General features: G+C 67.7%; 4 protein-coding genes across 40 annotated transcripts; 2 read left to right on the plus strand and 2 right to left on the minus strand.

Annotated features, from left to right (window-relative positions):
- The first annotated feature begins 568 nt into the window (after positions 1–568).
- On the plus strand, positions 569–74,796 carry ADGRB1 (adhesion G protein-coupled receptor B1). Of its 6 annotated transcripts, none has more exons than XM_072774712.1 (31): positions 569–711; positions 12,850–13,850; positions 23,435–23,593; positions 25,089–25,199; positions 25,619–25,783; positions 25,867–26,031; positions 26,437–26,601; positions 26,865–27,029; positions 27,210–27,311; positions 28,526–28,632; positions 28,838–29,032; positions 29,183–29,251; positions 29,889–29,997; positions 31,207–31,350; positions 31,828–31,903; positions 32,659–32,761; positions 33,490–33,533; positions 49,049–49,190; positions 54,969–55,072; positions 57,363–57,465; positions 58,025–58,175; positions 59,405–59,456; positions 60,735–60,801; positions 62,796–62,881; positions 66,211–66,382; positions 68,166–68,261; positions 69,786–69,840; positions 71,626–72,308; positions 73,262–73,297; positions 73,449–73,553; positions 74,007–74,796. In XM_072774712.1, the coding sequence occupies exons 2-31, from the start codon at positions 13,070–13,072 to the stop codon at positions 74,205–74,207; spliced, it is 4,713 nt and encodes a 1,570-aa protein (XP_072630813.1). In that variant the 5' UTR covers positions 569–711; positions 12,850–13,069; the 3' UTR covers positions 74,208–74,796. The 6 variants fall into 6 exon arrangements, with proteins under 6 accessions (XP_072630813.1, XP_072630809.1, XP_072630810.1 ...); XM_072774708.1 differs by having other exon boundaries at positions 570–711; positions 59,405–59,474; XM_072774709.1 differs by having other exon boundaries at positions 570–711; positions 59,405–59,474; positions 74,010–74,796.
- An 8,015-nt stretch (positions 74,797–82,811) lies between these two features.
- On the minus strand, positions 82,812–109,664 carry LOC140603924 (maestro heat-like repeat family member 5). Of its 27 annotated transcripts, XR_012006936.1 has the most exons (30): positions 109,141–109,637; positions 108,048–108,080; positions 107,750–107,891; positions 105,511–105,659; positions 104,403–104,576; positions 103,719–103,835; positions 103,248–103,367; positions 102,631–102,780; positions 102,386–102,508; positions 102,193–102,269; positions 101,482–101,617; positions 97,384–97,479; positions 96,787–96,891; positions 96,308–96,443; positions 96,141–96,235; positions 94,901–95,050; positions 94,086–94,240; positions 92,964–93,108; positions 92,468–92,652; positions 92,004–92,141; positions 91,695–91,806; positions 91,353–91,496; positions 90,723–90,899; positions 89,787–89,942; positions 88,431–88,553; positions 88,181–88,253; positions 86,858–86,960; positions 86,574–86,648; positions 86,177–86,313; positions 82,812–84,259 (listed from the first exon to the last, which is right to left on the minus strand). XR_012006936.1 is itself a non-coding variant. In XM_072774721.1 (29 exons), exons 2-28 carry the CDS (start codon positions 108,054–108,056, stop codon positions 86,213–86,215), a joined length of 3,393 nt encoding a protein of 1,130 aa, XP_072630822.1. In that variant the 5' UTR covers positions 108,057–108,080; positions 109,141–109,626; the 3' UTR covers positions 82,818–84,259; positions 86,177–86,212. The 27 variants fall into 27 exon arrangements, 24 of the variants coding, with proteins under 24 accessions (XP_072630822.1, XP_072630829.1, XP_072630827.1 ...); XM_072774721.1 differs by lacking the exon at positions 88,181–88,253 and having other exon boundaries at positions 82,818–84,259; positions 109,141–109,626; XM_072774728.1 differs by lacking the exon at positions 82,812–84,259 and having other exon boundaries at positions 86,132–86,313; positions 94,086–94,210; positions 94,901–94,924; positions 109,141–109,641.
- Positions 109,221–115,741, plus strand: LOC140603926 (uncharacterized). Of its 6 annotated transcripts, none has more exons than XM_072774742.1 (4): positions 109,221–111,026; positions 111,885–113,236; positions 113,919–114,169; positions 114,931–115,741. In XM_072774742.1, exons 2-4 carry the CDS (start codon positions 113,011–113,013, stop codon positions 115,432–115,434), a joined length of 981 nt encoding a protein of 326 aa, XP_072630843.1. In that variant the 5' UTR covers positions 109,221–111,026; positions 111,885–113,010; the 3' UTR covers positions 115,435–115,741. The 6 variants fall into 6 exon arrangements, 4 of the variants coding, with proteins under 4 accessions (XP_072630843.1, XP_072630845.1, XP_072630842.1 ...); XM_072774744.1 differs by having other exon boundaries at positions 109,222–111,026; positions 113,165–113,236; XR_012006940.1 differs by having other exon boundaries at positions 109,243–111,026; positions 113,165–113,406; positions 114,664–115,741.
- A 10,684-nt stretch (positions 115,742–126,425) lies between these two features.
- Positions 126,426–129,912, minus strand: ARC (activity regulated cytoskeleton associated protein). The gene is made up of 3 exons (XM_072774745.1): positions 127,843–129,912; positions 127,473–127,597; positions 126,426–127,239 (listed from the first exon to the last, which is right to left on the minus strand). Exon 1 carries the CDS (start codon positions 129,655–129,657, stop codon positions 128,467–128,469), a length of 1,191 nt encoding a protein of 396 aa, XP_072630846.1. The 5' UTR covers positions 129,658–129,912; the 3' UTR covers positions 126,426–127,239; positions 127,473–127,597; positions 127,843–128,466.
- Positions 129,913–134,188: the final 4,276 nt, after the last annotated feature.

Below are 134,188 nucleotides of genomic sequence, written 5' to 3' on the forward strand. Positions count from 1 at the left end.
TTATCTCTGTCCCCTCCCCCACACCCCGCCCCCCGCTCGCGCTCCCCTCTAATGTGTGATCTGGAAGCTCTATAAAGCCTGATGTAATCCGTAATGCAGTCTCTGGCTCCCGATTCGGGATCCAGTTTCAGAGAGCGAGAGATTGGGGAGCGCCGGCAGCCCGGTGGGGGGAAGCAGCTCGCCTCTCTCCTCCTCCTTCTCCCCGTCCTCGGCCTCCTCCTCCTCCTCCCCTCGCCGCCCCGCCCCCGGCTCGGCTCGGCTCGCCCCCCCCTCAGGAAGGGGAAAAAAGGCGAGAAGAGCGGGGCAGGCGAGAGGAGCGGAGCGGCGGCGGCCGGAGAGGGAGCGGCGGGCGCAGGCGGCGGCGGCGGGCGCGGCGTTGGCGGCGGCCCCGGCGGAGCGAGCGCGGAGCCGGCGAGCCGGGAGCACAGGCGGCCGCGCCGCGTCCTGGCCGGGCCCGGGCCCGCGCGCCCCGCATCGCCCGCAGCCCGGGCATCCGGAGCCCCCGGCCGGGGGGGAGGGGGCCTGCGCGCGCCGGCGGGGCCCCCGGGGTGCGCCCGGCTAGGCCTGGAGCGGGCCGGGGGCGGCGGCGGCAGGAGGAGCCCCCCCTCGGGTCGGGCGCCCGGCTCGGCCGCCGGGGACGCGGGGCGCTCCCGGGGATTTGCAACTCGCCGGATCAAGTGTCGGCCGGCGGGGCCGCCGCTGCCGGGGAAGGTAAGGAGGGCTCGGCCGGGCGCGGGGGGCTGGGGGCGCGGCGGCGGGGCGCAGCGAGGGCGGGAGGGGGCGGGGGAGGGGCGGCCGCCCGGACTTCTAACTTCGCCGTTTGGGGCTTCGCAGCTCCGAGGTTTGCGCTCGGAGCTCGGGAGTTTGGACCCCCCCCCCCCAGCCCCCTGCCTTCTCTGCCGGCGGCAGCCCCGGAATCCGGCAGGTCTCCGGGCGCCCGCATCCGGCGGGTTGAGGAGGGGGCCCCCCTGGCCGCGGGAGAGGCTCCTCGGCGCTGCTCACCTCCCCCCGCGCACACGCAGCCTGGCCAGGCTGGCAGGCAGGGCTGGGGAAGGCACCCCCTCCCCATCACATGCACAGACCCAGGCCAGGCTGGAGAAGGCGTTCCCGGGCTGTCCCCAACACACACAGAGGCTGGCAGGGGTCTTGGAAGCCCAGATGTGACCCCCACAGGCACACACAGACCCAGGTAGGTTGAGGAGAGACACCCCGGTGTGTCCCCCTTCCCTTCGCCGCACTCACAGCCCCCTACAGACATTGTAGGGTCCAGAGGTGTCCTCCCCCCACGCAGAGCCCCTGGGCGGCACGAGCCGCGGCGTCGCCCCCTCTCAGCCCTCACCCATAGACGCGGCAGTGGCTTTGGCGAACCCCCGGAGGTTCTCTTTCCCCGGAATCCACGGAGGGCCACCCTAGCGCCCCCCACCCCCCAACCACCCCCACACACCACACCAGCGACCTGGCTCCTTCCGATCTCCTCTTCTTTCCCACTCGCTCGGACAGGCCGCGCGGATAAGCCGCTCCGAACTTTGGGTCGGCCCTGCGCCCTCTCCGCGCGGAGCAGGGAGGCCAGGCGCCGGGCGCTCCTGGGTCTCCGTCCCCACCAGCCGAGGCCGCCGGCCCTCCGCCGCCGCTGCGCTCTCTGGGAGCCGCGCGTAGCTGCCTCGAGGAATGAGCATCGTCTCCCTCCCGGGGAGGCTGGGGGCCCTGGGCCCTGCCGCGGGCCCTCTCCCCGCCGTGGCCCCCCGGGCAGGGCAGAGCGTGCCTCGGGCCTGCCGGGGAGGGGGTAGCGGCCCGGAGGGCTGGTCGGAGGCTGCGGCTCGGAGCCCCAGTCCCTGCGCCGAGCCTCGGAGGCTCCTGCTGGGTCACTTCCCGGGCGGCTCCGGGGAGTGCCAGCCTGCGGCCAGGCCCCAGCCGCCGGGCACCTTCCCCTTCCCACTTTGATTTGGGGCTTCCAAGTTTCTCGCGGCGCCAGGCCCCAGGCTGGGACATGCGAGCCCTAACCCACCTCTCCTCGGCACCCTTCGGCTCCGCGCTCCCCATCACGTCCCATTCCCCCGGGTCTGGGGCAGGGATTCCTCAGCGGCAACTCGGGAGGAGTTGAAAGGCGTGAAGGCGCGTGGGTGGGCAGGGGGGGCGCACCCCCGCCCCGGAGGAGCCTCCTGGCGTATGTGTTGGGGAGGTGGCTCCGAGGTCTGCGCTCCCACCCCACCCTGGGGACCCAAGGAGACCCTCGGTGCCCTCCCCCACAGACACGAACACACGCCCCCTCGGAGCAGCGGCCGCGCGGGCGGCGGAGCGGGGGAACCGGAGGCTGGGGTCCCCTTTCGTATCCAGGAGGTGGTCGGTCTATGGTGCTTGGGGTCTGGAGACGCGGCCATGGCGTCCTCTCCAACCCTGAAGCCTCCCGCTCCCCGACGACCCCCGCAGCCCAGGAGGCAAACGGGGAGGTCGAGGGTGGGAGCCGCTCCCTCCGCGGCCGCAGGCGACAGAGAAACTCTGCGCCCGGGCGCGGGGTGCCGCGGGGTCCGGCTTCGAGCACCCGGGCAAGGTCAAGCCGCGAAGGAGGGGGCGGGGGCTCCTGGGCGCGCCCGCGCCCCGGCGGAGTCGCAGCCCGGGGAGGGGATGCGGGCCGCCGGCCGAGTCACCCGAGCACCCGCCGCCGCGCCCGGTCCCTGGAGGCGGACGTTGCGCGCATTCGGGGATCCCGGGGCGCCCCGCGCCCAGCCCCGCGCCTGCCTCCCCGGCTCGCTCGCTGCTCCTCGGCGCTGCTCGCCGACTTGTTGCGCCTGGATCTGGGGGGCGGGGGCGGCCCGGGAGCCCCGGAGCCCGGGGCGCCGGGGGCCGAGCCCTAGGCCGGCGGGGATGCGCCCCGGCGGCGCGCGGCTCCGCGGACGGGCACGGCGCGGGGGTCTCGAGCGCGGGGTTCGCCGCATCGGATCGCGGAGAAGGGCGCCTGTCCCCGCCGCGCTCCCGCGCGGGGGCGGAGACAAGGCGATCCGTCGGCCTCGGCCTCTCGCCGCCCCCCGCGGACCCCGGGCCGGCAGGGACCCCGCCACGTCGCCGAGCCCTCCATGTCCCTTCCCTGGTCCGCAGGCTCCGGCCGCCCCCGGGCCTCGGTGGCCGCGTCGGTGCAATGGGAGCGCGGCTCGGGCTGGCGGAGCCCCTCCGGCCCAGGCCCTCGGCGCCCGGGCCGCGACCCAGCGTGCCCAGCCCGCAGCCAGCGGGGTGTGCGGCGTCCGGCCGGGTCCCCGGGCGGCTGGGCGCTGCGGGCGCGGCAGCCAGGCCCGGCCGGAGGCGGCCCCGCAGGCCCCGCGAGCGCCGAACGCGGGCAGCCCCGCGAGGCGCCCTCGCCCCCCCCGCCGCGGCCCGCCCGGCCCGGCCCCGCCTCCCGGAGCGGCCCCGGGGACCCGAGCCCGCCCCCCGGGGACCCCTGGGGCTGGGGCCGGCGGCCGGCGCGGGGCTGCGGTGGCGGCGGCGGAGGGCGGCGCGCTGCCCCCGACGGCCGGGAGAGGGCGCCCGCGCCCCCGCCGCTGCCCGCCCCTTCCGTCTCCCCGCGCCCGCCCGCGCCCGCCCCATCCTGGGCAGCCCCGGCCGCCCCGCCCCCCGCCGGCCCGTGCCCCGGGGCGCCTGCCCGGCCGAGCGGGCGTGTGTGTGCGCGTGTGGCACGCACGCCGGCCGCGGGGGTGTGCAGGCGTGCGGATGGCCGCGGGGGGCGCGGGGGGAGCGGCCCAAGGCCTTGGCCGGGCCCGGGCCCGCTGACCCGTGGACCCCGCGCCCCCCCCTCCGCGGTTGTCCGGCCTCGAGCCCCTCCCGCCCCGCCGCTGCGCCGGAGGGCTCGGCCGCGCACCTGCACCGACGCGGAGGTGCCCAGCTGCCCACTGGCCCCGGGGGTGCAGGGGGTGCGGTGAGGGCCGCGGGGGGCATGGCCGCACCCCCACCCCCCAGAGTGAAGGCGGTGGGAAGAGGGGACACAGAGGCTCTGAGTCAGCTGCGGGGGTGGAGGACAGAGGGCCTCGGGGGGCCCAGCTGCGGGGCTCCCACAGAGCTTCCTAGGACCCACGAAGGGGCGCGTGGGTAATCCCGAAGGGGAGGGAACAGCCATGCAAAGGCCCTGTGGCAGGCCTTTGGAACCGGTCAAAGGAGGATAAATTGCAGGCAGGGGCTTCAGGGGGCGTGGGACCCGACCTCAGCCCTGGAGGCTTTGGGCTGCTTCCTGGGAGCTGGGGGGGAATGAGGGGATCCTGAACCGGGCGGTGATTTGGCCTCAAGGACTTGCCAAAGCGGTGGGGGGTGCCCTGTGGGCAGCAGGGTCACAGGAGGCAGAGCACACACCTAGTGACAGGGCTGCGGTGCCCACACCTGCCCTGCAGACCACATTCACCCCGACCCACCCATGACGCCCCACGCCGCCAGCAGCAGGAGCAGCCCCACAATGCAGTGCAGGTTCCATAAAGGAGCAGGGACCACCGCTGCCAGCATCTGGGCCCCACCGTGTGTGTGCACATCCCAGGGTGAGCTCTGCTCGGCTGCAGGGCTGAGGGGGGCAGATCACGAGCCTCCCCCCCCCCCCCCCCCCCCCCCGGGCAGCCCCAGGACCTGCAGGTGCAGCTGGGCTCAGATCTCCCGCTGTTCCCACTCTGGACCCCACGCGGCCTCCCCCCACACCGGGCCTCGGCTGGGGCACAGCCCGCGGCTCACAGACAAAGCACCAGGCCCGGGAGGGGGGAGCCTGTGTCTGCCCCGCCCTCACCTCCCCTGCCCCCCTCCTCTTCACGTGAACCCGTCCCTATTAACCAAGGAGGAAGTGCCAGGGGCTGGGGCCCAAGGGAGTCCACCCCACTCCCAAACCCCAGGTCCTCCTGCCCCTGTGACCCTGTGACCCTGCCCATGACTCCCTGACTTTCCAGAATGCTCCGTGCCTCCAAAAGACAACCGCGCCTGTGTGCTGTAAAGGGTTCAGGCAAGTGGAAGGGTTCAGTGTACCCAGTGGGCACCCGGCTCACCCCCACCCCACACTGTCACCTTGGGCACCTCTGGTGAGTGTGCTGGTCCCCCCGCCTGTCTTCCTGCCCGTGCACTTCTGAGGCCCCAGCACCACCAGAAGCCACAGGGCCTCCAGGGCCGGCGCCAGGGTTGGGCCCCAGCCCGGGCAGCCCTGGGAGGCTGGCTGCCAGTTTTGGGGTGCAGACTCTTGGCTGAGACGTGAGCCAAGGGTCCCTGAGGAGGAGACGTTGAGGACTGGCCGGCAGAGGCCTTGGAGCCCTGGAGGGCTCCCCGGGGGTGGCCTGGCCTCGTCACGGACCCCCACCTGGATGGGGGGAGGAGGGAGCACCCACACCCTGAAGGCTGTGCTCCCCGCAGCCCCCGTTAAGCCCTGAGCCTGCAGGGGAGCGATGGCCCTGACCTCCCTCCTGCTTGCCAAGGTGACTTTGGAGCAGCCGCTTCTCCAAGGCTCCGTGACTCAGGGCCGGGAGCCCCGCCGCCCCACGCCCCAGAGTGCCCAGAGCTTTGAGGGGCACTCAGTGGTTGGGGCTGTCGAGGGCAGGGCTCGGGAGGACCTGAGCCGGCTGGGGTGACATCCAGGCCCTGGGGGACGCAAGACGGGCAAGGGAATCAGCCGGCCGGAAAGCGTGCCCTCTGCTGCCCGCTGCCCCTGCTCCCAGCCGGGCCTGGACGAGCCCGACCTCGCAGGTGGTGCCTCCGGGAGCCTTCCTCTCCCAGAACAGGCGCACTCGCACACCCGCCCCTGTGCACACCCGCCCCTGTGCACGCACACACCGGCACACTTGTATGCTGGCGACACACTCGTCCTGCAAGTGCATGCACTCCCTCACCACACACGCTTGTCCTGGACACACGCTCCCTCACACTGCGGCACACATGCGTGCACGCAGGTCTCACACCCACACACGCTGCCCAGCACCCCGCTTGTCCATCCGTGGGCCCCCGGTCCCGCTCTGGGGTGCCAGGTCAGCGTGTTCCTGTCTCCATCCGGAGCTGGGGGGCAAGGGTGGCGGTTGTGGCCTTGAGCCCCACCCCGCTCTGTCTGTCTGTCCTCAGAGGGCAGAGGTCACCGCTGGGGTGGCGGTCGGGACCCCTGCTGCAGCCTCCATCTGGGGGAACTTTTGCGCCTCCAAGCACAGGGACGCCTGCCCTGCACCTCCCAGGGGGGTCAGCCTTGCTGCACCCAGGGGGTCTGCTGGGGGAGGCCAGGGGCTTTGGGAGCCAGAGGGCCTGGGGTCCGTGAAGCAGTTCCAGGCTAAGTGCCCGTCTCTACTCATCCCTTCCACGAGCTGTCTGGAGCCCTCCATCGCCCCCCAGCCAGGCCCACCCGGGGTGCCCCCAGGGCCTCAGCACATTCCACCCGGGGCAGCCCCCGGACCCCTTCCTGACCACCTCTTCCCAGCTTTCTGCTGCCCCCGGCCCTCCCCATGCGACCTTGGGCAGGTGACCTTGGATAAGCCCATCCTTCCAGGAACCCCGGGAGCACAGATCCTGGTGTGGGGTGTGAGCCTCCGTCTGTCTCGGGGTACAGGGGCTCACTCTGGGCACAGAGCAGGCGGACACAGACAGGAGAGAGCACAGCGATGCAGGTCACACTCAGAATCACAGCAACCCCCTCCTCATGAGAGCCCCCACCCCCCTGGGGAGCCTCTCGCCCCTGGGACAGATGCTGTCCTCATCCCCACTTAGGCTTCCCTCCAGGAGAGCCTGTCTGCGTGCACGTGTTTGCATTCATGGTGCATGCTGGTCCCGGGTGTGCATGCACGTACAAGTGCATGCATGTGCATGTGTGCATGGGCACTGGGCGCGTGCATGCGTGGGGGGGCAGGACACATCCGCTTCCGGGAGAGCCCAGCAGGCTCAGATACGGCTTCCTGGGGCAGGCCCCTTCCCCGTGCCCCAAAGGACGCGTGGGTGTCCCCAGGAAGGGCACGAGGCACGGGCAGCGAGGCAGCGGGGGGCCGAATGGCAGCACAGCCAGGAGCCTGGGTGCTCCGAGTGTCCTCGAGGCCTGCAGGTGGTTGGGGCGATGGGATTCGGGGCAAGAGGAGGTGTGGCGAGGCCCGTCCGAGAGCCAGCCGCTGGCTCTGGGCCCAGGGACCTGGGGCGGTGGGGTGGGATGTGGGGTGATAGCTCTGAGTCCCCCTGCCCTCCTCAGGGGGCGCAGGTCGGGGTCGGTGTGGGGTGTCCTGGAGCAGAGCCAGCACAGGATGTGCCCCTCCCAGCAGTGGACCTTCGGGTGGGGGGGGCTTCCTCGCTTCCTCTCTTGCGCAGTTGCCCCCACGACCCCTGTGCCCAGGTGGGCGGACAAGGGAAGGAGGATTGCAGGGGTGCGGCAGGCAAGAGTGATTGCGGGCCTCTCGGGGCCTGGGCCTGGGAGCTTCTCGGGGCAGCCTGGGGATACCCCGCAGGTCGGTGGGCTGCTTCGCCGGGAACTGGTTCGCACAGGCTGGGAGGAGCAGGTGGCGGCTGTGGCGTGGGGGCTAAGTTCTCACGCCCGACCTGCTTCCGTGCTCACGCGGGGAGGCCTGCCTGGGCCCTCCTGGCCCCTCCTGGGCCTGGGCTGTCCTGCACCCACGGCAGCGCCCCCACCCGCCCCGCCGGCGCGGCCGCTGCCACCCCGAGACCCGGCTGCCTGACCGGCCGCGGCCCAGGAGGGCTGGGGGGCCTGGCGGCGCGGGTGGAGGCGGCTGCGCGTCCCCGGACGGCCTCTCGGGCCCGCTCTCCCGGCCTGCCCGCCAGCCAGCCCCTGGGCTATCCTCAGTGCTGAGGGGTGTCCACCCCGCCCCTCCCCCAGTGCAGCCTCTTCCCAGGACACACAGGCAGGCACTGTTCAGGGGGCCGGCCAGGACAACAGAGTGCCTTTTGTGGCTGGCATCTGGGGACGCCATTGGCGGCCTGGGGTGGGTGGGGAGGGATTCGGAGGCCGGGCCTGAGGTGGGCCTGGGGGGAGGGTGCCCAGCCTGGGGAGGATGGTCGCATGGACCCAAGGGAGGCTGGAGGACCATGGAGCCTGAGGGGGCAGCGTCCAGCCCAGGCCCTCGCACGGTGGGGAAACCGAGGCACCCGGGTCTTCTGCCGTTGGGGCAGGGGCCCAGGTGGCCTGCACGTGCGTGGCTACACCTGGGACGGTGTGGAGGGCGGGCACAGTGCCCGGCGGCTGACGGTGGCCCTATGAGCCTCGGGGTGGGCCTGATTCTGCTCCCCCCTCACTGCCCGCCCTGGCTCCCACCTTGGGCCCGTCCCGGCCTGTGGTCACTGCTCCAGCCTGGGGACACCGTCCTTCTCCCCCGGCCTCCCAGCGTCCTGTCCCCGCCCAGCATGGCCGGTTCCCTGGGTGTCACGGCCTCCTGCCCGGGGCCTCTACCCTGTGACCTGGCTCGGCACTCCCTTGCCCTCGCCCTGAGGCCACCCCGCAGGCTGTGGGAGGCTTGGCAGCAGGTGCAGGCCGAAGCTGGCCGGAAGGGGGCAGGGGCTGGACCTGGGGAGGAAGTCCCGGCAGCCAAGGCAGTCGGGCCCTATGAAGCTGATGGGGAGAGGTGGGGACCGAAGAGGCTCAGGGCTGCTGACTGCCACCGTCCTCGGGAGCCTGAGACGGGCAGCGGGCACCAAAAGCGCCAGTGACCCAGCCTCTGGGGAGCCAAAGACCAGACGGGTGGCCCGTGGGGGCAGCTGCCCTGCGAGCGCGCGTGCCAAGGTGCACCCGTGGCCACACAGGGCCGAGCACCCGGGGCAGACCAGAGCCTCCTCGGGTGCCTCGCCATGGGCAGCAGGCTCGGAGAGCTCCGACACCCAGGGGACATCCCGGGACAGGATGTGGCCGAGGGCAGGGCCCTGAGCCCGCCCCGGGCGCCACAGGGCAGGTGCTGCGGGAGCCGGGCTATCCCCCGCCGTGAGACCTTGCACACGCACGCTACATGTGTGCATGGGTGCACAGGCACAGGTATACACGTACACACACGAATCCACAGACCCATGTGCTCACGTGCACTGACACACCTGTGCTCTCACGCATGTGTACACGTGTGCACACATGCTGGCACACAGGCGTATACTGATGCATAGGCACACATTCACACACGCCCATATGCATGTGCAAGCCTGCCCCCCCTCTCGGTGAGGCCCCCGCCGCCCATCGCTTGCTTGTCCACCCCGGAAGCCCGCCCGTGTCTGACGCTGCCCCCCCAGCCCAGATCCCGTGCAGGCCACCTCCTCGCTCTCCTTGCCCGCACTGCCCCCGGTGGTCACAGGGACCCCAGAATGACGCCCGCATCAGGCCCTGTCCCCATTCATCCTAGGACCCCCCCCAGACTCTGTGCCCCCCCAGGACCCCCCCCCCCGAGTGCCAGGTGGGTCAGGACCACCCCCGTACGCCCCACCCTGTCTCCGCACCAATTGCCCTGGCCTGGGACAGACTCGACTCGCTGTCCCCTGTGGCCATATGCCCCCGGCCTGCCCGGCTCTGCCTGCTGGGGCTGCCCCAGTGCAAGAGGGCTCGCGGGGCCAGGTATCCAAGCTCTCGTTAGAGGACAGCAGGTGGGCAGTTCCTGGGGATGAAGGGAGGCCGGGGAGGTAGAGGGTGGGTGGTCAGTGGCGGGTGCAGGCGCAGGAGCCGCCCACAGTGACAGTCTGCCCTGGACGCAGCCAGAGGAAGCCAGGCCGGCCGGGGCTGCGCTGCTCAGACTCGCAGCTGAGACAGCCTTCTGGGCAGCAGAGCCTTGCCCAATGCCCAGCGCGTGGAGCAGCTTGAGTCAGAGATGTTCCAGAGGGCGCCAGGGTGCTGGGAGGTGAGGCCCCACTTCCCCACTTCCCTCCTGACCCTGGCTCCCGGGTGGCCCTTGCGGTGAACCCAGAGCTCCGAGGTGCACTGCTGGAGATCCCTGTCATCAGGCCCCAGGAGTCTGGGAAGGCTCAGCCCAGAACGGCTGCCCCAGGGGGCTCTCAGCTCTATTGCACCCTCACCCCTGCACGCCCCCCGCAGTGTCCAGGCCAGACACCCCTGCCCCCCACGTCCTGCAGCCAGACGGCCCCTGGGGCTCCTCTCCTATCTCCCCAGCACTCTCCGCCACCCCCGCCGGCCCCAGCATGCCTCCCTTACCTTCCCCGGGGCCCCCTCCCCGCTGCGGACTGCAGGGCAGCCCTTCTAGGGGCACTTCTGATTGGGGTGCTGCCCAGCTTCTCACCCTCCCTGCCACCTCTTTCCTGATGTGCAGGACCCCGTAGGTGGGCCTCACCCCGACAGGTGCTCCAAGAGTGGGGTGAGCCAGGGACAACAAGGGCTGGTGGTGGGGATGCCAAGAGGACCTTAGCGTGGCCTGGCTCCTGCGGGCTCTGGGACAGGCATCAGGTTAGGTCGGGTTCCACCTGCCTGGGGCGGGGCTGGGCCATGCGGAGGGCAGCAGCTCCGCCTGCCAGACTGGGGCTTGGATCCTGGCTCGGGCACCAGGCCCTACAAACCCCCATAAGGCGCACGGCTCCTCTGTGGCCCCACATATGCCACATCTGCAAAATGGAACCATCACAAGGACCCCTGCACTTGCGGCTGGCGCGGGACAGAGCTCCACAGAATGTCCCCGCCAAGCCAGGCCCGCCGAATCCTTGGGGTGTGGGGCGCAGAGGCTGTGCTCTCGTCCCTAGCACTGCATGGCTGGGCATCTCTTCTTCCACGTGGGAAGGTGGAGGCCCTAGAGGACCCTGTGCCTAGCACGTGCCACCTCCTGCACCTGCTCCTGGCCCTCCAGACCCGCCCCCCTCCGTGGAAGGCTATGGGATGGGCTGCCAGGGGCTGGGGCGAGGAGGGTCATTTCACGGGGGTCAGTGATGGGGCACGGCCAGGTGGGCAGACATGGGTGGGGCTCAGTGGACCCTCGGCTGGGTCAGTTTCTGCTGGGCTCGGCCAACACCCTCTGGGACTGGCCATCTTCCAGGGATGGCCACAAGAGCTCTCGGCCTGGGCCGCAGGGGGCCCCAGGGGCCCCGGGGGCTGAGGCTCAGGTGAGGTTGTTTGGGGACACGCTGCCATCTCTCTGCAGCAAGACCTCAGGGGACCTCCCAAGTCTGGGGTTGGCTGTAGGACCCTGGCCGTGGCCTCTCCGGCCCCATAATGTGGGGGCAGGTGGTCAGGGCAGGCGGGCTCTGCTACACCCACATCCAGGGTTGGCCCCGTGTGGTCCAGAGGCGAGGGGGGACCAGGGGCTTCCCAGAGGTAAGGGCCCAGTGCATCACCCAGCTCTGCCCAGAGGGGCCGGAATAAGACGCCTGCAATTCTTCTCTCAGGGTGCCTCTTTCTGCCGCTGAAGGGCCCCCAGAGGACCGGGCTTGGCCCAGCTACCTGGGGAGCCAGAGCCCCCTCCCACCTCCTCCCCTGCAGAGTCTCCTCCTGCCTGAACCCCCAGGTGTAGCTCTTACCCTCTTGCTGAGAGAGTGGGGCTTCACCCTCCATTTCACAGATGGGGAAGTGAGGCCGGCCAGTGAGGGACTTGCCGAGGCCACGGGGCCAGGAGGGGGCAGCCCGCGTCCAGGCCGCCCCAGCCTGGAGTGCTCAGAGCCCAAGGCCGTCTGCGCCCGACGCCCCGCTCCGCTGACAGCCCGTGCAGGGAGGACGCCGGCCAGCTGGGCCTGGGCAGCAGGAAGCAGTGGGTCCCCGTGGGCAGGCGGCCGGCGTGGGCAAGGTCAGCAGAGGGCAGACCAGGCCGCCTGGGGCCCGGCTGCGGCTCTTCCTCAGCCACAGCTCAGCTGCGGCGTGGGCAGACAGCTGGCCCAGCCAGGGCCTTGGGGAAGCTGAGGCCTGGGCCAGGAGGAACTTGCCAGGGTCCACGTGGTGACCAGTCCAGGAGGGGCGCCACCCAGGGTGGCTCCACGTGGTGCCCCTGCAAGTGGGCGGGGACTGCCTTCCGTTCCCCCAGCGCCAGGCCAGCACCCTCTCCCAGGGCAGGGAGGGGATCCCGGGCCACTGAGGCACAAGGTCCCAGGGTGGGTTCTCCTACCCCTCACTGTCACTTCTGCAAGTCACTTAGCCTTGGTCTCCCCATCATGTAGTCGGGCGGTCACAGAGCCGGCCTGGCAGAGAAGGGGTGAGGCAAGGGTGTTGGCTGAAGCCTGGACGTATGTGGCCTGGGTGACTCGGTCCCCAGCCCTCCCTGCCCGGAGCTGCAGGGCCCCGGGGCCAGTGGGCCCCAGGGCAGGAAGAAGGGAGGGAGGCCCTGAGACGCGGCCGTGACCCGTACACAGTGTCACAGCCGCGGCCACGGCCCGAGCTGCTCCTGCAGTGAGGAGGCACCGGGGAGGGCTGGGCGCTCCTGCCCCCAGGGGACGGACACAGTGACCTCTCCCCTCCGTGCCCCCCCTTCCCTTCCCCTGTGGATGCTTCCCTGGAAGACTGGGGATGAGGAGGAGGAGGAAGGGCAGAGAGGATGAAGGCCCATGAGGGAGATGGCCCAGGAGAGAGCCAGGGCCACTGAAGAGCCAGAGGGAGCCACAGGGGCCCCACGGGCAAACGGCAGCTGTACAGGAACAGGCAGGCCCAGAGCCGCGGGAGCCACGCCAGGCTGCTCAGCCCGATGGGTCCAGAGCAGGTCCCCACAGCTCTGGCCCTTGGGCCGGTGCTGCCCACCACTCCCTGCTCAGGCCTGGCCGGAGGAGGAGGGCCCCCGCCCCTGCCCCTGCCCCTGCTCCTGCAGGTGGACACACCGGCGGGGGGCAGACAGGTGGACGGAGCAGGTGCCTGGGAGCGACGCCAGGGCCCATGCCCCCCCGAAGCCCAGGGTGGGCAGTGGGCAGCCCCCAGCGGGCCCCGCGTCCCGGTCTCCCAGGGGCTCACACCGCCCCCCTCTGCTCTTCTTGCAGCTGCTGCTGGAGGCCGCAGGCCGGCGTCGGGACCCTGCACGTTAGGAGCCACAGCCGCCCTCGAGGTCGAAGTTTTGCCCTCCTCCTGCCCCCGCTCGGAGCCCCCGCCCCCGGCTCCTGCCCCCCGCCCGGCCCTGCCGTCGCCGGACCCTGGCATGTCAAGGCCTGGCCCGCGCCTGCCTGCCCAGCCCGCGGAACCCCGGCGGCCCCGCGAGCTAGGATGAGGGGCCAGGCCGCCGCCCCGGGCCCCCTCCGGATCCTCTGCCCGCTGCTGCTGCTGCTGCTGCTGGGGCGCCGGGCGCGGGCGGCCGTGGGGGCGGACGCGGGGCCCGGGGCCGAGCAGTGTGCCACGCTGGTGCAGGGCAAGTTCTTCGGCTACTTCTCTGCCGCCGCCGTGTTCCCCGCCAACGCCTCCCGCTGCTCCTGGACCCTGCGCAACCCCGACCCCCGGCGCTACACGCTCTACATGAAAGTGGCCAAGGCGCCCGCACCTTGCGGCGGCCCCGGCCGCGTCCGCACCTACCAGTTCGACTCCTTCCTGGAGTCCACGCGCACCTACCTGGGCGTGGAAAGCTTCGATGAGGTGCTGCAGCTCTGTGACCCCTCAGCGCCCCTGGCCTTCCTGCAGGCCGGCAAGCAGTTCCTGCAGATGCTGCGCCAGCAGCCGCCCCCCGACCGAGGCGCCCGGCTGCAGGGGGGGTCCCCGGGCCCCAGCGACGACTTCTCCGTGGAGTACCTGGTCGTGGGCAACCGCAACCCCAGCCGGGCCGCCTGCCAGATGCTGTGCCGCTGGCTGGACGCCTGTCTGGCGGGCAGCCGCAGCTCACACCCCTGCGGCATCATGCAGACCCCCTGTGCCTGCCTGGGCGGGGACACTGGCGACCCCACCTCTGGCTCCCTGGCCCCCCGAGGGGACGTCTGCCTGAGGGACGGCGTGGCTGGTGGCCCCGAGAACTGCCTCACCAGCCTGACCCAGGACCGGGGCGGGGATGGCGCAGCAGGTGAGTGACCGCTGGGAGAGGACCCCTGGCTGGCTCTTGGGGCGGAGGGCGGGTGGCAGGGGTCATCTCTGCGGGGCTGGTCGGTCACCTGCCCCCGGGGAAGCCAAATGCACAGATAAGGTTGCTGTGAGCAGGTGCGCTGAGGCCCCAGGGCCATGTGCCTGGTGCCCGGGAGCGAAGGAATGGACGATGGACTTCTCCCAGGACCACCGAGTCTTAATTCCCGGCTGGGGAATTCCCTCCATCTTTCAGGCAGACGTGCTAGGGGGCAGCGGGCTGCCGTGGGCCGTGGCGGGGTGTGCGGGCCTCTGGGACGCAGAGGAGAAGCGAGCCCGAGCCCGCAGTTTGGAGATGTGGTCGGAGCGGGAATTTGGGGGCTGCGTGTGGTTCGGCCGCAGCAATCGCGTGTCCGGCAGCTGGTCACCGAGCGCCTGCGAGGTGTTCTGGGCACTGGGGACGCTCAATGAAAGGCAGCGCCAGAGCCCCATGTCCCAGGCTGCCTTCTGGGGGGGAGAGGAAGGTGCTGAGAGCGGGACGGAGGGCACCTCGGGAAACAACGCAGGGCAAGGTCCCCGGTGGGCTCGGCTGCTGTTTCACCTGGAGGTCGGGGGTCACCTGGACCAGGGGGCCGTGTGCACGATTCTGGGAGGGGTGCAGGGAGCCCCAAGGGCGTCAAGGGCGTTGCCGGCCTGGGCAACGGCAGGGCAGAGGCCAGAGGTGGACATGTGCCGGGTGTCCCAGTCGAGGGGCTGGGGGTCTTGTGTGGTCGGTTGTCTGCCTTCGGGGCACTTTGGCTTCTTCTTGGGGAGCGGGGAGCCCGTGCAGGAGAACACGGCTGGGGGGACGGGGCATCAGCAGGGCTCGGTGGGCTTGGGGTGGAGGCACCCTGGGGTTTCATGGGAGAATTGGGAGGCTGGAGCTGGGCCGGAGCCGGGGGTGGGGGGCGGTGCAGCCGGGCTCGGCTCTTCTCCGACCGTTGAGCGATGTGCAAGGCCGGCAGGGAGTACAGGCGCCGGGCATCCTGGGGCCGGGCCTGGTTGCCCACCTGTGGGGCCAGGTGACATTGTCCAGGGCTCTCAGCCAATGAGGTCAATGGACTGCTCAGAACAAAGTCTTTAAAGGCAGAAAAGAAGCCCCAAGGGGTTAGAGAGGAAGCCAGCTGGACACGCCGCAGTCATGGGCCTGGGCTGTAGGTCCCGGAGCCTCCGGGAAGCTGTGCGTGTGGCTGGAGAGGAGCAGGGGAAAGGGGGGGCAAGTGGGAGACCCGCAGAAGTACCCGGGGGACATTGGAGGTCCCGGTGTCCCCCTGGCTGCTAGGTACGGGGCTGGGAGTGCTGACCTTTGGGCTGGGCAAGATGCAGGTCACCGTGACCTTGGCTGGGCAGCTTCCCAGGCGTGCAGGATGGAAGTGGTCCCAGGGGACGAGGAGGAGCCGAGCGCGGGGCAGTGGCTGGTGTGGGAGGTCAGGTAGGAGGACGGAGCAGGGCGGGTGGCCCTGGCGTGGCCCTTTAGTCTTGCTCTGTCACTCCCCAGAGGTCATTCACCCCTGGGCCCTGGTTTCTTTGTCTGCGATGAGGGACGTCGAGTGAGGGACATCGGGTACGAGGCCCCAGGTCCCGTGCGAGCTGCTCCGTACTGCATCCTGGGCCTCTAAGCAGAGGAGTGATTGACAGGCGCTGAGGGTCCCTGGGCTGTCAATGCAGAAGGGCACGGGGGCTCAGAGGGGACCTGGGGACGGGACAGCGGCCAGGAGGGAGCTGAAGCTGGCCGGGCGAGCGGGAGGAGGAGGGCCGGGGGGCATGCGGGACACGGGGGAGGAGCTGGCTAGGCCACCCCCAATTCTAGCCAGGAGCCGGGAGGAAGATCCAGAGGTCAGAGTGGGGCTTCAGTGTGGGATGCCCAGGGGTCCCCCAGGTGGACCATCCTTGGAGCGGAGCGCTCTGGGTCTGCAGCAGCAGGACAGGACCAGGTCAGCCTGACCTGCCCTCGCGGGGAGCCCTGGCCCAGTCCCAGCCGCTCCGTCGGCCCCTCGGGCCCTTATCTTTAAAAGGGAAAGAGCAAGAACAATCTTTCCTTGATTGCGTGAGGGATAAAGACCACGTGGAAGTGATTCTAAGCAAAAACAACGGCAGCGATGACATCGCACAGCCTGTGTTGGTGGTCAGGTGGGAGCCAGCGGGCCGGGCGGGGAGGCGGCGGCAGGACGGGGGCACCCGGCACGGGGCTGGGCCTGCAGGGCTCCTCGCACGGGGATCCCAACGCAGGGCCTGTTGGCGGTGGTGCTCAGAAGGGGACGGGAAGGGGTGTGTGAGTGCACTTGCGTTCACCCACGTGTGTGCACGTGTGCAAGTACGTGTGCCCTGTGCAGTGCGTGGGTGAGGGCCTGTGTCATGTGCATGCTGCATATTTGTGCATCCCTGGATACCGGTGTGTGCACACAGGTGAATTCGTGTCTGTGTGCTTGCGTGTGCCTCGCATCGGTGCGTGCTTGCGTGTGCATGGCGTGTACATGCGTGCAAGGCCGTTCAGGATATTGCGTGGCATGTGCGTGCAGGATATTGAGCCTGCACATGTGCGTGTGCGTGCAGGTTACATACGCATGCACAGTTGGTGTGTGCATGTGCACGTGTGCAGTACAGTGTGTGTACAGTGTGCTGGAGCGTGAGCGTGTGCAGGCGAGCACCCGTGGCACGTACACATGTTCAGGCGTGCGTGTTCTGACCAGGGCTCTGGGCAGGGCCAACTTCAGCGCCTCAGGCACAATGCAGCAGCAACGGGGCCCGTGGCCGGGGCTGGCGGTCGGTGGGAGGACAGTTGTGGGGTGTATGGGCTGGGCCTGGCTGCCGTGCAGAGGGGGTCACCTGCCCTGGGCAAGGCCGGCCAGCCCGCGGTCACCCGGCCCAGACGCAGCCCACAGCTCAGTTCACGTCCCTGCACCCAGAAGGCCCGGATGCTTCTGGGACCTTGGGAGTGAAGTGATCCTAGTAGTTTTGACAGCAGCCGCGTCCCGAGGGCTTCCTCTGTGTCTGAAGCAGCGCATATGAATGAATGCAGCCGCTGGGAGGGGTCCCCGAGCCCTCCTGCCCCAGGGCCTTTGCACCAGCTGCTGCCCAGAACACTCTTCCCCAGATACCGCAGGGCTCCCTCTCTCAGGTCCTTGCTCAGACACCACCTTCTCAACCAATTCTGACCGCGCTGTGTGACATGGCAGCAGTCCGAGTCCCGCTCTGCACCCCCGTACGCTGCACGTATCACCCGTGAACACGCGGATAATTTCCCGATTTTGTTGGGTCCGTGCCCTGCTGTGTCTCTGCTGGGCTGTAAGCACCCCCGGGCAGAGCTCCTGCCCTGCTCCCCGACGTCGCCCCCCGCCCGCGCCTGGCCCGCAGCGGGCCCTGGATGAGTGCCTGTGCGCTGGGGCAAGGCACGGAGAGGTTGGGGCCACAGCCGGGGTCACACAGCCGGCGGGGGGCGGGCCGCCAGCGGAGCCGGCCCTGCTCCCTGGGGCTCTGGCTGCGGGCGTCTCCCAGGACAAGCTCTGCCGGGAAGCTTGCTCTCGTGTGCACGCGTGCGGGTGGCACGTGGACCGTCAGGAGACACGTGGCCGAGCCCGGCAGGCACCTGCAGACCCCAGAGCTCGTCGCGGAGCCAGGTGCCCCGGGAGCTTCGCCCCCTCACGCCGGCCGGGGGAGGCTGGGGCCTGCACGTCCCTCCATCTGCACCCGGGAAGGCCGCGCGTGGCGGAGCCGGGAGTGAGCAGGAGGCCTGGCCAGCCCGTGGCCCACTTTCGGCCCTCCCCCTGCCCGGCCTGTCCAAGCGCCACATGGCCGCGTCACGCCTCCGACCCAGCGAGCACTCCTCAGGCCACAGCAGCTGTCCCCTGCCTGCCTGCCTGGCCGCCTGGCTGGACCTCTCCGGGCTCTCTCAGGGTCTCTAGGGGTCTTGCAGGGTCTCGTGGGGTCTCTCAGGCTCCCTTGGGGTCTCACGGGGTCTCTTGAGGTCTCTTAGGGCTCTCTTGGGGTCTCTCGGGCTCTCTTGGGGTCTCTCGGGGTCTCATGGGTTCTCTTGGGCCCTCTTGGGGTCTCTCGGGGGTCTCTCGGGGCCCCTCGGGGCTCTCTCGGGGTCTCTTGGGGTCTCTCGGGCTCTCTTGGGGTCTCTCAGGGTCTCGTGGGCTCTCTCGGGTTCTCTTGGGGTCTCTCGGGGTCTTGTGGGGTCTCTCAGGGCCAGCTCCTGCGTCTTATCCCCCTCTTTCCCACAGTGTCTCTGCGTTTTTCTGCCTCTGGTGAGACGGGGCCATTTCTCTCAAGGGTTGTTTTAAATATTCATGTTTTAATTAAAGAATTTTATTGCAGAAGCGACACATAAGATAATGAAAAAGCCGCATCCAGGGGGCCGGGAGCAAGCGAGTGTGCGCGCGTGTCCCCGCGTGTGTCCGTGTCCTGGTGTGTGCGTGTGCCGCTGGCATCACGTGCCTGCATGGGTGGGGGTGCAGGGCCGCAGCGGGAGTGGCCTCCAGGGGGACAAGGCCGTGATGTGGGGCGAGGAGCCAGCCCTGCCCGAGGCGCAGCCCTGGCTGCAGGATGGTCCCCACTCCGCGGGGTGCCCCTGCCTGACACACAGGCCCCTGCAGGGCTTCGGAGGCCTTCCCCCAACTTCCCTCAGGAGGAAGTGGCCGGAGCCCCTCTCTGGAGTCCACGGGACCCAGACAGAGGCTGGGCTTGGAATGTGGAGGGAAGATGGGAATTCAGGTGGAAGAGCCGTGCCTCTGGAGTTTGGGGGTGACGGGGAATGGGAGGGGGCGTAGGAGGGTGTCAGAGCCTTCCTGCCAGGGACTTAGGCTTATCATCCCGGCCTGGGATGCCGCTCTTTTTGTACAAGGACTCGATTATAAAAATCCAGAAAACAAGGTTTCGGGCTCATTGTAGACAATGCCCATCCCAGAGAAAATAGCAGGATGTGACCCCATGAAAATGATGCGCACGTGGAAGCCTCAGGGCAATTCCCACGCAGGTCAGAGTGCGCCCCACGCTCCCTCCGCCCGGCGGCCAGGGCTGCAGCACACACACTATGGCACTGTTTGGGCTCCACATCCGGGAAAGACGGTGAGGAGGGATGTCAGTGGAACCACCGAGGCCCAAGGTGGGGAAACGATGCGTCCAGGTCACCAAAGGGCAGAGCTGGGGCAGGACACCCTTCCCAGGGCGGGAAATACCTGCCTGACGAGGATGAGCAGCAGCAAGAAAGCGTGTAGCCCCGCAGATGAGGCCAAGCCAGCCACCTAGGTCAGCCTCGTTTCCCTTTTGTGAAGAGGGGACCGGACGACCCGGTCCTCGGGTCTGTGTGAAGCTGACGGAGATGGAGCCGCTAGCGCGGGCGCTTGCAAGAGCTGTCCCTGTCCTCCCTGTCCTACCCGAGACGGGGCCTGCGGGCAGCGGGTCCCACGGCACCTGCTGCGGCTGAGTGGGCCGCTGGCCCCCCGGGCCTGAGAGCGGGAGCCGTGGGCCCCGGTGGAGGACCAGCGCGTGCAGGGCCATGGGGTGAGGGTCTGTGGACAGGCGTAGGGTTGGGGGGGCGTCAGGGAGCCGACTTGTCCCCAGCGTCCCCCTTGGCACATCCCTGAGAAGGTGGGAGAGGAGGAGCCTGGGGGCCTCTAGACAGGCCCAGCTTGGGGGGGCAGGGGTGTTCTTGGGGGTGCTGGACCTGCCGCGGGTCCCTGGGGATCCGGTGGCGAGGACACGAGGACACGAGGACCGGGGCCGCCCCCACCTGCGGGGCTGGGGAGACCTCTGCCGGAGGCGCCGGGAAGTGCGCGGCCCTCCTCCTCTGCAGGGAGCCCGCAGGCAGCGGGGAGCCAGGTGGGGGCCGGTGGCGCAGACTGGGGGCAGCACAGCCTCCAGGCGGGGGCGCCGGGCGGGAAGGGGCCCTCGCCCCCAGCGGCCATTAATCGGCTCCATTCATCCGTTAATGAGATGGAAATGAGGCGCCGAGACAGAGGGGCATTGAGTGCGGGAAAGAATGCGCTTCTTTCCGCCCGGAGGGCCGGCCCCCCAGCCGGGCCCACTGTCCGCTGCCCCGGGAAGCCTGCTGGGCACCGAGGCCCGGGGCGCTTCCCGGGGGACCCCTCCGCTCGGGGCGATCCATCTAGCCGGTGGCAGCCGTGTGCGGGGACACACGTTAAAAATAAAAACAGTAACAAGAATAGCATCCCCTGAGTGTGGGTCAGTGGCCTGAGCGCGGCCAAGGTTGGGGACAGTGTGTGACGGGGACCCGGCCTCGGGGCGTGAGGGGAGCAGGGATCCCGCGCCCGGGCCCCAGCTGAGTCTCACGAGGATCCCGAGGATCCCGGTGCAGGGCGAGACCCGCCCCCGGGGGCCAGCCCGTCCTCTGGGCCCGTGGCCCCACTCCCCAGCCTCTCCTGCCTCGCCCCCTCCTCCTCACCCCCCCACCACCTGGGTCACCAAGGTAACCAGCCCTGAAATAGTGGGTGTGCTGGCAGCTGAGGCCTAACCTGAGTCTATCCTGAAACTCTGAGCTCTGCAGCAGTTGCCATGGGAACCGAGTGGCATCCTCCAATTAGCCTGGCTTGGACACCCTCTCTCCCACCCACCGCCAGCTTCCACGTCACTCAGGCTTCCTTGTGGGGGCTGGGCTGGGGCAGCCAGGAAGGACTGGCGGGACGTGCCCCCCGACCCGTCTCCGGCCCGCCTCCCTGGACTCCGGCCCCCTCGGGCCCTCCGGGTCCGCGTGACGAGCTGGGACGGCCTCCGCGGGCGACACCAGTAGGGCCTGGAGCCCCGGCTGGGGCTTGTGGGCAGTCCTGGCAGGCAGCTCTCCCCTGGAGGGGGGCTTGTAACGGGGCGCTCGCTCCTCCTTGTCGGCGGGAGGTAACGGTCTCCCCATCTGCACCTGCCCCCCCCCTGCCCCTGGGGTCCAGGCCCGAAGTCTGCCACCTGCCCTAGCCGCCCACCTGGCCTGGCCCGTGTGCCTGTGGAGGCCACAGCAGGGGCTCCCCACCCCTCTCCCGGGGCCCCCCGGTCTGCTCCCATGCTCCTGCACCCAGCCGCCTCTCTGGAGTCCTTATGGGATGTTGGTGGTTTAGGATGAAGTGGCATTTCTGTGGGATCACCCATGTGTATGGTCCCGCTCAGCCCTAGAGAGCCTGGCTCGTGCACCTCCGGGGCTCCTGCTCCTCAGGCAGACCCTCAGGGGGGCCTCGCCCCAGCCCCTGGCGGTCCTGACCACCGCTCTGTGAGTCTCAGTTTCCTCTGCTGTAAATGGGGTGAAAGTGGCTGTCTGGGTGGGCTGGGATTCAAGGCTCCTTGTGCTGAGCACCTGTCCCGGAGTAGGCCCCCCTCTGGTGGGGGCGGGGCGGGGGCGGGGTTCCCCTGCGCAGGGCGTCCCCTGGGGGAGCTGGCCTTGGTGGCTGGGGGAGGAGCAGCCCTTCCTGGAGGGTCCGACATCCTGGGTCCCTTCCCCTTTGGCCTGTTCCGAGCCGGGGGGCACGGGCACCCCATTTCAGTGGGCCTTGGTCTTCTCCTATGAACGGGGGAGCCACAAGGTGTCTCTTGTGGGAACAGAGTGACCCATGAGGGCGTCTGACTGAGGCACAGGAGGGGCTCAAACCAGACCCCCCCAGAGCGAAGAACCACGCAAAATGCAGCCCTGCTCCACCCCGTGTGGCCCTGGCAGGCCCTTCCCAGGCCCCACAGCACATCTGGGCGCCCTGAGAGCAGGGTCCGAGCCCACCCAGAGGGGCGGCCACTGAGGTCCGAGCCAGCCCCTCCGCGGGTTCCCTGCCGACCTGCCACCCCGTCCGCCTGGCACCAGCCCACTGGGAGGGGGGGCACCGTGTGCCCTTGGCAGAGGTGCCCTGCCCCCTCCCCCCGGCCCAGGGTGGGTGCCGCCTGCCGCCAAGCCTCCCCTGTGCCCGCCCCTGGCTCCCCCTGCTGGTGGCTTCCCAGCACAGGCCTGCAGGCAATGGGGGGCGCTGGCCCTCCCACGGGGCCATCCGCAGATTAGATGGGGGCCGGACAGGAGTCACCTGGACACCGCGCCCCTGACAAATCAGAGTGGGTGCTCTGGGGGCCACCCTGACCCCACTGACTGCCCACACCCATCATCTCCGAACCCCTTCTTGCCGTTTATCTTCACACCATCAGTATGGGCAGTAGCTCCCCGGTCCTCAGATGAGAGGCAGGGGCCAGGCGGGAGGGACTTGACCATCCCATGGCGGGGGTGGGGTGGGGGCGCCACGTGATCCTGGCCTTTGGGCTCAGCGCCGGTTCTGGGTACCCTCGGGGGTCTCCGCAGCCCTCATTCCCCATGTGGTGGGGCTTACTTCCCCACGCCACAGACAAAAGCCAAACTCCGAGAGGCACCCGGGGTCCTGCCGACAGGCCAGGGGTGACCTGCCCTTGGCCTGCACCGCTGCCTGCTTCAGCCTCGGGCGAGCCCAGGGCAGGTTCCAGTGCTGGGCCTGGGCGATGCACCCCACTGTTTCCTGGCCACCTCGTAAGTGGGAGCGAGGTCGGGGTGCTTGCCCAGAGCAGGTGCTCGGTGAAGTGTGTTCCCATCCTGCTTCATGGGAGCGTAGGGGCCCCGGTGACCCCCAGGACACACGGATGGCAGCGGCCAAAGCCCAGGCAGCAGAGTGGCCCGGGCCCCTTGAGCACGGCCTTGGGACAGAAGCTGCCTTCCCCAGCCCATGGATGCGGCCCCCACACTCCGGCCCAGGATGCACAGCCTCCCTGTGACTGGCCCCTCGGCGGCCCCTCAGTGCCCTGTGTGGACTCGGGCCACCCAGGGGCTCAGACCCTCAGGGATATTAGGTCTGGATTGGGGGGGGGGGGCGACAGGACCCGGATGGAGGAGACTCATTTCAGGACCTGAAAGAGGTGGATGGAGGGGTGTGGGGGCCTTCGACCCCAGTGCGGCCACCAGGTGTGGAGCCTTGGTCTCCAGTGGCGTCCCTGCGTGCAGTGAGGGAATCGTGGCCAGGAGGCGGGGGACTCAGAGAACACTGGACGGGGGACCACGGGGAGGGGTCCCCCAGGGGCTGCGGCTGTGTTCAGGAGTGAGGGCCCCTGCCCTGGTGCCTACCCCACAGACTTCCGAGAGGCAGCCATGCCCCGGCAGCGGGGCTGTCTTCCTTTCATTCATTCACTCTGGACACCCCTGGGGTTCCAGCTCTGGGTCCAGCCCCTTCACTGGGGCCCCGGGGGTCAAAGCCAGTAGAGATCTTGGCACAGGTCCCCGTAGAGGGCCTCCACAGCTGGAGAGCATCGTGGCCTGGCACCTGGTGGGACACCCGGGAGGAGTGGGGTAGGCACCAGGCCCCCAAGGCAGGCCCTGCCCCAGCACCTCTGCCCCTCCTGGCCCTGCCGGCCTCTGCGGACCTGTCCAGGCCTGCACTCGTCTCCCAGTGCCCCCTCCCGAGCGAGCGAGGCGGTCTCCCGGGCGGGCTGGCGGGGGCGGGACCTGCGCCCTAAGTCCCTGCCGGGGAGACTCCCCCGGGTCAGTCCCTGAAAGACCCCCGCCCTTTGGCCCGCCCCTGGCCCTGAGCCCCGCCCTCTGATTCCTCCCAGGAGGCTGGAAGCTGTGGTCCCTGTGGGGCGAGTGCACGCGGGACTGCGGGGGAGGCCTGCAGACGCGGACGCGCACCTGCCTGCCGGCTCCCGGCGCCGAGGGCGGCTGCGAGGGGGTGCTGGAGGAGGGCCGCCTGTGCAACCGCAAGGCCTGCGGCCGTGAGTGCGCGGGGCACGGGCGGAAGGTGGGGGGGCGCCGGGAGGACGGAGGGGGCCGGGGCGGGGCCACAGGGGCGGAGCCAAGGACGGGAGGGGGCGGGGCCACAGGGGAGGGAGGGACCCGGGGCGGGGCCAAGGCGGGGTGGGGGCGGGGCCACAGGGAGGGGGCGGGGCCACAGATGAGGGAGGAGCCCGGGGCGGGGCCAAGGCGGGGTGGGGGCGGGGCCACAGGGGAGGGAGGGGCCCGGGGCGGGGGCCAAGGGGGCGGGGCCACAGAGGAGGGAGGAGCCCAGGGCGGGGCCAAGGCGGGGTGGGGGCGGGGCCACAGGGGCGGAGCCAAGGACGGGAGGGGGCGGGGCCACGGGGGGGGGAGGGGCCCGGGGCGGGGCCAAGGGGGCGGGGCCACAGAGGAGGGAGGAGCCCAGGGCGGGGCCACAGGGGAGGGAGGGGCCCGGGGCGGGGGCCAAGGGGGCGGGGCCACAGAGGAGGGAGGAGCCCAGGGCGGGGGCAAGGCGGGGTGGGGGCGGGGCCACAGGGGAGGGAGGGGGCCCAGGGCGGGGCCAAGGAGGGGAGGGGCCACAGGGGAGGGAGGGGCCAGGGGCGGGGCCACATGGGAGGAGCCCGGGGAGGGGGCGGCGCCACAGGGGAGGGCGGAGCCCTGGGCGGGGCTGGGGTGGGACCGGGTAGGCGGGAAGCCTCGAGGGCAGGGTCAGGTGGGAGGGGAGCCTGCTGCGGGGCGGGGCCAGGGGCGGGGCGAGGCCAGGTCCAGGTGGCCGAGGGCGGGTAGGTGAGGTCGGACCCAGGAGGAGGGTGGAACCCGCCCCGCCCCGTCCCGCCCGGGGTTAAGCTTTCCCCTCCCCTGCCGAGTTGGGCATCCTGGGGGGCTCACTAGGGCCCATTGTGGGTTTGCCCCTTCCAACCCCCCGCGGGGAGCCCTGGCCAGACCTGCTGGCCTCGGCCTGAACCTGACTCCAGAATGAATTTCTCTAATAAGGCTTTAACGTCCTTATGCATATTTTAGCCGCTTCCATAATTTTAAAACAAGTTGTAATGAGACTGTCATCCTCCAGGTGGTTTATTCCCCCACGAACCTTCCTGGGAAGAGCAGCGGCTCTCAAGAACCTGAGGAGGGCTCTGGGGTGTCGGGAGGCCAGGCTTGGGAGGCCGGAGCGCTGGTGGGTGGCTGAGCAGGAGAGGGCAGCTGCCACTGAGAGGAGCCGTCCTGTGGGCCGTGCCTGTGGACTCAGGCGGAGGAGAGCAGGAAGGGGCCCGGGGGTGGGGGGAGGCACGAGGTGACCTGCAGGGGGCTGGCATCAGGCCAGAGTGGCCCCGTTCTGGGTCTCCCAGCTGTCCAGTGGGGCCGCATGGCCCGGGTCGGCCGCCTGGCCCCGCTCTGGCCGGGGACTGAGGGACACAGGGCCCAGAGCGCCCCTCCAGAATTCCAGGGAGCTGCTGCAGGCAGCGGCCTGGACGCTGACCCGAGCCCGTCCCGCAGCCGCCGGCCGCACCAGCTCCCGGAGCCAGTCCCTGCGGTCCACAGACGCCCGGCGGCGCGAGGAGCTGGGCGATGAGCTGCAGCACTTTGGGTTCCCGTCCCCGCAGACAGGTGAGCGGGGGTGGGCAGGGGGGACCTGCCCCCGATTGTCCTAGAACACTACAGGGGAAGGTTGGTTTCAGGGGACGAGGTCTTTGGGCAAATATCGTTGTATTAATTGCTGCTGATTCTACGTAATAACCTTAATGACTTAGCGTTAGATCAACCTCTGAGGTGCCAGGCGCCTATCTCCAAGCAGACTGTTTAGGGATTGGTGCGAGGCGAGGGCCCTGTGTGGGGCTAGACCCCAGGGACCCAACGGCGGCACAAGGTCACCCAAGGGCCCTCTCAGCCTTGTAGGGGAAATGGCAAGTCCCGCAGATCAGCCCGGGTTCGAACCCCTGGGGCTTAGGAGCCTGGTGGCAGGCAGCCCTCATCGGGGGGTGTGAGCACAGAGGCAGGCCAGCAATGCTGTCGGTCTGCACCTGCAGGTGACCCCGCGGCCGAGGAGTGGTCCCCGTGGAGTGTGTGCTCCAGCACCTGCGGCGAAGGCTGGCAGACCCGCACCCGCTTCTGCGTGTCCTCGTCCTACAGCACGCAGTGCAGCGGGCCCCTGCGTGAGCAGCGGCTGTGCAATAACTCGGCTGTGTGTCCAGGTGAGGGGGCAGGGCAGGGGGGTGGGGGGGGGCAGCCTCCCAGGGTTGCTGAGCCCAGCCACGCTCCCCGGTCCCCTCTGCAGTGCATGGTGCCTGGGACGAGTGGTCACCTTGGAGCCTCTGCTCCAGCACCTGCGGCCGTGGCTTCCGAGACCGCACGCGCACCTGCAGGCCCCCCCAGTTTGGAGGCAACCCCTGTGAGGGCCCCGAGAAGCAAACTAAGTTTTGCAACATCGCCTTGTGTCCTGGTAGGTGAGAGGGAGGGAGCTGGCCCAGGGGATGCACAGGCGAAGGAAGGAGAGGGGAAGGGCCCCAGGAGTCCAGGGCCGACTTGCTGGGGTGCCTAGAGGTCCGGGACCCTCGGGCCTTCTCACTCATGGGTCATGGGTGTGGGGGAGCTGCCCCCAGTGGTCGTACCCACATCCTGGGCCTCATGGTGGTGTGGCAGGGCCCCTGGGGCATCCACACTGGTGACCCAGGCTCCTGTCCCCGTCGCGGTGTTGGGTGGCGAGATCCCTGGGCTCGCCTGTGGCCCGGCCCGTGTGGTGGGCTGCTGGGCCCCCGGAGGCCTTCACACCTATGGCCCAGGCTGGGCGTGAGGCCCTGGGTATTCACGCTGGCTTCCCGTCCCCTTTCTCCCCCGGGCCGGGCAGTGGATGGAAATTGGAATGAGTGGTCAAGCTGGAGCACGTGCTCCGCCAGCTGCTCCCAGGGCCGGCAGCAGCGCACCCGGGAGTGCAACGGGCCTTCCTATGGGGGCGCCGAATGCCAGGGCCACTGGGTGGAGACTCGAGACTGCTTCCTCCAGCAGTGCCCAGGTCAGGAGCATGCCCCGGGGCCTGTGGGTGGAGGACCCTGCGGGCATGGGGGGTGTGTCAGTGGGAAAACCGGGGTGGTCGCAGGGACCCAGCGCGGGAGGCACTGGTTTTCTTTGCACCGAGCTGAGCTCTGGTTCTGCTCCCCGCTCTCCATTTCTTCTCTCCTCATGGCTCCCTGCTGCTCCATCCCCCTGCTGGGCTGGCCGCTGTGTCTCTTCATCCTGTGGCTCCCGGACCTGTCCGTGCCTGGCCGCACCCCGCAGTGGATGGGAAGTGGCAGGCCTGGGCGTCGTGGGGCGGCTGCAGTGTCACGTGCGGGGGCGGCACACAGCGCCGGGAACGTGTATGCTCCGGTCCCTTCTTCGGGGGAGCAGCCTGCCAGGGCCCACAGGACGAGTATCGGCAGTGCAGCGCCCAGCGGTGTCCCGGTGAGTGTCCTCTGTCCTGTCCCCAGGGCTCTGAGCTGCTGGGCGGGCCTGGGGCTTAGCCTGGCTGGGAATGGCTCTGCCTCGGGACAGCGGGTTTCCCAGAGGGCCCTCGAGCCTGCCCCCAGCTCACGGCCCCCCTTCCCATACCCTGCCGCACCTGCTGCCTCTGGCCCCCCACAGAGCCCCACGAGATCTGTGATGAGGACAACTTTGGCACAGTGGTCTGGAAGGAGACTCCAGCAGGAGAGGTGGCCGCAGTCCGGTGTCCCCGCAATGCCACAGGTGAGGGCTGGGGGGGAGGCAGGTGGCATGGGCTCCCGTCCCATCCTCACAGGGAGGCACCGAGATGCCCTCCGGGCCCGGCCCCAAAGAGCGGTCAGCTCATGCCGCTGAAGCCAGGGCAGCACGGCCGGGACCCACGCGGCCAGCCACTCACGGCGTCCGAGCGCTCACCAAGAGCCAGCTTCTGCACAGAGCCCGTTGCGTGGGATGTCCAGTTATAGGAGGGAAACTGACTCACAAGGAAGTTAGTGCACTTGCCCTGGGCTTGGTGGCCCTGAGGGGGGAGCTGACTCTGAGTGCCAGCAGCCTTAATCCCCATGCACCCTGCGGAGGGTTTTGGGGGGCTGTGGAGAAGCAGGATGTGCTCCTAGGGGAAGGGCTGGGTCTTCTTTGTCCCCCTGATTGAGGGGATGCCAGCGCTTTGTGTACCTTGGTTTACCGTGTGACGTTCAGGAAGGGGCTCGATCTCTCTGAGCCTCCATTTTCACTCTGCAAAAGGAGGGCATTGGGGGCTCTCCCGACGGGGTGTCCGAAGGAAAGGGTGGGGCAGTACACGCAGGTCGGGGAGAGTGGTGGGGGGTGTATCCGAGCCCCACCCCCGTTTGTTTGCACATTCCTGGGAGCACCTTGCAAATCCAGAGAAGCAAAGAAAACACGGGTCACGTGATGGCATGACCTCCAGCCTTTTGCCTGCACATGTGACCGGATCGTCCCTCCCTGTGATCCTGGTCCACGATATGGAACGGGTGCCCGTTCCCACCCGGTGGCTCCTGTCGAGTGGCAGCTCCTTGTGGTCATCACTGTCGTGTGTGTGTACAGCTGTGCCCGCTCCCCTGGTGGCTGCTCCCTGGGAGGATGCTCCGTGCCCCAGCTGACGCCCAGTGCTCGTCAGTGTCCCAGGACACCCAGGCCAGCTGAGGCCCCCGCTGTTCTGCGGGTGGAGCTGGGCAGGGCCCAGGCTGTTGGCTCTGCAGGGCCTCTGCGTCCAGAGGGGCTGCGGGAGAGGCCCCCAACTTGGCTGAGGCCTCCCCCTCCACGCAGTCGGGTCCTGTGTCCCTGGCCCAGCAGCTGACCCACAGGAGCTGCCGCTAAACGTGTGGAAGGAAAGAACCAGGGAAGGCCCCTGGGCGCGCTGGGGGCTGGAGGGGCTGGAGTCTAGGATCGGGGAGTGGGATTCCCGCGCTGGAGGCAGACGTGGCCCGCGGTCTCCCCAGGCCTCATCCTGCGGCGCTGTGAGCTGGACGAGGAAGGCATCGCCTACTGGGAGCCCCCCACCTACATCCGCTGTGTCTCCATCGACTATCGGAACATCCAGATGATGGTGAGAGCAGGCTCTGGGGTGTCCCGCCCTGCCCGGCACCCACCACTGCCCTTTAGCCACAGACCCAGCCCTGTGGCTGGTGTCCCATGGCACGGCCTGTGGGCACGAGTCAGCTATGGCCCCTGGCCGGGGGCTGCAGGAGGCCCAAGCCTGGGGGTACGTGTCCTGCAGAATCGTGGCACCCAACCCCCTCCGTCTCCCCCAGACCCGGGAGCACCTGGCGAAGGCTCAGCGTGGGCTGCCCGGGGAGGGGGTCTCCGAGGTCATCCAGACGCTGGTGGAGATCTCCCAGGACGGGACCAGCTACAGTGGGGACCTCCTCTCCACCATCGATGTCTTGAGGAACATGACTGAGATCTTCCGGAGGGCGTACTACAGCCCCACCCCTGGGGACGCACAGGTGGGCTCCCAGGGGGCAGCCTGGGGAGGGCGCCTGGGAAGGGGAATGGGGGTCCCTGGCTCCAGCCTCAGAGCCCTGACCCTGGTCGCACACTGAGCCCTAATTCTGCTGCCTCCTCTGCTTACTGGCCTTTCTTCCTCTTCTTTCTAGAACTTTGTACAGATTATCAGCAACCTGCTGGCAGAAGAGAACCGGGACAAGTGGGAGGAGGCCCAGCTGGTATGGACACCAGTCTGGGCCCCGTGGTCAGAGCAGCAGGGCGGGCACAGGCATGTCTGTTTCCTCCCTGGGGCCCAGGCCAGCCTGGTGGGGCCCAGGGCTCGAACCCCAGCGGGACCTCTGAGCTGGTGTGACTTTGGGCTTCTGGCTCCCCACCCACCAGAGCTCAGTGGGCTCAGGGGCAGGAGTGGGCAGAGGTGTTGGCGACGTGGCACGTGTCAGAGTCACGGGGACATGGTCAGCCCCCCTTCCTCCTGGACTGACCTGGAACCTGCCACCATTCCTGACCCCGGGACAGCAGTCAGTGTAAGGACTGGGGATACCCAGAGACCCCACCCTTGTTTCCAGGCTGGGCCCCTGCCCACGAGCACAGCAGCCCCTCAGGGCTCAAGGTTGTGCTCCACAAAATGTCAGCAGACACTCTGAGGTCCAAGCCTGGTTCCCAGGGTGGGTCCGGAGCTCCTCAGTGCCCAGGGATGGGTGTCAGGACCCTGGATGGGGGGGCCGCAGGTGCAGGAGCAGAAGGCTGGGAGGCCGTGTCCCAGGCCGGGTGCAGGGGCCTTCGATGACACCCTCAGTTCACTCTGCGGTCCCCACGGCTCTGAGGCTCCCTGCCCTACCCCCACCCCGTCCCCAGATGGGTCCCAACGCCAAGGAGCTCTTCCGGCTGGTGGAGGACTTTGTGGGCGTCATCGGCTTCCGCATGAAAGACCTGCGGGACGCGTACCAGGTCACAGACAACCTGGGTGAGCCCCCGCCCGGCCCTCTCCTCAGCCCTGGGCTGCCCTCCTGCCTCAGTTTCCTCATCCACGGGAACAGGCAGCGGCTAGACACCCTCCACGGCTCTCCTCACGGCCTCATGCAGATGCGGCCCCTGCTCCATGATGACCACGGCCCATCGGGACCCCACAGGAGGACTGTGGGGTGTCTCAGCCCGAGTCCCGGGCCAGAGCCAGCCCGTACTTGCACCCCCAATGTCCTCGCTGCTCGGGACCGTGCAGCCGGCCCTTCTGTGCCTCCAACCCCAAGGGTCTCGTCAGAGGGTCTCTGGCTCTACCCAGTGTAGACGCACCCTCCAGTCTCTCAGACGGGACAGCAACCAGTGCTCGCCCCTGGGGACACAGACAGCTCCAAATGCCCCGGGGCCTGGGAGGTCAACCACCCCGCCTATCCTGCCAGACACCTGCAGCTAACGTATTCACCGGTCGTCAGCCCACATCCCACCCACACCCCGCCCCCATATGCCTACACACCCACATGCCCTTGCCTCACATCCTCTACATACCCCACACCCACACCCCCCTTCACGTCCACGCACACTTCATGTACCCACACGCCCCATAGGTCCACACACCGACGCGGCCCACAGGCCCATATCCCATCCACTGGGCCCCATCTCTGTCCTAGGTCTCCTGTGGGGAAGGTGCCCTGGTCCCCGGAGTGGGCCCCACAGGGTCACGGAGGGGCAAGGGTGCACGGGCAGGGGGCCCCGTGACAGCAAAGGCAGGGATGAGGTGGGAACTGGCTGGGGTGGGCTTTTGTCGGGGCAGAAGGTGGGCGAAGGCCAGGGGTAGCTGGGCACCTCCGGGGAGGCTGTGGTCCCCCGACACCTACGAGGGCAGGCCACGGGGTGCTGGGAGAGGGGACATGGGTAGGCCAGGGGAGGGGGCCAGGGAGATAGCGGGAGCCCCCCCCCATCCTGCGCTAGAGCCCGGGGATGCCCTGTGAGGGGGGGCCTGGGCTCCAGCAGCCCGGGGAGGAAGGGGGCCCAGGGGACAGGGACCGGAGTGCAGAAGCCACCTGCGGCCCTGTGGGGGACGGCCTGGGTCTTCACAGTGGCCGGGCTGGCCCCTGTGAGAGGCGAGGCCCCGGGACCGAGGCTCCGGTTGCTCAACGGCTGTCTGTGTGTCTGTCTGTCTGTCCCTGCTGTCTCTGGGCCGCCCCCTCTGCCCCAGTCCTTAGCATCCATAAGCTCCCAGCCAGCGGAGCCACAGACATCAGCTTCCCCATGAAGGGCTGGCGGGCCACGGGCGACTGGGCCAAGGTGCCGGAGGACAGGGTCACCGTGTCCAAGAGCGTCTTCTCCACGGGGCTGGCAGGTGAGGGGCCCCTGCGGGAGACTCAGGCCCTGGGGTCTGAGGGCCCAGCACCCACAGGCTTCCTTCTGGAGTCCGACCTGCGGCCTCAAGGGCCAGCGCTGCACTCATTTCTTCTCAGTGTTCCTGAGGTCACCCCCTCCTCCAGGAAGCCCTCCCTGCCCTTCCGGCTTTGGGAGGCTCCTGGGCAGCCTTTGCCGAGTGCACCAACAGGCCCGGTCACCGCGGGGAGGGAAGGGGTCCACCCGGAAGCACACGGGAGCCAACGCTGGCTCCAAAGAAGAGAAGCGCACCCTGCCCGGCCCCCGGGGGTCACTTCGGGGGCCCCAGGTAGCCATGCCAGCTCTGACGGCTGTGCTGTGTGCGTGACGGGGGCGGACGTGACCCAGGAGCCCCCCCCCCCGGGCTGTGTGCTTCCCTTGCTGGAGCAAGGCCGCGGCTGAGGCGGTGGGAGAGGCTGACGGCAGTGCCCTCTTCCAGAGGCGGACGACTCGTCTGTGTTCGTGGTGGGCACCGTGCTCTACAGGAACCTGGGCAGCTTCCTGGCCCTGCAGAGGTGGGAGGCGGCGGGAGACGGGGTGCACGGGGGCCTGCGGGAGGGGCCAGGGCCGGGCTCGAGGCTGGGGTTGGTGTTAGGGTCAGGGCCGGGGTCAGGGCCGGGGTCGAGGTCAGGGCCGGGGTCAAGGTCAGGGTTGGGGTTGAGGTCAGGGGCTGGGGTCGGGGTCAGGGTCAGGGCCGGGGTCAGGGTCAGGGTTAGGGTCGGGAAGTAGGCTGGGGTGAGGCCAGGGCTGGGGTCAGGGTCAGAGCCGGGGTCAGTGTTGGGGTCAGGGTCTAGGTCCGGGCCAAGGTCGGTGTTGGGGTCAGAGTCAGGATCAGGGCCGAGGCTGGGGTCGAGGTCAGGGTCGAGGTCAGGGTCGGGGCTGGGGTCGGTGTCGGGGTCAGGGTCAAGGTCAGGGTTAGGGTCGGGAAGTAGGCTGGGGTCAGGGCTGAGGCCAGGGTCAAGGTCAGGGTTAGGGTCGGGAAGTAGGCTGGGGTCAGGGCTGAGGCCAGGGCTGGGGTCAGGGTCGGGGCCGGGCTCGGTGTTGGGGTCAGAGTCAGGATCAGGGCTGGGGCTGGGGCTGGGGTCGAGGTCAGGGTTGGGGTTAGGGCCAGGGCTGGGGTCGAGGTCAGGGTCGGGGTGGGGCCGGGGTCGGTGTCGGGGTCAGGGTCAGGGTCAGGGTCGGCGCCGGGGCTAGGGTCAGGGCCTGGAGGGGGACCAGGACCAGGGGAACCCCTACGCGGCCCTGACACGACCTGCCGGCTCTGCCCCAGGAACACGACCGTGCTCAACTCCAAGGTCATCTCCGTGACCGTGAAGCCCCCGCCCCGCTCCCTGCTCACGCCCTTGGAGATTGAGTTTGCCCACGTGTACAACGTGAGTGCCCTCCGTGTGCGGCTGTGCGGGCTTGATTCCTGCCCCTGATCCCACCCGGTCCCGCGGCCGCCTGGGGTGTCCCATTAGCTCGTGTCCCTGAGACAGGCTCGGGGAGGTTTGGCTCACGGCCGGGCGATGTGGGAGGCCAACCTCAACCCACGTCTGCAGCCGCACCGGCGCTGTGGCCCCTCCTGACGGGAGTCTGCCCCGGCCGCACAGCCCCGCCAAGCCCTGCTCCCTGGGGCTCCCACCGCTCACCGGAGCCGGGGTGCACATGCCCTTGGAGCAGCTGACGGCCAGGAGGCCAAGCTGGGAGCCCAGGCCGTCACCCAGCCGGGACAGAGGGCACCAGGCCCCGAACCCCAGGCCAGGGTCGTGGCAGGAACTGGTCCTGCTCCTTCCCACCGTGTGGCCCTGGGCAAGTTGCCGTCCCTCTCTGTGCCTGGGCTCCCCCTCACGTGTGAGCGGCAGGCTTGGTGGAGAGTCGTGGGCTCCAGCCCCACTCAGGGAGGGGTCGGGGGCTCCTTGAGACCACGCAGCTGGGGACCTCGAGGGGCCCGTTCCTTGGCCACCCTGGGCCCGTTTCCTCCTCCTCAGACCCCATCTCCGGGGGCCACAGCAGAGTCAGAAAGTCCACCTAGCACGCCTGTGGGTGGCCCCTGGCAGTGACCCTCGCGCGGGCCGGTGGGGTGGCCCTGTGACCCTGACTCCTCCCCGCTCTCTCCCAGGGCACCACCAACCAGACCTGTATCCTGTGGGACGAGTCAGATGTGTAAGTTCCCGCGGACTTCGTGGCCTCTGGCCTCCAGGTGGGCTCGGGGGAGGCTGGCCCACAGGGGAGGGCGACAGAGTCGGACTCGAGGCCGTGTCCTCCCTTCTATCCGTGTCTCACACGCTGCCTCCCTGCCCAGCTCCGGCTCTGAGGCCGCTTGAAGCCCACCCAGCCCGCCTCCCACCCTTCCCAGGAAAGAGTTGTGTAAAGGCCCCAAAGTGGGAGCAGCCTCCAGAGGAGGGTCAGAATTGGGGGACATAGGGCGGGAAAGAGGTTGGCGCTGGATCCTGGTGGGTCAGGTGAGCCTGGTGGGAGCTAGGCCTTCCCCACTGCAGGGGTCGGGGGGCCAGGCGGGTGGGCATCCCTGTCACAACCCGTCTCTCTCAGTGCAGGCGTCAGCATCCCGTACGCCTCCCGGCACCCCTTCCCCGGGCTGGCTGGAAGTGTGAGTCTGCATAGTCTGGCCCCCGCCTGGGGGTCCTTGCAGCACCCTTGTGGTCTGGGCAGTGCAGTGTTGAGTGTGTGTCCTGGGGGTTCAGGAGGGCTCCCACAGCGGCTGACCTTGCAGGGGGACTGGTGTGCCTGGCAGAGGGGGGGATTGAGATGGAAGCACACCTTGAGCCAAAATGTGGAACTTGGACGGGACAGGTGGAATGTGAGGTGTGGCTGGAAGAGCAGGTGGCTGGGGAACAGGCGGGATGGGGCCAGTTGTAGGCTGCGGTATAGGAACTCTGGAAGTTGTTGGAATGAGATCATCATCTACCCATCCATCCATCCATCCATCCATCCATCCATCCATCATGCATCCACCCCATCCATCCATCTACCCCATCCATCCACCCCATCCATCCATCCGTCCTCATCCATGTACCCATCCCTCACCCCCATCCATCCCCAACTATCCATCCACCACCTCCATCCACCCATCCATCCTCCAGGGATTACCAACCACAGACAAGGTACTTGTCTATCAGGTTTTATCCTCAACCTTGTCCTGTCCAGTGAGGAGGGGCAGTAAAGCAGGAACCTATAGGCTCCTATGAAACTGTCAGGTCATGCCACTTGCCAAGAAGTGGGACCAGATGGATCTGGTGGCAGGTGGGGTGAAGTCCCTTTTAAAGCAGGTTCGTGGGAGCCTCTCTGAGGAGATAAGGTTTGAGCAAAGGCCTGACGTCGCACCGTGCATGTGAGTGTCTGGAGACCAGCATTCTGGAAAGGGGCGGGTGGTACCAGGGCCCTGTGCCGAGGCCCTGCGGGGCCGGTCGGCAGGTTCGGTGGGCCTGTCCTGCTCCGGGCCTGGGGTGTGAGGTAGGGCCTGGGGGAGGGCTGGCGGCCTGCAGCCCCGGCAAGGGGCCCGCGGCTACGGTCATTGTCCTGTGCTTTTCTCTGGGTTTTCCGAGCGGCACAACCCCTTGGTGTAAAATGGGGCGTCTGAACAGAAAGATGAAAGAAAAAGCAAGAAAGCAGGCCCTCGCTCACAGCGCCCCAGCCGGCCCTCAGAGCTTTGCGTTCCCAGGCGGCAGGTTGCGCGGTGGCCTCCGGTCCATCGGTCCAGCCCTTCGCCGCGGCCTCCATCCCCTCCCCGGGGGGGCGGTTCAAAGGCTGCTGCAGCCCCCGGGCCACACGGTTCGTGCCTACTGGAGGGGCCTCCCACTCTCCTGACCGGCACCAGCGTCCTGGCTCCCACAGCCGCACCACGTTGCCGTGGTCCCCTTGACGTCCGGTCCCAGGACGCTCCCAGGCTCTTGGAAGCAAACTGCCTTCCAGAGACGTGGGATTCATCCCCCTTGGCATCCCTGGGCCGCGGGCTGTGGGAGCTCTGGCCAGCCCAGAGTGCGGCCAGGCCACCGTCCCCGGAGCCCCGTGTGGCCGGGGACGGACGCGCCCTCTGGGGGCATCAGCCTCCCATCCTGGGGCCACCTCTGGCCCTGAGCTCCACCTGCCCTTCCTCTCTCGGGTGTGGGAGCCTGCGCACTGTCCCGGCGAGGCCCACCCGCCCCCGGTCACCCCGGATGCCTGGCATTGTGAAGGTTTCTGAGCCTGGGGGCCCAGGCCCCGAGGACAGAAGGGAGGTGCCAGTAGCTGTGCCACGTTTGAGGTGTGCCCCAGTCAGCGTTCGCACACGAGCTCCCCGTCTGGTCCTGGGCATGGCCCTGGGAGCCCGGCTGCACTGCGTCTGTCACCTCTGAGAAAGCCGAGCCTCCTGGAGGGGCCTGTGACTCAGCATCTGACCCAGGACTGGGCAGCCTGGGACCCACGGGGGAGGGGGGCTGTGCTGGAGAGGGCTGGCTCCACCCCCGCACCCCCCACCCCTGGTCTGCGCTGGGCACCTTCCCCTTCCATGGCCAGCTGGGGTGCTTCTCATCCCATGCGTGGGCTCAGAGGAGCCCAGGGGTTCCTAGATGACCTGACATAGGGTCCAGGGCAAGGGCCCCAAGTCGGCTTCCAGCTGTGACCTAGGAACTGAGTCTGCTGGCATGGACCTGTGTGTGCAGGGCGGCATGAGAAAGAGTGTCGCACATGTTCAGGATTGGGGGGCTTGGGGACAGGGAGCCAGTGGCCATCTGATGAGAAATAGTGATTTTCCTTCCATGACGTGATCCCTAACTGAGCCCTGTCCTGATAACAGACTTAGCCTTCACGCAAGTCACCTGCTGAGCCCTGACCTTGGTCACTCTGGGCCTGACCTTGGTCACTTGAGCCCTGACCCCTGGTCACATAATGAGCCCTGGTGAGCCTTGACTTTGGATACTCTGAGCACTTACTGTGGTCACTCTCTGAGCCCTGACCCTGGTCACACCCTAAGCCCTGACCCTGGTCACATTCTGAGCCCTGACCCTGGTCACACCCTGAGCCCTGACTCTCATCACTTTCTGAGCCCTGAGCCTGACCCCTCACACACTGAGCCCTGCCCTTGGTCATTCTAAGCCCAGACCCTCGTCACTCTCTGAGCCCTGACCCGGGTCAGATGCTGACCCCTGACCTTCATCAAATACTGAGCTTTGACCCTGGTCACACACTGAATCCTGAACCCTGCCCCTAGTTACACTCTGAGCCTTGTAGCCCTAACCTTGGTCACACAAGCCCCGACCTTCATCAAACACCGAGCCCTGACCCTGGTCACTCTCTGGCCCCAGTCACAAGCTGAACCTAACCCTAATCACACATAACCTTGACCCTGGTCACTCCCTGAGCCCTGACCTTGGTCACACTCTGGGCCCTGATCCTGGTCACATTCTGAGCCCTACCCTGGTCACTCTCTGATCCCTGACCCTGGTCACAATAGGGCCCTGGTCCTGGTCACATTCTGAGCCCTACCCTGGTCACTCTCTGATCCCTGACCCTGGTCACAATAGGGCCCTGGTCCTGGTCACTCTCTGAGCCCTGACCCTGGTCACACACTGACCCTGACCCTAATCACACCCTGAGCCCTAACCCTGATCACTCTCTGACCCCTGACCTGGTCACACTCTGGGCCCTGACCCTGGTCATGCTCTCAGCCCTGACCCTGGTCACCACTGACCCCTGACCCTGGTCACACTCTCAGCCCTAACCCCTGACCCAGGTCACACCCTGAGCCCAGACCCTGGTCACACACTGAGCCCTGACCCTGGTCGCACACTGAGCCCTGATCCTGGTCACACTCTGAGCCCTGGTCTTGGTCACTCTCTGGGCCCTAATCCTGGTCACTCTCTGATCCCCAACCCTGGTCACTATCTGGACCCTGGTCACATACTGACCCTGACCCTAATCACACACTGAGCCCTAACCCTGGTTATACTCTGATCCCTGACCCTGGTCACACTCTGGGCCCTGGTCCCATTCACACCCTGAGCCCTGACCATGGTCACACTTTCAGCCCTGACCTTGTTCACACTCTGGGCCCTGACCCTGGTCACCACTGACCCCTGACCCTGGTCACACACTGAGCCCTGATCCTGGTCACACTGGGCCCTGACCCGGTCACACTCTCAGCCCTGACCCTGGTCACACCCTGAACCCTAACCCCGGTCACACTCTGGGCCCTGGTCCTGGTGACTTTCTGGGCCCTGGACCCAGTCACTCTCTGGGCCCTGATTCCGGTCACACTCTGGGCCCTGACCCTGGTCATGCTCTGGGCCCTGGTTCCGGTTACTCTCTGAGCCCTAATCCCAGTCACTCTCTGATCCCTGACCCTGGTCACTATTGGGCCCTGGTCACACACTGACCCTGACCCTGATCACACACTGAGCCCTAACCCTGGTCACTCTTTGATCCCTGACCCTGGTCACAATCTGGGCCCTGACCCTGGTCACAGTCTGAACCTTGACCCTGGTCATACTCTGGACCCTGACTGTGTGTCTCATCTGGAACCCGTTGTGTGTGTTCACATATGTCATACGTGTGTCATATGCTTGCAGGGCCACCTCCTCTTGTAGATACTTGCGACAGTTGACCATGTGACATGCTCATCTTAGAAAAAAATGAGTCAGAGGCTTCCACCCACAGCACAGACCCTCCACCTGCCTCGCCCCCAGTTATACACACACATTTCCACACAGAGCCTTGACACCCACACTTGACATCTCTGTAAACACTGGGCCCTGACAGCTCCCTGGAGCCCCCTGCCCCGGAAGCCCAAGTTATGTGGCGGGTGCCCCCCTCCCAGCCAAAGACCCGGATCTCGGGCTCCGGAACCCCAGCTGACAGCATGGCTCGGCACCCCTCCCCCGCAGCCTCCGGCAGCCTGGCCCTGGCAGTGAGGGGGGAGTGGGAGTGCTGGCGGGTGGGGGGTCCCTGCCAAGCTCCCAGCCGTTCAGGAGGACGGGAGGACGCGTGGAGGATGGGTGACAGAGCTGATGAGGGCCCAGAGCACATCCCGGGCCTCGGTCCCGTGGTCCTGAGAAGCCGGCTCCTGGCCTCCCCCTCAGGCAGCTGCTCAGTTAGAGCATGAAAGTCGGAGCTGGTGGGATCCGGGACCGGACCGTCCGCTCTGCGGCCGGCAAGTAGGGCCGCCGGGCCCGTGTGGTGAGCAGGCGGGGGGCAGGCACTCCCTGCAGTGCTCCTCCTGCCCAGCCGGCGCTCGGGGGTGTCTGCTGGGGGCCAGGCCTGTGAGGGCCGGGAGGGGCAGGGTCGGGGCGCCGGGTGGGGGCTTCCCTTACTGGTGGCTCTGGGCCCCGACTCCCTGCCGGGCGGACGCTGGGCTGGTGGAGAGGGTGGCGGCCTGCACACTCCGTGGGGCTCTCTCCTTGCAGCCTGACCCCGCCGGGCTCTGCAGATTCCCACCCCCCCCACCCCCCCCCCCACCCCCGTGTGCAGGGAGACCGGCCCAGGATGCCAAGCGGCCAGCGGGGTCGCCCTCAGGTCCCTGCTGCAGACCCCGGCCGGCCCCTCCGCGGGCCCCTGCCCTTGTGCCCGGTCCCTTTAAGAGCCTCGCCCCCACCCTTGGTTTCCTTGGAGAGGGCAGCGAGGGGCAGGCCGAGGGGAGGGGAGCGGAAGGGAGAGTTGGCAGGGTCCTAGGTCCCTGTGGGCTGCTTCCCAGCTGAGTCTCCCAGGAAGGCTGGTTTCTGCTGGGGACGGAGGAGGGCGGAAGGGAGGGGGAGGGGACAGGAGACCACCCCCTCCGCAGCCCCTACCCCTGCTCTGAGGCTTTGCCCTTGGGGGCAAGGTGGTGCCAGAGCCCCCAGGGGACCTGCCTTCTCCTGCAGGGGCTGCTGAGCCCACCCGCCTGTCTCCTCGCAGGGCTGGGAGCTGGAGGGCACAGACAAGGCCACAAGGTCATGGCCCGCGACGGCTGCCGTGCTCTGAACCCGGGGTGGGGCCGTGGGCACCCCCCACCGCCCCCTGGCTGACAGCCCGGCGCCCCCAGCCACTGCCCACCACCCCGTGGCCCCCCGGCTGCCATCATCCTCAGGGCAGCGGGGACAATTAGCCTGTTGGCCCTGTGTGGCCCCTGCGCCCAGTTGTGCTGCAGCCCCAGTCACCACCTGGCCCGGAGGCCTTCTCGGCCACGATCCTACACCCACATTCCCGTCCCGGCCGCGATCCTACACCCACGCTCCCATCCACTACTGCCCAGCTCTGACGCCAGCTAGCCAGGAGGCCATGTGTCCTCCTGTGTGCCCCTCCCGGGGCAGGGCCTGGGTCCCATCCACTGTCCACGCGCTTCCGCTGATGGAGACACACAGTGAACCCACGGGAGGTGACAAGGCCGCTGGAATGGGCCCCACTGGGACCGCGTTCCCATCCTCGGGGGCTGGGGATTTACCCACTCAGTGCCTAAGCACATCTCACCCGAACCTAGCACCCAGTGTGGTGTGACCTTGGTGGCAGTGTCCTGCCATCAGGGTGTCCCCATGCCACCTGCCCAGCAGGATGTCCACCAGGATGAGCCCACCCCCTCTGCGCCCTCACATACAGGTCAGTGGCCCCCGGGGAGGGCAGAGGCCAAAGAAGCTGAGCCTGCCCTGGACATGGCTTCGAGTTGTCCCCCTGGGGTGACTGCTTGGGCCTGTGTCCCAAGGGCCAGGGTCTGTTGGGTCCTCAAGCCACACTCGGCTGGTCAGGACGGCTCCTCGCTCCAGCTCGGGAATCCCTGGCTCTGCTCACACTGGACGGGCAAGCCCTGGCCTCAGTTTCCTTGACTGTACACTGGACCAAATGAGGGCCCACCACCACCCAGTCTGCGAGGGTGTCACCCAGCCCCCGGCCCCCACCACGCTCCCCAGGCCGTGGTGAAGAGCGGGACTGGCCCCAGCCGCCCACCCTGCCCTGCCCCTCTCCCCGCTTTCCTCTTGTTCTGCTAGAAAAAGCAGCCACTTGCTCCTGGCCTGTGATGGACACGGCGAGGCCTGTCGGAGAGGGAGCTTTGGCAGAGGATCGGGGTGGAGTCTGGCCCCGTTGGGGGGGTCAGATGTGCACCAGGCCTGGGCGTGCTGCTGTGGAGGGCACATCTTGGGGTGGGGGCCTTTCCTAGATGGAGCGTCAGGGCACACGAGCCTCCCTCCGCTCTGCGTCCAGCCGTGACTGACTGCCCCTGCGTCTGTCCTGTGGCTGGGGGTGTGGCCCTGTGAGCGGAGCGTCCACGGAGACTCGAGGGTGACGGGCCGGGTGGCCAGTCAGGGAGGGGAGGCCCCTGAGCTCACAGATCCGCCAGAGTGGGCCCTGGGGCTTGGCGTCAGGGCATGCCTGCCAGTGGGGGGGGACAAATTGAGTCCACTCTGTTGTCCCTGGTCATGTGGCTGAGTGGCCAGAGACCTTGGACGAGGGGCTCGGGGCCGGGCGGGGCCGTTGCCATCAGCAACGAGGCCAGGCCCACTGCAGGTGGGACCCCAGCAGCACCCCCACCCCACAGACCCTGCAGCACCAGCCTGTGCTGGGCTCTGGCTCGGGGAGGGGAGGCCAGAGCTGCCCTCAGGGAGGAGGAGGTAAACCCACAGGGACCCCAGTGCTGGGCACTAGGATCCTGGGCAGCACCGGGAAGTGACGGGGGGTGTGCCCCGGAGTGCAGGGGAACACAGCAGGGCACTCTGGGAGGGGCCTGGGCCTGGCCAGCAGAGCTGCTTTAGGGTGCCCCCCCCGCAGGGGTTCTGTTAACCCATTGTCTGCCCCCCCGGGGGCACCGCGCCCCAAGTCTGCACTCATACTGGTGCCCGGCAACGCGGAGAGGGCTCCCAGGAGCCCTGGGCCCCAGGAGGAGGGGTCAGCGCTGGGGGCTGCCCGCTGCCCCGGGCTGTGCTCACCTCTGTTCCTGCAGGGACGGCCTGGCCCCATCCTGCCGCCTCCCAGGCCCACTCCTCGGGCCCCGGCCCCCTGCCCGCACTGTCCTAGCAGTGTCACCGCTCAGGGCCTCTCTGAAGCCACACCCCTGTGTCTAGAGGGGCTGCCCCGGGCCTGCCCTGTGCTGTAGCTGGGCAGGTGGGGGGCGCAGGGGTCCCACCTGCAGTGGGCCTGGCCTCGAGTCTCGGTCCCACTCCTGACCAGTGGGGTTATTGGGGGCGCACCCTTCATCTCCTTGGGACTCAGTTTCCACATGTGTCAAATGGGGCTGCTGCATGTCAAGTACAGGCCGTGGAGCAGGAAATGCTCGGCCCATAGGCAGCTTCCTCGCCCCTCCTCCGGGAAGCCTGCGGGGAGACCCCTCCTGGGCCCACACTGTGCCCAGTGGGGAGGCACCTGCCGGCGTGGAGAGGGCCGCGGAGGGGGCTTCCTGGTGCCCAGTGGGAGCCCACCCGGGGGCGGGCAGTGGAGGCCCTGTGGGTCCAAGAGCGGCTCCGGCAAAGGGACTGAGGCAGGGGTCCCCGGGCTGGACTTGCAGGCGCGCGGGCATCCTCCTCCCGAGGGCACTGGCCTCGCTCTCCCGGGCTGTGCGACTGCTCGCTCTGAGGCCGCCCGGTCTTCACCCCGCGCCCCAGGCGGCCCCGCACCCCCGCTGTGGCCCCGGGGCCAGTGCCGCCCACCTGTAAGGCGCTGACGCCAGACACCAAGGGACTCCCGGCGGTGTCAGTGAGGCCGCGGGGACCGTGGCTGTACCTCCTCCCTGGGCCTCAGTGCAGAGGCCCCTGGAAGCAGGAAGTGGGATGACCTGGAGGTCACCGATCACCAGGTGAACTGCGAGACGCCTGGACGGTGGGGGCGTGACGGGCGCGGGGAAGGTATGGCAGGCCACCCGCATGCCGTCATGCACAGACAGGGATGGTGGGGCCTCTGACAAGATGGGTTCCGTCTACACAGTGGCCCAGATGCGGCAGGCGCCGCGGAAGCCTCGCTGGTGAGAGCTGGTAGCAGGGTTGGCAGCCAGCGTGAATCTCAGCGACGGTCACGGTGCTGGTTCTGAGGTGGTGATGCAGCCACCGTTAGGCTGTGACGGATGTGGCGGTGATGCCGGTGACCGTGGCGGCACAGCGAGCGTGGGGCAGTGGTGGTAGTGATGGTGGTGTTGGCGCCGTGACGGAGTGGACGGTGGCGATGGCAGGAGCCGTGTGGACAGTGACGGTGACAGTGTGACTGAGTGGTGACGGCAGTGGCGGCGGTCCTGTGACCGAGCATGGATGTGCGGCTGAGGATGCTTCTGAGAGCGGCCGTGATGGTGACGGAGTAGTGTGGCGGCAACGTGGCGATGACGGTGGTGTTGCCGATCACATCGTGGCGGTGGCGGTGGCGAGGGTGGCAGTGATGGCAGCGAATGCGGTATTGGGGGCGTCGACGGTAGCGACTGTGTTGACCTTGGTGGTTTTGGGGGTAGCTGTGTGGGTGGAGATGGTGGTGGCACTGAGGGCAGTGCGGGGATGGCTGAGCTCCCAGGGGACCTGCAGGCCCCTCCCCGTGAGAACCAGGACACGCCCGTGGCCCAGGCGGTGAGGCGGACAGGGTCAGATGTCACCCAGACTGAGAAGAAGGGCGAGGGGAGAGGGGAGGGAGGCTGGCGAGGCCGCGGCAATCTGGGAGGTGGCGAGGCTGGGCCGGCCGCCACAGTGGGCAGGTTTGGGGACACTCAGCACGGGGCCCAGCAGAGGCTGGCCGGGGAGGGGCCTCCGGGTGGGCAAGGGAGCACCCCCGTGGTTGGAGCGTGAGGGCGTGGGAGGTGACAGGCTCAGGCGGGATCCCAGGGTGCAGGTCTCTGAGCTGGGAGGGTCAGGAGGGGCAGCAGGGTCAGCAGGACCCGGCCCTCTCAGGCCAGGTCACCTCCTTGCAGGGCTGGGGAGCCCGGGGTCCCACCCTGTCCAGGCGACCGTCTGCCCAGGGCGGGTGGAGGGGGAGAGAACAGAGCCACACCACAGGGCCAGCCAGGTTTCCAGGTGGGGACGGGCCTGCGGCTGAAGCCGTGAATCGCAGGGTGGCTGGTGCGCAGGTGGGGGCAGGAGGGGGGCCCAGGTGGGGGTGAGGAGGGGTCACTGGGTGGGGGTGAGGAAGGGGGGCCCAGGTGGGGGCAAAGAGTGGGGGGCAAGGAGGGGGGCCCTGGGCAGGAACACAGGCCTCAGGGGCCCAGGGCTCACCCGGCAGCTTGCTCAGCGAGACCCAGGTCGGGCATCCGTGCCCAGATCCACGGGGCACAGACATCGGGGTCCCTCAGGACCACAGGTCCCGCCCCCAGCCCTGAGCCCGTGGGCTCTCCCCAGCATGGCAGGGGCCCTGGGCAACCCCGAAGGACCAGCAGAGTCAGCCGGGGGACGGGGGGACGGGAGGGCGTGCGGTCAGAGGCACCGGCCAGGATCAAGGCCTGACGGAGATGGCGCCTGCGTGCTGGGTCGCCGCTGGTTCCGACTGGGCTGGCGTGCGCAGGCAGGTCCAGCGGGGCCTGGGGGTGGGAGTCTTGAGGCGCTGCCGGGTGAGGTAGGACCCCAGGGAGGGGTCCCGGCACGGAAGCAGGCCAGGACCAGATGGAGGGTCAGGTGCAGCGCTCAGGAATTCACGGGCCATCCAGGCAGGCTCCCTGGGGGAGGAGACCGAGCACAGGCCCCGACCTGTGGCTCCGAGGTCAGTGGCAGAGGCGGGAGGTGGGCCTTCTGATGGATGAAGCTCCACTTAGCAGGGCCCGGGCCTCGGGTGCTTGGCGCGGGAAGCACAAGTGGAGGCCAGGCTGAAAGGCCTCGAGGCGCTTCTGGAAGCCCCTGCCCACTGCCGCGTCCCCTGTGGGGTGTGCTGTGCCCACTCCAGCTTTTTTCTGTTGTGTGGGAGGCTACCTATGAGTCATTCACACTCCAGTGTGAATTAGCCCATCAAACCCCAGGAGACCCTGACGGTTATAGTCTCGTAATAGACCCGAGTCGTGGGCCGGCAGGAGGCATGAATGCGGCAAATGCCCTGGTTCGGTGGGTGGACGTGGACGCGGGGGGCGGCTCTCAGCACGCCCTCCGTGTCCCCCTCCCCTCTTGTACCGTGAGCGTGCCAGGCCCCTGGGCGCCGTGTCCCTGCGTCTCCCTGACGGCGTGCTGGCTGAGGATTGGGGCCCGCTTCACGGGGAAGGCGGCTCAGCTCCCAGGGACCAGGATGGGATCTGCCCAAGCGGGGAGCAGGCCTTGCTGCCCTGTCCCTCCTTGTTAGGCCGGGACCGGCCAGGAGGCAGGGGGGGCCCCGGGCCGAGCCTCCCCCCAGGGTCTCGGACGCACCCTGGAGAGGAGCCAAGCTGGGACCAGGCTCATGGCAGCGGCCTCTCCTCCCTGAGTGGGGATGCGGGGACGCGGGGACGCGGGGGCAAGGCGATGGCCCCATGCTGCATGCTCAGTGTGGGACTAGGCGGGGGCTTGTGCCGGGAGCCGGGCCTGCAGCCTGAACGCGGCCACAGGGGAGCCCCCGAAGGGCAGAGTGTTGCGGTCCGATCAGGGGGTGGACGGGCCCCTCAGCGAGGAGGGGGCCGTGGGAGGTTTGGGCAGAGGACAGCATGGCTGGCCCGCTGCAGCGGTGGCCCTGGGCTGCGGGGCCGACCGGTGAGGCCAGGGGGGCAGCAGCCACTGGCCCCTGGGGTCCCCCCAGGGTAGTGCCATGGAGCGGGGCAGCGGTCAGACCCCCAGGGCCTCATGCAAGGAGGCAGGTGGGGCCTGCGGGCCGGTGTGGGGGGGAGCGTGGGGCAGCGGAGGTTTGGAGGGCGGAGGGGCTGGCTGCCAGGTCCTGGCTGGTGCCCCCAGGGCTGTGCCAGCAGCAAGGCGAGCGCGCTGGGCCTGGGCCTGCCCTCCCAGAGGACAGTGCGGGAGGGGACCCTGAGGCCGTGAGCAGGGACCCCAGATACGGAGGCTGTGGGTCAGGGTGGCCTCTCTGCAGGACCCGGGAGCTGGCCGTGGCCACGGAGGCCGCGGAGGCAGGACCAGCCTGGCCTCCAGCACGTCAGGTGCCCTGAGGGGGGAGGCATGGCTCTGCCCTGGGAGCCCTGGTCTGAAGGGCCTGGGTGGGGGGGAGCTCAGGCAGGGAGGGGCTCCCGCTCTGACCGCTGGGTCCCCCTGCCCTCCTGGCCCTGGGAGCTGCCACGGCCCAGCTCCTTCCCTCGCCCTGGACCTGGAGGGGAGGAGGAGCAGGTGTCACTGACCCAGATTCCCGCGGCCTGGGCTTTGGGAGGTGGGGGGTTGGCTCCATGACCCAGATACTCCACGTTTCTGAAGCTCAGACAGGAGGCAGCGAATGGTCTCCCAATGCCGTTGTCGTGTGCGAGAGGGAGTGACCTGCCTGTGGTGTGGAGATGGGAGCAGGTGTCTCCGGAGCAGGAAGGATTTCAGTCAGATATGGGAAGGACTTCCAGGCGTTGGGGTGTCAGGGGATGCGTCCTGGAGGTTTTGCTGAAAGGAGGACAGAGATTCCCTGGCCTTTCCCAGGTCACGGGTGCCGAAGATGGGGTCAGGGACCGCCTACCCGCCTATCTTGCTGGGCTAACCACCTGAGCACCCTGCCTTGGCCGAGCTCTCTTCCGGGCCTGGGGCGGGCAGCTGGGGCAGGTGCCCCTCTCTGCTCTGGGTGTCAGGTTACCCTCAAGGGGAGGGTCATTCGAGGTCCGTCTTCGGAATCCAGCGGTTCACAGTGGTGCCTGGAGCGGGTGTCACACGGGTAAAACTTGTCGTCCTGGCCCTGCTGCCGCCTGCCGCGTAGCCCTGAGTGAGAGCACCGGCTCTGAGCAGCGTGCTGACCTAGGGGGGCTGCACCTACGCGGGGGGCCCAGGGGCTGTTGCAGAGCTTCAGTGATAAAAGGCACAGGAAGCCGGTGACTGAGGTGTGGGAGGAGCAAGGAGGGGGTGGCCGGGCTGTGTGCCAGGCCCGACCGCGCTCCCCGACACAGGCCTGGAGGTCTGCTGGGCCCTAGCGAGCAGGAGTCAGGGACAGGGGAGCCCAGGGCTCCCGCACTGCAGTCCCCACCCGGGTCGCGACGCACCCCCACACCCACCGTGCAGGTCTGGGCACCTGCCAGAGCGGCCCCAGCTGCCTGCCCACCCCCACAGCCGGTTCTTGGGACCTGGGGAACGGGGCGATGCTTCCCTGTGCCCTTCAGGCCTGAGGCTGCAGGGCGGGCAACATGGGCAGCGGCCCCTTGCCCGACCCCTCCTCTGGGAGGCCGATAAGCTGATTAGCGTCCTCGTCGGGAGCCCCGAGGGGCCAGCCACCAGCCTGCGCTGGCATTGTCCCAGGAGGTGGCCTGCAGCGCTCAGCCTGGCGCCCTGCAGACCCGCCAGCACGGGCTGGGAACCTGCCAGGCTGCTGGCCCCAGCCAGCCCGGCTCCCCTCAGCCCGGGCCTCGGGGTGCCGTCCCCTCCCTGTCCTCCCCAGCCGGACAGCTGGGTTCCGGATGCCACCCCCCCCCCCCCGCTGCAGCTTCGTTCAAAGGAGGAGAGCGGAGGCAGTGTCCCTGCCTGCATCCTGAGAAGCACAGCTGTGATTTGAACCCAGGCCTGGCTGGCCACGAACTCCTGTTCTCAGGAGCAGCGGCGGGGCTGACGCCCTGGGCCGGTGGGCAGCTAAGAGAGGGGTGCCCTGCCTGCAGACAGCAGCGGCCTGCAGGACTCCTCCCCGGAGCGGGCGGTGTTTGGCGTCTGCTGGCCTGTGCTGTGCTGGCTGGCGCGGCGTGCGGTCAGTGGCTCGGGCAGGCAGGGCTGCGGCCTCACATGCAGCGGGGGCCGGGCAGGGGCACAGTGGGCGGCAGCAGGGCTGGGGGGCGAGGGGAGAGCGTGAGGGGGCAGCGCCAGGGCAGCCCAGCGAGGCCCTGCTAAACCTCTGACCAAGGACAAGGGGAGGCCCAGGCTGGGCCTGGGTGTCCCTGGGAGCTCCGGGGTCTCCGGGACCCTGCAGTCCCTTTGCATCCCTTCCATTGTCCAGGTCCTGCTTCTGCTTGGTGGTCAGTGTTCTTTCCTTCCCCGGAGGAGGGAAGAGGAGGAGGAGGGCCTCTGCCGGGGCCTTGCTAGGCTTTGACTTTGGCTGTACCCTGTGCCCCTCTGTGGCCCTTGGCTACTTTGCATTTGTTTTAAGGAAGGCCCCTAAAATGGATGAGCTTTGAGCTCCCCAATCCTGGGCCCTTTGGGCTCAGGCCACAGCACCTGTGAGAGGGATTCCCTGTCTTCTCACTGTACTCTGGAGACCCCGGAGACAGGGCACACGGGCTGGAGTGCGGGCTTGGGGGTGCCTCCAGGGCCATGGAACCCCATGCACCCCACAGAGCCTGGGGCTAGCTCCGGGCCTTCAAACTCTGCCGTACGGCCCCCGGGAACTGGGCTAGCCCCTCGGGCGGGTCCTCCTCTGTAGGAAGGGGCAGGTCTGTCCCCCCTGCCCCCCCCCCCCCCCCCCGAGAGAGGGGAATCAGAGCAAGGCTTGGCCTGGAATACATCCCTTCTCCCCGGGGGCCTGAAGCTCAGAAGGGGATTGTGTAACATCTCCAATTGAACAGAACCACCGTGGGGCTCTCAGATCCCAGCGGCTGGTGATCCTAAACCCTCCTGCAGGCGCACACAGACACGCAAGCGCTGTGCCGGGCGCCTCGCGGGGGTGCGCCCACTGCGTCCTCTGGACTGTCCTCCCCATTTTAGAGCTCAGGAAACTGGAGCTAGGGGTGAGGATAGGTAACTTCCTGAGGTGACAGGGTGGGCGGGGGGGGGGGGGGGGGGCGGGGTGACCATGGCTGGCCGTTTGCAAACCCAAGGGTTGAGCGGCGCGGCCCTGTCCGGGTCTGTGTCTGTGCGCCGGGTCGGGGCTCCCCTGGGGAGCGCACTGGGCAGGGAGCTGGGCCCCCCCCCCTGCAGGCACCCCGAAGGGCCCGGGTGGGGACAGTCCGGCTGAGGCCCTGGACAGCTCCGTGGTGCTGGCGCTGAGAGGCCCTGAAGCTGCAGGGGAGTGTAGGGCAGGCCCCGGGCAGCCCCTGGCTGCAGCGCCCCTTGATTTCCCCCGCGTCCTGGGAGCAGGCGCCGGCTGCGGCCTGGTTCCAGGAGGCCTGCGGGTGCGGGTGCGGGTGCGGGTCCTGACCTGCGGGCCTTCCATCTGCGCCTACCCAGGGGCGCCCTCCTGGACCCCGGGCGGCCGGGCCAGCGGGTGAGCCTGCCCGGGCCGGCCGCTGTGGGTGGCCCGACACCCCCAAGTTCCTGGGCGGGTGGGCTGGCCTGGCTGGGGGGTGCCCCGGGGTGCCCGCTCCGGCCCCGTGGAAGTGGAGGGGCGCCCCGTGGGCCTCGGGTGGCTGCAGGGCGGGGCGGGGCGGCCCCAAGGTCACCGCGGGGCTCGGGCTCGGGGCTCGGGGCTCGGGGCTCGGGGCTCGGGGCTCCGGCCCCTCCCGGCGCGCCCCCGCCCGCCCCGCCCGCGGGCTCCTGGGCTCGCTCGGGCTCGGGCTCGGGCTCGGGCTCGGGCTCGGGCTCGGGCTCGGCGGGGGAGGGGGCGGGGCGGGCGCGGGGCCAGGGCTCGCTCCGCGGGCTCCCGAGACGCGCTCCGCGGGCCGGCGGCGGCCATGGGGCGCGGGGCGCGGGGCGCGCGGGGGGCGCGGGGCGCGGGGCGCGGGGGGCGCGGGGGGCGCAGGGCCGGGCCGCCGCCGCCGCCGCTCACGCCGCGCTGTCCCCCGCCCGCCCCGTGTGTCCCGCCCCCAGGCCGTCCGCCCCCGCCCCCCCGCAGCTCGGGCCCTGGTCGTGGCGCGGCTGCCGCACGGTGCCCCTCGACGCCCTCCGGACGCGCTGCCTCTGTGACCGGCTCTCCACCTTCGCCATCTTAGCCCAGCTCAGCGCCGACGCGGTGAGACCCCGGCCGGGACGCGGGGGCGGGGGGGGGGGGGGGGGGAGGGGAGGGGGAGGGGCGGGCGCTTCCGGCGAGGGCGGCGCGGGGGGAGGGGGACGGACCCGGGACCCGGGACCCAGGACCCACCCCGCCCGGCCCCCCCGCCCGCCTGTCGCCCGTGGCCTGGCCCCACGCCGGGGAGGGGCAGGGGGGGCGCAGGGGCAGGGGAGGGGCAGGCGGGGGCAGCGGGGACTTGGCAGCGGCTGGCGATGAGGGGCCGGGCACCCCCGCCCCCTGCCCCCCTCCCCCCTCCCCCCTCCCCCCTCCCCGGGACCGACGCGCGAGTCTCCCCCACTCTCCTTGGGAGCCTGGGACCTCGGAGGGCGCCGGTCTCAGGGGAGCCGGCAGGCCAGGCCCAGGCTTTTGGGGCCGGGGAGGGCTTGGCCCGGCAGAGCTGGCACAGCGCGGCACTTGGTGGGTGCTGCGCCCCCGGCTGGGGGACCAGGCTCTGGCCTGCCGGGCAGAGGGAGAGGAAGGAGCTGCCACCTTGTGGGAGACCTTCCCCACCCTCCTCAGTGGACTCTGGTCTTCGGAGGCGGCTGTGACCCCAGGTCAGGGTCCTGGGGGGGGCTGAGGGGGGCTGAGGGAGGCTGGATCTGGCCCAGGCCCACAGCCCTGCCGGGGAGGGCCCCATCATCTCAGGGGCCTCCTTTCTGTTCCCGAGATTCTTGTGGGGGCTGCTGGTTTCTATGGTGACGGCATCTGGGGCCAGCTCCCTGGCTGGGGCCCTGGGTGCTGGGCTGGCCCACGGGGGCTGATGGGCTGTCCTGGGGAGCCCCCTCCAGCCCCCGAGGCCCCCGAGGAGGGAAGGGGCCAGGGTTTTCGCCCACTGAGACCCTGAGCCAGGCCCGGGTGCAAGGATCATTGAGCAGCACATGCGGAGCCCGGACCGGGGAGGGGGACGTGGCTCTCCTGGGCGTTCGGGGCAGCTGCTGTCATCAAAGGGGGCAGCACAGCTGTGCCTTCAGGGAACCCTGGGTTTGTCGTGGAAGATGGCTCCAGGCCTGAGAACATCCTGCCCACAGCCCCTTTGTCCAGCGGGACAGGGGGAGGGAGGGCAGGTCGTCAGCCAGGGTCCCCCGTGGGGGCAGAGCTCCACAGGACCTTAGAGGTCATTGCTACTTAAACCTCCCCTTGGCGGGCAGGGAGACTGAGGCCAGAGGAGGGTGCCTTGCTCAAGGTCTCGGGGCAAGTCTGGCTGGATGGGGGTCTGTGCTCTCGGCCCTGACCTCGGTGCCCTCTCCTCATCCTGCTGTCCCTGCGACAGCGTGTTGGTGGTGTTGGTTCTGGGGGAGAGCCTGAAGGCAGCAGCAAGGCCATCCTGGGGGCTCCCTGTAAGAGGCGGCTCTCTGCGTAGGTGGCCGGCGGTGCTAAAGCAGCAGGCTTCTTGTGCACAGGGGAGCCTCCAGTGGGGCTGGGGGCTTCCTGAGTCCCTACGAGGCCAGAGCAAGCAGGGCAGGGCCCAGCCTCGGTCCCTAGGTGGCCGCTCATCCCTCGGAGCGGGAGGAGGAAGGACCGGACAGGGTAGTGTCCTGGTGTAGGGTTAGTGTCAAAACACCGGCTTGTCCCTTACACCCAGCAACTCCAGCCTCCTGCCCCCTCCCCTGTAGGACAGAGCGGTCGTGTGTCCCTCGGGGTGGCTCTGCGGGGTGGGCCACCCGAGGGGCCAGCGCAGGCTGCAGGCAGTGCCGTCCACGGCCGGGGCCCGAGCCCCGGGTAAGCTCTGGCACGGAGGCCGGCTTCGGTGAGGGGGAGGCCGGCCGATGCTGGTGAGACCGGGAGCGGGAGGCTTGGGGCCCAGGGCCTCTCTGGAAGGCTGGCCTGCGCCCGCAGCCACCAAGGCCAAGCGTTTGGGCCCCTGTGCCGGGGTGGGCAGGTGAGGGCTCCGCCGGTCTGTGGGAGCTGGCAGTTCTGTTTGGCAGGGGGTTGGCAGCTGTGGTTGGGGACCCCTGGTGTCAGCGTGTGTCGGGGCCCACCCATGCCCCAAGGGAGCTGAGGCTGCAGTAGAGCAGCGCGCGGTGCCCAGGGTCACCCCGTGGCCAAGGGGCTGAGGGCCAGCTGCCCCGCCGCCGTGGGCCTTGGGCTCCTGGTCCATGAGACGGTGTAGCCGGGGGCCCTGCCTGATGGTGGGACCCCGCCGTGGGCGCGGGCATGAGCTCGGAGCCTGAGTGCCAGGGGGGCCAGGGTGGGCTCTGTCCCCTGCCCTGGGAGCTCCTGTCCCGGCCCGCTCTGGCCCCAGGGACAGCTGACCCAGAGGCGCTGGGTGGGAGGGGCATGAGGGGGACGTAGCTGTCATGCAGCCCGTCGTCTGCGCTAACACTCATGAGGGGCTGGGCCGGGGCCTGTGCCAGACCTCAGTCCTACCCTAGAGGAGCACGGGGTATGACGGGGAAGACAGACATGTGTCCGCACAAGCCTGCGAAGCCCAGGCCGCGGAGACAGATGCTCTGGGGGCACAGCCACAGCTTCCTTCCCTCCCTGGGGGCGGCATGAGGAGGAGGTGTGGAGCGGGGTCCTGAGGGGTGAATAGGAGTTCACCAGCTGAGCTTCGTGGAGAGGACGGATGGTCACGCCAGTGGAGGTGAGGAGGGCAGGAGACAGGTGGGGCTCCGAGGGCAGGGCAGGGGCGCGGGCACTGCTGGAAGGCCAGGGACAGTGGAGCTGCATCCCGAAGGCAGCGGGGAGTGGGGTGGCGGGGGGGATAGCAGGGAACGGTGGTGGGACTGGGCCTTGGAGGGGTCCCAGTGGCGGTGAGGGCAGGATAACCCCACCGGCAGGTGGTGGCCAGGCCTGGGGCGAGATGGGGTGCCGCCCCGGCTGGGGAGGGTGGGGATTTGGGTCCGAGCACGTGGGACCCGGGGATCCTGGGGTACGGGGTGGCTGCAGGAGGTCGGAGCCAGCACAGGGGCCGAGAGTTGGTGGAGGGGGGTGCTGCGGTCGCGCCCCAGGAGCCAGGAGGCCGAGGTCGCAGTTGGGGGCAGAGAAGCTGGGGGGGGGCCCCCCTCTGCCACCAGCACCGCGGGAGTGAGCTGACCGTGGGGGGCGGAGGAGTCACGTCTCCGCGGCTGAGTCACGTCTGTGAGGGGGCGAAGCCCGAGCCTCTGAGCCACAGCAGGGACCGAACCCGGGAGGTGTCGCAGCACCACACGCAGCACAGCACTCGCTGGCCCCGTGAAGCACAGTCGGTGCCGCTGCCCAGGGTCGCCGCGATGTGCCGGGGCGCGTGCCCAGCTGCTCCGGGTCCCGGCTCGGCATGCGGCTGGACCCCAGCCTCAGTGGGCCGGGGCTGGCTTGCGTGGGAGCCGTGGAGCAGGAGCAGGGCAGCAGAGACGGTGCTGAGGGAGGGACGTGTGCGTGGAGGTGGGTCAGACGGGCAGAGGGTTAAGGAGATTGAACCCAGGGGGCTCTGTGGGAGAAACCACGATGACCGTGTGGACAGCCAAAGGGAGACTCCCTGGGTGTGGGGGGCGGTATCTGGCGAGCGTCAGGATGAGGGGCTGCTTCAGATTGCACACTCGGGGGGGCCGCTGCGGGCTGGGGGCCTCTTCAGTGAGAGAAGAGCCAGCCACGTGAAGGTCAGAGGAAGAGCACTGGGCAGCGAGAGCAGCATGTGCAAAGGCCCTGGGGTGGCTCTGCACTTGGCCAGGGACCCGGTCTCCGGCAGGAGGCCGGCTGGCTTCTGTCTTCTCTCTTTCCGCTTGGGTTGGGGCCGATGTCTTGCCCTGGAAGTCTCCACACCAACCCTCCAACAAGAGCTAGAGATGTTGACACCCCCGTCCGCTCGTTCAGCCCTTCCTCCCTCCCCGCATCACCTAGAAGCCGCGAGCCCGGGGCTGTCGGGAGTGACAGATGAGCCAGGTGGAGAGGAGGAGAGTGGGCGGGCAGGTGGGCAAGCTGGCAGGCGTGTGGCTGCCAGGCCTAATGAGGGCGGACGGAGGCAGGTGGCCACGGAGGTAGGGGCCAGGGCCAGCCATGGAGCGGGTGCGAGCCACTTGCTTGGCCACCCGTGACACGCGTGCCAGCCGGGTTTCGAGGTTGCCGGCAAGTTCAAGGGTGCAGGCCGCGGCCGGGGGCCCCTGTGCTGGAGCCGCCCCCTGGACCGCTGACCGCTCAGCTGACCTTGGCCGACGTGTGCCTCTTCCCGGAGCCTGGCTTCCCTTGTCCGTTTGTCCAGCCTGCACAGGGGCGGGGTGTCCGGGCGGCCCAAGGACACCAGGCAGTCACCCCCCAGGCTGGGCCTGAGCGACACCCGCAGGGCCTGGGGGGCAGGAGGTGGTGTTTCCAGGGCGGGGTGGGGCAGTCCAGGCCCCGGAGCGGCCTGCAGGCGGGTGCAGGGCACAGCACAGGGCAGGCACCGCACCTCCCCTCGGGGAGCACCCCCTTAGGGGCACTCGGGACGCCAAAGGTGCCAGCCCGGGGCCAGAAGGCTGGGCCGGGGAGCCAGGGAGGTGGACAGGCTGCGTGGACAGCCGCCGGGATCTGCAGGGGCCGCGGAGCTGCTCCGAAGGGTGTTGGCCGCGGCAGACTTGAGCAGGGACAGGAGTGGCCCCTTGAGGGTGGGGAGCCCCCGAGAACCCCCTGTCCCCCAGGACACTGCCTCCTCAAGCCCAGAGGCAGCAGGCTGGGGAGGGGCTTCCTCACGCGGAGGAGCCCCGCTCAGTCCTCCACAAATACCCGCTGGCCACCTGCCACGCGCAGCACCGTGTGCCGGCGTGCCCTGCCTGCTGCAGGAGGGGACCCAGGGGCCCAGGGGCCCTCGGTGTGGAGCGCGCGGGTCAGGCAGTGACACGAGGGTGAGCGCGGGAAGCACACAGAAGTGGGGACCAGCCGGGCACTCGGGGTGGCACGTGGGGGGCAGCGGGCCCGTCGTGCAGCCCAAGGCCCCTCGAAGGGCACCACGTGGCGGCTAGGGAGGGTGTCCTGGGCAGGGGGACTGGCTGGTGGGAACGGGGAGGGCCCACGATGAGAGACAGTGTCATGAGGTAGAGGGAGAAGGGGGCAGCCCAGGCCCCGGGGCTCTTGGAGCATCCAGGCAATGATGGGGGTGGACGGGCGGGGGTCCCCAGGCAGGGCGGAGATGTGACCTCTGGTGGCATTTTACAGACTTCTCTGGCTGAGGCTTGGAGCAGCGCCGTGGGAACTGGGCCTGGAGGGGTGTGGGAGTGCAGAGCAGTGGGCCTCGCAGAGCCAGAGGGATGGGGAGAGGAGTGTGGGCAGGCGCGCCTGGTGGGGTGTGGGGCGGCAGGTGTTGGGGGTGGGACGGGTGAGGCAGCGGAGGCTGGACGCTGTCCTCGGATGCTGCTGGGATGCAGCTGGTGCCGAGGCCCGGCCAGGAAGCCTGCTGTTCCGCTCTCGGCTGCTGTTCCGGGGCACGCAGCCTGGGGGGGCTGTCGTGAGGGCCCGGGGTCCCCGGGATCTGTCTGTGTGCCCCTCTGGAATGGGGGAGTCTGTGAAGCATGGGCAGAGCCTTCATCGCCAGGCCTGGCAGGTGGCTGTGATGGTGGAGGACAGACCCCCCCCCAGCCAGGGACGAGAACCCCTCACTGGGGACAGCCCAGACCAGGGGCCCAGGGCGCAGGGGGCACACGTGGGGGTGCTGGAGGTGGAGAGGGAAGGCTCGGGGCCGGCATCGCCCAGCATCTGGGCCGCACGGAGTGAGCTGGGGCCCGCCGCCCGGGGCCTCGGTCCGCACCTGCCCGGCCCCTCACTCCACACTCTCCGCCCTGGACTCCTCAGAACATGGAGAAGGTGATCGTGCCGTCCGTGACGCTCATCGTGGGCTGCGGCGTGTCTTCCCTCACCCTGCTCATGCTGATCATCATCTACGTCTCCGTGTGGAGGTGGGGCCCGAGCGCGTGGGCAGGGGCCCGGGGTGGGGGCCCCAGTGGGTCCCAGGCGCGAGGTGGCTGGGGTCAGGGCTCGTCCCTTCTCTGTGAGAGCGCCGCGGCGGTGGGCTGGTGCGGAGCCCCCTTCCGGGTCAAAAGCGCCACCCCCCCCACCCCCTGGAAGTCACGGCTGCCCCAATTTCCCCTGCCCACCCCCTCCCCTCCTCCGCCGTTACCCTCTGTCCTCAGTCCCCTCCCTCCCGCTAGCCCCCCTGCCCGCTCCCCCCCACCAGATGACACTGATGTGCTGGTTGGGGGCACCCTTCTGCTCCACCCACCCCCACGAGCGCACGGGGCGGCCACGCGTCCTCCTACCTCCCAGTGCACTCCTGGCTGATGCCCGGCAGCCCACCCCCCAGCCAAGCACCCAGCCCCGGGACCTCGGAGCCCCCAGTTCTGTGTCCCACCATGTGGATGTGCAAGGCCCCAGGCTTCTCTGAGCCCAGGGTCATGTTCCAGGGTGAGAACTTCTGCTCGCACCCTTGCCCCCCACCCCCCTCCCCCAGGCACAGGGCCTCCTCCCAGGGCCCCTGGGCACCCCCGGCGGTCCCTGGTCCTGGGGTGGGGGCCCGTATGGCAGGTGGAGCCCCCCCGCGCAGCAGGGTAGGCTCGGGTGTGTGAGGGCAGGTGTGTGCCTGCGGCGGGGCGGGGGGTCTCTCCTCCCCACCCAGCGCCCTGCTTCAAGCCCCGCTGAACAGAAGTATAGGACAGGGAGTCTGAGTCAAGGTCACCCACCCCGCAGCTGCCTGTCTGTCTCCGTGAGGCCCACAGGGAGAGATCAATGGGTCAATGGGGAAGGGCGGCCTGTGCTCCCCGGGCCCCCTCCTCATCCTGCCCGAGGGCAGGAGCTGACCCTGAACCGCTGAACCACGCGGGTTCAGCCTGCACCAGGGCCCCTCCTAGCCAGGCGGGAGGGGACCGCTGTCCCGAAGCCCCCCTGGCCTGTTAGCCCGCTGGCCTGGCCCCTCCAGCCCCGCCTGCTGCAGCTCTGAGGGCTCTGCCCATGGTTTGCAGAGCACCTCCTTCCCCAGCTCTGCTGGCCGCGTCACTGCCCCTGTTAGCGGCAGTCAGGACCCCACCCCCACGGTCCCCACGAGGAAATGGGGACCCACAGAGGGACAGTGACCCGCCCAGGCACATCAGGCCATGTCATGGCTCCTAAGGCGCAGCCCTGGACCCTGTGCTCACCCCCCGCCTGGGTCGCAGCCCCCAAGGCCACTGGGAAACGGGCAGCAGAGGTGATGGCGGCTAACGCCTCCTGCCTCCTGCCTCCTGCTCCTGCGATCTCAGCCACAGCCCTGAGCGGCAGGCGCTCTCCCCTCCGGCCGTCTCGCGGATGGGAGACCGAGGCACAGAGGGGCTGGGCCACTTGCCCGGTGTCACACAGCCAGGATGTGGCTGAGCCGCTGCGGGCGTGGGCTCTGCAGCCCAGCCTCAGAACGCTTTGTCTTCCTGCCTCAGAGCCAGGATCGCACAGGGTGTGAAGGGCTGCAGGGGGACAGCTGGGGTGGAACCAGGAGCCCCCAGACAGTGAGACCCCGGAAATGAGCTGTGTCCCCAGGATCCAAACACAAGAGGGGATCTTGCACAAAAAGAAGAAGCAATTCTAAGGATGAGCCCTCCCTAGCAGGAGTGGGCAGCTGTGCCAGTGGTTCCCGTGGCCTTCCCTGGCATCTGTGTGCCAGAATCATATGTGGTAGAGCGGAAGTGGGGGTGGGGGTGATGGTGGAGGAGGTGTGGTGATGGTGACGATGGTGATGGTGGAGGCGATGGTGGTGGTGGTGGTGGTGACGATGGTGATGGTGGAGGTGATGGTGGTGGTGCTGGGTGTGGTGGTGGTGGTGGTGATGGAGGTAGTGATGGTGATGGTGATGATGGTGGAGGAGGTGTAGTGATGGATGGTGACGATGGTGATGGTGGAGGCAATGGTGGTGGTGCTTTGTGTGGTGTTGGTGGTGATGGTGATGGTGGAGGAGATAGTGGTGATGGTGATGATGATGATGGTGATGGTGACAATGGTGATGGTGGAGGCGATGGTGATGGTGGAGGCGATGGCAGTGCTGGGTGTGGTGTTGGTGGTGTTGATGGCAATGGTGACGGTGGAGGCAATGGTGGTGAGGAGATGGCGATGGTGGAGGTGACAGTGGTGGTAGCAGCACCGTGTCCGGGGAGGAGATAGTGCCGTAGTGTTGATATGGCCGCAGGATCCGGGTTCCTGTGAGGATGAGCCTGCTCTCTCCCGTAGGTACATCCGCTCGGAGCGCTCTGTCATCCTCATCAACTTTTGCTTGTCCATCATCTCCTCCAACGCCCTCATCCTCATCGGGCAGACCCAGACCCGCAATAAGGTATACGGTCTGTGCCCTCCCGTGCAGGACGGGGTGGGGGGGATGACCCCAAAAGGATCCCAGGAAAGCTTAGGGCGGGGAGTGCTGGAGTCACATGGAGTCCTCGCTCTCCAGCTGGCCAGGGCACGGGGCCCTGGTGTCTGCAGTCTCCAGCTGGACTGGCCCAGGCTGTGTCCCCTTGTCTGCCCTGCCATGTGGCCTTGGGGGCGACCTGCCCTCCCCGGGTGTCGAGTTCACCACCTGCTGAGCAGACGGGCTCCTATGAGCAGGTGCCGTGTCTCCCAATGGCTGAGGAAGGCGGGGCAGGGGGGCCTCTGTCCCTGGCGGAGGGGGCCACACAGCCCCTGGGAGCACAGGGAGCCTGGGTGCTCAACAGGCCAGCTCGAGGCAGTGGACCAGGTGAGCCTTCAGCTCAGGCCTTCAGTGCCGGCCTGAGCCCCAGGGACCCTGGGCCTGGCGCCTCCCGGCCGCAGCGGGCCCCTCCCTCGGGGCAGGCGTGGGAACGGGTTAGCGGGCACCTGCCCCCTGAGCCGCCCACCTGCCCGCCCGCCCTGCCCAGGTGGTGTGCACGCTGGTGGCTGCCTTCCTGCACTTCTTCTTCCTGTCGTCCTTCTGCTGGGTGCTCACCGAGGCCTGGCAGTCCTACATGGCCGTGACCGGCCGCCTCAGGAACCGCCTCATCCGCAAGCGCTTTCTCTGCCTGGGCTGGGGTGAGCAGCGCGGGCAGGCGGGCGGTGGGCCACCTCCCCACCCCACCCCTCTGCCCATTGTCCTGGGCCTGCTTGTCCCTGCCCCTGCGTCCTCCCCTGTCCCTGTGCCCCCCTCCTCTGCCCCCTTATGGCCCCCCTCCCCCTTGAGGCTCCTCCCCTCCCCCTTTGTGGCCCCCCTCCCCCTTGAGGCCCCTCCCCTCCCCCTTTGTGGCCCCCATCTCCCTTGATGCTCCTCCCCTCCCCCTTTGTGGCCCCCCTCCCCCTTGAGGCTCCTCCCCTCCCCCTTTGTGGCCCCCATCTCCCTTGAGGCCCCTCCCCTCCCCCCTTGTGGCCTCCCATCTCCCTTGAGGCCCCTCCCTTCCCCCTTTGTGGCCTCCCACCCCCTTGAGGCTCCTCCCCTCCCCCTTTATGGCCCCCATCTCCCTTGATGCTCCTCCCCTCCCCCTTTGTGGCCCCCATCTCCCTTGATGCTCCTCCCCTTCCCCTTTGTGGCCCCCATCTCCCTTGAGGCTCCTCCCCTCCCCCTTTGTGGCCCCCATCTCCCTTGAGGCCCCTCCCCTCCCCCCTTGTGGCCTCCCATCTCCCTTGAGGCCCCTCCCTTCCCCCTTTGTGGCCTCCCACCCCCTTGAGGCTCCTCCCCTCCCCCTTTATGGCCCCCATCTCCCTTAATGCTCCTCCCCTCCCCCTTTGTGGCCCCCATCTCCCTTGAGGCCCCTCCCCCCTTGTGGTCCCCCATCTCCCTTGAGGCACCTCCCTTCCCCCTTTGTGGCCTCCCACCCCCTTGAGGCTCCTCCCCTCCCCCTTTGTGGTCCCCCACCCCCTTGAGGCCCTTCTCCTACCCCCTGTGGCCCCTCCCCTCCCCTCCCCCCAGCCTCCCTAACGTTGCCAGATAAAATGCGAAGCCAAGTTCTATTTAAATTTCAGATAATGAGTTATTTTTAAGCGTGCCCCGCTCAACGTTTGGGACACACAATAAAAATGGTCTCTTTTTTATCTGAAATTCGAGCACGGCACGGCGTCCTGCGTTTGGTGTGCTGACCTGCCGCCAGGCCCCCAGGCCCATGGGCCCTCCCCGGGTCCCCCCTCCCCCGTCCCCTCTCTCATGCTCAGGGGCTGGCAGCTCTGCCCCCACCTCGGCCCACCCGCGGGGCCGGGAGGAGGCGGTGGGCAGCCGGGGCTGGACAGCGGGCACCGGGCACCGACGCGCTTTCTTTCTGCTCCTCCCCCAGGGCTCCCTGCGCTGGTCGTGGCCATTTCTGTGGGATTCACCAAGGCCAAAGGGTACAGCACCATGAACTAGTGAGTCGGGGCGGGGTGGGGATGGGGTGGAGGCCGCTCGGCTCCCCCAGACCCTCCCACTGCCCTAGAGGTGACAGCTGGCTGGTGCCCGAATCAGAGGACAGAGCCGAGGCTGGGAGGGCGGGGGCCCCGGGGCCGGAGCGGCCGGCTCCTCGCAGGCAACAGGTGGGCAGCAGGATGGAGACAGAGGCACAGGGCCAGCAGAGCTTCTCACCCCCTCTCAGGTGTCCATGGACAGGTTGTTAGCCTCAGTGCCCTCTCTGCACCAGAGTGTCCACCCCTGTATGACAACGGTGACCTGGGGGCCATGTGGCCCCGAGGAGGGCAAGGCGGGTGGTAAGGGGCCTGTTTCACAGGTGAAGCCAGTGAGGCCCTGAGGGGTCAGCTGGGCCAGGCATGTCTGGGGGCCTTGAACGCCAAGCCAGGAAGCTTGGGGTTATCCTAAGCCATGTGGCTTCCAGGGTGGAGGGAGAGGAACCAGGCCTGGAGGGTTCTGCGGCCTCAGGCACGGGGAAGAATTGGGGAGCCAGAGGCAAGGGGAGGCCTGAGACAGGCTGGGCAGGCTGGCGCCCTATGGAGCCCCAGGGTTGGGGGGCAGGCCGTGGCTGGGCAGCAGGGGCAGTGGACATGGGTGAGGATCCAGTTACTGGAACTCCCAGTAGGGTGAGTGCCCGGAGGTAACGGTGGACACGGCCACAGAGCTGAGGGGGTCAGGGCTGGAACGGGGAAAGACTAGGGGTTCTGAAGGCCGAAGAGGAGTTCAGACAGTGTAGGGTGGAGGAAATGCCCCGGGAAGGAGGCGGTGTCTTCACTGGCCCAGGGTTCCTGTGGGGTCCAGGATATTTGGGGAAGCGTGGGGCCGGTGACCCCGTGTGGCATGAGGAGGGGCCAGACGTGCGAGCCGAGGACTGGGTGCCCAGGACATGGGGCCCGGGGTGAGTGGGCAGGTCAGGGACCCGACCCGGGATTGTGGCATCGGTCAGGAAGAAGAGTCTGTGTGTGAAGTGGGGAGGGTCTAGGAGGAGAGTTGGGGCCAGCCCGGGGCGGTCAGGACACCCTCGCCTGGGCCGCCTGGGCCACCTGGGCCGCTGCCGTGTGCCCACTTGTCACTCCGCAGACCGGGCCGGGGGTTCCTGAGGGCCTGGAGGCCGGAGCGGATGTGCAGCATGCAGGAGGCCCTGCTGACCACCGAGCTCCTGCTGCGCCTTCCTGGGGGGGGACGTCCCGTCTGGCCACTGACCAGCCTGTCTCCCTCCCCAGCTGCTGGCTCTCCCTGGAGGGGGGACTGCTGTACGCCTTCGTGGGACCGGCCGCGGCTGTCGTGCTGGTACTGACCCCTCCCCGTGGTCCAGGCTGGGGCCTGGGGCGGGACCCATCACCCTCAGGGTCACCTTGCACCCGACCTGCCCTCAGGGTACAGGGGTGCAGAGACTGGGCTGCGGCGCTGGCCTTTGTTCCCCTGAGCACAGCTTGTGTGCTTATCGGGCACCGGCTGCGTACCGGCCGGGAGGGAGATCCGTGTGGGTTCGAAGGGTGAGGGACGGGTGGGGGGACGAGTGGGCAGCGGGGAGTGCCTGCTAGGCCTGGGTGACGAGCAGAGCCGCCAGCAGAGCCTGAGGCCGGGGGCCAGGGCTTGTCCCTTGCTGCCCCCGCTGTCCCCTCCAGAGAAGGAAGCAGCTCCTCCTCACTCTGCCTTCCCTTATGCCTCTGGGGGATGCGGAGCGGGGCCAGGTGGTCCCCAGGATTGTCGTCCCCAAGTTAGGGCCGGGCAGGGGGAGCTGGGCATGGCAGGGGGGCCATGCTCTCCTGCCCCCCCAGGCAGGGCCGCAGCACTTGGGGCCTGGGCATGGGCACGGGGTGCCGGCTGGGGGCGCGGAGGCGTTGGGCAGCAGCCTCCTTTATTCCTCGAAGGGAGAGGCCTCCGTGCCCTGCATGTCAATGCGGCACTTCAGAGGCCAGGCCAGCTCCCATTGTAAAGACAGGCGGCCCGGGAGGCGGGGAGGCCCAGATGGCGAGGCAGGAGCCCCCTCCCCCGCATCCCCTCCCAGGTGCACTGTCCTGATCTGCCCCCCCCCCCCCCCCCCGGGGCCCCTGCAGTAACGTGGGGACGCCCAGGTAAAGACCGCGCGGAGCCCGCTGTGGGAGGGGCGGCGCCGGCTGCTGTCCCCTCCCTCTCTGCCCTGGCCTTGTCAGAAAATGAGGTCACCCAGGAAAGACGCCTCCACCGGGGTCAGGCCTGCCAGCGCGGGTGCCCGAGCCTGGGAACGTGCCTGGGAACATTCCGTGTGCACGAGGATGGAAGGCAGGGTCCGACTGGCGCGGTGTGGGCGGCGGGGCTGCGGGGAGTCGGCCTCCGGGTTCCCCTGGGTCCCAGGGGGCTGGGGCCAGGCCTCACACCTCCGTCAGGCCGCCCCTGCAGCCTGGGAGCCCCAGGGAGGGCATTCAGGGAGCAAAGAAACAGCCTCCCCACCCAGGAGAGGAGGAGAGAGGAACCCCAAGGTCGCGCAGCTGGGCCCTCGCGGGGTGATTGCTTGCGGGACTTGAATACCAAGAGGCACTTCCTAGGGCGCGGGTGCCCAGCAGGAGGGGTCGGGAAGGATGCTGTGGCGGAGGGCGCAGGGGCAGCGTGGCCCGGGTAGAGCCAGGACAGGGTGATGTCCCCGAGACTGCCCTCAGGTCAGGCCCTAGTGAGGGGTGAGCTCCCTGTGGCAGGAGGGATGTAAGGAGTGAGGGGCTGGGAAGACCGCAGGGTAGGCCTGGGTGCGGACGGCAGCTGGATCCCCTGAGGTCTCTCTGGGGTTGGAGCAGGTGGACACCCTGGGGGTGCGTGGCGGGGGCAGCCTGACCTCTGACCTCTGCTGCTGACCTCCGTGGTCATGGGCCGTTCAGTGCAGACCACCCCGGGCCCCAGCCCAAGGGGAGAGCCCCCCGCATCAGCCTCTGGGCCCCAGCTGGCTCCTCCTGGCCCCCCGTGTGCACCCTGCCGTGAGTCCTCGTGGAGCAGGCCGTGTGGGAGGGTCACGTGGGGGCTTGGACTGGAGCACCCCACCCTGGGTGGGCTCTTGTGGCAGGAGAACCCCACTACCAGCGGGGGCTCTGGGGCAGCTGGCCAGGCCCAGGAGAGGGCGCTGAGGGGCCGGGCAGCCGGTCCTGGTGGCTCTCCCTGCCCCCTGGAGCCTCGCCTCCCCGCCTGGGGAGTGGGGTCCCAGTCCCCGTGCTGTGGGCGGGAGCACCGCGGGGCCCGGTGAGGACCTGGAGCCCGGCGCCCCGAGCCCCGCGGGCTGTACCGCGCCCCACGCCCTGTGCCTCTCTGCCTGGCAGGTGAACATGGTCATCGGGATCCTGGTGTTCAACAAGCTCGTGTCCAAAGATGGCATCACGGACAAGAAGCTGAAGGAGCGGGCAGGGTAGGGCTGGGCCCGCTGAGGGCCTCACCTGCCCTGAGTCGAAGGACCCAGAGCCCACCCCCTCCCCGCCAGGCCCCAGAGCAGGCGGGAAGACTGGGGTGCAGAGGTCCGCGTAGGCTCACGGCCAGCCCCGGCCTCGCCCTGCGCCTCAGTTTCTCCGTCTGGCCTGTGGCAGGTCCTCAGAGACAGGGAAGCCCCCAGCAGGGACCACGGGGCTGGTGGGAGGGAGCCCCTGGCCTGCCCCTTCCCTGCTGCGGGGTCCGGTGACCCCAAGCGAGGGTGTGACCTGGCCAGGGAGGATAATCCGGGGACAGGTGGGGTGTTCCCACTGCCGGGGAGGCTGACCCGAGAGGGCGGCGCATGGCCAGAGGGCACATGGCGCTGCTGGAGGGCGAAGGCCCTGTGTGGCTGGGACAGGGGGCCCTGAGGTCCTGGACGGGGCCCACGTAGGTGGAGACCGAGCCCTCCTGTCATCCTGCCCGGCCCTCTGAGCCCTCCCCTCCTCCCCTCTGCCGTGCCCTGGCTGGCGTCTGCCCTCCTGTGCCCGTCCTGGGTCTCTGTGTCTGTGTCCGTCTCCCTCGTCCTCCTCCTGCTACCGTCGCGTCAGGACGCTGTCCCCTGGGTCCTTTGTGGTTTGTAGTCACGGTCAGAGCCTGCGCTGCTTCCGAGGAGGTGTGCGACCCTGGCATGCCCGCGGCGGCTCAGAGGCTGGCCTTGCCGTCTGAGGGCCGGGGTGCCCCACTCCCGGGGCATGGTCCCCGGGGAGCCCCGCCCCCACCCCTGCGACCCAAGGTCACTCACTCGCATTCTGGGGCCGCGCACCAGGTCAGAGCCATGGAGCTGCACAAGCCGGGCGCTGTTTCACTTGCTCCTACCATAGCCCTCGAGGAGGCCCCCTTGTCCTGCTCCCGGTTTTACGCCCAGTGGACCCAGGTCCAGGCTGTGTGAGTGGCTGGCACGGTGGGTCGGAGCCGTCAGGCAGATGCTAGAGCCGGGGTGTCCATGTGGCCGCTGCCTCCCGGGGCCCCTTCCTGGGTGTGCAGCGGGCTCCCTGGCCCCCTAGCACCCCTGCATGCGACCATGTGGCCGTGCACAGAGCCTGGCTCCCCACGTGCACATGCACACCCACACCCGCACACTCAGACCCGCAGCGCGTGCAGCCCGGCCCTCACTCCCTGGAGGGGGCAGCACATGGTGTGTGTTTGAAGCTTTTTCTGTGCTATTGTGTCCCCTGCCCGCTGGGTCATCCCCTAGCCCGCCCCTCCCCGCCCTCCAGGGCCTGGGACGAGGCCAACCCGCCGGCAGGTGCCGCCCGGACAGACGGGGCAGCGTGACAACATGCTCCGCTGGGCGGTCACCGGCGTGCGGTGGTGCTGGGGGCGGGGACGCACTCTGTGTGCACGTGTGAGCTCATGGGTGTGCACGGGCCCACGTGTGAGCGTGTGTGGTGTGTGGACACCCCTGCGCTGTGCCGGCTTCAGGTTCAAGGCAGGATGGGCCATAGAGGCAGGAACCTATGGGAGGCCCGAGGCCCTGGGAATGCGCAGTTTGCTTCTCGCCAGCCTCTGCCGTGGACGGGCCGTCACCAGAGCCATGGGGGACGGTTCCTGAGAGGTCACGGGGCAGGCTGGAGGCCGAGGCCCTCCCCACCCGGATCCTGGCTCGTGGCCCTGCACCACCGCCGGGCATCGGACTTTCCGGGGGGCCTCCTGCCAGCGCCTCTCCTCCTCACCATCACCTGGCCTGCACCAGCGCAGCCACGTCCACGGGGCCTCTGCACCACCCCGCGGGGCCTGGGCTGCAGGAATTCGAGGACTTCAGGTCCCCAAGCCCCGGCCACTTGCCCGCCGCCTGCCTCTGGCCGTAGGTGCAAACCTTAGGCCCCAGGGAGATGAGGCGCAGCAGGAAGACTTCCCTGGGGGGGCTGTGCCCTGCCCTCCTGGGTCTGCTCTGGAGGGGAGGGGAGCATGAGGGAGCCCCACCCGCCGTGGGGGAGACGCGTGGGTTCAGAGCCGGGCGGACAGAGGACAGCCGGGCAGTGCACGGAGCCATGGAGAGCCCACGTCTTCGGGCTCGGCACCGGGCACGGGGGCAGGTCTGGGCGCCCGTACTCCGGCTGGGGCCTGCACGCAGCTCGCCCCCCAGCACCCGGGGTTGGCCTGGGCGGGTCACCCACCCTGGAGGGGAGGGAAGGGGAGGGGGCTGCTAGCCAGGAGACGAGAGGTTTGAAGGCTTCGAGGCAATGCGTGGCTCCGGCTTGAGCCTCGGACAGCTGGCCAGGGAGCAGTCCTGGGGACGACTCGGGGCTGGGGCCCGGATGGGGCGCTGGGTCCTGGAACGGGGAGGGGGTGGGGTGAAGGGCGAGGGGGGGACAGAGGAGGATGGAGGGGGTGGAGGGGGACGGAGGGGGAGGAGGGCCTGTCTCCTGTGTGCCCACCACCCAGGACAGAGAGGGCGCTGGGGAGAGCCCCTGCCCCCTGGCCGAGGTCCTGCGGATCTGGGGTCCCTCTCCAGGTTGGACTCCATTCGGGTCTTCCAGCCCCCGTGCCCCCAGCTCCCCGCTGCTGCCCCTGCCCACCCCCCACTTCTCCTGCCGCACCCGCTCTGCTCATCCTTTTGGCAAGGGGTGTCCTGTAAGGGGGGGAGCGGGTGGTCCCGACTTTGGCCCCCACCCCTGGCCACCTGCCCACGGAGCAGAGCCCTGGAAGTCACGATGGTGGGGGATGGGGGGTGGGGGTCAGGCGCGTTTCCCACACCCCTGCGGTGCACCTGTCGGGGGCAGACGGGCACAGAGCGGCCGCAGTGGTGCCCGGTAGTGCCTGGAGGTGCCGGCTCGCAGAGGGCAGGGGCCGCCCCGAGGGTGAGGAGCCTGTGGGTCTCTGGTCTCGTCTCTGCCCCCCACCCTCGCTGTCTGGCCCCGTCTGTGTGTCTGTGTGTCTGTGTGTCGTCTCTCCTCCCGGAGCAGCTCCCTGCTTCTCAGTCCAGCGCTCAGAGGGCTGGCCAAGCGCCCCCTCCGTGGCCACCTTGTAGTTGGGGCCCTGCACCCTGGGGGGCAGCCTGAGGACCCCGGGAGCTGGAACCTGCAGCGGCCTCGGCCTCAGCCCCAGCTCCTGCCTCCAGTGGGCCTCCCCTCCTGGGGCCTCCTGGATGTGAGGGACCCGGGTCTCCCAGGGGGGCGCCCCTCACGCTGCGCGCAGCCCCCGGACCTCGCTCAGGCCGCGGGGCGGGGCGGGTTGGGGCAGAGGGCTGCTCCCAGAGGGGCTGGAGGCGGGGGAGGAGGGGAGGGGAGGGGCGGGCGGGGCAGCCCTGACGGGGCGCGCTGTCCCCAGGGCCTCGCTGTGGAGCTCCTGCGTGGTGCTGCCGCTGCTGGCGCTCACCTGGATGTCAGCTGTGCTCGCCGTCACCGACCGCCGCTCCGCCCTCTTCCAGATCCTGTTCGCCGTCTTCGACTCGCTGGAGGGCTTCGTCATAGTGATGGTGCACTGCATCCTGCGCAGAGAGGTGGGCGCCCGCCCCCAGCCCTCCGCGGTGGGCGGGGGGCTCGGCTCCGGCCTCACCTCTCTGGAAGGCGGGGCCGCGCCCACAGGCCAGGGAGGCGGGGAGGTGGGGAGCACGGCTCCCTGCTGAGCCTTCTTCCCCAGAATGCCCCCCTGCACCCCTTGCTGGCTCAGACCCGGAGGCGGGCTCTGTCCCCCCGGGGCCTTCGGGACTGAGAGCCACGGGACACTCCAGCAGCCCTGAGGACAGTGGAGACTCGCGTCCTGGGTCTTCGGGGCCCCGGGAGGGAGCAAGACAGGCCCTTCCCCCTGCCCCGCCTGCCCCGCAGCCACCGTGAAGGGGCTCCATCTGGGGGAGGGGGTGGGGGGGGAGCCGCAGTGTGGGCAAACGTGCATCTTGACGTGGACGGAAGAGGGGCCGTCGTGAGGCTGGACGGGACCAGGACAGCCACGGAGGCTGAAGGGGTGGGAGCGGGTGGGCAGAAGCGTGCAATGACCTCCCCTGCCCCTCGGAACCTCCTAGAAACAGGCTCACCTGGCCCAGAATGGGAGGTGCCGGGGAAGACGCTGGTCAGGGCCGCGGGCTGGGGGGCGGGGATGTCTGCAGCAGGGCCGCTCGGGGAGCCCCGGGAGGGTCCGGGGTGCCCACCAGCTGTTGGCAACCCTGCAGAGCCCACGTGTGGGGTCTGTGCTGAGGAGCTGCGCCACCAGGGGACCGTGGGGACGGGGCCTCCGTCCTTGGGCCTCTGCAGGGAGGGCTTCGGGGCCACGCTGAGGAAGACAGGCTGGGGTGGGTGGGGGGCAGAGGCGATGCAGCCGCCGGCCAGTGCCGTGGGCGTGGAACATCTGGCAGGTGGGCTAGGAAGGCGGTGGTCGGGGTCTCCCGGGGAGCAGAGGGGCAGGCTGGCCGGATGGGCTTCCTGGAGGAGGGGCCACGAGGTGCTCCGGGAGACCGCTCTTCCTGCTCTGTGGTGGGCTGGACAGCAGCGCGTGTCCCCTGGGCACCGGGAGGGACCTAGGTGTCCACCAGGCGGGTCAGCCGGGAGGGAGCCGCACCTGCGCGAGGAGGCCCAGGGCCTGGGCGGGCGTCAGTGGCCCCTGACCAGCTGTGCGGCTGCAGTGAGGGGCCCAGGCCCACAAGTCTGGGAGCCGGGAACGCCGACGCACCCTCCTCCCCCCGGAAGCCCTCCATGCTCTCACTGCCCCTGTGCCTTCACTTACCCTTTGTGCACATCGTGGCTGTGAAGGGTCAGCTCCTTGAGGGCGGACGCTGCCCCCCTGCTGCCCTCCCCCACCCCATCCCACCCGGTGTCCAGGGAGGCGGGGGCTTTGCTCCTGGCTCACACCGACCAGCTGCACCCCTGCACCCGTCCACCACAGGCCCTGTGCCCCCTGCTTGGTGGCCACTGGCACGGAACCACCATCACTCCCATCCTCGAGCCCATGGCCATCAGGGCTGAGACCCCCTCTACGAGGGTGCCCTCACATGCCATCCCACCCCCGGGTGCTGGGGGACTCCAGGGCCCTGTGCAGCCTGACGGCGGTCTTCACTATCAGACTCCAGTCGGCAGGGCTGCAGCATGTTCCCAGGGGGTGGGAGCCCCCAGGATTCTGAACTTCCATGGCCACAGAGGCCACGGAGAGAACGTCGGAGGGGACGGGAGGCTGGGCCTGGGCGCGCAGGGCCCTCACAGGGACGCAGGGACGCCACCCCGTGCTCGCCCCCGCCCCCCCGCCAGGACGCACGCCGCCTGGGGCTGCTGTGCACCGCTCTCCTCTCTCCCCAGGTCCAGGACGCCGTGAAGTGCCGCGTGGTGGACCGCCAGGAGGAGGGCAACGGGGACTCGGGGGGCTCCTTCCAGAACGGCCATGCCCAGCTCATGGTAGGGCTCAGAGCTGCTCTAGGCGCCAGCAGCCCCTGGGGAAGAGCTGCGAGCCCAGTCTGAGGCTGGGGACACTGAGGCTCACCAAGGTGACATCCCGGCCCGGGCTCTGGGGGGCAGCACTCAGATGGCAGTAGTCTGGCTGGGCTGGCATCGGCGCGTCCCCGCTCCCGGGACCACAGTGCCCTCTGGCCAGCTGCCAGCCTCTGGGGGCCTTGGCTGCTGCCGCCCCCCGTCTCTGCACCTCCCGTGCCCCCTCACCGCCCTGCAGCCTGGCCAGGATGGGACTTGGCCCCACTCAGCCTCCCTCCTCCGGGGCGTCCACCACCCTCCACCCTGCCGTGGCCCTGTCCCTGGCCAGGTCCCCTTGGGCCTCCAGCATCATGCAGGCCGCTCAGCCCTGGGCACTGCACGCCCTCCCCGCCCTGCTGCCCACCTCACAGGGGTCTGCTAAGATGCCACCTCCAGGGAGGCCTCCCAGACCCCCACCCCCACCATCAGGCCTCCTGTCCATGTCCGGGGAGCGCCCTGGGTGAATTCTCGGCACTGTCGCCCGCCGGCTGCCCCCTGGCATGCAGTGAGCCTGGCAGGCAGGAGGGGCTCGTTCTCGGAGCTCCTCAGGGAGCCTAGTGGTTGTGAGCATCACTGGATCACAGGCAGGGCCTCGGCAGACGCCGGCCGGCAGACCTGGGGAGGCTACTTGGATCCTCAGGGGCCAGGGCAGGGGTCCTAGACCCCCAGGCACTGCTCCTGGCCTGACCTCTGACCTCTGACCTCAGACTTTGAGTCTTCCCACCCGCCAACCTCTGCCAGTGCAGGTGGATGAGGCTTGAGATGAGGACCCAGCCCTCCCGGCCTGCGGGTTCCCCCACCCACGAGCTCTCTGAGGAGGGGCCGGCCTTGCCCACGTGCCCCTGCCCACACGCCTGCCCCCAATCCTAGGCTGGGACAGGGCAGGTGCTCTGGCAGGGACCTCAGCCACTGCTCGAGGGACAGCTGGCCTGGCACCGGGCATCCGTGTCTGAACCCCGTACCGCCCCTCTGGCCTCCGTTTCCTCGTCCCCGAGGCCGTGGGGAGGACAGCAGGTGACGCCAGCAGGGGGCAGCCCGGGCAGCACGGGGCTCTGGCCTGAGACCCTGTGTGTGCCCTGCCCGGCTGAGGGGATGTGAGGGACAGAGCAGAGAGCTCCCTGTACTGGGGTCCTGGGGCCTGGGGCGGGGGAATTGGGCCGGGGGGCAGGAGCGTGAGGGAGCAGCAGTGGGACCAGACTCCGGCCTCCCAGCTAACCCACAAACGCCCTGGAAGGAGCTTACGTGCACGCACACGTGTGTGCACACGTACGACGAGAGCACAAGGGGTGGGGCCGCCGGCCAGGGTTCCCTTGAACGAAGGAGCCCCCGGCCACCTGAGCTCGGCCCCCTGAGCCCTAGTAGCGTGCACGCACACACCCCTTCCAGGTCAGCCCCCGCCCGGCCCTGCCCGCCCCTCACGGGCCCTCACCCCGCCCCGCCTCTCTCTTGCAGACGGACTTCGAGAAGGATGTGGATCTGGCCTGTAGATCAGGTGAGCGACTGCCAGGTGAGAGCGACAGGTGGCCCTGGCCTGGGTCCACTTGCTTGTTTTCCTTTTCTCTGTGTGTCTGTCCACTCATCTGTCCGCGTCCTGCTGTGCCTGCCACGGCCCCGCACTGAGGAGGGGCCTGCCCTCCCTGGGGCCCTGTGCTGTGTCGTCTGCGTGTCCTTGTCCCCAGCCACCCGTGGAAGTGCCGGGAAAGGGAGGGACGGCAGAGAGGGTGGGGGCAGAGCAGGGAGGACGGACCCTGAACCCTAGGCTGGCGCCCGGTTTCCTGGAAGCAGGTGGAGATGGGACCCAATTGCCTGATGACAGGAAGCCCGTCGGGGGTCGTGGTTCCGTGAGCCTGTGCGTAAGGCAGTGCCAGGCGGTCTCCCGGAGCCGGGGAATCAGCTGGCCACGCTGCCCTGCATCTGTCAGATATTTGGGGAGCATCTTCTGTAGGGACAGCCCAGGTTGGGAGTGTCAGCTGCTGCCAGGTGGACCCAGGAGGGCTTCCTGGAGGAGAGCACCTCTGGTTGGGCTGAATGGGAACCGGACAGGATGGTCTCCCATCTCCCATCTTGGTCTTACACAGTCCAGGCAACTTCCTGAGGGGTGACCCCAAGATGCGAGGGCCTCTGGAGGCGGCGGCCCAGAGTGGTGGTACTGGGTAACTTCTTCCCTGTAATCTGGCCCAGCCGGGCCTGCGGCCTCTCAAGCAGCTAGTGGCTGGGGGCGGGGCGGGGGTTGCTGAGGAGGAGGCCTCACAGGCAGGCGTTGTGGGGGCCGGGGGGGGGGGGCACGCCAGCTGGGGGCCAGGGGCCTGAGGGCTCTGCATGGGGGGCCAAGAGTCTCCCCGTGGCTGGGTTTAGGCAGGGGAAGTGCACTACAGGGTCCTTGGGGCTTCCCACTCTTGGGTGGATGGAGAGAGCTCAGTGGGAGAGCCTGGGGAAGGGAAGGTGGGGGGTCCCCGGCCGGCCACCCGGAGTGGGGGCGGGCTGCAGACCTGGGCGCAGGTCAGTGTCGGGGGGGGGGCGAAGCTCAGCCCGTAGCCGTCAGAGGAGGGACAGGGTCAGGGACTGGAGAGTGACCGCTCGGGGGTGTGCCCGTGGGGCATGCGCTGGGGGGGCGCGTGTGCTCGGGGGTGTATGCCATGGGGTGTGTGCTTGGTGGGGGGGTGTGCTGTGGTGTGTGTGCCGTGGGGCGTGTGCCCGCGGGGTGGCTGTGCTGGTGTTCGGGTGCTGGGCAAGGGCGTGGCTGGGTGCCCGTCCCCCCGGCGGTGAGGAGAGGGCTCGCGGTCACAGCAGGTGCCTGTGGAAGGCAACGAGGGGGGCGCAGCCGGGCCTGGCAGCTGTGTGCTCCCCACAGTCCAGTGAGGCCGAATTGACTGGTAGGAGTGAGGCGGGTGGTGGGCAAGCGGGGGCCGCTGCAGCTGCACAGGGCGGGGTGCCAGGCGTCCAGGGCCCTGCGCCCCAGGGGCAGGCCGTCCCGCCCACGGCGAGGAGCCGCGTCCTTGCACTTGCAGGGAGCGTGGGCTGGCTCCGGGCCATCAGGGCCCCCAGCTGCTGGGAAGGGCAGTGTGCAGTGTGTGAGTGGCGGTCATTCGTCCTCTTATCTGCGGGGGCAGACAGGAGCACCCCGTGTTCCAGCCTTGTTAGAAAAGGCAAAGGAAGCCCCGCTGCCGCAGCACCGAGCCCCACGCGGTGGGTCCCCGCTGTCTGCGGCCGGGGCGGTGGCCTGCCGGGGGCCCAATCGGGACTGGCCGGGTCCCGCCGAGGCCTCCCTGACCCCCTCGCCTCGCACCCACAGTTCTGAACAAGGACATCGCGGCGTGCCGCACGGCCACCATCACGGGCACGCTCAAGCGGCCGTCGCTGCCCGAGGAGGAGAAGCTGAAGCTCGCCCACGCCAAGGCGCCCCCCACCAACTTCAACAGCCTGCCGGCCAACGTGTCCAAGCTGCGCCTGCACGGCTCGCCCCGCTGCCCGGGCGGCCCCCTGCCTGACTTCCCCAACCACTCGCTGACCCTCAAGAAAGACAGGGCACCCAAGTCCTCCTTTGCCGGCGACGGGGACATCTTCAAGAAGCTGGACTCGGAGCTGAGCCGGGCCCAGGAGAAGGCCCTGGACACCAGCTACGTAATCCTGCCGACGGCCACGGCCACGCTGCGGCCCAAGCCCCCGGAGGAGCCCAAGCACAGCATCCACATCGACCAGATGCCCCAGACCCGCCTCATCCACCTCAACATGGCACCTGACCCGGGCCTGCCCGCCCGCAGCCCGCCCACCCGCCAGCCCCCGGGCGGGGCACCCCCGGAGGCGCCCCCTGCCCAGCCCCCGCCTCCCCCACCGCCCCCGCCCCCGCCCCCCACCCTGGAGCCAGCGCCCCCCAGCCTGGCGGAGCCCGGGGAGCCTGCTGCCCACCCAGGGCCCAGCTCGGGGACCGGGACCAGGAACGAGAATGTCTCCACCTTGTCCGTGAGCTCCCTGGAGGTGAGGGCAGCCTGGGGCCCCCCGGGGGCAGGGGGCCCTGTTGGTTTGGGACGGCATTGGCAAGTCCAGGCCTGGGAAGGCTGGGGGCGTCCTGGCTCCCCGCTGCGGGAACGAGTCCCTGATGAGAAGGAGGACCAGCCTCTGCTGGGGGAGCTGGCTGCTGGAGGGGCTCCCCCAGGATGCTGCTCCCCATGCTGCCCCTGGCCCCTTCCGTGGCTGGGGGGTCAGGGCAGCATGTCCATCCTTAAACCAACTTGAAGCCTAGAAGTGACCCCAAGCTCCACTCGGTCTGTGCCACACGGGGCTCAGAGATGGGATTGTGGGGAGCATTGCCTTGTGCCCTCAGGGACCCCTGTCCCCAGGCCATGCTCCGCCTCCCCCGCCCCGGTTCCCTGTCTCTGTGGGTCCCCAGCCGTCCAACTCTCCTGGTCCCCAGGAGCATGTCCCGGCGGGCTAGGCCACATACCCTTGCCCAGCGCTGGCACAGCCTAGAGGCAGGAGGTGGCCCTGGGGACAGTCGGGCTCCCCCAAGCTGGGACAGAGGGTGAGGAAGCTTCTTCTGCAGGCTCCTCCGTCCCCCCGACCTGGACCTGGAATAGCCAAGCCCTAGGTTCTCATGGGGAACGGAGCCCCCCGTGACTGTCACCACTGCCCAGGGCCCCGGGCTCCTATTTCCGGCCCCGCTCCGGCCGACCCTGTCCCGCCGGAGCCTAGCGCCAGGGACCCACCATCTAGGGTAGAGGGTGGCCTGCAAGGGGCCTGGGCTCTGAGAGCCGCAGCTTCAGGGAGGCATGTCCCCCAGGGCTTGGCCAAGGCCCCAAGACTAGGTGTGGGGTGAGGCGGGGGTCCCTGGTGTCCCCCCCCCCGCCCCCGGGCAAGGAGAGGCCTAGACCTGTGGCCCAGGAGGCTGTAGGGAGCCACTTGCAAATGCACACAAACCCTTCTCCCCACAGCGGCGGAAATCTCGGTACGCGGAACTGGACTTCGAGGTGGGTCCTGGTGTGCCCTCCCCGCAACAGCAGGGCCAGGGGTGCCGGGAACCCCCTCCCCGAGGGGGAAGGGAGGGGCTGGGGAGGAGACCCCCACCAGCGGGGCAGCTCCCTTCCCGACTCAGGCTTCGCCGCCCCTCCCGCCACGCAGAAAATCATGCACACGCGGAAGCGGCACCAGGACATGTTCCAGGACCTGAACCGCAAGCTGCAGCACTCGGAGAAGGACAAGGAGGCACTAGGCCCCGACAGCAAGGTCTGGGGGGCAGGGCGGGCCTTTGCGGTGGGCGGGGGGCTCAGGGGGAGCCCTTGGGGGGTCCTCTCCAGCCCTTCCTCCTCCCACCCTCGTGTGCATTCTCTTCTTCGACCTTTCTTGAAGGCCGGCCTGACCCTGACCCGGCCCAGGCTAGACCCCGGAGGGGCCCGGCGGGAGGGGTAGGCTGTGCGCTGGCGCAGGTCAGGCTACCTCCCAGGAAGGCGACGGCCAAGGGGGGGTGCGGGGCAGCGCCTTCACTGCAGGCCGTCCCCCCCCCCCGATGCCGACCCACAGCGGGTCGCCCTGCTCCTGCCTGGCCCTGGGGGTCTCCCTGCCCCCCCAGGCCCCTCCCTCTCTGTTCTGATCCTCGTCTGCATTGTCTCCCCGCTCCCCGCCTGATTTTGCTCTGTGGCCTCCCTTGCGGCCTCCCTCCGTCCCCCGCCCACTGGCCAGCAGCCAGAAAAGCAGCAGACACCCAACAAGCGGCCGTGGGAGAGCCTCCGGAAAGCCCACGGGACGCCTGCGTGGGTGAAGAAGGAACTGGAGCCGCTGCCACCGTCCCCACTGGAGCTGCGGAGCGTGGAGTGGGAGAAGTCGGGCGCCACGATCCCGCTGGTGGGCCAGGACATCATCGACCTCCAGACTGAGGTCTGAGCAGGTGGGCGGCGGCCACGCACCGGGCCACGAGGAGGGATGCTGCTCCGCCTGCCCCCGCCACAGGACGGGCACAGACATGCTCTCGGGCTGCGGGCCAGGCCCGCGTCCCGGCCTCAGGGCGCTCGGACGGCGGCCGGCGGAGGCCCGCAGTGCTGGGACCAGAGCCAGACGGGACAGGAGGCACCGGCGGCCCGGGTGGGCCCAGGGCTCCAGAGGCCCAAGGGTGCCGCAGACTCTGCCCTCCCCGAGCGCAGCGCCGGCGGGCGGGCGGGCGGACAGTGGCCGGGCCGGGGGCGGCCAGCACCCCCGGTCTGCCTGCCCGAGCTGCCGCAGCAGAGGACCAGCCTGCTTGGCCCAGCTGGCCTGGCACCATTTTTTAGACACCCCAACCCCCTGGGAAGCAGCCAGCGCCCCCACTTCCAGGGCCCGGGGCCCCTCCCCAGACCCAGGTGGAGAGCACAGCCCTCTCTCCCACCTGTGCCGACCCCAGGGGCAGGACTAGAAGCCCACTCCGGGAAGAAGCAGGGGTGGGGAATCTATTTTTTCTCTCCTTTTCTTTTCTTCAATAAAAAGAATTAAAAACCCAGGTCCCGTCTGTGCGTCCTTCCTCTGTGCGCCTCCTGCAGGCCCCGGCCCCGGCCAGCTGGGGTGGCTGGAGCTGAGCGGTCCTTCTCCCAGGGTTGGCGGGGCTGGGGAAGCCTGGTGGGCGCCTGCGCTGCACCCCGCCGTGCCCTCTCTGGGGTCGGGAGCCCTGTTGTGTGGGCCTGGGCCCCGGGCCCCGCAGTCCTGTGGCCCTAGGGTGCTGTGGGGGCTCCGAAAGGGACCCCGGGCTCCTTCGCTCCCCCGCCACAGGCCCACAGGGTTGGCGTGCGACTTGTCCGTGCCCTGAGCTGTTGCTGGAAGAGCAGTCTGTGCCAGAGGGAGGGAGGGGCCTCCTTCCAGCTGGCCTTGGTGTGTCCAGGACCCCACCAGGACCCGTCAGGACCCCACCAGGACCCGCCAGGACCCCACCAGGACCCTGCCAGGAGCCCCGCCATCTGCGTCAGGCTCGTCCCCCGTGGCCCCAGGGCAGGTGTGAGGGGCAGACGTGGACACGCCCAGAGCCATGCGCCCCTCTCCACCCTGCCCTGCCTCCCCCCTTCCCGCCGGGCCCCTGGCCCACAGCTCGCCCGGTTTCTGAGATGCGCCCCCCACCGCCCGCTGGTGAGCGGAAATGCAGGGTCCTGCCTCTCCTCTGCGTTGCCAGCAGGGGGCAGCCTGAGCCCGTGCTGGAGCCCGGGCGCTGCCAGGGGGCGGGGCGGTGAGCCAGGCTCCTCCCCAGCAGGTGGGATGCCAGAGGTCCAGGTCGAGGAGGGGTGTGCAGATGGGCTGTTTGCACGCCCCGGTGCCCGGAGGTTACGGCCCCTCCCTCCCTCCCACGCCCTTCAAGATGGAGACAAATGCCAAGACCACTGAAAAGGGGGGGGGCTGCCCGCACGGGTTCCCGCGGCGCCCGGCCCACCACTGGTCCCCACCACCTGGGGATTGGATTGGGGCCCCTGGTGAGCAGGCTTGGGTGCGGGACGTGGAGCGGACAGCAGGGGGGCACGGCCCACGGGGACCCCGGAGCCCGCCTCGCAGCCGTGGGCCTGGACACTTCTAAAGCCCACTTTCCTGGGTGAGATATGGGAGCAGCTGAGGCTCATTCAAGCCTAGACTCCAAGCCTGGCCCTCAGGAGGGTGCAGGCGACAGGGGGGCCTGTGCCGGCCCCTCATTCCCCAGAGATGAGGAAGGAGGCTGGAAGGCCCCTGGGAACAGGGTGCAGGTGCAGAAAGTCCTGACCCCTCCCCCAGCCCCTCCCCTCCTTGCACAGGGCTCACCACTGGCCTTGTGGAGTGACCCGGGCAGGATCTGGCCAGTGACCTGACCCCCTGCTCACATCTGCAACAACAAAAAACCCTGAAAGGAACCCAAAAACCAAGGTGGACCCAAGCCACCTGCTGCCACAGGGATGGCGGGGTCGGGGTGGGGGTCACAGTCAGCCGCCAGCAGGCTCCGGCTGCCCTCCACCCTCAGTCCCTCAGTCCCTCCGAGAGGGCTGTGTCTTTCCAGGAGAGGCCGCGGCCTCTGTCCCCCAGGGGCCCCTCCTTCACGGCGCCCAACGCCCCTCGGCCACCTGCACGGTGACTCCTCCCGCTCGCCCCGAGTGCAGGAACCTGTCAGGGAGGTTCTCCCCAATTCAGCCTAGCGTGGGTCAGCGTGCACCCCCCTTCTGCGGGGCCCCGTGCGGGCAGGGCTTCGGGCCGGAGGCCAGCAGGTGTTGGGAGCTGCTCTCGAAGTGCCCCACCCCCCGGTCATCCTGCTGTTCACACTGCAGTGCTCTGGGCACTGGACCTGGTCCTGATGAGGAAACGGAGACTCGGGGGCGAGAGTGATGCTGCGGGGGGTGGGCGTCCCAGGTGGTGAGTCCTGCTCCCAGGCCCTAATCCCTGGCGCGCCCCTCAGGGCAGCCTGGGCCTCCCCCTGCTGTTCCCTCCACGAGCCACTCCTTTCCCTGGACCTCTGTGTCCTCATTGCCCCTACATGTGCCATCCTCCTGGGCTACCCTCCCCTGCCGCCCGCGGTACCACCGTGCCCTAAGGATGGGGCGACCGTGCGGGGATCACCGTGGCGGCAGGAGCGCATGCAACCAAAGCTGTGAGGAGGGTTTCATGGCTGGAGCCGGGGCTCGGAGCTCGGGGTGCTGATGGAGGGGGGCGATGTCGGTGCCGTCGGCGGGGCTCCGGGAGGCCAAGGGGGACGTGACCAGGCCACCTGTCCCCACGCCCACCGAGGAAGGGAGGAGCACCTGGAGGGCGGATGGACAGGGGTGGAAAGGAGGGCACACGAGGATGAGGACTGGGCCTGAGTCCCCTGGGGGCAGGGCCAGGAGGGGCAGGCAGCCAGCGGTCCCTGCACCCCTGCGCGGAGGCAGGTGGGCACCCTTCCTGGAAAAGCCTTCGCCACCACCTCTCAGGAAGCCCCTCTTCCCGACCAGCCTCTGGCTGCCGCAGCGTGGGCGGCTCCCGGCCCGGCAGCAGACGGTCCTCGGGCTTACCTCCCCCAACGGCACCCGGTAGGGCCGCGCCGCAGCGTCCTCCGCCTCTCCTGGCCTCATTCGGGACGAAGGACCCATCACCTCCCAGGCCCCACATCCCACGGGGCGCCCACCTCCACAGAGAAGCCAATCCACAGGGTGCCTCATGCTCCGGGACTTGTTCTAGAACCTTCCACCAGCTGAGAGGGCCCTTGCTGCCCCGCGGCCCCACCCCCAGCTCCCTGGGTCCCCCTGCTGACCCTGGAGCCGTGTCTGGGGACAGAAGTACCTGTTCAGCTGCCCTGAGGTGACCAGGCGGCCGGGATCCCACAGACGGAGCCGGGAGGCCACCCGCCAGCCTGCTGGCCACCCCACTGTCCTGGGAGCTTAGCGGGCTGCCGGCTCTAAAGCTGTGAAACCCGGGGTCCTGGCTCCTCTAGGGGTCTGAGCTCCTCAACCTGAGGCGTCTTCACCCCCAGGCCGGGGGAGCGCCAGGCCGCACCGGCCTCCCCCTGTGTTATGGCTCCGCCGCCACCTGCTGCGGTGGCCAAGGGAGCTCTCAGCCCAGCTGGGGAGTTGGGGTCTCCCCCCTCCGTGTGCCTCTCCCTGCACCGGGGGCCCGTGGACTGGCCGGGCTGCTCCAAGCCCACGGAGGGGCCCACAGAGGGGCTGGCTGGGGGCAGGAGGCCTTGGCCAGGGCCGGCCCCGCCCCCTGGGTCTCGGTTTCTCCCCTGGCACTGCGGCGGCAGGACAGGGTGACCGACATCCCTCCAGGGCCAGCAGTCTGGGGGCCTGCAGCTTCTTGAGGCGTGGGGAGCCGCGGGCTCCCCAAGTATTTTTCAGGATCTAAAAATAAGCCGGAGGGGAAGGTGTCTCTGAATAGCTCAGGAATGTGCCAGTCACTGCCCCACTCGGAACTGCCTCCAAATAAGGCTCTAGCGGAGCCGGAAGCCGAGATAGTCACTGCTCGCGTCAGCCTCCCAGCTGTGCGGCTCCAGAACCTTCCCTCCCACCCAGCCAGCCCTCGCCTGCCCCAAGGGTCTCCCCCCACCGCCCCGAGCCGCCAGGTCCTGGGGGCCCCTGGGGACAAAGAGTAAAGAAGTCACAGTCACGGACTCTGCGACTTACTCTTCTAGAAACTTCCATTTACACATCTGGGATCTTAGGACCATGCAGTTCAGACCCCTCCCCCCAAACCTCAGAAGACGGGAGAGCAGGGCCCCCCCCCAGGAAGGGAGGGTGGGCTTTCAGGCACCCCTGGGCGTCCCGGGGAGCGGGGGCAGCCTGGCACCTGCTCAGACCAGCCGCAGGGCGCAGGCGTCCCCAGCTGTCCCAGGAAGGCAGAGGCGGTGTTGCTGGACGCAGTATGGCTCTCTGGGAACACCATCTGGACCCTGCCCAGGAAGGGGAGTCGGGAGGAGGCAGGGCGCCGCACCCCACCGGCCGCACCCCCATCTCCGTCGCCAGGAGGCCCCTGGGGGTCAGGGCTCCGGACGGTGACGCGGCCTGTGACCTCTGGGGGCCTGGGGTTCCTCTGCTACCGGCCGTGCCCACCTCTTCTCCCCCCAGAACCTTCCCAGCTCAGGGGGTCCCGACCCTCAGAGGGGAGGCAGCTCACAGACTCCACCCCAGTCCCTCCAAAAGGCACCCCTTCAGCTCCCAGGATGACAGGATGGGCTTGGGGGCAGCAGGTGGCAGGACAGGAAAGAGGAGGGGTGGAGTCGCGGTGGAGGAGGGCCGCTCCCCCGGAGGGGACGAGGGGACATGGCCTGGGGATGGTGCCCGAGAGCCAGAGCAGAGACGGGACCCACCCCCAGACTCCCTGGAGGAGGGGGACCAGGCTGAGCCCCGAGGCCGGTGGGGTGGCAGGTGGGCACCCAGGGGGCTGCAGGGGCCCACCTGCCCTGGAGAGGGAGGCTGTGCTCTCAGTTCCCACCCGGGGACCTCCGGGGTCACCCTGGGGCCCGACACGTCACCAGGACAGAGACGTGGCTGGGTCACACGGCTGGTCCCGGCCCTGACCCCCGTCAATCCCCACAGCCCCCGCCCGTGGCTGCCGGACATCCCTGGCGTCACCCCACCCTCAGCTCTGAGTCTCTCTAGAGTCACCATGTGTCCTGCGTCAAGGGTTGGTGTCGGGGTCCGGTCCCCCTCAGACAGGGGCCACCCCAAACCCCAGCGTGCGCATGGGATCTACTCCCCCGGCAGCTGAGGGGGTCCCGGGAAAGGAGCCCCACCAGACCGTGCTGAGAGGGTGTGCAGAGCAACCTGCATGCCCCAGAATGTGCCAAGGCAGTGGGGCGGCTGGCGGACCAGGGGAGGACAGTGCAGTGGGCGGAGCGGGCGGGACAGGGAGCGGGGACAAGGCATGCTAGGCTGTGGTCCAGGCTCGGGGTGCAGATGCCGGGGGCAGTGAGCCGCCAGGCTCCCAGAGACAGTTGAAGTGGGGGGGCTCCTGGGCGGGGGGGACACAGCGGGCGGAGCTCAGTGGGGACAGGGCGTCACAGAGTGACCGGCCAGGCGCTGGCCCTGAAGGCAGAGGCGGGTGATGGGGGGCATCCTAACGGCCCGCAGGACCCCTGGGAGGATATGTGAGTGCCGGCCCCCCTCCCAGATGGGGAGACTGAGACACGCAGACAGGGTGACTTGCCCAGGGTAGCAGAGGCGCTGCGACTGCTGCGGGTTCTGCAGGAATGGAGTACTGGCGGGGACAAGAGTCGTGTCCCCCGTGGGACTGGAAGCAAAGCGCAGAGTGAGACCCAGGTCGACAGATTCGTTACCGCGGCCTCGGCTGGTTTTGTTTTTAAAGATTGTGTGTATTTATTCGTGTGAGACACAGAGAGACGCAGAGCCACAGGCAGAGGGAAAAGCAGGCTCCACGCAGGGAGCCCGACGCCAGACTCGATCCCGGGACCCCGGGGTCACGCCCTGGGCTGAAGGCAGACGCCCAACCGCTGAGCCACCCGGGCGTCCGCTTGGTTTAAAGTGCCAGCGGGGGCAGCCCGGGTGACCCAGTGATTTAATGCCACCTTCAGCCCAGGGCGTGATCCCGGGGTTCCGGGATTGAGTCCTGCGTTGGGCTCCCTGCATGGAGCCTGCTTCTCCCTCTGCCTGTGTCTCTGCCTCTCTGTGTCTCTCGTGAATAAATATATAAAATCTTTTAAAAATAATAAAAAATGAAGTGCCAGCGGGAGGTGGAGTTTGCGTGCACACCAGGCCCTGACGCGGACTTGGCACAAGGAGGGCGACGCCCGCTTCTCCGCTTCTCTCTGCACCCGTCTACCTCTCCCTCCCCTGGGACAGACCAGAGCCTGTCTGATCCCCTGATCCTGCTCTCCCCTGCGGGGTCCAGTGTCCTCGCCCACACCCGCCTCCAGCGCCCCTCCCTGCAGGCCCCTCAGACCAGGGATGCCCCCTCCCCGCCGCCACCACCTCACCCCCAGCTGGGCCTTCGTGCCCCGCTTCCTCACACTCGCATGCAGGCCTTGCACTTCTTCACTCGCTTCTCCTAGTGCGTTGCCTACTGTGAGGGCAGCACCTCTACTACGCTTTCAAATGTATCGGAAAGAAATTGCTCAGAATATTCTCTTATCACCCTTTGGGATTCTGATGGGTCTGCAGCTGGGTCCCCTCTTGACCCTGCGCCCCGGGGGTGGGGGGCCTCCTCCTGCAGGACCCTCACCCGCCCCCCGGGCTGGGTGGGCCCCTCCAGCGGCTCGCCTCTCTCCGCTCCCGCTCTCGTCCTTGTCATCCCCTCCCTTCGTCTTTGGGTTTATTACGAACAAAAATGATTCCCCAAGCGGGGTGCTATGACAGTAACCTTCAGCTTTCAGCATCTAATATAGGTCTTCGGGCTACAAATTCCCCTCAAAGTGTTGCTTCAGAACAGCCCCCAACTTTCCGTACATGTCGTTTCTATCATCATTCGGCTTCAAAGGCCTTTATTTATTTATTTACTTACTTAGGAAGGGGGGGCATGAGTGGGGGGAGGGACAGAGGGAGAGAGAACCCTCAGCAGGCCCCACGCGGCTCCACCTCACCACCCAGACACCAGGACCAGCCAAGATCCAGAGTCGGGTGCTGAGCCGGCCGAGCCACCCCGGCACCCTGAACACCTTTGCAAATAACACGAGGACTCAGATCATTGTAATCCTTCTCTCTGGACTTACGGGCCTATTACTTCAGCTCTGTGTTTTTGAGCTTCATAAATTAGACATTATTTTTTTAAGAATTACTTATGCGTTGAGCAGTTACCTTGCTCACCATTTGGTGGGGTTCTGACCCAAATCCGGGTTGTGGGTGTTGGGGTGGGAGCCCCTCCTCCAGGCAGGGCTCGGGACGCTGCAGGATGCCCTGCGACTCAGCTCAACTCTCACAGGGCATCTGAGCGGAGGCGGCATCCGAGCCGCAGGTTGAGGGCTCCGTCCCAAGGACGCTCCCACTTCAGGGGCCACCTGCAGGTCCACCTGGTCACCTGCGCTTCCCACCAACCACCCAGCTGCAGGTCAGGGGTTCCTGTGCCCCCCGCGGGGTTGGCTCATTTGCTAGAGCGCTCACAGAACTCCTGACAGCCCCAAGAGGATCTAACACAGGAGGAGCCGACGGCGATGTGCACGGGGAGCCATGCAGGGAAGGGGTGCGGGCTTCACTGTGTCCCCCAGCACCCGGTGAGGCTCACCAACCGGGCGGGGACTGAGGGGATCCTGGGCTCCCTGAGGTCAGGGGCGGGGCTGGAGCAGCTCCAACCCTCCAATCCCAGGGCGGGCTCCCCAGGCTGGGGTGGGGGGGTGGCACCCAAAAGTCATCTATTAACACCACAAAGGATGCCTTTCTGGGTTTCCTCACTTAAATTCCAAGGTTTGAGGAGCTCATCCACACGGACTAGAAACCACAACCTCACACAGTCCGTCTTCTGGGGTGCCTTCCCTCAAGGGCCTGGTATGAGTGGAGTGGGAGACGAGCAGCCCCTGCTCAGCCCCCCACCCTGGGCCCTGGCCCCAGCCCCACCCCACGGCCCCCAGACTCGGGCCCCGCCCTGCCCCCACCCCTTGGTCTGACCTCTGGCCCTGGCCCCCCACCCCCACCCCACAACCCCCAGACCCCTTTCCCAGCCCCCATCCCACAGTCCCCAGGCCCCATCCCGGCCCCCACTTCACAGTCCCCAGATCCCTTCCCCAGACGCCCCCCCCAGCCCCCCGACCCCCCACCCCAAGGTCCCCAGACCCCACAGCATCATCCACAGGTCCCCCCTCGCCCCCTGCTCCATCCCCCTGCCCCACCCCTCATGGTCCCGGGCCCCGCCCCTAGCCCCCCAGTCTCACACACCCTGGCCCGAAGTCCCAATCCCTAGTTTATTTCTCCCCTTTTGCACCCATAACCCTCCCACCAGCCCACAAACGACTACTCTAATTTAGCTAATGTGTCCTTTTTGTTTGTAAGTGCTTTCGGGGGAAAAAAAAAAAAGCTTGTTTTTTTTTAACTTTTTAAAATAATTTCAGGCATATGGAAGAGTTGCAAAAATAGTACAGAGGTTCTGTATGCCCTTCACGAGCTTCCTCTAACGTGAACATCTTATCAAAGCGTAGAGATTTTTAAATGTATTGAAATTAGATTATATAGCTCATTCTGTTTTTAATTTTTCCTCTCTAAGCACGTTAAAAAAAAAAAAGATTCGTCTGGGTTGCTATGTGTCTGATCTGTTATTTTTTTAAAGGTTTTATTGATTTCCTAGAGACACAGGGAGAGAGGCTGAGACACAGGCTACCTGCGGGGAGCCCGATGTGGGACTCGACCCCAGGACCCCAGGGTCATGCCTTGAGCCGAAGGCAGACGCTCAACCACTGAGCCACCCGGGTGTCCCTGTTATTTTTATTTTTCTTCACATGACTTATTTCAATTTAAAAAATACTGCTGGGGTTGAGTTTTGCCAAGCGCACGCGAGTACCTGCAGAGCCCCGACCGCGACAAGGGGGGTGGGGTGGCCAGGGCGTCATTGGCTCTGCAGCTGCCGGGGTGCAGGGCCCAGTCCTCTGGGGCCTGCGGGGCCTTCTCCCCCTGCACCTCTCTCCCGCGCCCCCAGATTTGGCAAAGCACAGCTTCTTAACCGGAGAGAAGTCAACCCTAAAGATTGTGCCTTCGGTGCTAAACCTCCAAACTCGCCGTCCCCCCAACCCCCACCACCCCAACACCACCGACTGTCTCCTGTGTGACCTTCCAGATGTTTCCTAGTTCTGCGTTTTGCCTTCAGCTTGAGGACCCACTGGGATTGGCGCCTGTGACTGCTGAGGCCCCCCCTGGATTCCCTTTTTCCTCTTTGAAGGCGGGCGGCCGGGGGTCTGGCCACCTCCCCATGAGAGGACGGGCTCCCCCCACCCCCCGCCGAAGATCGGCCGCTGTGATCGGGCAGGTGCGTCTGGGCCCCCTGCTCTGTTCTCCTGACCCGTCGGTGCCCTTTTCCGCCAACACCTCACTGTCTCGACACTCTGTCCCTTTTCTGTCCCCGATTTCTCTACTGAGAGGTTCTGGTTTTGCGCCATCGCACCGCGTCTTGGGGTCACAGGCGTTGGCTCACTGTCTGAGGATTGAGACGGGTGTGCATCCTCCCGTCCCTGTGTCCTCACCCCACGGGACATCCGTGTTCCTTCGAGGATCAAGCCAGTCTGGCCTGCATCCTGGACGCGTGGACACCTGGCTGTGAGACTGGGTCCTACTGACGCTCCGCGGAGAATCTTGGCGGGGGGCCTGTCTTTGCAGGGCGTCAGGCCGGGTTCGTGCTGCCCGTCCCACCTTCTGTGAGCTGTGGTCCTAACATTCGCTCCGTCTGAAAATCCTTGCCCCATGGGGCGCCTGGGGGGCTCAGCGGTTGAGCATCTGCCTTGGGCCCATGGCGTGTCCCCAGGGTCCCGGGATCGAGTCCCACGCTGGGCTCCCTCCATGGAGCCTGCTCCTCCCTCTGCCTGCATCTCTGCCTCTCCGTGTCTCTCATGAATAAATCTTTTAAAAAAAGAAAGGAAATCTTTGTCCAGGCTATTGGGCTCTGTCTCACGTGTGCACAGGGGCAGGTCTACCCCCGTCCCAATCTCTCTGCCACCACCAGGCATCAACCTGCTCGCCGGCCTCTGCACGCCAGAAAGGCAGAGCGCGGAGCACCGTTTCGTTTACTGTGCATTTCCCACATGGCTAGTGAACTCTGCACCCTTGCGCACACCTGTTGGCTCCGGGCGTCCCCCCGCTGTGGGAATGCCCTCTGGTCTTTGGGCCCCGTTCCTCTGTGGGGTGGCTGCTGCCTCCTGACCCCCACCGTCTGCTCCGCCGTGGGCAGCGCCCTTCACCCCACATGAGCCCCCCGGGGGGCGCTGCCCGCCTCTCTCTTCAGCTGCGCCTCGTCTTTGCAGGCCCCTGTCGGTGGCATCAACTGGGTCCATCCCCGCCTCGTGGTGCACCCACCCGACGCCGGTTCTCGGGGCCCTTCCTTGTCTCAGGTCCCCGAGAGATTCCGTCTTGAGGGCCCGGACGGTGGCCGACGCCTGCCCTGTGCACCCGGAGGCGCTGCGGGGGGTGGTGCCAAGCCAGCTGAGCTCCTCTCCGCCAAGACCGGTTATTTCCAACGTGACCACAGAAACCACTCGTCCTTCCTCTGCTCGTTTGTCCTGCAGTCCTTCCCGCGCCCCTGCCCCCTGCCCCCCAGGCCTCTGCTGCTCTGTCCACCTGTCCCTAAGCCAACACTCACTCTTATTTTACTATGTTTATTTTTTATTTTTTATTTTTTATTTTTCCTCCTCCACCGGCAGCCACGACTGACGGCACGTCTTAACCCTGGGGAAGAGCCCCAGGGCTCCGCTTGATGCGCACGGTGATGCGCGCAGTGCCCCCCATCGGTGTGGACGTGCAGCTCCCCCCAAACCTGGGGAGTCCCTAGTGATTCCCTGCGCAGCTGTGCCCCCGTCCGAGGTGCCACCCACGGAGCCTCTGAGATTCTAACGTAGCAACTCTATATCCCCCAAAGCCCTGTTTGCTTCTTTTCCAAATTGGCCGGGCCATTCCTCGTGGTCTTTACCTTCGGCCGTTCCCGGTCGTCTGAGGAAGAACCTCCAGGGAGGGCCGCGGGGGACGCCACCCCCCCCCCCCCGCCCTGCCCGACACCTCACGGGCTTCACGTCCCCTGCAGACCTCTGGCCGCCACAGGCTCCAGCTCAGTGCCTTCCGGCCCCTGGGCGTGCACCAGCGGCCTCCTCCAGGCTGGCCTCTGGCTTGCCCCTCCCCACCACGCTGCCCTCAAGTTCCCGGCTGGAGTCTCCGGCTGGTTCTCAGGCCTCCGAACAGCTGCCGGGGTGCATCTGCACTCCTCCCCACGGGGGCCCGCGGCGCCTCAGGAGGCTGAGAGCCGCGTCCCAGGCACCGGCTTACTCACTGGTCTGACTCACATCCACCAGGCGCTTACCCCATGCCCAGAACTTTCTGAGCAGCTGCGGATGCCATCCCCAGAAGAGCCACAGGGACGAGGGGGGCCGCAGGACGCAGCTGGAGGGCCCCCTCACCGGGGGCTGGGGCGGGAGGGGGTTAGGCCCAGTTGGGGGAGTGCTGGGGGAGAGAGGAGGCAGCGGGCCGGCCAGCCCAGGAAGGTGGAGGCCAGGTCCCAAGGGTCCCAGGGCCACGGGGGAGTAGGAGGAGAGGCTGGGGGTCTGGACCAGGGCGGGGCATGAGGGGAGACTAGCGGCTGGGTCGTGGGGAGCACTGGGGGGGCTCAGCACCAGCAGGCAGGGTTCTGGCTCACACGGCCGAGGTGCCCCCGGCCGACGACCCCAGGACTGAGAGCCTGGGCCCGCAAGGCCACAGGCCCACAGAGCGGCGGCGGCGGCACAGCCCGGGAGGCCACGGCAACCTTGGTCACGTTTAATAGAGAAATCTCACAGCCTGTACGCGGAGCCGGGCGCCGATGGCCGGGTGTCACTGCCTCACGAACTTCGACAGTTCAGTGATGTCTTCCAGAAAGTTCTGGTAGAATCTGCGGCTCACGGAGTCTGAGTCCTTCTTCAGGACCTCCAAGTCTGCAGCAGAGAGCCCGGGGCTGACGGATGGGCCCCGGGGGGAGGCAGGGGGGGCAGCCTGCTGCGGGTGCTGAGGAGGGTACAGGTGGGGGGACAGAGGCCTGACCCGGGAGCTGTGTGGGGTGAGGGGGGGACACAGCCCTGACCTGGAACTGAGTCCCCAGGAGAAGACGATGCCCCGCCCTTGGGACAGACTAGTTGAGGGGCCTTAAGAGACGGGAGACAAAGAGGTCCCGTGTCCTTGGTCCCCGGGGGCTCACATTTCTTGAAGATTTTCAGGTCGCCCCTCTTCAGGGAAAAGCAGAGGTCGGTAAAGTAGTCCTGCAGGATGCCCCCTGGATCAGTGAGGGAGGCGGTGGGTACGGCTGCCCCTGCGGCCCCGAGGGAGCCAGCCCGGCGCGAGGGGCCCATCAGCGGGTGGGGGGGGCGCAGAGCTGCGTCCGCCCAGCGACTGGGGCTGCACCACGGGCCCTTCCGGGCTGACCCCAGGGCGCGGCAGTGAGGGGCGCCAGGGAGGGGGTACACGGCCCCGGGCCGCACCTACCGATGAACTTCATGGCCATCCGCTTCAGGTTTTTGTGGGGGCTGCCCAGGTAAATCAACGCCTGCATGAGAAACTGGTGGTAGCTGCCGAAGTTGCTCTCCACCTGGGGAGGGGAAGAGATGGCCCGAGGCTCCTGGCCTCGCGAGCTGGCTCTGCCCCAGGCCCCGCCCCAGGCCCCGCCGCCCCGCAGTCCCAAGGCCATGACCCCCGCCTGGGTCCCTGGCTCTGCATCACCAGCTCCTCCCCCAGCGCACCTCGGGGGGCGGGGGGGAGGGGGGGACTGCATCAAGGCACCTGGGACCTTCCCCACGGTCACTCCCCCAACAGTGTGCCCGGGCGCCCTCCCAGAGCTCCAGAAGTCACCGTCCCCCTCCCAGCTTCAGCAGGGGGCTCGGGCAGCAGAGCCCAGGCTAGGCAGGGGGTCGGGGATCCTCTGCGCCAGGGCTGGGGCCCCTTTGGGGGTGGGGCTGCCCTTCCCAGCAGGGGAGAGAGAGCTGCTCTGGATCCCAGGACAAACCCCCGAGGGAGGTGGCGCGGGGGACGCACGCAGCCCAGCCGGCTGCTGGGCCAACCCTTCTGTGGCTGCGTCCACGGAGCCTTTTCAGGGGTAGAACCCGCTTTGTTTCAGCGGCCAGGCCTGCTTCCCCTGGCTTTTGTGCCATTGGCTGCTCGGAGGATGAGGATGCCCCCGCGCTCACGCACTGCGCGTGCCTCCGCCCCAGGCCACCCCGCCACAGGGAGCCCCGGGCCCTGCTGTGCGGCCCAGGCCAGGCTCCCCGAGGGGCGCTAACTCAGGCCGTGCCCCCCGACCATGGGCCCCCCGACACGACGACGTCCTGGAGCCCTGCCAGCCCCAGACAGCAACTGCTTCCTTTTGGGCAAAATTCCAGAATTCCTGGAAGGTGTGAAGATGGGAAAATCTCTGCAAACCCAGGACGCCTCCGTGGGGAGGAGCCAAAGGAGGGCCCTGGGGGGCGGCGGCGGCGGGACTGCGTCCACGACCCTCCCCCAGCGCCCGGGCCGCCCCCAGGTCGCCGAGGCCGCTGGGGAAGGGCCCCACGCGGGTCAAGAAGTCTGTGGTGGACACAGAAGCACACGCACACGGAAACGGGTAAATCCACGAGTGTAACTTAGTCACAATAAGACTAGTTGAGGAAGTAGTAAGATACCGACGGCAGGCACTCCTGCCGGCAGCCAGTGGCACACACGTCCCCGAGGGCGGACGTCGGGGACAGAACCGAGCCGCACCCCACCCCACCCCCCGCCTCCAGGCAGGGCTCCTGGGTCCAGGCGGTGGGGGGGGGGGGTTCCCACGTGGTGCACCTGCTGGCCGTGAGCTCCGTGCCTCGCTCCAGGGGCTGCGGGGGCCCCCACCAAGCCGGCCTGCAGTCCACACCTGCTGGACAGAGTCCGATGCCGCCCGCGGGGCCTCCAGCATCAAACCCGTCCCACCCAGGTGCCCTTTCGAGGGTGTCAGGCCAAGCCAGGTCCCGGAGGCCCCTGAGCATGCACGACCCCTGTCCACCTCCCTGGTGTCCTGGCCCCCCGGCCCGGGAGGGCGCTGGCGCCTTACCATGTAGATGAAAATGTCGTTCTCGGCACCGAGGCCATGGCCCCACGCCAACTTCCCGAACAGCTCCTTGCGGAACTCCCACTTGAGCAGGATGGCACAGCGCAGGAAGGTCAGCTTCGTCTTCTGTGGGAGCCATGCAGCGAGAGGCGGGGCTCAGCGCGCCCCATCACCAGCGCCTCCTCAGGGACACCCCAGGGAGTGGCCCTCTGCACGGAGGGTCCTGGGCCCTGCAAGGGCCCCACTCTGCTGTGGCCAGGCCAGGGGGAGCTGCCCCCGTGGGAGGAAGGAAGGGGTGCCCCACAACAGTGCCCTTACCCCATAAGCCCAGTGGGTGTTCTGCTCGGGGTCCCTCTGGCACCCCAGCCTCCTTCCTGGCCTGAGGGACTCTATCAAGGGCTGGGGGGCGGGCACCCAAGGAAGGACCACTGGCCCCTCGCTCACCCGTCCCAGAGCCACAGCCTTTAGGAAGTGTCTGTGCCCCCATGACGAGCAGAATGGTGTCTCCCAACATAACACCCAGGCCCTCAGCAGGTGACTGTCTGGAGGTGGGGTCCCCACAGGGACCAAGGCAATGGGGTTCCTAGGCGGCCCTGGGCCATCTGACTGGGGTCCTTCCAAGGAGCAGGAATCTGGACCACGGAGGGCACAGGAGGGCGCAGGGGCCCCGCCCAGGAGGGAGGCCTCGGGGGACCAGCCCTGCCACACCCCAAGGCCTGCGCTCAGACAGGCCTGTTCCCAAGCGGCCTCCCCGGTTGCTGAGCTGAGCAGGGACTGGCCCACCTGGTCCTCTCCCCAGGGCCCTCAGCTTCCTCCTAAGTCCACCTGCCGGGTGCTCGGGGCTCCATCCCCAGGAGACTGGGCCTCATCACAGGCCGGGCACCTTCCTGCGCTCGTTCCTGCTGGCTCAGAGTGACCGTCCTCCGCTACCCGGGGGTCCTTGGCCTCGGGCCGCTCAGCCTAAGATCCCAGCTTCTGAGCCTTTATTTGTAGGCCAGCCTCCTCCAGGCAGCTTCCCCTGCTGACCTTGACCCTCTCCTCGGAACTTCCAGCTGCACCTGTCCACCTCCCACCCGGCGACACCCCTGCCTTCTCCTGGTCTCCCGTGCACCCCACCACTCATCCCTCCCTTCAGCCACATAGGCAGGCACTCGGCAGCCGCCTGGCAGAGGGTCCAGCGGGCTGGCTCCCGGTCCCACGGGTCTGGGGCAGGGGCAGACAGGAGGCAAGGGGCCCAGGAGCCCCTCTGGGAGAAAGAAACGGGACAGGGTGGCCTGGGGGGAATGCTGGGGGGAGTCACTAGAGATTGAGGGTGAGGATCGGAGGGGCAGGGCCCGGAGGGCGGGCGAGGGCACTCGCCATGACCACCGCGGGGCAGGAGTCCACCAGGTGGAAGAGCAGGGGCACCAGCGCCTGGAAGGCCTGCCTCTTCAGCGCCGGCCGGTACTTCTTGCCGCCGCTGTGCACCACGTCCCCGAACAGGGAGATGGCTCCGCCGCGCACTGGGGCCTGCTCCTGCGGGAGGAGGACCCGCAGCCGCTCCAGCTCGGCGCCCCCGCGCCCCCGCCCCCTCCCATCTTCCTCCCTGGCCCCTCATGCCCGCCCTCTGCAGCTCGGGGGCGGTGGACTGCACCCCTGCGCCCCGTGCCGCGCTGACCTTGATGCCCGGGGCCCCCCACACCCCGGCACTGACACTCCGGCCTGTCTCACCAGTGGGGCTTGTCCCCGCGCCTCAGGCTACCCCCTTCAGTGGCTGCAGGCCTCCTACTCGGTGGGTCCCCGCTTCCCTCCTCAGTGGGTTCTCTGCGGGGCCTTGGAGCACGGCAGCCACCTGTCCACTCCCAGGCACACCCGCTGGGGGCTGGGGCGCAGGCCCTGCGCCGGACCTGCCACTTTCTAGCTCTGCCATCTGGGTGGGCCAGGGACCCTTGGGCTTCAGGGCTTCGAGCTGGGGGTCATGATGGGGCCTCCCAACCGGCTGTCAGCTTGCGGGCTGCACCCCACCCCCTGCACCACCCACCCTGTGCTGGCCTCCCTGATGCTCTGGCCCCAGACACCTCCACGTGGCCCCGCCCTGACCCCCACCCCTGCCTCAGTGCCCTGCAGCCCCAGCTCCCCCACCCTCCCTCACTCCCTCTTCCAGGGCACCCCACCCCCCAACTCCCAACTCCAGCCCCCCATGTGGGGGAGCACATGGCTTGGGCAAGGTCACAGTGAGGCAGCCCAGAGGCCTCCCAGAAACTTCCATCCCACAGGCCAGGCTCCAGGCTCCCGAGCAGCTGCCCCAGCCCTCACATCCTCAAACAGTGACAGCAGGTGCTGGGCCATCCTGATGCTGGTGGCGCCGATGCCCTGGGTGCCCAGGCTGTGCAGGATGTCGCCCAGGATCTCCATCAGGCCCATGAGGTCCTGGGGCTCGGGCCCCATGAAGCTGTCCAGCAGCCCGGCCAGCTGATTGCGGAGCAGGACCACCTGCGGGGGGGCGGGAGGGGGGAGCCGCAGCCACTCCCTGCCCGCCCTGCTCCCCCCTCTGGGACGCCCTCTGCCTTCCGCACCTGCTCCACCCCCTCACCTCCCCAGCTCCGGGCCCAACCCGCCTCCCTCCACCTGCACTGTGGGGCATGGACGCATCCTTACAGGCCTGAAGGGCAAGACCAAAGACATCCCTGTCCAGCCAGGTGTGAGTCCCCCATGTGCCGGCTGGAGCAGGCACGGGCCCACCTAGGAGGCCAGAGTCCAGCCTTCCCAGGCCCCTCCAGCCCTGTGCACAACAGCAGGGTTTCCCACACATGCCCACCCTCTCCTGCCTTGGCCCGGCTTGCCTTCTCCGTGCACCCCTCCCAGCTGGACCCGCCGGGAGGCTCTCCTCGCATGCCTCCTCCTTGAAGCCTTCCGGGCACAAGAGCGTGAAGCCCCTCCTCTCACCTTCTTGGGGTCCATCAGGATGCTGGTGAGGCCCTTCAGGCTCATGGCGCGCACCAGCTGGTTGGGGCTGCTCAGGCCCAGGCTCAGGAAGTTGTCCATGGCTCTCCGGGACATGTACTGTGTGAGCTCTTGGCTGTTGAGAAACTGAGTCGGGTTGGCACAGTCAGCTGCAGGGGAAACCGGCCCATGGCCCAGCACGAGGTAGCGGGTTAGACAATGGGAGCGCCTCCAGGCAGTGGGCACTACTGGAGGGAGGAGTGGAAGTCCCAGCCTCTGACCTTCTCAAGGGCCAGAGGACGGTGGTGAGGAGCAGGGCCAGGGCAGAGCCCAGGAGGGGCTGACCTCGGTGATGACGAGGATGGCCACGATGTTGTCCCGTTCCTCGGAGCTCTTGAGGGAGATGACGGCCTGCCCCAAGACAGCCTTGACCTCGCAGTCGTAGTGGGCCATAGCCCTGTCAGACGGGACGGGCCTGAGGCCTTCATCTTCGACCAGTAGTTCCCCCCAAGCTCCCTGCCCCCCTCCCCCACAGACCTCGCTCGCTCAGGGACCTGGCCCAGGTGAGGGAGTCTGGAGTGCAGGGCCCACTATGGGGTGTGGGGGCCCCTCGGGGATGCCGTCTGGGGCCAGGCCCCTCCAGGCTGTGCTCACCGAGCCAAGAGGGTCACCCCCTCCGTGTAGGTTTCCAGGTGCTCGAAGAGCTCCCAGCCTCTCAGCAGCTGGAGATAGGCAAACACCTCCCAGTAGTTGGTCGTCCAGAAGAGACCCTTGAGGGCCTCCAAGCAGGTCCTGGGGACACATGGGGGTGTCTAGGGGAGGTGAGTCAGGGCTCAGGGCCGGTCCCCTACCCTGTGCCCACCCTCGGGCCTGGGCCTGGCTGAGCTGCCGCCCACTGAGCGCCCTCTGTGCCGGGATTCCGGGTCCTGCTGGCCTTGGGCTGCTGGGCCCCTGCTCCCCGCTGTGAACCACACGCGTCCGGGTGGGGCCGGAGTTCCTTCCTGTCCGGGTCCCCAGCAGGGGGTCCCAGGGGTGTGTGGAAGGAACCCAGGACAGGGCATGGCTTGGGGTCCTATGGGGCGTGGGGGCAGAGTCCCGAGGCCCAGTCAGAAGTCTACCTGCAGGGGCTGAGAGGCTTCACTTCCAGGCTGTCCTCCTGGTAGTCCGAGATGCCCTCCACCACGTCCAGCTCGAACAGGTAGTGGAGCTGTGTGAGCAGGCCCACCAGGATGCCCGCGAAGGCCCAGCGCACCGTGGCCTTGTACTCTCGTGTGTACAGGAGCTCATAAATGGTACCCAGGGCCTGCAGCAGGCAACGGGGCCAGACTCAGAGGGGCAGGTGCCTCCCTCGGGGGCTGACCCCAGTGAGCAGAGGAGCTGGAAGCAGCAACCACAGGGCGCCCCGACCTCCACCACCCCCCCACCCTGAGCCCAGGGCCCTGCTGTCCAAGCCTGGCTGGGGCATGGAGAGTCCCAGGGGCTCCCACTCTGGGGCTCAGCATCCAGAGCCCTGGGCTGCTTCTGCTGGGACCCTCTGCCTGCCAGGTCACCCTGGCACTACCCTGGCACCCACAGGGCCCCCATGACAATGCCCTTGGTGGGGAGGGTGCTCACCAGCAGGGAGATGAGCTCCGCCTGCTGGCTGAGCCTGACGAGCTCCTTGGGGGGCCGCAGTTTTAGCTTCATGTAGAGCAGCATGAGGACCTTGCGGGCCAGCTGGTTGTTGTTGGCGAGGGCCTTCCACAGGGGCAGCACCTGTCTGGGGAGTCAGGGAGCCCAGGCCCACCAGCTGGCTGGCCACACGGGGTGGGGGACTGGTGGGACGCAACCCTCAGGGCAGCAGGATGACCTGCCAGGCATGTGGAAGGGGAGATGCCCAGGCCCCACGGGAGCAGGGAGCCTGCCCTTCCTCGGGGGGTCCAGGAGGCTGTGTCCGATGGCACTGAGCTTCGGCCTCCTGCTCGAAGCCCTGAGCACAGGCTGGCTTCCCCTAATGTTGGTGCTTATTCCCACTTTGCCACAATCCCCTGCCATGTGACCCTCGTCCCTCCCCAGCTTGCTTCCTCCCTGGGGACATGGGGCTCACCCCTCTGGCGGCCTATGAACAGATGATCCCTGCAAAGTGGAACCTCACTGGGTGTGTCTCCCTGGGGAAGGAGGGGCTCATGGACCTGCACCCCTGGGAACTCTGCTCCCTGTCACGGGCCAGTGTGCCCCAAGATGCTCCCGGGGGCACGCTGGTCCCCCAGCACCTCTCAGACTTCAGAGTGCTTAGACTGTGACTTGTCCTCAGCAGCCCGGGGCCAGTCCGTGTGTGTCACGAGCTCCAGCCTCAGGCTACTGGGCCTCATCTGATGTCCTGAGGGGCCGTGTGTGGGCCCGGGCCAGCTGCAGGGGGCTGTTGGGGGCCAGTTAGGATTTCAGGTCACCCAGCTGACCTCCAGCCCCTCTACTGTTTGGCCTCTAAGGGCCTCTGAGCCTGAGGAACCCGTCCATGCTGAAAGCCCCCTTCCTGGGACTGCTGAAGCCTCCGCCCTAACCCCTCAGCCTGGAACAGCTCCGGGGACCACCCCCGCGCCCCCAGCCTGGCCTGGGTCCTGGAGTCTGGGAAGGAGAGGAGAGTTGAGCCAGTCTCGTGCACGCCGCTGCCTGCCCAGGGACAGTGTGTGGCCTGGGAGGGCAGACCGCAGATCAGGCACAGGTGTCCACCTCGGGGGTGTGGTGCAGTTGACCTACCTCTCAGAGGGGTGGCACAAGGACAGCATCACCTCGACTGTCTCCTGGGTGTGCTGAGTCCCCAGCACGGTCACAGCCTTCATCATGGTCTGCAGGATGTTCTTGAAGACGATAGAGGGCAGCTCCTGGAACAGGCCCTGCAGGATCTCGGCCACCTGCCCATGGGAGTGCAGGCCAGGAGAGGGCCTTGGAGCTGCACCCCAGCTCCCGCTCTGTCCCCTGCTGGGGCTGGAGTCTGCCTCCCCCACGAAGAGTCTCTCGAGCCGGTGATCCCCACCCCACGACATGGCATCTGGACACTGCCGGACCCGATGGGGCAGCAGGTGGGAGCGGCTCATGGCTAGTGCTGCCTGCCGCTGCCACAGCCTCACAACCCCCTTGTCCCAGTGAAAATGAAAAGTAGCCCCGAGGAGGGTTGATGGGCCTGGTGGCCCCTGAGAGACAGCAGTGTGTGCGTGGGCTGTGGACCAGATGAGCCAAGCCAGGTCCCGCGATTAGATCCCCAGGGGGCTGGGCGGGGCCGGAATCGGCTCCCCCACTGAACGGGGCTGAGTGAGGCTGAAGGAGCAAGCGGGGCGGCTGTGATCACCCCTGGCAGGGCCCTGGGGCATCACCGGGGCTCCGCCCCCCGACAGTGGGGCTGCGGGGTTCGGTCGCAGGAGCAGGGCTGTGCACTGTCGAGGGCTAGGGGCGCCCTGGGGCCCCACCGCCTCCGTGGCTTGGGGTGCCGTCTGCATGGGCCACGGGCGCACATACACACAGGAGCAACCGCGCGCACACGGACCCCCTCACCGCGCCGCCAGCCCGCTGCTCACCTGCTCCACCTTGATGCTTTGGTTCTGGAAGATCATGAGAAGCAGCTGCGAGGCCAGGTCACACTGCAGGTGGTCGTGGCTGCAGAGCCCTCCCAGGAGGGTGAGGATGAGCTGTGTATGCTGGGCCGGCGTCAGGCTCCTGTCCAAGGCCTGTGCCGAGGGGTCAGGTGAGGGCCCGAGGGGCACCTTCCCTGCTCTGCAGCTGCCCAGGCTCCGCAGCGTTGGGCCCAGGACGGGGGTGCGGCAGGGGCACTGCTCTTACCCAGAGGTCGAACGGATGCCAGGCGCGCAGACTTGCAGGGACCCCTGAGGGCCCCCCCCCCCCCAGCCGCCTTGGCTACAGGCTGCCAGCTGCCCTGCTCTGGAGATTGCCCTGGGGACGGGGGAAGTCAGCAGTTTTGTCCAGGGGCCAGTGATGACGCAGGTACAAAGGTCCAGCCCCTGCTCGAGGAAGGGGTGCGCTTCGTGCTTCCACGCCCCTGTGGTCAGGCTGAGACCCGCCCCCCGCCCCAGGCTCTTCCCTGCCCTGCCCGGCTCCCCTCACTCCCTCTTCCAGGCTTCGTCCTCATAACTGCCCTGGAACTCCTGTCTCGGGCTCTATTTCTGGGGACCCACCAGGACAGTGGGCTTCTGAGCCCCCAGGTCCCTGGGTGCGGCTCCCCGGGGACGTTCGTCTGCACAGAGGTCGTGAGGTATTGCTGCACCTGTCCCGGCAGGCCCGGGTGGGCTAGGGGTCAGGCCCAGTGACTCTCACTGGGAACAGCAGGGCAACCAAAGTGTGGAAGGGTTGAGCAGCCACCCCGTTATTCCAGGCGGGGCTGAGACTCGAACCCAAACCCTGGACTCTGAGTCCACCTTGAGGGCAGGGCCCGCTGGGAAAGCACGGGACTGAGCAGAAGCGGTAAGCGTGGGACGGTCCCGCAGGCCTGCTTGTCACCCCCGTGAGGAGCCACAGGGGAGAGGCCACAGGGTGGGGGGTTGCCAAGGGGGAGACATGGATGAGAGCCTTAGACTCTGGCCTTCTGGTCATGGGTGGAAGGGTGCAGGCCCAGGCCTTACAGGGCAGAGCAGGAGGGCACAGTCCCCGAAAGGAGCGTCCGCGCCCCGGCCCCACCTGACGGCTCCCCTGCGCCCGCTGTAGGATGGGCCGGTCGATGGGGGACCAGACGGGCCGCCCTCTGGCAGCAGCTGGCAGCCTGGTCTCCCATGTGCCCCTCCCCGCTCGGCCCTGAGCGCCCACCTTCACCAGGTTGTAGAACTTCATTTCTGACCGTCGGAGGGCCTTTGCTTCAAAGTTCTTCATTTTATTCAAATGCATGAACTGCCCCATGCTCCCTGCCGAGGGGTCACCAGGTCAGAAGCCCCAAGCCCCCAGCTGCCCGTCCCTAGGAGAGGCTCCTGGCTCACCCTTCTGCTGGATCAGAAGCTGCAGGAGGAGGTAGATGCATTGGCGAGAGTGGCTCTGGGTGACCGGGTCCCTGTCCCGCCACAGCAGCATCAGCAGGCCGATCTGGTGGCCCAGCATGGAGGGGGTGGCCTCGTCCTGCGGCGGGCGGGCAGCGGTGGAAGCCTGTGCTTGCACATGCCCCTGCTGCCCACCGGCCTGTGCCCCGGCCTGCGCTCACCCTCAGCCACACCCTGCCACCCGGTCTCCGTCCCCATCTCCCTTCGCGGCTCTGCTCCCCGGCGGCCTCGCCATCGCCATCTCCCCAACCACCCGCCCTACTGAAGGTGGCCTCCGTCCCGGGAGCGGGGGCACCCCAGGGCCCTCGTCCTGTCCCCCAGCACGGGGCCCAGCGGCCCAGAGGCAGGGGCACCCTGCCGGCTCTGTGCTCCTGTCCTCACCCAGGCCCGCCTGCCCCCCGGGGTGCCGTGGGGCCACTCACAGTGAGTTTCACGTAGTCCACCACGTACTTGAGAAGCAGGAAGATGGTCTGCACCACCCGCTTGCACTCGTGGCTCTTGTCCGACTTCAGCCAGGGCTCCGTGTGCTGCGACGGGGAGAGGAGGCCCAGGCCCCGTCAGCCCCGTGGACCCATCCCCGCCGCTCAGACGCAGCCTGGGACGCGGCCCTTGGGTGTGAGTGATGGTAGGGTGAGGCCCGGGTGAGGCCCGGTCTGGGACCATGGGTGAGGCCTCCTCAGTGACCCGGGTCGCCCTGGCTTTGCCGCAGCAGCCGTGGAAGCCAGCAGAGGGAAGCCAGGATGCTTGACGGCAAGAAGAGCCCGCAGACCCCCTGAGTCTGTTCCTCCCTGCCCTCGGGGTGCCAGAAGCTGAGGTCCGCGGGCCGCTTTAGCGTTTCTGACACCCCCACTGCTGCCTTTGTAAGAGATGACACCCCCAGAGCACCTGGGTCGGCGGTGGGGGCAAAGCTGCCCTCTTGCCACCCCTGGACACGTGGGGCCCACCCTGAGGGGAGTCCAAGGCCAGGGTCAAGGGGCACAGGGAGGCCATTCTGCACCCCGTGGCACCCCAACCCTCACCTGCAAGAGGAAGCACATCTCATCCATGCTCTTGTTCTCAGAGATGAAGGTCTGGAGGAGCAGATCTAGCGCCTGCATGGACTTCTGGTACAGCACCTGACGGGACAGACAGTGGCCTGGCGTCATGCCACCAGGTTGGCCTGCGGTGCCTCGGCACATGGTCCACGTCTCCCGAGGGGCCCGGGGAACCGTCCCCCGCGAGGGCTCGGCCACTCCTCTCTGCAGGGCCCAGTCCTCACCCAGACCGCACCCTCATGCTGCCAGGCCCAGACGTCGGGTCTGTCCCCACGAGCCCAGGGGGGCGGGAGCCTCACGATCCGACCGAGCTCTGGATGCTCCCGCGGGCACACTGCCCCACCCTGGGCTCCTCGGGCCGCACCCCTAGGTGTTCCTCCCAGCTCGGAAACTGAAGCCAGAAAGCACTTTGAACTGAGTGACCGTGAAAACACTGGTCAGACGTGATCATCTCCGTGCATAGCAAAAGCGTTTGACAAGGTCCGACATCCATCCTCATCAACATGCTCAGCAAACCGGAAACGGAAGAGAACTTTCTCAACCTGACCAGGAGGGTGGAAGGACCCACGACAAGCACAGCGACCGACCTCCTGACGGTGAAGGTGGGTGCGTCCCCCCGGACCAGCCCAAGGGCGTCGTCAGCTCCCGCTGCTGGGCGCTGGGGGAGACAGAGCGGCTTTGCCCACGGAGGAGAAGGAAGGAGACGATTCACTAAGGTCACGTCTAAGACCCTGGGGCCTCTACACAAGGCTCCAAAAAGCTACTAAGAGGCTCAGCGAAGTTTCGGGAAGGTACTAGATCCACGCAACGGAAGTCAACTGTGTTCCTGTATGCTAGCAACGGACGGGCGGAAACTAAAATTTTAAACATTATTGGCAATATCAGAAAAAATACAAAACATGTAGGGAAGAATTTGACCAAAGACGTGCCTACGCTGTACGCAGACGGCGGGGGAGCCCTGTGAGGGGCCCGGAGAACCTCACTGAGCCGAACGGTGCGGCGAGCTCCTGGATGACACGACACAATGATGTCAGAATGTCGGTTTCCCCCAAATCGACCCATAGATTCAGTGTGACCCCAATCAAAATCCCAGTGTGCTGCTTAACAGAGGGTGACTGGCTGGTTCGGACATTCACGTGGAAATGCACAGAACCTACAACAGCAAGACTCTCTCTCCCGCTGCTCCTGCCTCCTGCACTCTTTCTCTCTCTCAAATAAATGAATACATCTCACAAAACGAGAAAACAGGGATCCCTGGGTGGCTCCATCTGCCTTTGGCTCAGGTCGTGACCCCGAGTCCTGCGTCGGGCTCCCTGCATGGAGCCTGCTTCTCCCTCTGCCTGTGTCTCTGCCTCTCTCTCTCTCTCTCTCTGTCTCTCATGAATAAAAAAATTAAAAACAAACAAAAACACCAAGAAACATGTCAATAGGCCCACGGGAAAGAATAAAGAGGCCGGAAACGGAAGCAGATACACGACCAGTAATTTCCAGAGGTGCAAAGATGACCCAGGAGAGAAGGGATGGTCTTCGCGACCTGTAAGCTGGGACCACCTGTAAGGTGGTCCTGGGACAGCCCGGCGTCCACATGCGAGAAGCTAAACTTTGGTCCATTTCATTCAGCACCTAGGAGCTCAGAACAGGTCACGGACTGAAGGGTAAAACCTACGAGACAAATCTTTGTGTCCTTGGTTTAAGGAGACAACGCCTTGATTCGACACCAAAAACACGATCCATGAGAAAGAAATAGATAAATTGAACTTCCTCGAGATCCCCAACGTCCCCTCCTCAGGAAAGGCTATTTCTTCATAAAGACAATAGGAACCTAAGCCACTGATTGGAAGCAGGTAGTTTCAAATCACTGTGCGGGGGTGGGGGTGGGGATGGGGGGTGGTTGTGTTCTAGAAACTCAACCAAACAAGTGATGCGGTTTAGGAACAAGGTTTGAACAGACGCCTCCCCAGGGAGGATGTACAGATGGTGAAAAGCACGTGCAAAGATGTTCCACATCTTAGCCGAGAAAGGACCTTTTTTTTTAAAAGATTTTATTTATTTATTCATGAAAGACACACAGAGAGAGGCAGAGACTACTAAGCAGAGGAAAAAACAGGCTCCAGGCAGGGGGCCTGATGCGGGACTCGATCCTGAGACCGCAGATCCCGCCCTGGGCCCGGGGCAGGTGCTCAACCGCTGAGCCCCCCAGGCGTCCCGAGAAAGGACATTTTAAGCCGCCACCAGACACCACCACGCACCCACTGGAGTGGCCAGACTCTAAGAGCCGCTACACTGTGGGGCGACCAGGGCGTCCAGCGACCTGGGGCTCTCTCAGCCGAGCGGGTGGCGATACGACCGGCGCGGCCAGCTTGATTTGGACGGCGGTTTGGCAGGTTAAACATGCGCCTGCCTTGTGACCCGGACGACCCAGTCCTGGGTATTTCCCCCCCAAATCAAAACACAGTCAGTACAGGGACCCGCACACAGACATGCACGGCGGCTGTATGTATCGTAGTAGCCCAGCCTGGGAGCATCACGACGCCCCTCGTCCAGTGAGGACGCCGGACACGCGGGAACCCGGACAGACACGGCTCCGCAGCAAAGAGGGACGCGCCGTGCACACGAGCTGCGGTGGAGGCGCGTCTCCGAACCATTGTGCTGAGTGCGACGAACCCGGGCAAAACAAGCGTGTCCCCGTGTGATCGCACTTATACAGAGTTCCAGGAGACGCAGGCTGTGACGACGACAACAGCGAGGAGAGGGGTTCCACGGTGGCGTGAGGAAGCTTTGGGGGGTGATAAGCATGCTCATTGTCTTGATTTGGGGGATACTTTCACCAGTAGAGGTTGCAACGTCTAGAACCGTCCACTTTGTGCGCGGTTTTGTGTGTGTGGCGGTCGGCTTCCCGTGGTTCATCCATCCTGTGGCCTCACTTCTCCTGCCCTGGTCCGTCCCTCCCGGGACTGTGCTCCCGTGACGTGTTAGACTCGGGGACCCCCAGGCACCCAGTCCCGGCTGCTGGCCACTCAGGACCCGGCCGCCAAGCTTCCGTCCCCTCACAGAGGGCCACCCGTGGCCAGTGACTGGCCGGGGGCCTGGCGGGGTGATGCTCTCGTGGAATGGCCTGGGCGCCAGAGCTCCCCAGCGGGCAGCCGAGACTTCCCCGCGGTGACCCCACCCTGCCCTCTCGGCTCCCCACGGCCTCCCCGACTCTGAGCTCACAATCTGCTCCCTGGGAGCCCAGCCCCTGCTGCGTCCTGTCTCCAGGTGGGTCTCCGTGTCCTCCTGACGAACCCCCCCACCCCGAGCAGGAATGTGTGTGGCTCGTCAGCGCCCCGCTCAGCGCAGCGCAGCACATGGTGGGCACGACGGCTCCCTGCCTGCCCTGCTTTGTGTTCGTGGGACCTAACCTAAAGTCCTTGAGAAAAGTGGTTCTTGGGGGACCCTGTCACCCAGGCCTCCTGTCACTGCGCACTGGAAGGCCACCAGGACTCTGGCGGGGTTCCCGTGGACGGGAGCCCTCAAGCCCGCACTCTGGGCATGGCCTTGTGACCTGCCTGCCTGGTGGCACGTGGGTGGATGTGTGTCTCTGCCACCCCGGGGGGACAGTGTGTGGTGCAGGCGGGGAGCTGGGTCACGCTGGGCCTGATGGGTGGGGATTGGGGCCGCCCTGTCCGCACCTCGCAGGCCGTGTTTGTTAAGGGCTGCAGGAGCCCGTGAGTAGGCAGCTGGAAGCTGCACACGTTTGGGGGGCTTGGGGGAGTGCTTTTGCGCCCTAGTCCCATCTGAGCCACAAAACATCAGTGGGCTGCGTGGACACCAGACCCCATCAGAACTCAAGACGCAGACTTTTCCAGAGTGAAGACAGGTCTGTGGTAAAGTCGGGTGAAAGCTGGGCTGGGCCAGGGTCCTCTCTCCTGGGTTCCCTCATTCTCTCCCGCAACAAGGGCTGGACAAGCCAGCCCAGCCCCCAGCCCCCAGCCCCCAGCCCCCAGCTCCCAGCCCCCAGCACCCAGCACCCAGCACCCAGCACCCAGCACCCAGCACCCAGCACCCAGAGACGGGAGAGCAACGCCCAGAACAGGCGGTCACCATGACGTCCGGGGCCAAGTCCAGCGGGGGTAAGCAGCTCTTCAGCATCTCCATGGGCGGGAGCATGTACAGGCTCTGCAGGCAGGTCTGCAGGATCCTGGACTTGACCGCGGGTTTGAGGCTGGGCCGCAGCTTGCTGGAAGAAACACGAAGACTGTGGACTCGTCACAGAGCCCAAGGTCCAGGAGTGAGAGACGTGGCTCGAACAGGTCTCCTGCAGGGAGACGGTTTCACAACTTAATATGTGGAAGTGGGTCTGGATTCCAGGCAGGACTGAGACCCTGGCTTGGTGCGGGGATGCTGTTGTCCCCAACAGGGAAAACAGAGCTCGTGTGGGCTGGGGGAGGCCACCCCAATCCATTCACGTGGGTTTACTGACATTTATTTGTGAGAAAACTTAGGAATTATTCTGTGGTCAGTGTCAGCTCTGTTAATGGGATCAGGGGTCAGCCTGTGAAAAAGGTCAGGGCTCAGCGTGTGACCAGGGTCAGGGCTCAGGGTGTGACTGGAGTCAGGGTCACGGCGTCCCCGTGGTAACAGCCCGTCTCAGATGGGAGCGAGGCCATCTGTCCCTGACCATATGTGACGTGGCTTCAGCAGGCCTGCCCCACACTGTGGCCCCTTTGTCACACCCCTTCCCCGCACGCATAGGCTCCCACCGCACACACAGAGGACTTGGCCTGTCTGTTCCTGGAGCCAGAGGGGAGTTACCTGAGCTCCATGATGACCAGTATGATCTTCTGCCGGAAGAGCGTGGCCAGGAAGTTGGGCTCCTTCTGGAGGATGGCCTGGGGGGGTCAGAGCAGGAGGTGCTCGGCGGCAGCTCGGGCCCAGCTCGATGTCTCCCCGTCGCCCTGGCTGCCCTGGACGCCCCTGCTGGCGGGTCCCCGTGCGAGCCCCTCACCAGGAGACACTGGATAAGCTCTGGTATCTGTGTGAATCTGTATCTCCGGGTGCTGTGCTCCTGCTTCAGGGCTTTCACAAGCATGACGGCCGCCGAGAGGAAGCTGGTTTCCAGGATGTTGTCCTGCCCGCGCAAATCAGGACAGCCTTAGCGGGGGTCCCTGGCATCCCGCCCCGCGGCCTGGCGCCCCCCACCACCACCAGAGGACGCCCGCACCCCCTGCTGCCGGGCGGGGCAGGGCTCACGTAGCAGCTGCAGGAGAAGTAGTAGACCATCCTGGAGATGACGTTGTCCACCCAGGGCAGGATGCGCTCCCCGGCGTGCAGGGCCATGTGCCCGTAGCAGAGCAGGGAGGTGCTGCTCACCCACCTCCAGTGCACGTCGGTGTACGGCTCCTGCCGACGGGGCGGGCGGCCTCTGGGGACTGTGCCCTGTGCCCTGGGTTGGGATCCCGTTCCCAGGCCCAGCGCCAGCCCCCCACCCCATCCCGAAAGCCCCCCCTCCCCCGCCCCTCTAGCGGGAGTCGCCGCTTCTGCAGGCAGTGCCTCTCGCTCTTCCCAGCGCGGTACCTACGACTAGCAGAACGGGGGCACCCAGCATCCCCCCCAGGGCGGGTGCCCAGGTGGGGAGCTGGAGGTGCAGGCCACGCCCCGCACCCTGAGGCCGAGCCGGCCCACGGTTCCGGCCATCAGCCCCTACAGAGGCTGTGGATCTCATGTGTGGGGCCCCAGGGACCAGGCTCACAGGTGCCTGCCCCCTGGGGAGGTGGGCAGGGCAGGGGTCACCCGCACAGTTCCAGGGAGCGAACTGAGGCTCGGAGTGCCTGGACGACAGTCTCCAGGTCCCAGGCCGCCCTCCCTACCTGGTAGTCCGGGGACGTGCATGCAGTCCTCAGGACCCTGGTGCGGCCCAGGTGCTCCAGCGTGGCCCACACCTCCTGCAGGTGCGAGGACGACGCTATGCCGCTGGCCACTGCCATGCCCTGCCGGCCAGAAGAGCCTGTGAGCTGGGCCCCAGGTGGCAGTGGGGGACGTGGCCTCTATCCCCTGCCCCCTCCTCCTGAAAGCCCTACAAAGGTTGGCGGGTGAGGCCCGCTCCAGCCCTGAAGGGCGTGCACCCCACTGGGGCCACCGGGTCAGGATGCAGCTGGGACGTGGCTGAGGACGGGATGCGGCCCCGCGGTGATCAGGGCAGCGCTGGGTGCTGAGGGAGTCACCAAGTGGTGGCATCAAGGGCGGAAGGGCCCCCACCGTCAAGTAGCAAAGTCCACGCCGCGGGCTCGGGCGTCCTGGGGGCTGGGCTGAGGGGCTGGGGGCGCGGGCTGCGGGCGCACCTCCCGCTGGCCGGCCGTCTGGTGCGACAGCTCCAGGAGGCGCATCAGGTGCCTTCTCACCAGGTCGCTACTGGCACACTCTCTGAGGATCAGCCCATAAACCAGGAAGAGGAAGGCCTGGGAGGAGGAGCAAGGACAGGTGTCCCCGGCGGCCAGGGAAGGGGCAGCCCCGCGGCGGGTGTAGGGGGAACCCCTCCCGACCTGCACAGCCCCTGCCCTGGGCCGCCGTGCCCCTCCCCGCCCGCCTCGTGTGGCTTCTTTGCTGGGCCTGGGCCCCAAGCTTTGCGGCTCCCATAGGGCAGCACCCAGGCCCTGTGCCCTGGACAGGCCCTTGAGTCCCGACCCCACGTCGTGTGGGTGCAGGAGGTGCCCCCGGCGTCACCCAGGAATCCCCGTTGGCTTTCTCTCGAGGATACTGAGCGGGTTTCCTGGAGCGTGATGCCCACTGCGCGCAGGCCCTGCCGCCCTGGCCTCACCCAGCAGGCTGGTAGCCCACGCTCAGCAGGCGTGACGTGGCCCCCGGGCCCCCGTCCCCTTGTGGTAAAGGCACCCCTGCTGCCTGTCCGCCAGGTCGCGCACCCAGAGCTTCGGGTCGCAGCAGCCACACGCTCCGCCGCCGGCAGAGGCTCGTGGGCGTCTCTGGGCACTCGTGGGGACGCCCGGGCATGCCGCCCAGCCACTGACCTTCTCCACAGGCTGCTGGGGTTCCAGGTTCAAGGGCGCCAGCAGCTCCCGGATGCCAGGGTCGGCCACCTCCTTCCAGAGGAGCTGCAGACAGAACACAGTGCTCGGGCCCCAGTGACCTGCCCGGGGGAGCTGGAGCCCGAGTCCACTGGAGCCCCCGGGGATGGTGATCACCTGTGGGTGTCAGAGAACACAAGCTACTCCCGGGGAGGTTAAGGAGAGATTTGGGGGTGCCCCCCACCAGGGGGCTCACTCAAAGTGTGATTCCGGCCAGGCCGACCTGCGACCCCTACCTGCAAGACACAGGTTGCACCCCTTAAACTGGCTGGTGAGCCCATGATGCCTGGCCCTGCGGCCTACCCTGAGAGTGCTCCCCAACCCTGCCCGGCCACCGTCCTGCTGGCCCCAGGGCCTTTGCACGGGCCTTTCCCACCGGCTGGGTTTCCCTTCCTCCCCAGTCTGAGCCAGGGTCTCCGAGGACGGGCTGACCCTCGGCCAGTTTCCAGGGCCCCGCAGCTGAGCTCTGTGGCCTTGGAGCCGGGGTCCCTCTGGGGTACACGTCCTGCCGTGATCCCTCCTGCTCGATCCCATCTGGCAGCCCCACCCCACCCCCTCCGGATTATCTGGAGCAGGAATGGGGAGGACCGGGGGCAGGATGGCCCTGCCCCACCCAGCCCCGTGGCCCCGCACACCCCCCACCCTGGGGTAGCTCAGGCCCTCAGAAGACAGAGCAGGGCCTGGCCCCCACAATTGCAGGGGCCTGAGCTGGAGAGCCCTCTGCATCCCCCCAGGTTGGGAGGGCCCCGGCTGCGATGCCACCCTGTCCCTGCAGCCCCCAAGGCCGAGAGGTGGAGGCAGGCTATGTGTGGCTCCGTGGGGCTCTGGGCACTGAACACCCCTGGCATGGTCCCTGGGTCCCACCTGCCCCCCACTCGTGTCCCAGAGACTTCCTGCCTTCTGGCACCTTCTGCCACACGTCCCGGAAGGTCAGGGGCTCAGGGACCCGGAGGCCAGTGGAGGCTGAGAGGCAGTGTGGGTCCCGGGGCCCCGGGGTGGTGGAGGGTGGCATCCTGCTGGGACGAGCGGGGGAGGGGGGGCCAGGCCCCACCTGGGTGTGCTCCTCGATGCGGTGCTGGATCGCCTCCAGCACTCTGCTCCTCTGCGAGTCTGACATGGCCCTGATCTGACCCAGGAGCTCTTCCTCCCACGGTGATCTGTCACCCAGGGACTCGTCCAAGGTCGCCCTGCCCGGGTGACCTGCAGAGGACAGACAAGCAGCCCTGCGCTGGGGGCGCCCCTACACCTCTCAGCTCCTGCCCTGGCCGGGCTCCACACCACTGTCTTTGCAGTGCATCTGCGGGGAAACCGTGGGAGAGCAGCCAGGAGGCTGCAAGCATGGGACGGGGGAGGGCAGAGGCCACTGGGGCGCTGGGACACGGCCCTGGGCACAGCCGCCTGCAGATGCCAGCCAGCCTGGCGGAGGCGGAGGGAACGCAGCTCACGACAGGAGCACAAAACTCCAGCCCAAGACAACGGAGTCCCGAAGCTCATGGTTTGGAAGAAAAAACAAAACAAAAAGAAGAAAAAGAAAAAGAAAGAAGAGGAGAAAGAAGAAGAAGAAGAAGGAGGAGGAGGAGGAGGAAAGGGAGGAGGAAGGGGAGGAGGAGGAGGAGGAAGAAGAAGAAAAAAGACTAGCCAGGGTCCCTACTCACAGCAAAATCAAGAGCAGGCTGTTACAATATTTGAATTTCCAAACAACAACTTAAATATACAGAGCAGACTGGGCTTTGTTTTTTTTTTTGTTGTTGTTGTTGTTTTTGTTTTTTTTTAATTCATGAGACACACAGAGAGAGGCTGAGACCCAGGCAGAGGGAGAAGCAGGCTCCCTGCGGAGAGCCCGATGCCGGACTCGATCCTGGGACCCCGGGGTCAGGCCCTGAGCCGAAGGCAGAGGCTCAACCACTGAGCCACCCGGACGTCCCTGGGCTTTGTTATTAGGAATCCCGGAGTAGAGAAGGGCTTTCTAAATAGGACACCAGGGCAGAAACAAAGGGAGAAGAGTTTTAGGGTTCGTGGCCCCGACCCGGGGCGCAGTCTGCACGGCCGGCCACGCGGCGACCCCTGAAGAGATCTCTGCCGTGGGCACAACAGCTCAGACTGACTGTCCGGGAAACAACTCGGTGTCGGGAGAGGCAGTGGAGGCGCCCCGAAGACCCCGTGGCCAGCAGAGAAATGGGAAGGCGTGCACCCCCCTCCCGCCCACCAGTGATAAAGGAGACGCAGAGTAAAAGCACAAGGACCTAGGACTCGAGCCAGCGAGGGGGAAGCTGGTCTCCCCCCCTGGGGCCGGGGCAGGGGGTGGGAGGTGGGGTGGGGGGTGGGGAGAGGGTTCATCTTGAAAGGTAATTTAGCAACAGGTCTCAAAAATAAGTAACAATCGTGTTCAGGCCAGCCGGGCGGGCTTCCTCTCTCGTACACTCAATGCAGCCTGGAGCCTTTGGTAAAACCGAGGCGTCCGGGCTTCCGGCGGCCTGAGGTAACCAATACTTCTCTGATCAGCCGAGACGGGCGCGCGGCCAGCACCCGCCGGGAACGGACACAAAGTCAGGTCTGGGGTCGGGCGCCTGCGGGCCCCGCGCTGCCCGTCCGCCCCGGACCTCACGCCCTCCCGGCCGCGCGCGCCCCACGGCCCCCGGGCCTGCTGGTGTGTCCCAGTGTGTCCCACTCGGGGACCCCCACCCCCCTGACACCCGGAGCCAGGGTCACTGCTCAGAGCGAGGGCCAGGCCCAGGCTTGAGCTGCTGGTTAGGCGACCTCCCTGCTGGCGCGGCCCGTGGACCTGTCCGTCCACCCTTTTGTTCCTTGGTTCAATCAGTAGAAGCTTCTTGAGCATCTACCACTCACCAGGCATGGGAACCACAAATAAACCCAAAATGCTCCTGTTTACCACACTCTCGAGGGGTCTGTGCCTCCAGGGCAGGTGGGAGCCCCCCCCACCCCTGCCTCATGGGGCTGCAGGAGGGGCAGCTGGAAGGAGAACGCCAGGAGCTTGCTGCCCGGCGGCAGGTGGTGCCCGCCCAACCCCCACCCGCACCCGCTCCCAGGAGGCCGCAGACCCCGGTGTCCCTCGCCCGCTTGCAATGGCTCCAGACATTTCCGAAGTTTCTGTCAGGTGCCAGTGGAGCCGTCCCTCCACCCCCAGCAGACACGGCAACCCGAAGCAAGGCCCCCAGGGAAGAGGTGTGCTCCAGGCCTGGAGGACCAGGACAGTGCCATCCAGGGACAGCCCAGCAGGCCCTTGAGGGCCCTGGACCCCGCACCCCCAGCCCCGAGCCCGCCCTGCTCACCGACATCCCGCTTCTGTTCCTCTGTGGGCAACAGGCAGGTGGACCTCCACTGGGACCCATGGAAGCCGTCGCTGGGTGCAGCCACCATGGACAGGCTCTCCTGATGGGAGCACAGGTCCTGGGGGGCAGGGGCGGGACCACACTGGCCCCCCACCTCTGTCAGGCATCCCAACTCTGCTGGGCCCACCACCCCAACCAGGCACCCCAACCTTGCTGGACCCCCATCTCGGTCAGATACCTCAACCCTGCTGGGCCCCCCACCCCGGCCAGGCACCCCAACCCAGGCTGGGCCCCCTACCTCGAGCATGCAGCCTCACGAGCTCCAGGTGACCTAGGGAAGGAGGGACAGATTAGGTTCCTACTGTGAGCTGATGTTCAGGGCCCCCCATCCTTACCAGGCCCCCCTCCCTGGAGGTTCTGGGATTCCGTATCCACACTGTCCGTACCAGCACATCCCAGGGACATTGCAGAGGGGCCAAAGGGGCTTGACCCCTGTGGCCTGGGCCGGGTAGAGAGGTCATGTGCTCTGAGAGGCCTGGGGGCCCCGTGGCAACCTGGGCCCTCCCCGGTCCTCACCTCCCCTGGACCATCCATGCCCACCCCCCGAAGGGCCTGGTTCTGGGGGACCTTCTGGTTCAGAGGGTCCAGGACAGGCCGGAATCGGCTGCCAGTCTGGGGTGAGGGGCACCCTGGGACGCCTGCAGACGGGACCTCCCTCAGGCCCTGACCGGGCTCTTCCTCTGGGGGAGGGCACCTCTGAGCCCCGCAGCCATGCTGGGGCTCTGGCTTCCCTTTGCCCCCTAGTGACTCCCCAAAACTGTGCACTCACCCTCTCACCCTCTCACTGCCCCCATCTGCCTGGGCCCCAAAGGGACTCACACGTCTCCTGGCACCTCCCCACCCCCATCCGGTTCCCTCCCCTCTGGGGAGGGCGTCTGCACTCCAAGGCCCCAATGCATCCAGGGACGGATGAAGGCAAGCGGATCCATGAGCACGTGCCCGCCAGTGGACGCACCCAAGGGAGAGCCAGAGAAGGCACCCGGCCCCTCCCTAGGCAGGGACACCGGGCCAGGAGCCCTGTCCACCTGGCCTCTTACGCCCACCGGCCCAGAACCAGGAGAGGTGGGTGCCGGCCTGGTACTCAGCCCCTCTCGCACGAGCTCACCAGCCAGACCTGGGTCTCGGGGCCCCATGCACACCATGAGTCTCCCTGCACCATCCCTCTTGCCACCTTTCTTCCCTCACTTGACCAATGTCCCATGTCCCTCTGCCCAGGCCTGGAGGATGTGACAAGTGACAACCACAGCCCACCCCAGGCCGAGCTGGCCGGTCTCCTGTCCAGGGCCCCCGTGGCTCCTGCCCTACCTCAGCGGCCCCACTTTTGCTCTGACCTGGCAATCCAGTCCTGAGGACGCCCTCAGCACCCCGCGCTCAGGTGTGGGTCCCTGCGGAGAAGACCCCTGTGACCTGCACTCTGGCTCCAGGCTCTGGCGGGGAGGATGCCCGTGTGTTCCCAGAAGACAGTTGAGCCCCTTCTGCAAACTGCTGCGGGGAGGGGGTCCAGGCGGTTCACCAGGGCTGAGCTGAGGCTCGTGGGGCTGGCACCCCCAAGAGACACCCCTGAGACCCGAGGTCCTGTCTCCCGAGAAGCAAGTCCAGAGACCAGGGCTCCCCTGTGGCCCCCAACAGCCCCGCAGGCCTGAGAATTCCAGCCTCCAACCGACGCCCCCGGGCAGTTGGGGCCTTCCCCCTGCGTATGGCCGTGGGCTCGGTTCTCCGAGGCCCAGGGGGACCCCGGCTGGGTGCTGACCCAGACAGTCCCGGGGACAGTGTGGCCCCCTGGCGGCCTCGCTCCAGGGCTCTCCTCTGAGACAGGCCCGGGCCTGCTCCTGACGGGCACCCTGACGACCTCCGGGGGCGCTTGTCCCCCGCAGCATCCGGGGCCCACCCGCCTGAGACCACCGGACGGGTTTGGGCTCACGGGGTCGCTGGGTCGAGCGTCTCAGCTCCTGCTGCCCAGGGCTGTGCCCTGGAAACCGCGAGAATATGAAAGGGGTCCAGTCTTGCCCGCCCCACCCCACCCCCGCCGCCCACCGCTGCCCAAGGAGGATTCGGTGACATTCTCTCCTTCGGGCGCACACGGGGACCGGGGGGCTCTCAGGGGTGGGGCTAACCAGCTGCCCCTTGGAGGGGCCTCTGGGGAGACAGCCCCCTCCCGTGCTGCCCCCCAAGGGATCCTCTTCCCACCTCCCCACTTCGGGGACAGCACACCCCCATCCCTGGGCAGACCAGCAGTCCCCAGCCTGGCAAGGTCACACGGGGCCTGGGGCTGACCCTGCACCCGGGACTCCCTCCCCCAGCAGGTGTCTGCAGGGTGGCTTCCCTGAGGAGCCTCTGCCCGCGGAGAGTTCTTGTTGGAGGAACTTTCTGGCCTGAGAGACACCTGCGCCCGCCAGCCGCCCTGGGGCAGCTGTGGGGCCCTCACTGGTGTGGGGCCGCTCCCGGGGGCATCTCTGATGCACAGTGGGCTCCCCGGTTCCTGAGGCAGAGAGTCCCAGAGCCCACAGACAGAGGTCCCCCGCCTCGGCCGAGCCCGGGTGAGGCCCCAGGAGGCGAGGCCGCTCTAGGTCGGAGGCGGGCAGTGGGTGGGCAAGAGGATGTGAAGCGGCCACCAGCAGGGGCCCATGAGGAGTGTGGCCCCCAGGAGCTGGAGACGGGGACCCCAGGCTCGGACAGAAAGGGGAGCCGGGGGCTGCAGGCCGCTGTGGCCGGTGTCAGGGCCCGTGTCAGGGCCGGTGTCAGGGCCGCGTGTAGGGGAAAGCCCCGGATGAGGCCTCCCTGGTTCGGGCAGTGACCACCTTGGGGGGCGTTTTGGAAGCTGCAGCCAGAGGGACCATGTGCCTCCGGGTCGTGGGTGTTTCTCCCTCTGCCCCCTGTCCCCTGACACAACCCACGGAGTGGGTGGGACCGGGCGGGGGACACCAGCGCAGCCCAGGCCAGGCTCTGGGGCACTGTGGGGTCACATCGAGGGTTCCCAATCCCTTCAAACCCTCTGGGTCATTTGTCATGAGCAGAGGGGCCCGAGTTCACCCTGGGATGTGTCACGGTGGGGACTTACCAAACATGCTCAACACCCTGGAGCACCGTGGGATGGAACCGGACCTTCCGGCCACACGGGGTGATGGGACTCCGGAAGGCACATCTGAATGGGGCCCTCAGTCCCTGGCCCCCGGTGGCATGCCCATCTCCGTGGCAACGAGGGCCACGTGAGGAAGAGGTGAGCGGGCGCCGGGCCTGCACGTGGGGCTTCGAAGCTCGGAGCACAAGGGCAGGCTGCAGGCAGGGGCCCCAGGCAGGCCGGGGCTGGGCAGGCAGCCACTTGAGGGCAAAGCCAGCCGCCTGGGGACAGATCGGAGCAGAAGTGGGCAGGTGCCAGGGCCCTGAGAGGTGCCTGTTGGCAGGGGCCCCCCGGCTGAAGGGCTTGGAACCCCCAGGCCCTGAGCTCAGTGGGCAGGCCCACCCTAGCCTGGGGCCTGGGAGAGGGTGTCCTACTCCTGACAGCCCTTCCCTGGGCCCTCACCCAGCCTGGAGGAGGCATCCCGGAGGAGGAGCTGAGCAGGGCCGGGGAAACTGAGGCCTGAGGATAGCTAGAGATGGATGGTGCAGGGCAGGCGGCGTCCCACCTCCCCAGGAGCAGCCGAGGGCCTCGCACGAGACAAAGGCTCGGGGGGCCCTGGGGTGGAGCTGGTGAGGCCCATCCGAGCCGGGGTCAGAAGCCAAGCAGTGACCAGGACTCAAGGGGCAATTTCCAGACAGGGTGCAGGTGTCAGTGGTGCAGCCCTTGCCCTGGGGTTGGCGACCAAGGGCCTGAGGAAGTGAGAGGGTGGCCCTCACCCCGGAGTGGGTGCGGTGTCAGGGGCAACCTGGGAAGGCCTCTTGGAGAAGGCAGAGAGGGACAGAGGCCCCTGGGTGCTCTTGGGGGGACCACGTGAGAGGAGGGCCATCATGGGGGTTCACGGTGGCAGCAGTGGGGAGCAGGGTGCGGCCTGACAAGGGATCCCCGCTCCAGCAGTGAGGCTCCGTGGACGCAGAAGGGCGCGCGCCTCACGCCGAGGTCTCCTGCCCCCTGACCCAGGTCTCTGCTGTCCCCCACACACCTGTCACTGCTATAGTTTGAAGACCCAGAACCCCGTGTATGGAAATCTAGATTGACCGCTGGACAGAGCGACCCGGGGCGCCAGCACCTCCATATGGAGTGACCCCTGGGCCCGGGAAGACCGTGAACACCAGGGAGTCCGGGCGCCCACGCTGCTCACGTCATAGAGGGGCTGGCTCGGCCCGGGGCCCACGCTGTGCTCGAGACTTCGCTCCTGCCCCCCGAGGTCCACACGGGCTGGCAGCACGGGGGAGACGGGGGGGGGGGGGGCGCGCAGTTTCTGCTGAGTGGATCCCTCCCTGGCAGGGAGCGGCGAGATGGGGAAGGCAGGGCTCCTCCGAGTCCCGCTGCAGCCCACGGCTCCCAGCGACAGGCTGTCACCATCTGACTCACTCACTTATTCAGTACATGATAATCGAACGCCCAGAATGTACTGTCCCCCCGTCAGCTGGGGAGAGGAAGACGGTGTGAGCGGACGGGCTGTGCCCAGGGGCTCCACCTGGCAGGGAGACAGACTCACTGGAAGGAAAGGGGAAACCGTCCAGGTGTGCCTGGGGGAATCAGGGCAGGCCTCCTGGAGGAAGGGGCATCCAAGCCGGGGCTTGCAGCATGGGTAGGAGCTCGCCAGATGGCAAGGGAAGAAAAGGTGTCGCAGCCCACATGGCGGACAGCCCCAGCGAGTGTCAGGGTAGGAGGTGGTGTGCAAGGGCCCAGCCCGGGGTGGGGGATGCACCTGCCGGGGGAGAGGGTCTCGGCCACAGGAAGGTAGCGTCTGGTATCCAAGATCCCCGCATTCCCCCCGGACCCCCTCCTGCTCCTTGGGGGCCTCGGCCAACAGCCCTGCTGCTGCAGCATCCACCCTGACTCTCCAGGGTCCGGTGGGGCCAGGGAGGGGGAGGCCGGGGCCGGACAGGGCTGTGGGCGGCTTCCAGATGCCTGCAGCCCAGTGGCTGGGCCGGGCCTGCGCCCCCTGTGGTCAGCCCTGCTCCGGGCTCAGGCGAACACCTGCTCCTCCCCCGCGTGCTGCGTGGCCGGGGCACATTCCTCGGCCTCCCTGTGCCTCGGCCACGGCCACCCGGGGCGTGAGGCAGATTACTGGGCGTTGATGACTAAAACGCTGGGCAAGCGTGCTGGGCAGGGACAGTGGAAGTGCGAGGACGCCCGGGGAGGAGTGGGGGGTGGACACTCAGGGGCCCTGGGGGGGGCGGGGAGGGGCGAGAGCCTGCGGGCTGGGCCTCGTCCTCACACCGGGTCCTCAGGAAACAGCGGCTGGGACAGAAGGAGGAGGAAGCACAGCCCAGAGCCCAGCGAGTGGAGCAGAGGACAAGCAGGTGGGCGAGCGAGCGAGCACGGAGCCCCCCACGTTTGCGTCCTTGCCCACGGCCGCCGCCCATCTGCACAGTCTGGGCCCTTCAGCGTCTCAGGAGATTTCTGGGCGCCTGGAATAACACGCTCTGCCCTAGTTTTCTGGCAGCCCCGGGCTCAGTGAGGGAGTGAGTAGGTGAGCAGGGCGCTGAAGGGGTGAGCGGGGAGGTGAGGGGGTGAGAGTGAGGAGGTGAGCAAGGAGGTGAGCGGGGAGGTAAGGGGGTGAGGAGGTGAGTGAGGGGGTGAGCAGGGAGGTGAGGGGTGAGCGAGAGGGTGAGCAGGGAGGTGAGGGAGGGCCCTGAGCACAGGAGGGACGCTGGAACGGGAGCTGCTCCCTGGGAGCTGCGGGTCACCAGCCATGGCCGCCCCCCCCCGCCCCCCACCCTCCGACTCCATCGTCACCGCAGCAGCACTCGAGGTGGCTGAGCTCACGTCAAGGGCCCCAAGTGTGTCTGTGCCCCTGACACTGCCGGTCCGCCCACGCTCACCCCAGTGCAACAGTCGCACCTCAAATGAGTGGCTTCCTCTCGGACGCGAAGTCGGGGCGGGTGGCCCAAAGTGAGCTTGGACACTGCATGTCCCCCCGTCCCCCGGACCCCCTCCTCCTGCCTTCTTCCTGCGGGAGCTTTGTTCCTCCCTGTCCCCAAGGTGGCTGCCTGCCTCCGACCATCACATCAGACAAAGGAGGTCACATCCCTGTGGCCAAAGGGGTGAACAGTTCCAAGTCTGCTGGAAACAAGAGCCCTCCTGTCAGCTGTACACAGGGACCCTTATGCCGCGTCGGCAGGAAACGGGCCACGTGGCCACATCGGACACACCAGGGCTTCCGTGGGAGGGACGGGGCGTGGATGTCGAGCCAGCCACCGGCAGGATCCATAGAGAGACGCGGGTTACTCACGGTGAGTCCTTGGGTCCGCATCCTCCCGCGTCCTCCTGCGACCTCCACTCGGCGGCAGACCGACCCCATGTCCCCGCCGCCGCTACGTCACCCACTTCGCACGTCTGGTGGCGGGAGTCCATCCCCCCACTTGCCTGCGAGTCCCGCTGCAGTCACCTCAGGGCCCCTGGGGCCCCACAGAGACACAGATGCGGCTGATGGTGGACAGGGACCCGTCCCCAGCGGCGCCCCCACCTGGGCCACAGGGCTCTCCTGACGCCAAGCGCACGGGCACCCCCGCCTCTGCCAACCGGGGGTGAACTTTGTGGCCCTCGGGTCGCAGGTGGTGTGTCCCCTCAAGGAGCCCCTTGGTGGCAGCAGGAGGTGATGGCCGACCCCCGCCCCCACGCCCGGGCTGATGAAATACCCACCCCCCGGGGCCTGACAGTCACTCGATTCCTTCCCTGTGTCCCTGGCCACCGCTCTGAGGCTGACATGACCCCCCCCCATCCACAGGCACCTCCCAAAGGACCAGCTCACTTCGGGTGAAGCTGCCTGGGTGTCCCCCACCTTGGGGCCCAGAGGGCCAGCCTCCTGCCTCCCCAACAGAAGTCCCCTCCACAGCACCCCTGGCCCGGGTCACCCCAGACCGTCTCGGGGACCTCCAAGGCCGGCGACCTCACGACCCCTGCAAAGGCAGCAGGGAGGGAGGGGGGACACGGGTCATCGCACACCCGGACACCCATCGAGGGCGGCGGTAACGAAGCCGCGCCGTCCCCCCAGGGCCGCACAGATGGCGAAGAAGCCGTCCTCACGCTCTCCCGGGGTGCAGCTGGGTGGGCACAGGCCAGAGCTCTCCGGAAGCCGGCAGCCACGGGCGCAAAGGACGTGGTTGGGTGGGCCCAGCGACCACCCGCCCTCCACGCCACCCGGTGGAGGAATCTGAGCCCAGGTGTGTTCAAACCCCGGAGCAGCACCGGCCACAAGATGCCAACCCCAGGCCCCCTTGGCAGCCAGGGCGCTGGGCCAACCCCACGGTCCCCACCCTTTCCCCGAGGCGGTCAGTCTGGGGTGGGGGGCCTCCTGCACACTTGTGGGGTCGCGGGGGTCATGGGGGTCGTGGCAGCCACGGGGTTAGGGGGTTTCCAGCCACCTGGAGGCTCGCAGTGGGGCCCCGTGCAGGGCAGGTGGAACAAGCCGGACAGCTTGGGGGGCCCTGTCCCGGGGGCTCCGCCCTGCTCCCCCTGCCCGTGCGGCCACCCCGCTGCCAGCACCCCACAGTCTTGATCACGGCAGCTGCAGAGAAGCCTTGATATCGGGGAGACTGATTCCTCCCGCTTCATTCTTCCTGTTCCAAACTGTGTTCGCCAGTCCTGTTCCTTCTCCTTTCCCTGCAAACGTCAGAATTTTTATTTTTTTAAAAAGATTTTATTGGGATCCCTGGGTGGCGCAGCGGTTTAGCGCCTGCCTTTGGCCCAGGGCCCGATCCTGGAGACCGGGGATCGAATCCCACGTCGGGCTCCTGGTGCGTGGAGCCTGCTTCTCCCTCTGCCTATGTCTCTGCCTCTCTCTCTCTCTCTCTCTCTCTCTCTCTCTCTGTGACTATCATAAATAAATAAAAATTTAAAAAAAATTAAAAAAAAAGATTTTATTTATTCATAAGAGACACACAGAGAGAGAGAGAGAGAGAGAGGCAGAGACCCAGGCAGAGGAGGAAGCAGGCTCCCTGCAGGGAGCCCGACGTGGGACTCGATCCCGGGTCTCCAGGATCCCGCCCTGGGCCGAAGGTGGCGCTGAGCCGAGCCCCCCGGGCCACCCCCTCCTCCTTTTCAACGTGTGCGTGTGCGTCCATGTGTGCTTCTCGCCTTCGTTCAGTAGCTAGGATTTCCACTACTCTCGATCTTAGCGGGAAAACCTTTGGCCTCTTAGCGCTGGTGACCGAGTCAGTGTCCGTTCCTGTAGACTCCCCTGCTCGGGCTGGAGGAGCTCCCCTCTCCTCCTGCTTTGCTGAGTTTTTATCGTAACCCGCAACCCGAGCGTTACCTTTTCTCAACTCTCTTCTCACATCAAGGGATGTGATCGGCCCCTTCTGTCCCGAAGCCCCTTAGTGTGGTGAGCGATGGGAAGCACCTGCTCGCGCGCGGGTTTTGGAGCCAGCGTTCAGCTCCTTGCGCCAGGCCTCGGTCAAAGCCAGGAGGAGGTCGGGACTAGGTCGGGGGACGCCCAGGGCAGCACCCGGATCCCGGGCCGAGAACTGCTGAAAGGAAGCTTGAAACAGACGCGGCGACATCGGCCGCGTGCCGCCACCCTCGGGACGTTCTGTGGGGGAGCAGGGTCCGCACGGCAACGGCTTTCCACTCTCCACGACACCTCCCGGGAGGGCGGCGGCGCTTACGGGGCAGTGCCGGTGTCCGAGGGCGTCCCTGCTGGGCGGGGCTGGGCTGTGGGGCTGGGTGCTCTGCACAGCCGAGTCCGGGGCACAGACAGCTGGCATCTTGGGGGCAGGTCTTGAGACATCTGAGCTACTAAGTCCCCACCACCCGGGGACAGAGCCCCTCCCCACAGACGTCTGGTGTCCAAGGCCGGGGGTCAGCGGAGGCCACGAGCAAGGGTTCAGTCTGTAGGTTGGGCCCAGAAACCCCTGCGGCCACCTCGCCCTGCTCTGGATCCCTTAGTTCTTCGGACTAAGGGGTCACCAGCTGGTTGGGGGTCCCGCAGGATCCAGCCCTGGGCCCCTGGGCCATTTCCCTGACCTGACACTGGGTGCCCAAGCCAGAGGCACAGGGACATGTGGCCTGCAAAATGGGGTGGGGACAGAGAAGACCCCCCCCCCCCCCCGCAGGGCCTGGCTGTCATCAGCATCACTTTAGCCACATTTGGAAGCCTGTTAGAAATCCCCATTGCCCTCTCCTGCCCTGCGGGGAGCAGCCCAGGAGTCTCCAACCCAAGTCCTAGGGGCTGAAGTGCCAGGGGGCCCCTGGGTCGGGGAGGTGCTGGGAAGCCGACCCCAGGGCGCTTGGGCCTGGTGGGCATGGGGTGCAGCCAGGGGGTGTCCAGAGCCCGAGAGGTAGCAGGATGGGCTGCGGGCGGAGAAGGACTGGGGTGCACGCCATGGGGCTCAGGCTGTGGGTGGCATGGCACGAGCCCTGCGCCCCAGGTGCTGTGTGTTTTTCCAGAGGGTCCCCTTTTGGTGGATAAGCGCCGAGCTGGCCTGCGATGCTGGAAGCAGACCAGCTCCCCCGTGGGGTCCTGGATCACCCCAGGTGATTGTTTGGGGCCTCGCGGCTCTAGGACAACACCCCCGTGGGATTCTGGCCTCAGATATGGTCCTGCAGCCGGGGAAACAGGAGCTCCAGCGACCCCCGTCACCCAGCGGTCGGGATCAGCAAGCCAGCCCCGCCCCTGCCCCTCCACAGGGCATGCCTGTCCTGCACCACCACCACCCCCCAGTGAGGCACGCAGCACTGGCGACAGGAAGAGGGAACTGCAGATGTGACTGAAAATTTTCTAGTAGCCACAATAAAAAGAGAAATTTGTGTTAATTATGCAATTTGTTTAACCCAATATATCCAAAGCCTGACCCAGTGTCAGGGCAGGGGTGATGGGGACGGGCAGCGGCAGGGGGCAGGACCAATCTGAGGCCAGCCCTGCCCTGGGAGCTGCTCTGCAGGGGAAGGAGCCCCGCCCCCATCCCTCTGGAGACCCAGGCAGCCCCACTGGCTGGGCCCGCAGGGGTGGGAGAGGCTGCAGGGGTGGGGGCGGGCACAGGGGCAGGGAGGAGCTCCAGGCCTGCAGCTCTCAGCTGCCCTGGGCTCTCCCTCCCCTCTGCCCCCTCCCCTCCTCTCCCACCCACGGGGCTCATGGGGCTCCTGGTAGGAGCTCCCAGGTGGGCGGAGGCCGATGACAGGCGACTGGGGGCTGCTGTCAGCGGGCGCCCAGCGGGCCCCTCTCCCTGCTGCTTCCCTCCCCCTGCCCTGGTCTGGGTCCCAGGAGCAGGGGAGGGCCCTGGAGACCGGCCACTGCACAGACGGCCCGAGGGGGCGGAGGAAGCCCCAGTCAGCAAGGACTTGTGTCCAGTGAGTGTGCAGGGCCTGTGGCTGGGGACCCCGTGACTGCGGGGGCGGGGGCCGGGGGGCGGCTCCGAAGCCCCCTGACACCTGCCCCAGAGGACGGGCTACGGCCTGAGCCCAGGCCTGGTGCTCAAAGGGGAGGCGGGAGGGCAGGGGCTGCCCCGCGGGTGGGCAGTGGGTCAGGAGCAGGACCTTGGCGGCCACCGGGTCACAGCCCCGCGCAGAGGTCAGGCCAGCACGGGGTGGCTTTCCCACAACCACCTGCCCTCTGCCCGCTGCTCCAACCGCGGACCCCACGGCGCCTCTCAGGGCCTGGCCCCCTCCACACACACGCGCGTGCACCCCCTGCCACGCTCGTGCACACTGTGCCACACGGGCACATGGCCCACCACCCACACTCAGACACACACCCCCTATCACACACACACTCACAGTCCCCACCAGTCACACACTTGCACGCTCCCCATCGCACACTTGCACACACCCTATCACACACACTCGCACAGGTGGGCCCTGACACTCATCCGTCAAGGATGCCACTGGGAGCACAGCCTGGTTCCCATGGCAACACCCGGATGGTGGCAGGGAGAAGAAATGCAGACAGACTCTAAATACAAACCCACCTTCCACACCTGAGCCCCCAGGGGGAGGGGAGCGTGGAGGGGGCCTGAAGGTGGGGGTGGGGTGCAGGGTGGGCAGAGGGCGCCAGGAAGCAGAGGTGCTGGACCCCGTCAGGGGAGGCCCTGAGGCCTGGAACCCAGGAACCCAGCCCCCCAAGCGGCCCCTCCCCCCCCCTCAGTCCCCGGGCCCCGGGCCCCGGGCAGCGGTGCACACGGCCCAGCCTGGCCCTTCTAGAGGGGAGCCCGCACAGCAGTGACGTTGCTGCTCAGGGGAGCAAAGCCCAGGTCGGCTCTCCTCAGGCTTCGAGGACGGAACAGCGGGCTGCTGCCCAGGAGATGTGGGGGTCTGAGTGGACCACAAGCTCTTGCTTCATCCAGGGATCAGAGGACAGCCGGGGCCGAGTTCCCACTGACGAGACCTCATGCACCAGCGCTCTCTCGGTGACCCCTCCCCCCTCCCCCCAGGAGGCCAGGCCCTCTCCTGAGCACGGTGGGGCACAGGCGGGGCCCACGGTCCAGAACCCCAGCCACCCTGCGGCCGGCGCCCTAGGCCCTCCCGGCCTCCGTGGGTGGGGCCGGTGTCTCTGCAGTGGCCAGGACGCCCCCGGGGTGTTCTCTTACCACCAGGCTGACGCCCACCTGCTCCAGGGTGGCTCTTCATTCTTCGCATACTTTGGACGGCTCCCCCGAGCGGGCGCAGACTGACGCTCTCTGGCAGAGCGTACCAAGCACAGGGCGAAACAGAGGCAAGATAGTTACGGGATAACAGGCTAAAAATAGCCTCCTTCACAGCCCAGACTCCTGCCGCAGAGGATGCCAGATGAGCCAGCAGGAGCAGGGGAGCCCAGAGCCCCCAGGAGCCCCCACCGCCGGGCACAGAGGGCGCGGCTGGGTCTGTGTTCAGCAAGCACCAAGCAGGTGCAGGGACTGGGGGGCCGGGGGCCCACAGAGGCCATGGCAAGGGTAGGGGTGGAGGGTGGTGTCCATGGGGGGCCAGAGAGCAGGGCGTCAGGGGAGGAGGAGAGGTCTGGGGGGCGATGGCCATTCCCCGCCTGGTGAGACCCGCGGAGAGGCAAGCAGGGAGGCGGCCCTCACGGGGCCCTGCTCCGACCCCCCTCCAGGCCTCCCCCACCCCTCGGGGGGCGCACACCCCCTCCTCAGGGTGCCGCTGTCTGGGGGAACAGCGCTGCCCAGGCCTCCCTCCCCCGGGCCCCCCACCCTGCCCTGCCTGGGCCCGCGGCTCAGAGGGACAGCGCCTGGCACCCTGCGGCCTCCGCAGGTCCTCCCATGGTCTGAGCCCAGCTGGGGGGACGGGCCCTTGGGGAAAGGGGGTCGGGGAGGGACACCCGGCACCCCTGCCCTTGCCAGGGCTGAACCGAGGCAGCCGGTGCCAGGGCCCAGGGCTCCTGCACACAGGCTGGTCAGAGGGAGGAGGCACCCTGGAGCACTTCCAGGTGGACAGAGGTGGGCAGCGGGAAACAGCCAGGAGCCAGGCAGAGGGTGGGGCCTGTGGGGAGGACGGGGGAGGAGGGCTGCTTCTAGGGGGTTCTGGAAGGACAGGGCGGGCGGCTCACAGGACTGGAGGGGCCAGAGGAGGCTGGAGGGAGAGGAGGAGGGCTAGTGGCGGGGGTGGCAGGGGGTGGGGTGAGCCGCACCTTGGGACCCCGTGGGGCAGGGAGAGGGGTCAGAGCTGAGGCCCCCCGGGGGGAGGCCAGAGGAGGCCGCAGGAGTCGGGGAGCAGGGCCTTCCTGCTCAGCAGTTTTGTTTCATAAACGTCTGGATTCCAGGAAGAGGGTCTGGGGGGAATCAGCACAAACAGACATGGACATGGAAGCAGAGGCTGTGGGCCGCGTGTAGGACTGACGGGGCCTCGGCGGCAGGAGTGTGGCTCACACATTGGTGGGGGCTGGCAGGAGAGCAGGGGCGGGGCGAGGCAGGGGCAGGGAGTAGAGGGCAGGACAGGGGCAGGGGCAGGGAGCCACCCAAACCCCAGGAAGAGCGAAGACCCACACAGAGGCAAGGAGCTGCCATCCCAGACCCCACCCTGGAGGAGGAGTGCGCCCTGAGTGTGGGATTCAGGCGGGGTGCTGGCCTCTGGGGAGAGGAGGGGGCAGCTGGGGGGCGGCTCCAGGGAGGGGGCGTGGGGAGACGGCTCCTGGGGGGCGGCTCTAGGAGTGCGGCTGTAGTCACAGAAGAAACAGGCACCTGAGCCAGCTTGGCCGGGAGTGGGGCTGAGCGGGGAGGCTGGGCAGGGCCGGGGAGCTGGGGTGGGGGTGTCCGGGCCCTTCCTGGGCTCCCAGCTGGGCCTTGGGGGCCACTGTGAGCCGGGACTGGGGGGCCAGGCCCAGGGTATCTTCCGTGCAGCGTCCATGGACGGGGACTCATGGGCACAGAGAAAAGAGCGGATGGGCTGGCAGCCGCGGGGCCTCTGGGGGGTTCAGGGGAGCGGACCCCACCTGCAGGGACTGTGCTGCTGGAAGGGCCACCCCGGCCTGCATCCGGCTTCAGCCCCGCCCTCAGGCCGCGCCGACATCACCTGGGTGCTCCAGGGTGGCCCGCGCCAGCTCCTGGGGCATCTGGCCGTCTGGAGGGAGGGTTTGGCGTGGCTAAGGGGGCAGGAGAGGCGTGAGGGCAAGAGTGGGGCCCACCCAGGAAGGAACATCGGCTGCTGCCGCCCGCTTCCACCCTGCTGAGAGGCTGGGCCCGAGCTGGCCCTGGACTCACCTGATGACCGCTGCCCCTGGACCTCAGCCCCCCCCGTCTGGACAGGCGGCCAGGGGGGCGCCCAGACTCCAAGGCGCATGGCGGGGCGAGTGCTCCCCGAGGGCCAGGTGGGGCCTCCAGCCTGGGAGGCTGGTTCAGCCTGGCCTCCGGAACTGGAAAGTCGGGTGCTGGCTGGGAGAGCCACAGCGTGGTGGTGGGGTGCTGGGTGTGCAGGAGGGTCTGGGGCTCCTGCTCTGGGGCCTCCGGCAGGGAGGACAGAAAAGCATGGGAGCCTCAAGGTCAGGCTGGTCTGCACTCGAGGTCCCTGCAGGCGGGGCCCTGGGGACACTGGTCCTGCAGGCCTGCCACGCCCACAGCAGAACCACTGTCCTCAGCACCCACCTTTCCCTTTGCTGTTGTGGAGAAGAGCGTGTTCCCAGCAGGCCCTCCGAGGCAGCTGCAGTGAGGGGGTCTCAGAAGCACCCCTGCAGTGCGGCCATTAGTTCCAGCATCTTCCAGGCAGTAGGCAGGCGACCAGGCATCTGGCTGGTACACCCGCAACCTTGGGCACATCCTTGCACCTCCCTGTGCCTCCACTCCCAGGTTGGGAAGATGGGGCCCTGGAAGGAAGCCCGTCCTGGGGGGGCCGTCCTTGGGGAGCCTATCCTGAGGGGAGCCGTCCTGGGGGGCCCATCCTGGGGGAGCCCTCCTGGGGAACCTGTCATGGGGGAGCCTGTCCTGGGGGAGCCATCCTGGGGGGCTCATCCTGGGGGGCCGTCCTGGGGATCCCTCCTGGGGGGGCCTGTCATGGGGAAACTTGTCATGAAGGAGAGAGAGACAGAGATGCGTGGAGACAGAGACAACAGGGACCCAGAGACTGCCCCCAAAAGGCCAAAGGGAAGAGGAGAGGAGGGGGAGGAGGAGCCTAGGTGGGAGCAGAATGCGAGGCGAGTCAGGGGCGGGGCATTGGGACAGGAGAGCTCAGCTGGACGGGGTCCCCAGGCCCTCAAGGGACCCGGAGCTCTGAGCTCAGGGGAGGCAGCACCCTTGGAGGGAGCTCAGCTGTGCTCGGCTGCGCCCAGGACCAGGGGCTCAGAAGCCACTTCCTCCTTTAAATGGGTGCTGGAGCTCCACGTGACAAGTCCCCAGGCCTCGTCTCTTCAGATTCTTTTTTTTTTTTTAAGATTTTATTTATTTATTCATGAGAGACACAGAGAGAGGCAGAGACATATGCAGAGGGAGAAGCAGGCTCCCTTCAGGGAGCGCGATGTGGGACTCGATCCCAGGACCCCGGGGTCACGCCCCCGGCCAGAGGCAGGCGCTCCACCGCTGAGCCCCCCAGAGGACCCTTCCCTTCAAACTCTGAGGGACACCCGCGGTTCTACACGCTCTCCGTAGCCGGTTGAAGGGGACTTTAAAATAATGTTTGGTCCCACTGATGTCCTCAAGCCTTTTCAACTACACTCATTAAATCAACATATTCCGCACGGAATCTACTTTGTCAAACTTTGTGAAATTTCCAAGTACTTAAAAATGTTTATAAATTCAATAAATTAGGATAAAAAAATATGGTGATTCTTAAGCTCTTTCCAATATTCCAACACTGTACATAAAATTTTTACGTGATTTCTACCTAAAGTCACAAACCCACACCAGTGGACCAGTTAGACACTTCACATCGGCATCATGAGCTTCTCCGTTACTTCAATCAGCCAAATTCTCTCCAGTGTGAAAAAGGTCAAAATATGAAACACATACAAATTCTTAACAAAAATGGTAATATTTTAAGTTTGATTTTGTTAAATGTCTATGTTAATCCTAAAGCCCCTGGAGTTAGTCTCTTACAGGCTAGGAAGAGTCGTGTCACCTGTGACGTTATATCACCTGGGAACAATCCTCGAGACCACCCTCACTGGTCATGCCAGCTGCAGTCTGGGGTCCCCGAGACCCTGTGGGGCTCGCTGATTCTCTAGAAGGGCCCCCGGAGCTCACGGAGCCGTCGTGCTCAGGGTGACGGCATACCGCAGGGAGAGGACCCAGACCCCCAGCACCCAGGGGAAGGGCGCCCCAGGCAGGGCCCCGCAGGGTCCGGACCGCCCTCTCCCCACGGAGTCGTGGGCAGCGTGGGTTCCCCTGGCGGCACGGTGGCAGCGCGCACCAGTGTGGCCGCCCGGGGAGCCCCCAGTCCCGGTGTCCCAGGTCTTCATGGGGCTTCCCTTGCGTGGACCTGGTTGGCTGCCCACGTGGCTGACCTCAGCGTCCAGCCCCTCGGGAGGCCGAGCCCATGCCGTGCAGCCCAGAGCCCCAGGGAAGCAAAGACACCGGACTCAGGGTGTCCACGGGCTCGGCGGCGAGCCCCCCCCGCCCCCCCGCAGCCAAGGGCGGAGGCCGGGCCTCCCTGGGGCAGGGTGAAGTTCACATCCCTCCAAACGATTTTCCACGTGGCCTTCTGCCCTCGGGCTGTCCACGGAAGCCCTCCCTGCCTCCCTCCTGCTCGCCGCCATACGTGGAGCTGTGATCGCGGTCCCTGTGCAGGTGCCCGTGGCAGCGTGGGGCCTCCTCCCTGGGCCTCCAGGGCCCAAGACTGGGGTACGCCCTTCCTGGTCCTTTGCCTTCCCTCTGGCCTCAGAGGACACAGCCAGGGGCTTTGGAAGGTCTGGATAAACATGGGCCCGGCACCCACCACACGTGTATGTTTGTGGGCCTCTTTGTCACGCGGCTTGGCCCCGCGCTGATTCGCGCAACTTCCAAGCTGGGTTCCGGGCCGGCCCTTGCGGGGTGCTGCAGTCTCCCCAGCACCAGGCTGAGGGCCCACCCCCAAGAGCACATTCGTGGGACAAGCAAGGCCTCCATCTCAGCCGAGCCTCCAAGGGACGACCGGAGTAGCAGCCCGAGCGCCCACCCAGCCTGGCGCCCTGCCCGCGGACCCTGGGCCAGCTCTCAGGCAGATGTGGTTTTATAGAAGCGGCAGCCCTGGGGCTTGAGCCTCATCCTTGGCAGCCCTGCACCCAGCTGGGTCTGCAAGGTGAGCCCCTCGGGCTTCCGGACGCCCCATCTCCAGTCCAGCTTCCAAGGGAGGCAAGCAGGGCCCCTCCCTGTGCCTCAGTTTCCCCACGCACTAGGCAAGAGAGGAGGCGGGGTGGTCCGCAATGCGCATGGGCGGGATGGGGAGGGGTGAGGTGGCCTGGGGGAGGGGGCGCATCCTGTTTCGGGGCTTGGCTGGGTCTGGGCCCCTCCACCCCGCCCTGCCCCGCTCGGCCCCTGCCCTCCTCTAGGACACAGAGGCAGCGTCTCCAATTCTCCAAGTGCTCAGTTAGCCTGTCTCACCATCATCCAATTACAGGGAGTAACTTTTTTATTATTAAAAAGAAAAAGCTCCTACAGCTTCCAGCCTTTGATGCGAGCTGTAGTATTTCTCCAGGAGGAATCACTGCCTCTCAGGCATCGCCACGGGGCCCCAGCCTCCAGTTCCTGTCAACTTCCTTTCCCCATTCTTTCCAAGCTTCCATTATTGAAAAGACATAAAAGGGAAGAATAGGGAAGAGGCTCCTTTTCACCACGGAGCCCCTGGCTCAGGGCCGCCAGCCCCCTCCACGCGGAGGGTGACGACATTTCCTCGTGGCAGGTGTTTCTTTCTGCTCCGGCTCCCTTCCTGCCTCCGCAGGCCTCCTCCTGCGCCCCGCAGCCCCCGCCCTACGCCGTGACCCTGCAGAGAGGCTCCAGCAGGAGGAGCAGCACCTCCCCAGCCTGGGCTGGACTCGCACTGCCTACACCTGGCCTCGCCACCTGGCCCCGCACCCCATGGAGCAGGGCAGCCCCTCTGGAGGGGAGGACCCGCGCTGGGTAGGTGACGAGCACTGCCCGTGACTGCGGCACTTGTATTGGTCAGTTGGACACGTCGGCCTCGCTAGGGGACCGTCCCCAGGCATTCAGTCGAACCCTAATGTAGACATTGCTTGGAAGGCCTCTGGCAGGTGTCACTGAAGCCCATAGTCAGTGGACTTTCAGTAAGGAAGATCCCCGAGGGCATTTGGGTGGGCCTGGCTTAATCAGCCAATGTGCCTAACTGCGGAGCTGAGCCGTCCTTGCCCGGGAAGAAGAGATCCCACAGCAGCTCCTCCTGACCCCGGGGTTCCCCGCCAGGGGAACTGCCCCGCCACTGAGCAAGCAAGCTCCCTGTGACCAACGGCTCACTGTCCGTCTCCACTGGGCCTGCTTCTCCTGGAACACTGGCTGGTCCAGCGGTTCGAGCCCCCTCCGGGCTAGCTCTCCCCTCTCCCGGCCCTTGCGGCCCCACGGAAGCAGATGAGGCCGACCACCCACTGGGCACGAGATGGCCCTCTTCTCTCGGTCCTTGGACCCACACGTGGATTTATACTAGTGACGGTTTGCTCATTTGGCAGATGAGGAAACAGTCTTGGGAAGAACGAGCTTATGCCCCAGGACTCGTCAGGGTCACCTCCCAGCAGGGATCTTGCCTTGCCTGGGTCTCCAGGGCTCAAGGCCAGAGAAGACCCCCAGGCAGAAGCCCTCGGAGCTCTCAGGACACCCTTGCACCCCAGCAGGCGGCGGGTGGGAGATGTTGGGGGGCCATCCTCAGCGCAGCCGGAAGGTCTCCATCCGTCTCTCCCAGTGCCGCCTGGCTCAGGCCAGGAGGCCACGGGGCACTGGCTTCCATGAGGGGAGCCCCGAAGGCCCTTCTACCCCGAGGATCCAGGACCCCAACCAACTGGCCTGTGGGGTGATGGGGCTGTGCTCCCCAGGCCCCCAAGACCCTGCAGTCAGTACTCACGGGGCTTCCAGGGGCCCACCACCCCAAGCTGCCTCCCTCTGCAGCTCCATGCCAGTCACCCCACACCAGCAGACAGACAGCAGCACACGCCGAGAAGTTTCATTGTTTTATTAACAAAATCTTACAAAAGAGTCTGTCTTCAGGTAAGGTGGCAAGGGTACACACAGCCTGGCCTGACCCGCTGGGGACCGGGGGGGAGGGGGGAATCGGCCACCGTCTTAAGGAACCGAGGCCTCCCTGCAGCCTATGCCAGCCTGTGAGTATGGGTTATGGCTTATGTGCAAAAATAAAATCTAGGGGGGAGGCTGGCAGGGGTGCAGGATGGAGGGGTTGACAGTCACCCGGAATCTGGGAACCCCCTCTGGGCAGGCAGAAACGAGAACCCCCAGCCAGGGCCTGCTCGGGCCGCAGACACGAGTGGCCGGCCAGCACCGGGGTGTGGGTGCCGGGAGGGGTGGGGGTCCGTGCCCGGGGCTCGGCGGGGCCTGGCAGAGAGCCTGCTAAGCCCCAGGTGCGAGGCTCCTGCAATCTCCTGGGGCGGGGGTCCTGGGGCTGCGGGTGGGGCCGGAGCTGTGGCCTCAGCCTCAGAGCTCCTGGAAAGCTCTGGCAGGAGGGGGCGGCCACCATTCGGTGGCGGGGGTCCTGGGCTGGAGCGAGATGGGGCCCAAGGAGCAGACCCCGACGCCAGCTGCAGTGGCCCTGGGGGCGGGCGGGCGGGCTGGTGGCCAGCGGGGCAGGCCTCGTGGCAGCCCCGGCCCTCACGCTGGCCCGTCTTCGTCAGCAGCCCGCTGCCGGGCCCACCCTCTCGCCGACCTCAACATCCCCTCGTCTCCTCGGCGCAGGCAGCTCGCAGGAGGAGGGGGGCAGCTCCAGGCACAGCAGCAAAGGCTCTGTGGGAGCCTGAGACCTGAGGGAAAGACGCGAGGAGGTCAGGGGGGTCAGGGCCATGGGCCATGCCGGAGGCGGGAGGGGCCGCATGGGAAGGCTGTGGGGCGGGCGTGATGGGCTGTGGCCCCCGTGATGGGCCGCCTTTTGGCTTGCCCGGGCCGAGCGCTGTGTGCATTGGCGGGGGGCTGGGATCCTGGGGGAGCAAGGGGGCCAGCTGAGGGTTAGGGTCTCTGTGGAGAGACGGCCACGTACCTGTCGTCACCCTCCTGGCTCCTCAGCTGAGTTTGAGGACTGGGGCCCTGTGGGACCCTCCGCCTGCCGGGGGTGAGTCATCGCGCCCAGCCCATCCTTTTCCAGGCTGGTGTGAATCACTGGTGCTGAGGAGAGAGAGAGCGCACGGGGTCATGTGAGAGCTGCACCCAGCCCAGCCCTTCTCCCTGAAACCTGGGGTCTTGCTCCCCCCACCACTCCCCATCCCTGCAGCCCCCCCATCCCTGCAGCTAACCTGCCGGGGATGCCTCTGGGCGGGGGGGAAGAGCTCTCCACCTGGAGAGCGGACCTGGCCCGGGGCCCTCCCTGCCCCGCATTGCCCCCTGGCGGCCGTGCTCAGGCAGAGCCTCACCTGAGGGGCCAGAAGGCACCAGGACGCCAGGTCTGTGGAGGCTGCGGTGCTGCTGCGTCTGCGGCTCCGGCTCCGGCTCCGGCCGAGGCTGCGGCTCGGGGCCAGCAGGAGGGAGCCGCGCTGCCTGAGGCTGGCCGGATGCCCTGGGCGGCGGCGATAGAGCGCCAGCCGGCGGCAGCAACTGCCAGGAGGAGGCGGCGCCCCGAAGCCAAGGTTCCCGTGGTGCTGTCTCAGCTTCTGTTCTGGGGTGTCCCCTGGGCGTGGTGCTCACTGGCCTGCGCCATCTGGACACACTTGATTCCTGAGTGCCCAGAGGGCCTGGGCGTTGAGCAGAATAACGAAGCTGGGAGGTCCGGTCGTGGCCTGAGGGTGTGCGGGGTGGGGTCAGAGGCCAGGAGAGACAGACAGAGGGAGGGGGCCGGGGGCCCGCGGCCCTTCGGCGTTTGGGGGATTGTGCCCACAGCTGGATGACATGTGTCTGTGTGAGGCTGGGAGGCTGAGGTGGGGGGCCCAGCCGGATGAGGATGAGGGGCTCCCCCGTGCAGGAGTCAGCCCAGCTTCAAAGTCCTGGTCGGCAAAGGCCACAGGTGGGGTGTGGTGGGCAGCTGGGGCCCGGGCTGGCCTCTATTCGGGCTGGGTCCGGTCACTGGCTACAGACTCGTTGGTGAGGGCTGGCGTGAGGGCCTCGGCCTCGTCCTCGGCGGGGAGGCGGGGGCCCGCGGGCTCCGCCGCCTGCTCCAGGCCGTCCTGCACTTCCATGCCCCTCTGGATGAGCTGCTCCAGGGTCTTGGGCAGCGGGTGGCGCAGGAAGCGCTTGAGTTTGGGCTGCAGGGTGCCCACCACGTACTGAATGATCTCCTCCTCCTCGGCGTCCACGTAGAGCGTCTGGTACAGGTCCCGCTTGCGCCACAGGAACTGGTCCAGGGGCTCCCCCTGCTTCTGCGGCAGGTCCAGCTCGCGCTGGATGGCCTCCCGGGACAGCGTGCCCTCGCTGTACTGCAGGAACTCTTTCTTGAACTCCACCCAGTTCTTCACGGAGCCCTGCTTGAACTCCCACCACTTCTTGGCCGGCCCGTTCATGTGGTTCTGGATCTGTGACAGCCAGTACTCCTCGGAGCCGCCCACCTGTCGCAGGTACTCCTCCAGGTGGCTGAGGAACTCCCTGGGATCCTCGAAGATCTGCGTGTCCACACCGGGGCTCGGCTGCCCGTCCTCACCCGGCCCCCAGGGCGGGTACTGCTGGGCCTCGGAGGGCTCCTGGCCGGGCAGCTCCCCGGCTGCGGGAGGCGGGGTGATGGCGTAGGGGCTGACGGTGTAGTCGTAGCCGTCGGCCTCCTGGCAGTAGCCCTCGGGCCCCCCGACGCCCACCGAGACGGTGTGGCGGGCCGGCTCGTTGCCCACGGGGTACTTGCCGCCCATGGACTCCAGGCGGTCGGCCCACCTCTCCAGCCGGTAGAAGACCTCCCGCCACACGTGCATCTCCCGCTTGACCCAGCGCTCCAGGTTGGCGATGGTCTCCTGGCAGCGGCACAGGCAGGCCTTGATGGACTTCCTCCAGCGCTGCGAGTCGCCGCTGGGCACGTAGCCGTCCAGGTTGCTCTCCAGCTTCCCCACCGACCTGTGCAACCCCTTCAGCTCCCGCTCCACCTGCTTGGACACCTCGGTCAGTAGGTGCCGGTGGGTCCTGCGCACGTGCTCCAGCATCTCGGCCCGGCACTTACCGATCTGCAGGATCACGTTGGGCTTGGCCGCCGGCCCGCCCCGCGGCCCGGGGTAGGCGTGGAGGCCGCCGCTCGTCATGTGGTCCAGCTCCATCTGTGCGCAGGTGGCCGGGCGCTCGGACGGGCGGGCGGGAAACGGCTGCGAAGGGCTCCCGGGCGGGCTGCGGTGGAGCCGGGGCGGTCCCTTCGGTGCCCGCGGCGCTGCGGCAGCGGAGGGGCGCGGAGGAGCGCGGAGGAGCGGGGAGCAGCGGGGAGCGGGGAGCAGCGCGGAGCAGCGCGGAACAGCGCGAAGGAGCGGAGGAGCGGAGCAGCCCGCAGGAGCCGAGAGCCGCGGCGCCGAGCTCTGCGCCCTGCCGCGGCCGCCGGCTCTTTATGCGGCAGCGCGGCCGTGGGCGGCCCCTCGCCGAGCCCCCACTCCCATTGGCCCCGGCCCGGCTCCCCGCCCCGCGCGCCCCGCCCCCCGCGCCCGCCCGCGCCCGGCGCCCGGGCAGGACCCACCCCCTGCACGCGCCGGCGGCCCGGGTGACTAATCGCCTGCGGGCTCCCGCGCCCCCTCCCCGGCGCGCTCGGCCTGCGGGGCGAGGGACGGTGCCGGGACCCAGCGACCCCCCAAAGCGCGGCGGGCGGCGGGGCGCAGGGGCGGGGCCCGGGGCGCGCAGGGAGGTCGAGAGCGAGCCCCTCCCGCAGGGCCTGCGCGCTCCGCGGCCGCCGTCCTCGCTGCGGGCCGCGGGGGGGGCCTCGACCCCGCCCTCCTGGGGCCCTCGCTGCCCCCGCGCCCGCCCCGGGCGGCGTGGCCGGACGTTCAGCCACGGAGGAGCCCCTGCGACCCCCGACGGCCCTGCAGACCCCTCCCCGGAGCTGAAGGCTTCAGGGAGCTTCCCCGTGCCCGGAGAGTGCAAGCACGCCCAGGTGTCAGGTGTGAGTTCCCAGGTGTGGCCTCGGGCTCCTGCCCACCGCTGCCTGGGGGCTCTCGGGTCGGGCGCCGCGCCGCTCCCCCCTCCTGAGTGTGAGGGACGGACTCCCCGGCCCGGCAGGGGTGCGGATGTGTGACACCAGTGTGGCGATGGCTGGACAGGACTGCCCGGTGCCCCCCTCCCACGTCTTTGGTGAGACCCAAGATTTCTCCATGTGATGCCTCCAGGGAAAGGTGGCAGTGGAGGGGGGGCATGGGGAGGAGATGAAGGGTACTGATCCCTGAACCTCGAGGTCACAGAGGGAACCAAGAAGCTCCAAGACTTCTGAGAGGATGGAAGAGGGTTGGGGGGAGGAGGAGAGGGAGGAGGAGGAAGGAAGGAGAAGGAGGAGGAGGGGAAGGAGGGAGGAGGGGGAAGGAAGGAGGAGGGGGAAGGAAGGAGGAGGGGAAGGAAGGAGGAGGGGAAGGGAGGAGGAGGGGAAGGAGGAGGGGAAGGAGGAGAAGGAGGAGGGGAGGGAGGAGGAGGGGGAGGGGGAAGGAAGGAGAAGGAGGAGGCGGTGGCGGATGGAAGGGGTGCTGGCAGCCTTATGCAGTCAGGAGAGGCAGAGAAAAGCAAAATGCCATATAAGGAATGGGGCTCCGGAAGCTGAGATTCCCTCGGGAGGGAGGCCCCTTCTGCCTCCCTGGCAACAGTGGTGGGGGAGGGACATCCTTTCTGGGTTACCCCAGGATGGATGGTTCAGGGCCCCGGGTCCTCTGATGTTATGGGGGCACAGGTAACACACGCTGCCCAAAGCCCTGGGCACACAGACCCGCAACCATGAGCCAAGACGCCCTAGCCCCTCCTGTCAGCTTCCCACCCCCTCTGTCAGCCACACACGGCACACTCATGGGCTCCTCTCCTACCCCCACCCCCAGGCACACTCATGGGCTCCTCTCCTACCCCCACCCCCAGGCACACTCATGGGCTCCTCTCCTACCCCCACCCCCAGGCACACTCATCCCCCCCCACCCAGCCATCCCCCAGGCACACTCATACCCCCACCTGTCCCCGATCCATGTCCAGCCCCACTCTGTCTGATTCACACAGTCTCTGGAATCCCCACTCCCAGCTCCCCTACCAGGCCCTGCTCCCTGCTCCCCTAGAAACCCTCCTCCCCACCCCAGAACCAATCTGTCTCTTTCCCCCACTCTAAGCTTCCACCCCTACTTGGGGGGAAATGTCTTTCTGGCAAAAACTTGCCCCAAATCGCTCTCCTGGCATTTCTAATTAAAGGCGAGTGGGTGGGCAGAAAGGGAGGCGGAGGGGCAGCACGGAGTAGGGAGGGGAGGGGGAGCCAGGCAGAGAAGCTGCGAGAACAGGAATCCCGGAGCTGCCCAGCCCAGGCTGCGTTCCTGAGAGCGGGAGGAGGCAGCCGGCACAAGGCCTGCTTGTGCCCGGTGTGAGGAGTGTGAGTCTGTGTGGTGGGGAGCTTGGGGCCGTGTGTAGCTCTGAGTCTGTGTCCACGTCTGGGGTGAGCTCGGGCTTGTGTCAGGGCCGTTGTCAAGGAGGACCCCTCATAAGCCCGCTGTGCAGGGACCCCACACGTGCCTCTGTGTGTGCGTGTGTGCTGGGAGGGCCAGAGAGCCAGCACTTGAGTGACCAGCGGCTTGCAAAGACCACGTGAGCCCCGAGGGTGACCCTCAGGCCCGGTCCCGACCAGCTGGGGGCCCACGCACACCCTTCCGGGTCTCAGGCCCGCAGTGACCTCCAGCCCCCCACTCCACCCGGCCAGCCAGTGGCAGCCTGCAGGGCTTCCTGGAGGAGGGAGCCCAGGCGGGACCCAGAGGGTCAGGAGGGGTTGACCAGACCCCGAGAAGCAGTGAAGCGCTAGAGGGGCTGGGGCCGCGTGAGCATCCCCTTTGTGGGGGGACCCGGCTGGGGGACAGGATCTCAGACCCGAACCCCTTGGGACCCCATCCCCTGTGGCCAGACCAGCCTCACGTGGGCATGAGGGAGCAGGGTCCAGCGGGAGGGGGTGCTGGTGGGTCACGCGGAGACCTGGCAGGACCAGCACGGAGGCTGCGCAGTGCTGGCCGTCACAGGTGACAGGCGACAGCCTCTGCTCGAGAACACTTAATCGCTGCCCAATTATCGCCCCAGAAGCCCTCGGCAAACCCCCGCACTGGAGCCTTGGGCTCCATTCTTCTGCTGCCTCCGGAGAAGAGGTCAGGCGGGCTCCCCGCAGCCCCGGGAGGGGGGGTTCTGGCCCGCCCTCCGCTGTGCCCGTCCCCACAAGCAGGAGTGAAGGCGCAGAGTGCTGGCCTCCTGCCCCCAGCCCTCCCCCGCCTCACCCAGAGCAGGGCCGCTTAGGGCTGCAGGGGCGGGGGAGCCTGGGGGTTTCTCCCAGCTTAGAGCCCAGCTGCTCAGCTGCTCCTTGGGCCTGCCTTGGGAGGAGGGGGCTCTGTGGGCAGGGAGGGCAGGCCAGAGTGACCACGGGTGGTGGGGGGCGTGTGTGGCCAACGCTAGGATCCAGGCAGCAACACCCCACGCCCCATCCGGTTCCATCCCCTCCAGGGTGCCGGGCTCCCAGACCCCAGGAGCTGATCTGTGATGCTCAGAGGCCTGTTTGGAGATGAGGCCTCCCTCCCCAATCCACGCTCCCCACCGCACCCTAAACAGACCCCTGGGCCTGCTCAGGGCCTGCCTTCCCCTGGCTGCTCCGTGACCCCGTCCCTTCCAGCAGCCTTGCACCTGCCCCTGGGGACCCCGTGGTGCAGGCTCCCTGGCCCAACTGCCTGGCCCCCAGGTGTGCTGCGGGTAATGCTCACCCGGGCAGGTCAGGCTGCCTGTGCCCGGTGGACTCGCAGGCCTTGGGCTTTCCAGACTTCCCCTGTTGGCACAGGGCTTCCCGCGCAGCTAACCGCCCGGGAAATCTCCCGGGGTTGTCACCCGTAACACCACTTAGCACCCAGGGCGTGAGCACAGGCTCCTCGCGGGGGGGGGGGGGGGGGGGGGGGGAGGTGCAGGGCTCCGTGGCCACCGCAGACACGGGGACTCGCCTGGACCTTCCTGCCCAGGATCAGCCCTTGCTCACGGCCTCTACCCTGTGGGGCCCCACGCCACTGCCACCACCACTGCTGGAGCTGGGAGCCGAGGGCAAGGCCACCCCGATCCCCGGTGCCCCCCCAGGCCTAGTCCCCTCCCCACGGCTCTGCTTTGCCACTTGCTGGCTCTGTCTTCGGAGGCAGCAGTGGGGCTGGGGTGGCTGCCTGGGGCGGCTGCACAGGCCCCAGTGATGTGGGGAGAGCAGCTGGCACAGGGCCTGGGATCTGAGCCCTGGCAGCTGGAGGACCCCTGGGCCCTCAGGGTGGCCCTGCCCCAGTCCGCCCCCGCCCCCGCAGGGCCTCCCTGCTGCCCACCCTCCTCGGGACCTCCTGTGGGGGGACCTGGGCCACAGGAAGCCCGGGGAGCCAGGGCCGAGCTCAGGATACAGTGGGTTAGAGGTGACATTGGGCCCAAGGGCAAAGAGGAAGAAGGGACGGGTGGGGCGAGAGGGGGGCAGAGAGCTGGAGATGCCAGGAGGTTGGGAGAGACAAGGGCACCCGTTCATGTCTCAAGGGGACACCCTTGCCCTGTTTTTACAGAGGTTCCAAGAGGTGGGCCCCCCCCCCCCCGGGCCTTTCAGCCGGCAAGTGAGAGGGAAGGGGTCCCTGGGCCACACCTGCCTGC

The sequence above is a fragment of the Canis lupus genome, chromosome 14 (genome assembly GCF_048164855.1).
Source record: "Canis lupus baileyi chromosome 14, mCanLup2.hap1, whole genome shotgun sequence".
Classification (NCBI taxonomy): Eukaryota; Metazoa; Chordata; class Mammalia; order Carnivora; family Canidae; genus Canis; species Canis lupus.

Bases quoted from the DNA above. Each gene is read 5' to 3' on its own strand.
- ADGRB1 (XM_072774708.1), top strand. From the start codon at position 13,070: ATGAGGGGCCAGGCCGCCGCCCCGGGCCCCCTCCGGATCCTCTGCCCG. The intron at 29,252-29,888 runs GTATGGACACCA...CCCCGTCCCCAG, and splicing joins AGTGGGAGGAGGCCCAGCTG to ATGGGTCCCAACGCCAAGGA. The intron at 69,841-71,625 runs GTGAGAGCGACA...TCGCACCCACAG, and splicing joins ATCAGGTGAGCGACTGCCAG to TTCTGAACAAGGACATCGCG.
- LOC140603924 (XM_072774715.1), bottom strand. The intron at 105,660-107,749 runs GTGAGCAGGGCG...TGTCCTCTGCAG, and splicing joins GGAACAGAAGCGGGATGTCG to GTCACCCGGGCAGGGCGACC. The intron at 95,051-96,140 runs GTGGGCGCTCAG...CCCTCGGCACAG, and splicing joins AGTTCTACAACCTGGTGAAG to GCCTTGGACAGGAGCCTGAC.
- LOC140603926 (XM_072774742.1), top strand. From the start codon at position 113,011: ATGACTAAAACGCTGGGCAAGCGTGCTGGGCAGGGACAGTGGAAGTGC. The intron at 113,237-113,918 runs GTGGGCGAGCGA...CCTGTCCCCAAG, and splicing joins GTGGAGCAGAGGACAAGCAG to GTGGCTGCCTGCCTCCGACC. The intron at 114,170-114,930 runs GTGAGTCCTTGG...CCGTCCCCCCAG, and splicing joins AGAGACGCGGGTTACTCACG to GGCCGCACAGATGGCGAAGA.
- ARC (XM_072774745.1), bottom strand. From the start codon at position 129,657: ATGGAGCTGGACCACATGACGAGCGGCGGCCTCCACGCCTACCCCGGG.